Below are 144,179 nucleotides of genomic sequence, written 5' to 3' on the forward strand. Positions count from 1 at the left end.
AGTACCACTGCTGGGAGCTCTGGAAAATTTCTGAGACATGGCAGTCATATATGGGCAGGATCACCTGGAGCCACTAAAATTAAGGCGTCCAGAACCTCTAGCAGTTCTGGATCTGCTATCAGGACAGGGCTTAGGGTGACAGTCCACCACAGAATTCAGAAGGTCATCCAGGCCTTGCCAAACAATAACTGTCCCTGAAAGAAAAATGTAGCCAAAGGAGCCTTGGTAGTGGCATCACTGGCTCATTGTCTGATCCAGAACATCCTGTGAGCAGAAATAGAGTATGTCGGCACCTTAGCCAGTACTCACAGAAAAACATATCAACACCAACAGCCAAAAGAAGTTGAGGAGGAGGCTTCACAGCCTCAGACTCCAGAGTGTGAAGCCAAGACAGATGCTGCCAAAGCAGTCTTAATGCTCAAAGCAGCTGCATCAAAAAGCCTCCGGAGGACAACATCCACCCGGCAGAGGTGGATGAAGTCACCTGCAAAACCAAACAAGCCACCTTAAGCTGACCTAGAAGCTGCTGGCATTCCTGTGCCAGCGGATAAAAGTGCACTCTATCTTAAGAGCCCCTTCCAGAGAAACATACAGCTCTGAGATTAAAATGCTCATATCAGGATGCTAAGGAAAGATGGAAGACTGGGAGTGCACTCCACAAAGCCAGGAGGAAAAAGTGGACAGAGCTGGCTGAGTGACCAAAATCAACTCCTGCAAAAGACTCAGAAAAAATATCCAGCAAAGCTTCTCTTGAAGAGTCCAAAAAGCCAGAATACAGTCCCTAATCTCCCATGCCAGGAAGCACTGCACTGGAGAATAAAGAGCCAGCGAGTTGGTCATCATGCAAAGGGTCACCCAGATCAGGATCATGCAGCACTGAACAGTGACAAACTAAGAAGACATGCCCATAAAAGCAACACCGCTTAGAGACAGATCAAAGGCGGAGTGGGACTGCACAGGGGCAGAATTCCTGCTGTGAAACTCATTCCACAAATATGCCATAAATTTGAGAAGGCCTCTGGCTCCTGGGCTTTAGAGTCACTCAAAAATGACTGAAGCATGTGTTTCTTAGGCGCAGAGGGTCCACAGCCTAGCACCTGGAACCAGCAGCCATGCCAAGACCCGAAAACATAATAGGCTGCCTCACCTGGCTAGCCAAGTATTTAGTCATCTGCTTAATCAGGGGAGAGGTTAAGCCTTGCGCTGTTGCCCCTCCAGGCTGTGCCATGTAGCACAAGGAAGCTCCAAAAGTACTAACTTTGCGCAATCCTGTCATGAATTCACTTTAGAAGAGCCAAAGGACTCCATCCCAACATGTTTTGGAGCAAAAACTGCAGGTTAGAAGAAGGGAGCTCTAGAAAAAAAGATTGCAAAAAAAATCCAAAATGGCCACTGTGATTTCAGGCTTTTTGAGGAGGGAGCAACACAGGAGGACATGCAAGAACCTTCAAAACATCAATATTCAGATCCCCCCCCCCCTCCCCCCGATTCACCTCTGTGACCTCTGCTGGAAATGTGCTGCAGCCAGCCACAGCTCTCCTGCAGTAGCTGGAATTAGAGAACCACTGCTCATGCTGAGAATACCTCCTTGATACTGATCTTCGGGCTGTCAGTCAGGCTTCATGCCTGACTGCACCTCCACCCCTGTGGACTGACAGATGTGCTCAGGAATGGGCAGAAATGTGGAACGCAGGTGGCACCCTGCGAGACACCGAGTCTCCTAGGTATGTCCAACAGCCATAGGAGAAGCAGGGATAGCCTGAACTCCTTAGCAGCAGATGCAGGCTGGCTGACAGGTAGAGAATGACATGGTGGCTGTTACCCGTGGCTAGCCACGGGTAACCCGCCAAAACAGTGGAAAAAAAAGTGTTCACCGCAGCTAGAGGGACAAGGCCATTCACCACCCCATTCACCGATCGCGTTCCCTCCCTCCTTACTAATGATCATCACCGCTGCCATTAGGGCATCTCCCTTTCTCCCTCCCTTCCCCTTACCTTCATGGCGGGCGATTTCTAAATTTTCTTTCTACGAGCAGCCGAGCCTTGAAGTCCAGTGTGGCTGCCGTAAAGGTCTCTTCTGATGCAACCGGAAACCGGAAGTTACGTCAAAGGAGACCTTTACAGCAGCCACACATGACTTCAAGGCTCAGCTGCACATAGAAAAAAAATTTAGAAATCGCCTGCCACGAAGGTAAGGGGAAGTTTGGATATGGCAAGCTGATAAGACTAGAGCCACCTGTAGGACAATATGGATGAGCATAGGATAGAGAAGGGGCTGGGGAGTAGAGTGCTGGACCTGGTCTGGAGCTGCCGGAGATATTTGCTGGTCCTGCCCAGTTCCACCTGCAGTCGGGCCCTCTCATTGGCCGTGAGGTCGAGCAGAAAGACTAGGTGAAAACTGTGTCAGGGTGAAAGACTAGGTGGTAAACTGTTAGCCTATCATTGCTGAACCAAGATAGGATAATAGAGGTAAGATAGAAAAGAGCAAACGATGAGTAGGCTGGGATTAAAAACACTAGACACACACTTTTTTATAGGAGGGAGAAAGGGAGGAAAGGTGGGGTAGAGAGGAGAGGAACAGACGCTGAAGGGAACTGGGGAAAGGAGAGAGGGAGGGAAGGTGGAGTGGAGAGGAACAGACACTGAAGGGAAATGGGGACGAGAGAGATCCCAGACTATGGGGGGAGTGGAGGGAAGAAGATGGGTGCCAGATCAAATGGGGAGGGGAGGAAAGATGGAAGGGAGAGACACAGTAACAGAGCATATGGAAGAGGCAGAGAGAAGGCAGACGTTGATGGAAGGAAATGAATGAAAAGATGAAGAAAGCAGAAACCAGACAACAAAGGTTTAAAAAAATTTCTATTTCTTTTCTTTTTTTCTCTTTAGGATAAAGTAGTATATTAGCTGTGTTGATAAACATTTATAAACAAAGCCCTGCCAGCTGAACATCTCTTTCTCTAGTTCAGCAGCCAGAACTTTGATTTATAAAATGACAATTGTACAGAATATTGTTTCTTTTTATACTTTAATAAAATAAGTTCAGTATAAAACTATTTGAGGCTTATGTGCATGGGATCAGATAGTTTGCAGGGATGGGGACCAAGCTCGTGGGGACAGGACAGGACGGGGACCAAGCTCACAGGGACGGGATGGGGATGAGCTTTCGGGGATGAGGCGGAGATGGGGACAAAATTTTCCCCGTGTCATTCTCTACTGACAGGTACCCTCTGTCAGTTGAAGACTTAAGTCTGTGTGTTCTTTTTTTTTTAACAATTGTAATTTATCCCTGCCTCTCTTATGTATCTCCAATTCACTACGGATATGATTGTATGTTTATTGTTTTAAATGGTTCCCACAAATTATCATTGTTATACGCATTGAAAATACTTGATATTGCATTCAAATCAAAATTTCAACAAACTTGAAGAATCACTCTGAGCAAAATAAATCCCGAAAAAAAGGATAAAAACACCAAATAAAATAATAAAAAGGAAAGAGCAGAACAAACACACTCCTGCTGGTACATGTGCAGAAGGGAAAAAGTACAGATGGAGCCAGAGAGCACACTGAAGTAGAGCAGAGCCACAGAAGAAATCCGGAGTAGATTCTTTCTGCATATGACATATGGCCATTGGGACAAAACCCAGTTGTCTAGAATGTCTCACCTATTCCACTGTGAAGACCTACTGTAGAATCCAGGGGATAGAGTGTGTACTGTTCACAAAGAGTGTGCCATGTTTGCAAATGGTGCATACATGAGAGCATGGGTCATAAAAGGAAAAGGACATTGCATTTATGTATTTATACTTATACTTAAGCCCGTTACATTAACGGATGCTAGAATAGATGTGTGTGTCTGTCTTTCTTTCTTTCTCTCTCTCTCCTTGGCTGCTGTCTGTCTGTCTGTCTTTCTTTCTTTCTGAGGAACTGTATCAAAGGCTTTGCTGAAATCTAAGTAAATTACATCTAGCACATGTCCTCGATCCAGCTCTCCGGTCACCCAAACAAAAAATTCAATCAAGTTCGTTTGGCACGATTTACCTTTTGTAAAGCCATGTTGCCTCGGATCCTGTAATCCATTAGATTCAAGGAAGTACACTATCCTTTATTTCAGCTACACTTCCATTATTTTTCCAACAACCGAAGTGAGGCTCACCAGCCTATAGTTTCCCGCTTCATCCCTGTGACCACTTTTGTGAATAGAGACCACATCCGCTCTTCTCCAATCCCTGGGAACCACTCCCGTCTCCAGAGATTTGTTGAATAAGTCTTTAATAGGACCTGCCAGAACCTCTCTGAGTTCCCTCAGTATCCTGGGATGGATCCCATCTGGTCCCATCGCTTTGTCCACCTTCAGTTTTTCAAGTTGCTCATAAACACTCTCCTCCATGAACGGCGTAGAATCTACTCCATTTTCTCGTGTAACTTTGCCAGACAATCTCGGTCCTTCTCCAGGATTTTCTTCTGTGAATACAGAACAGAAGTATTTGTTTAGCACATTTGCTTTTTCCTCATCACTCTCCACATATCGGTTCCCAGCATCTTTTAGTTTAGCAATTCCATTTTTCATCTTCCTCCTTTCACTAATATATCAGAAAAAATTTTTGTCTCCCTTTTTTACATTTTTAGCCATTTGTTCTTCCGCCTGTGCTTTCGCTAGACGTATCTCTCTCTCTCATTTTCACCCTGTAGTCCTTTCTGCACTCCTCTTCTTGGATTTTTTTTATATTTCACGAATGCCAACTCTTTCACCTTTATTTTCTCCGCCACTAGTTTGGAGAACCAGATCGGTTTCCTTTTTCTCTTGTTTTTATTTATTTTCTTCACATAAAGGTCCGTAGCCATTTTTATCGCTACTTTCAGCTTAGACCACTGTCTTTCCACTTCTCTTTTGTCCTCCCATCCTAACAGCTCTTCCTTCAGGTACTCTCCCATTTCATTAAAGTCCATGTTTGAAATCTAGGACTTTAAGTATCGTGCGGCCACTCTCCACTTTAGCCGTGTATCAAACCAAACTATTTGATGATCGCTACTTCCCAGGTGAGCACCCACTCCCTTCCTTTTACCTTACTCCTGCCAGCAGCATCCCTTACCTGCTCCCCTTGTACAGTAGTACCCCTTCTCCTTTTCCTACTCCCCCTGTCCAGCATCCGCTAGCCCGGACAGCATTATCGAAGTGGGCCAGCCTAGCAAATGCCTCGCAGCTGCTGCGTTTGCTGGTCCGGGGATGAGAAGAGGCATCCCGGCAGCGGCAGTGCAGGAGTCAAACCGCCATTGCCACTCAAATCTCTCCATGCGCCGCAAGCCGTTGCGACCCGCCCCATAAATCAAATTCGACACGGAGTTAGACAGCACGGTGACAGGGATCACAAAACCTTAATGTGATTTGCAAGGAGGTATGCATCCAACTTGCCCTTGAATCTTATAATGGAGGTCTCCGTCACAGCTTCCTCCGGGAGAGCATTCCAAGCGTCCACCACTCGCTGTGTGAAACAGAACTTCCTGACATTTGTCTTGGGCCTGTCGCCCCTCAATTTCAGTGCATGACCTCTCGTCCGAGTCACATTTGACAACGTGAATAACGATGCATCTTGCTGGATTTTATCAAATCCTTTTAGTATTTTAAAAGTCTCTTATCATATCTCCACACATTCTTCTCTTCTCAAGGGTGAACAAGCTCAGTTTTCTAAGGCGTTCTTTGTAGCTCAAATTTCCCATACCTTTTACTAACTTTGTAACTCGCCTCTGCACCCTTTCCAGCAGAGTTATATCCTTTTTTAGGTAGGGAGACCAGTGTTGGATACAATACTCCAGGTGTGGCCTGACCTTTGCTCTGTAAAGCGGCATTATGACGTTAGCCGATCTACTTGGGATTCCCTTCTTAATCATGCCCAACATCCTGTTTGCTTTCTTTGCAGCCGCCGCACATTGTGCCGATGGTTTCAGTGTCCGGTCTATCAGTACCCCCAGGTCTTTTTCCTGTTCGCTCTTGCTCAATTTCACACCTAACATCGTATATTCATGTTCCTTGTTCTTCGTGCCTAGGTGCATCACTTTGCATTTTTCTATATTGAACCATCTGCCACTTTTTTGCCTATTTCTCTAGCTGGTTCAAATCTCTCTGGAGTTCTTCACTATCCATTTGTGATCCAACTGACCGACATAGTTTCGTGTCATCTGTGAACTTGATTATGTTACTCGTTGTTTCCTCTTCCAGGTCATTTATGAATATATTGAATAAGATTGGCCCAAGGACCGAGCCCTGGGGCACACCGCTTGTCACCTTTTCCCAGTCCGAGAACTTCCCATTTATGCTTACCCTCTGCAATCTGCTTTCCAGCCAGTTGGCTATCCATCTTAGTATATCCCCTTCAATTCCATGGCTTTGTAGTTTCTTCAGAAGCCTAGCGTGGAACCTTGTCGAACACCTTCTGGAAGTCCAAGTATATTATATCCACCGGGTGTCCGCTATCAATATGTTTGTTCACCTTCTCAAAAAATTGAAATAAATTTGTTAGACATGACTTCCCCTTCCTGAAGCCGTGTTGACCGTCTCTCATCAGGTCATGATTTTCCAGGTGCTGCACTATGCTGTCTTTGATTAGCGCTTCGACCATCTTCCCAGGAACCCAGGTCTATAGTTGCCTGGTTCTCCTCTCGATCCTTTTTTGTAGATTGGAATGACATTCGCTATCTTCCAATCCTCTGGTATTCGCCCGGTTCTGATTGACAAATTAGCTAAGGATTGTAAGAGCTCTCTGATTTCTACCTTAAGTTCCTTTAGCACTCTCGGGTGAATTCCATCTGGTCCAGGGGACTTGTCACTTTTTAGCCTATCGATCTGATAGTATATCATGTCCAGGTTCACACTCACTGTGGTGAGGCTATCCTTGATTTCTCCCTTGAATACTTTCCCTGGTTCGGGCATTGATGCAGTGTCTTCCCTGGTAAAGACAGACACGAAGAATGAATTTAGCCTATCGGCAATCTTTTTGTCTTCCTTGATGTACCGTTTTCTTCCCTGATCAGAGAGGGCCTACTGCCTCCTTTGCTGTTTTTTTCCCTTTTATATATCTGAAAAAGGGCTTGAAGTTTTTTGCTTCTTGCGCTATCTGTTCCTCATAGGCCTTTTTGGCGTCTCTTTCTGCCTTGTGACACTTCTTCTGGTCGGCCTTGTGACTGTTCCAGGCCTCTGTTGTTTGTTCGCTTTTCAATTTTTTAAATGAGTTCCTCTTTTCCCTTACCGCATCCTTCACCCCTTTAGTCAGCCAAGCTGGTTCTCCTTTGTTCATATTTTTCCTTCCTTTGGTTATCCTTGGAATGTAGAGATTCTGCGCTTTGGTGATAGTAGTTTTTAGTAGGGACCATGCTTGATCGACAGTTTTGATTTCGGCTGTCCTTTTCTTGAGCCTTTTTTTAACCAAGGTTCTCATGCTGTCGTAATTCCCTTTTCTGAAGTTAAAGGTTGTGGTTTGAGTCTTGGTTCGCTTCCCCTTTCCGATGTCGATTTTAAAATTGATCTTGTTGTGATCACTCGTCCCTAGTGGGATCGTGACTTCCACGTCTGATGTCCTTCCAGTTATGCCGTTTTGGACCAAGTCCAAGGTTGCGGTTCCTCTTGTCGGTTCTCCCACCATTTCTTCCAGGAAGCAGTCTCCTATTAGTTCCAGGAACTTTGTTTCCCTGCCGCAGTTTGAGGTTCCTAGGTTCCAGTTTATCCCCGGAAAGTTGAAGTCTCCCATGATTGGTATGTTACCTGTTCTACATTCGTGGTTGATTTCCTCTTTCATTGCTGCGTCTGTTTCTTCCGTCTGTGTTGGGGGTCGATAATAGAGGCCAATTTTTGTGTCTGCTCCGCTCTGGTTAGGGATCCTTATCCAGAGGGACTCCAGTTTATCCTTTCCGTCCGTCATTCCTTCTCTGCTAGACTCTACTCCCTCTTGAACATAAAGGGCAATACCTCCCCCTTTTTGCCCTATTCTATCTCTTCTGTATAGTTTGTATCCCTGCAGTGCTGTGTCCCATTCATTTTCTTTATTCCACCAAGTTTCAGTTATTCCAATGATATCTAGTTCTTCTCGTCTTGCTAGTGCTTCCAGTTCCCCATTTTGTTTCTCAAGCTTCTGGCATTCGTGTACATACAGTTGAGCTCCCTTGTTGATGCCTTCTTGGACTTTTTAGTCTTCCCAACCCTTTTTGTATCTTCTTGTACTCTTTCCTTGTCACTTTTGATTTCATCATGATCGTCTCGTTTATCTGAGCAGTTGTTTGTTGATCCATCTTTGGGATCATCTGATGCCCGGGCCATCGACTGGCTGTCGACTGTCAGCTCTCCCCTGTTCCTTAGTTTAAAGCCTTCTCAATGGTCTTCCTCATGTTATCTGCCAAGACTCTCGCTCCTTGTTTGGTGAGGTGAAGGCCGTCATTTCTATAGTATCTGCTTCTTCCCCAGAATGCCATCCAGTTGCACACGAAGTCAAATCCTTCCTCGTCGCACCATCTTCTCATCCAGGCATTGATTGCTTGCAGCTCATCCTGTCTCTTTCCATCTGCTCTCGGCACTGGGAGGATTTCCGAGAAGGCCACTTTCACCTCCCTGACCTTCAGTTTTCTTCCGAGTGAGCGGAGTTGGTCCTTCATTTCTTCCCTGTTGTACTTCCGTCCGCTCACATCATTGGTTCCCATGTGGATAATCACAGCAGTGTCCTCTCCTCCTGCGCTGTCTGTGATCCTGGTAATCCTGCTGGCCACATCCTTCACCCATGCACCAGGCAAGCAGGTGACCATTCTATCTTCCCTTCCTCCTGTGATGTGGCTGTCCAAGTTTCAAGTTTTATTGAATATTTGATAAATCGCCTATTACAAAATTTCTAGGCGATGTACATTTACAAAATAAAAGTATTCAAGAGGCAAAAATATAACAAATAATGACAAATTACACATTACACTTTATATAAAACCTACATGAGGGGTAAGGAATAGCATAAAGTTACACTGTTGGGTTCGGAAAAAAAGGGAAAAAACAAGAGGATGGGTTTAACTTTATCAGAACACAAGCTAAAGCTGTCTTTAAAGGAAGTGAACGCTTTGAAATTCAAAAGACTCTTTAAGTAAGTAATTTTAAAAAAGATAAAGCAATAAGATTCAAGCCAATATTAAAAAGCGTTTTTAGGTCAGTCAGAAGTAAAAGCGTCTTTAAATAAATAAGTTTTTAACAATTTTTTAAAAGTTGTAATGTCCTGTTCCATTCTGATATACTGGGGAATTGCATTCCACCATTGTGGCCCCATTACTGTAAACATGTCGGCTCTTCGTGTACCTATGATTTTCAGTGACGGTACTGTTAACAGATTTTGTTCCGATGATCTTAATGGGCGTTGGGTTGTGTAAGGGATTAATGATTTTGAAATAAATTGTGGTTCATTGTATAATAAAGTCTTAAAGATGAGAAGCATTGTTTTGAACAGTGTTCTGTGACTTATAGGTAACCAGTGAGCGTCTTTAAGTAGTGGAGAGACATGATCGTATTTTTTTGCATTATATATTATTTTTATAGCAGTATTTTGGATGGTCTGTAATCTCCTTTTTTCTTTTTGTGTAATATTAATAAATAAGGCATTACAATAATCAATTTTCGATATAACAAAAGAATGTATTAGAATCTTTAAAGATGGTAAATTTAGAAATTTGGAAATTGATCTGATCTGCCGTAGTTTAAAGAAACAATTTTTGACTATGTGGGAGATGTGTTCATGATAAGTCAGATTGTCATCTAAAAATACTCCAAGTATTTTCACAGTGGATACTAGGTTAAGAGTAATATTGTTAAGTACAAACGGTTTTGATAATAGAATGTCTTTTTTCCAGTTAAATAACATAGTTTTGGTCTTGTTAATATTTAATGATAATTTATTTGAGGTAAGCCAGTCTTGTATTTGTTCAAGTTTGTTATTGATAGAAGAAACTTCAGTGGTATTAGTTGGGTCAAGAGGATGAATTAATTGTATGTTGTCAGCGTACGAAAATGGGATAAAGCCTATGGATTGGCTAATTTCTAATAGCGGTGAAAGAAAAATATTAAAGAGTAAAGGGGACAAAATTGATCCTTGGGGTATACCAAATGTGGAAGTGTGGGGGGCGGAAACTTCGTTATTAAATCTAACAGAGGAGGAACGGTTTGAAAGATACGATTTGAACCATGCTAAACATTGCGTATGATTGAATCTCCAACGATGATCCCTGCTTTCTCCATTCGGATTAGTATTAGGATTAGTATATGTGTATTATGTATTTATACGTGTATTAGGCAAACTCTGACATGAAGTACACATCTGCACCTTTAAATATAAGTTTTCAAAAGTTTTTTTCCACACTTGAAACCCAGCAGATTTTAAAGAGATAATCACAAGAAATCCTCTCTTCATACCTCTCACTAGCTGCAAGCTGAGGTTATTTTTCCACTGGTAAGGTCAGGGTTTGTTTGTGTGCTCTTCTCTGAGCATTGGAAGGGCATAGCAGATGAGCTCATTAACATTGGTTTGACATTTCTCGTTGGCTGTGTCGTAAGGTGTGTCTCCTGGCCCGTCGTTGTATTATGCAGCAGTGGACCTCCTCGACTCCTCCGTCTTTTTGGCATTGGAGAGCTCTTCTTCATGAGTTGGTTCTTCAGGAGGCCCGGGAGGTGGGGGGTTCCCTTAAGCGTCGTCGGAGCTTCTTGTTGATCTGGGATCCATATGTCAGTTTTTTGTCTCCTAGGGGACGTGGCCTTCTTCTGAACACCTTGACTTGAAGCGGCTTTCTCCTGGCTAGTTCTGGATCTCGACATCTCTCTGCTCTGTGGTCTGGGTTGGGGGGGGGTTTGCGGAGGGGTTGGAGGGTTCTGTTTTGAGGGAGGGGGATGCTTAGCTTGTTTTGCTGTCCTAGGGTCATCAGAGTCCAGACCCTGGGGGGGAATTTGGTTTGTGCCTGTCTATGCCTGGCGTTCCACTTCCTTAGGAGGGCGGGGGGGGGGGGGGTGTGTGCTGGTGGGGGTGGGTTGGGGGAGGCGGGATTTTGAGGTGGTTGGGTATTTTTATGGGCAGGTATATTTGACATGCTTATGTATGGTTGTCTTTGTTTATGCAGCCACTGTATCTTTTTCTCTGTGCTGGCATTTGTTGTTGCTGTATTCACTTCTGCGTGACTTTTTTTTCATGTCAATAAAAATTGTTACAACCTAAATAAGTTTGTGGCAATCTCTGGCACTAATGTTGTCTTCTGAAGCCCTCTGAGCATTCTGTGCAAATTAACAATGGCACTACCGATAGTCTTGTTCTAATCAGCTCTAACACTGATATTAGTTTTGAACATCACCCCCTAGTGTACCTAAATGTAACTACAACTGACAAAGGGGTGAGCTACAGTTTGTTCTCATTTACGCAATTTCATGTATCCACGGCTGCATCCATTATGACCGATATTTCCCATTCACGCCATTGTGTTTGCATGCTTGCGCACCAGTTCTTAAAAACACAGCTTTCTTTGCGTTCATTTTCACTTCATGGTCTAGTGTTTGCTTCCAGATAAGGCCCCCAAGCATCCAGAAAATGAATTACAAGCATTATTAGGCACTCCATGTGCTGTTCTATGCAAGAACCTAACCTATTTTCCCAGTAGAATCCATTGTTCACTTTCCGTGGTTTTGAGGTGCAACATGTATTGCTGGAACCTAACTTCTATTTTCCTATAGACTCAGTGTTTCATTAATTACGATTTTGTAGTTCGCAAACATTTTCAGAACTGTACTACCACGAATAACAAGAATAGTCTGTAAATCCCCCAAAATTTCATTAACATTAAATTTTACAATAGCAAGTATTAATCAATAAAAACAAAAAACAAGTAATGGGGCTCATTTTCCAAAAACAGATAGCTGTCCAAAAAACTGGTAGTTGGACGTCTTACTAGTTAAAATATCCAAGTGGACATGTTTTGAAACTGAATTTTAGACATCTTTCTGGTCATTTTGTCTCCAGTGCATCTAAATCTTAAGGGGGATGCCGAAGAGATGGGGAAAAACGTCGGCGGAGCCTCCCGACATTTAGAAACCCTTCTTGCTACAATTGAAGAGTTCCTCAGAAGACTTTAGCAGGAGCCTGTACTGTCGGGGAATTGCCCGCTGGAGATGCCGCTGGGGAGTAATGCAGCAGCACTTATTCCTGGGCTTGATGTGACCTTGAGCACTGACGCCAGAGCACCTCCCACACAGCCGATGCCGCAGAGGGCTAGTTCACCACGAGAAGAGAGCACTCCCGATGTGGAAGTGCTCTCGACTCCAGAGGCCAGTATGTCGGTGAACTCGCAGTTGGAGATCTCCCGGAGTGAATTAACCCCCAGTGATGAACCTGTGGCCAGAACATCCCAAGCGGTGGGTGAGAAGGTTATCTGTGAGGTAAAATCAGCAGCTGCTTTTCCACTAACAATGTCTGCTTCATCCTTTAACCCAGCTAAACCCTCGGAGGTAATGAAAGGTCACGTTGGTCAGCCACAAAACTTAGAGACTTGAAGAAAGCGACAGGTATATTTTAGTCAGCATATGTGGACCCCTGAGCCTCCAAGCTGGTAGCTTCAGAAGTGCCAAAACCAGGAAGTTACAGAGATATTTATACACTTTTCTGGCTATACACCTGAATTCTAGAAATAACTTCTCACATGTTACTTTTCTTAACAATCATTGGTCCTAAGCTCACACTAGCAGGTCACTTATCTAAGTCCTGCAGTCTTTCTGTTACATGTCCAGGAGGGCGGAATACAATATTGTGTATGCTGAGATAACCATAAGAGGCTAAAACGCCCAAACTAAAACACCCAGTTCAAGCAGGTTAGAACATGAGATAAGTTAGGTCTGCAACTAAACATAATTCAGCATTTTTATTAAAGAGAAAACTTAATCTAAAACTCAGGAAAACCAGTCCCAGACTCCTTCAGTAACATTGGATGCCCTATGGGATCTAGTTGTGAATCTTGGGAATGTCTTTAGCCCACAGATAAAAAGCTTGGAAATTGAAATGAAGACACAGAAGGAAGAGATTAGTTTATTGAAAAATGAATTTACTTTATATAAAACAGATATTCACAAAACAGACAAAGAAGTTAAAACATTAAAGCAAAATCAAGATATGATAGTTAAAGATAATATAATTCTGCGGAGGAAACTTGAAGCTCTTGAAAATTATAGCAGAACTAATAATTTGAGATTGATAAACTTTCCTAAGATCTTCTCCATTCCTCCCAGAGACATGGTAAAATAGTACTTTCTAGAAATTCTCAATATTCCAGAGGCCTCTTTGCCTCCTCTTACAAGGGCATACTATTTGCCAACAATGGCTGAAGACCACATTGAAGTACAAGAAGACCAACAAGAAACTCCTTTAGATATTTCTGTAATGCTAGAAACTTCTGATCATGAGTTAGCTAAACCAGCTACTCTCTTAATAACAGTGGTATTATCCCCAGATAAAGACTGGATATGGAAGTTGTTCTTTAAAAATAGAATGAAGGACTTTCTTGGTCTGCATATTCAAATTTTTCCAGATGTTTCGAAGAAAACTAAAAAAAGACGCCGCCAGTTTCTTTTGCTAAAACCGGGGTGATACAGATTGGAGGAGTTTTTTTTCTCCGCTATCTATGCAAATGTATTGCTAGGCACCACTCATTAAAAGATGATTTTTTTCGATCTGAGTCAGCTGATTAAATTTTTATCTCAAAAGTGACTGGAAAATGGGAATAACAACTATGACTCGAGACTAGATATATTTGCTCCTCATCTAGCAAAGGACAGTTATTTTTCTTTATTAACATAATCCTAGTTTAAATATTACTCAATCTTTACTCAATTCTTGGATCTAGTTGCGAGGACTTGAGTGAGATTAATTTGTATATAATAGTTAAAGATTATTCTTTGTTTTTTATTTTTCCTTATAAGTTTAATTGCGACTAATATTATCATTTTTATGTGTTAATCACACTATCTGTACAAGATTTTTTATTCTTGGAAGAAATCTTAAGGGGGCATGTTAGAGGCGTGTTTTGAGCTGGATTAGAGCAGGCTTAACACTTGGATATTTTACAGCAATAAACATTTTACAAAATGTACAAGGTGCAATTTGGACGTTTTGAGCTAGACCCATTTTTAAAACAAATAAAAGCCAAAAATGTACCCAAACTGACCAGATGACCACTGGAGGGATGAAAATATGGCCTCCACACACTCTCTCAATGGTCACTGACCCCTCTCACCCTGCAAATAACTGCATGAAACAGTACATATCTGTCTCTGTGACAGCTGCAGATACTATACTAATAAAGCTGCAAGCAGGAGTAGCCTGGTGGGCAGTGCAATGGATTGTAGAGAAGGAGTCCCAGGCCCATATGCCACCCTAACTAATACACTTGTGATGGAAAGTGTGAGCCCACCAAAGCTCACTGTAGTGCCATATAGGCGACACCTGCAGTCATAAGGGCTATTGGGGTGGTAGACACATGGGTACAGTAGGTTTTGGGGGCCTCATCATATAATGGATGGGGGTTATGGCACCCTTAATGTGAAGTTCATGGCATTGCCACCTAAGGTGCCCCACTGCTATGTTGGCATGTCTGTGTGACCAGTCCATTAAAAATGCTGGCCCCTTATACATGCAAATGGCTTGTTTTGGACTTTTTTTTTTTATAATTGCCAAAAATTAGACATGCTGGCATTGTCATATTAATATAGGGACTTTGGATCATCTGTTATATTTTTGTCCATTGATACTTATTTTCTGGAAGTCAATTTGGGGACAAATTAATCTCATTCTTGAATCATCTATCCCCTTAGGCCCTGATTCTCCAAAAGTGCGTCCCGATTTTAGGCAGCTGTAGGCGTCCTACAGCTGTCTAATCAGCCAATCGGACCTTAGACTTAGGCCAATCAGACCTTAGACTTAGTGGGGATGGGCGGACCCGCTATGCCTAAGGCCTGATTGGTCCAGGCTTCTAGAGCCTGGGCCAATCAGGCCTTAGGCTTCGGCGGGATGGGCCTGGAAGGGGCGAGCCCGCCTCATTTCGACGAGGCGGGCCTACCAGCTGGATGGGCAAGAACCGTCTGGCCTGAAGAACAGGTTGGTTTGGGGGTTGTTAGCGATCCATATTGTCGGGGGAGGGGCATCTTCTGGCAGGAGGGTTTGGGCACCCTCCTGCCAGCGATCGGTAGTGTCGGGGTGGGAGGGAGATCGGTAATGTCGGGGGGGGGCGGTTGGTAGTGTCGGAGGGGGGGCATCCGATCGGACAGGCTGCGGCCCGCAATACTTATAGCGGCAGAGAGATCCCTTGCCGCGATAAGTATAGCGGCTGCGTCTACTTACAATGTAGACCAGCATTTTGCTTGCCTACATTTTAAGGTTTCTTCCTCTACTAGGGAGACGCGTAGGGCCACCTAAGTTCGCCTAAGGCCCTTAGGCGAGCTTAGGCGTCTTGCGGGTCTCCCTAGGCTCCCGGAGGCGCCTTCAGGCCTGCCTGGGGAGCATTTGTTTTTAAAAACGTGCATCCCGATTGGCTGCCTACAACTGCCTAAAATCGGGACGCACTTTTGGAGAATCAGGGCCTTATTGTATGAAGCGATAATTTGTGGTACATTGCTTCATGTTAAACCTACCTTACATAGAAATAAAAGTACCGTAGTCTTTTCCTGATCTTAACGGGACTATGGGTTCAACTAATTACCCAAAATTGGAAAAATTATGATAGGATTAACTTTACTTTCTGGTGGGTTTCTGTGTGTACTACGTATAAATATGAAAAAATGATGGCAGAACGTTTTGGGAATAATAAGTCTTTTACAGATATATGGAGTCCATTGACTAATTTTACTATATTATAATTAAGATCAATTTTCCTTCTCCTTTTATTACATTCTTTACACATCCAGGAAGGGTGGGTGGGGGGGGGAATATTTTTGAAAACTAACATTTCTTTATAATATTGAATTCACTTTACTTGTGTTATTGTTTAAATAATAAGGAAGGGAAGAAGTGATTGTCAATGACATAATTATATAGTTGATAGTGTATATTTGTACAGCTTTTATGATAAGATCATTTGTATTATACTTTCAAAGTTTGAAAATCAATAAAATAAAAAAAATTAAGACATGTAGGCTGAACAAAATATCTAGCTGAGAGAGAGACATCTTGTGGGTTTGAAAATAAAAAATACCCCTCAATATGCCCAAATATCCTCTGTTCTGACTAATATAGACTGATTTTCTATTCATCAGTAATAATAATAACTTTATTCTTTTATACCGCCATAACCAAAAGTTCTAGGCGGTTTACACTAAAAAAAGCTGGACAATCAGCGAAATACAATAATACAGTAAAAAATACAAATATTTGTAAAATAGAATTTCAATAATAGTGATGTCCAAGATAGGGTTGTCTCCCAATCAGTTTTGATTTGTACATTTCATAAATAAATCTTATTTATATATTTGTACATACTCATATTAAAGGAGATAAAATTGAAGGCATGCTCCCACCTCCTAAACACAGTTATTTTTGTTCATTAATGAAGATTCTGCTTTTATAAGTGTACTGTATATAGCACCACATACCTGTCAGATCAGCAGGTTCAACCTATGATGCAGATGGGAGATTACTGCATTTAATATTCTCATCCAGATGTTGTTTCTCACTCCAGCTGAGTTGCTGCCCACAATACAATTAACTAGTCACTACCAATCATAATCTTACAACTTTGGGGGAAAGATTTCCAAGGACATGATCTGCTCACACAATATATAAGATACCAACTTTAAGAAAGATATTTTGGATAAGTTTGTTTTATTTATTAAGATCTACTGACCACCATATATAAAAAATCAATAAAGGCTGTGTATAACATGTATAGCTGGATACAGGTATTTTATATTGTAGTAACAATATAATTACAGTATTAATATAAGTGACCAGATATCAACTTAGTACACAGAACAGTGAAGTAAATAAACTATTAGGAATAGGAAAATTATAGTGATAGCAATAATATGACATAGGGCTCATTTTACTAAACTGTGATAGCGGTTTTAGTGTGCGTTGAATTGCCCCGCACGCTAGACCTTAACACCAGCATTGAGCTGGCATTAGTTCTAGCCACGTAGTGCGGGTTTAGCACGCGCTAAAATCCTGCGTGCACTAAAAATGCTATCACAGCTGCGGTATACAAACCTAAGGTTTAGATTAGATTAGATTAAAAGGAGCCCATAGTGTCAATACCATACACAATAAAACAGTACTCTTGTAAATATCAAGTTTCTATTATTTCAATATTCTCTGTCAACACAATTCAAATGAAACATCCTAGGAGGTTCATTGCAGCTGGGATATATAGATAGATGAGTAAAACATAGGAATAAGGATAAATCAAACTGAACGACTACACTGAAGGAGAATTGTACATACAGCTGAATAACAAACAGGTCGGGAGAAGAACTAGGCTTTCAGCTGCTTCCTGAAGTGGAGTTATTTTTTAGTTAGGTGTAGCCCTTCCAGGCACGGTCAATCTTAGGCAGGGGTAACATGGGGCAGTTGCACAGTACCCTACTCTCCTAGGGGCCCTGCAGGCCTGACAATCTGGCCCCTTGTATCAGAAACCCCTCCTACCCCGCTCCATACTATAATGTGCACGCACGTACGTTTCAAAAAAGAGTGGCAGGCAGAAGCTGTGGTTTTCATATCCGGTTGGCTGCCTTTTGATGTCACTTCCTGCTTCCGCAAGGGCAGGGTTCGGCAACTAAAGGGATATACTGCCTGCTGCTTTCTACTGAAATGTGAATGTACATTATAAACAGAACTGGTGGCATTTGCTATGAGATTACAGACTATGAGGTTCATAATCAAAATGAAAATACTGTACATCCAAAAACCTGCCTTTATCGGCACTTGGATGATCAAAAAGACAGGTCGTCCAAGTGGCGATAAACAAAATGGGTTTTAGACTATCTTAAAGTAGCTTAGGTCTTTTCACTGCCGCTGTGCGCCCAGAGTGAAAAAGGGCATTTTTGAAGGAGTGGTTAAGGTGGGAGGTAGGCGGGATGTAGGTCTACCTAGACTTAGTCGTCCTGCAGTGATAATCAAAAAGTTTAATGAGACTGCCTAGATAGAACTTATAAGTTGTGACTTAGAGTTATTTGGAAACCCTGCTAGATACTGTGCCACTTTCACCAACTGATATTTAGAGATAGTTACACCACTGCACCATCAAGGAGGACTACATAGCTTCTAAAAGTGAAGCGACACGACTGAAATCCCATCTTCTGCGTGTTGCCGCGGCCGAGGAAGCGATTTTAGCAGCCCAGGGGAAAGGGAAGCTACGTTTTTAAACTCCCGCTAGCCTTGTATAAGATATCATTCCAGCACAAGTATCTGGTAGACTTTAATTGTTTTTCCTCCCACTTAAAGCTTTTACTAGAGGATGGAATGGGGGCTCGAGGCATCCTTTGTTCCCGCGCGATCCTTCCCTTGGGTGATAGCCCAAACTAGACGGTTTCCCTCCGGCCGGAGGCCTAGCTCCCCTTCCTCTCCTCGTTGCCGTGGTAACCGGCCAGCCCGTCTCTCTTCTCCTTCCTTCCTTCCTCCCCCGAAGCTGGACTGTGCGCGTGGGCTCTGCGTCCCTCCCTCTCCACTGCCCTCCGCCTGGACTGACAGGGCCGCGCCATAGACCCCCCCCAATCGCCTACTGCATCTTTGCTGGGCTTCCCCTCCCCCTCCCCCTCCCGCCTCTTCTCTAGGCCTCGGCAGAGCGCCGCCCAGCCCGGGGATCCCGGTGAGAGCTGGGGGCGGGGTAGCTCCCCTCTCCAAGCCGGGGAGGAGGCGGCGCTGCTGAACTGGAGGTACAACACCAGGATGGAGCCCTGACTCCCCGTCGCCTCTGCAGGCGTGGAGACTGCAGCAATTGAACGGGCGCATTTCGTGTACACAGACAAAGCGAGTTTTTTTTTTTTTAATGCAAGTTAATTTTTTTTCAACAGATATTTTAAAAGCCCCATTAGATTCCCCAAAGTGGCAGACTAAACAAGCAGAAATCCCAGCCCGGAGGATGTGGAAACTCGGCAAGAGCAAAGTTCTGATCGAGGATTGTCCGGAGGAAGAGGCTCAAGCACAGCCAGCTCCGCAGGTGAGAGGTGGTTGCCGAGCTCCCATCCTGTCCGGGTAGCTGCTCCTGCTTAACAAACGTTTCGTTGCAGTGGAGTAGGCAATGAAATCGTGCACTAGATTCTTCTCCATGGTTTTCCTTGCTTTGAGGGATAGGAGATCTAGGCTGGGTCCTGAATTTATATGTCTTCTTCCATTGACTCACTTACAGCAAAGCATTAAAAAGCTAAAACGAATAACCCTTTTAAAAGAAAAAGGGGACAAAGTAATTGCTCTGAAGTCTGCTTATATGATAAATTTGATCAGCTTACTTGGAAAGTTGGGTTAAAGTCCTAAAAATATCCTTTCCTCCTAATGCTGCTTTGATTGAGATGTTATGGCAAAATTACAGGTTTCTTCAATGTTTGTGTTGTTTAATTGGAGGCCTAGGAGGTAGTTTAGACTAGAGTTCCAGTTATTAATGTAGTAATTCTAGGAATTTTCCACATCTAAGTAATATAGAATTTTTGAATTTATCGTAACAGACAAGCCTTTGATGATTATAGGCAAATATTTAATTATAATGTACCTAATCCCTTTAAAGAGGATTTCCTTTCTGTAAGCCTTTGATTATGTGATGTAAATGTTGCTTGTAGAAATTGCAAATTTTGCAGGTATCTGTGTAGTTTAAAAGAAATGCTGTCATGTTATTGTCTCTATATAGCATTAGTAAGTTGCTGATCTGGCAGTTACTGTGACTTGCCCAAGGTCACACTGAATTATTAGTTAAGTCTGGATTAGAAACTAGGAAACTTCTGGTTTATGATCCCCTTTACTAATCTGAGTTGATGCTTTTTCCTCTAGGAGCTCATTATTAAGTTAACCATATCTAACTCTATGTGACTGTTTTCCATTGTAGTTTATTTTGTAATAATAGGAAGGGTGCTGCTTTAAACAAGTTTTAATTTATACTGGTACAGTGGATTTGTAAGACAAGGTAACCTTATGCATGCTTACTGAATAATGTTCAGAATATCCAATGTGTTCCAAATATGTAAAGAGGTCCTTCAGTAGCATATTAAATTTTTAAAGTTCCATGAGTGTGCTCTTTGGCTTCTAGGAAACAATGCTCAGACCATCAATTAAAAAAATATCAACTTTTTTTCATGTCAGTTACTGCTTTGGATTTTAGGATGACTTTTTTAGGAAATGGCTTCATTTTATACAATGGGCCCTGTGGCAAATAATGTGAATGCGTAATAATGAGCATGCATTGTTAGTAAATGGTTCCCTGTGGTAGTCACTTTTGTCACCAGTGGTCTGCTTTAAAAGTAACAGTGCTATTTCTGGCACCTGCTTTGAACTAGCAGCTGTGTTTATCCTTACTTTTGCTTGCTGAGGTAAGTATGTTAGGAAAAACTGAATATAAAAATTCTTGTTTGGTCCTGGTTTTAAAAGTGTGCTGAGCATTTAGTAACTTTTACTTCACTGGCATGACAGCATGAACTAATTCACATGTTAACTATACAGAACATTAGTGGTTAGGAAATGATCAAGGACACTGCAATTAGCGCATGCTGTCACATGTATAGTTTTCATGGGTGTACTTAACTGCAGCCTTAAGAGGAGGCATTAAGTATATTCATGCTAATTGTGAATTACTTAATATACCAATTGTAGCAGAACACTTCTTCCCCAGCAACATTGTTTACATACTTCTCTGCCCCCTGGGACTCCACCAATATATATTTTAAAAAGGTTTGCTTCTCTGGACCTCCAGGATTATTTGGTGTGTAGCAGGGAACAGGAGGAATCCTGAGTCACTCCTGCTCCATTGCCAACTCAGGATCAAAGTGGTGCCTCTGACACCTAGTGGTAGTCTTGAAGTACCACTACTGGACAGCAAGCCACCAAATACATTTTTTTTTCAAATTGGAATTATTGTACATTTTGGAAACCTTCTATAGAAACATTCAAAAGTTTGCCAGTATTGTTCAAATTGTATTGTGAAAATTCAAAAGTCTTCTAGAAGAGAACAGTAAATAATCTGGTTAAAGTTCAGAGACCTGCTTCTTTTGTTTCATTTGAGGCTGTTACTGAGAGACTAGCCATAGTGACTCTAGAAACACTTTGGGATGCTGTGCAGGGCTTTAACTCCTCTTTAAAGAAGGTGCTCTTCAACGTCTACATGTCCTCACTAGGCACGCAGCTAACCCAGTTAGGGATAAAACTATTTAGTTATGCAGATGATTTTATGATCATCATCCCATTTGTTAATTCTATCTCTGAAACTATTCCTAAAGCTTCAGAAGCCATAAACGTGATGGAGCACTGGATGACAACCTTTAGGCTCAGACTTAATTCAGAAAAGACAACTTTCTTGTTGCTTCGCCATATCAGCTTGACACCAAATCACCACTATGTATCAATAATCTTAATTACCCTATCCAACCTACCATAAAGATACTAGGTGTAACTTTGGATCAGTGCCTAACCATGAGAGATCAGGTGGACTCCTTGATCAGAAAGGGATTTTTCACTCTCTGGAAACTCAGATCCATTAAAGCTTATTTCGATACAGTGGCATTCAGAACCCTAGTCCAATCCCTCGTACTGAGTCTACTTGACTACTGTAACATCGCCTATTTAGCAATTTCCCAAAAGAACATGCAGCGTTTACAATTGATGCAAAATGCAGCGGTCAAACTGATCTTTGGGCTGAGGAAGTTTGACCACGTGACACCCTACTACCAGCAGCTGCATTGGCTGCCAATGGAGGCTCACGTAAAGTTTAAATTTGCCTGCTTCTGCTTCAAAGCACTACACGGACTTGCCCCTAAATATATAACTGACCTTTTCGTCTTCTCAGCCAACAGACACAAGAGAAGCTCACATTCCAACTTCGTTTCCCCCCCCAGTGAGAGGTTGTAAAGTGAAAAAACACCATGAACATCTTCTCTCGCACCAAGCAGCATCATGGGGTAAAGACCTAGAACAATTGCTTTCGCCCACTACTTATGAGGAATTTAGGAAACGTCTGAAAACATACCTGTTCCTAAAGTATCTAGACAACTGATCCTCTCTTCTCTCTCCCCTCTATAGCGATTAACTTGTTCTATTGATCTCTCTCTCCTCAAAAATGGATTTCCTGTCCTATTAACCCTCTTTCTTCCTCCCCTCTTAAAGTCAATCAATTTGTACCTTTGCTTAATATTTGTAAACCGCATAGAAGTTCACGGTATTGCGGTATATAAGCTGTTATTATTATTATTATTATTACTTAATGATCATACTAAAGATATAACAGCTCTTTCAGAAGGTCATTGCTCAAGATCAGATTATTATTGACCATTGCGTTATGGATTTAGAATTCCTAAAAACTAAAATTCTGACTTTGGAAAATTGTGAGACTGCCTCAGTTAAAGAGATCTATACCCAACATAGATTGGAGTATTTGGAAAATCAAGTTTGAAGGCGTAATCTAAGATTTTTGAACTTTCTGAAATCTCCTTTAATCTCTCCTGTTGATATGGTGAAACGATATTTTATGGAAATTCTGAAGATCCCAAGTGACTTGGTTCCACTGATAACAAGAGCTCAGTATATAGCAGTGGTCTATTTTGAGGCCTTCGATATGTTTATCATAATCACAAAAGTAAAATAAAACAGTTTCTTGATCATATGTCTCTCTAGCTATAAATGACAATATTATTATTAAGACTTAGCCAAAAAGAAAGATTTATAAACTATAAAGTTTTACCTCATGTAAAATTGTCATGTCTTTAAAAATTGTATTACACCCTCACAAAATGTTGTAAATAAATTACCCTAAACTGACAAATACTGTAGAAAAGGAATGGAATTAACTTTTTATACCAATAATTTTCTCATTGAGTTCTTCTATTTTCAAGAAATTTTTCAAATTGATTTATCATACAACTTCTCATACAAGCATTCAAGGTTAACTGGAAAGTCTCTTGATGGTAGGAGTTGGTATTGAAATTATCTAGGGCAGTGGTTCCCAACCCTGTCCTGGAGGACCACCAGGCCAATTGGGTTTTCAGGATAGCCCTAATGAATATGCATAGGGCAGTGGTTCCCAATCCTGTCCTGGAGGACCACCAGGCCAGTTGGGTTTTCAGGATATTCCTAATGAATATGCATGGAGCATATTTGCTTGCCTGTCACTTCCATTATATGCAAATCTCTCTCATGCATATTCATTAGGACTAGCCTGAAAACCAATTGGCCTGGTGGTCCTCCAGGACAGGGTTGGGAACTACTGACCTAGGGGATAAAAAAAACCTCAAGTGCTCGTGGCAGTTTGTCTTTTAGAACTAGTCTTAGTCAAGACTGCCATATGCAGGCCATCACTGGTTTTAACAATCGCCCTGTAAGCTACCGGTACTACTATTAAACTTCCTTTTATGTGAATTTTTAGAGTACTTAGCTTATATAGGCTTTGAGTATTCCTTATTCCAGTTGAAGTGAATACACCGCTATTGTCTCAAATGGGATGTTAGTCATCAGCTCAAATGAGATGCTAGTCACCAGCTCTACGGAGCATCTCCGTTTCACTCAAAACTGAGCTTCATCCGGAGATGACCACCCAGATAATGTATTGGGATAAAATATAGGTCTCACGTAATTGTGTTTCAGGCTGGTCTGCTACTTCTCAGAGACATACCACCATGATATACGGGATCCTAAATGAGTGGGTTGTCTTTCATCTGGAAAAGCAGAACCTTGAGAACTCATAAGAACATAACAACATAAGAATTGCCGCAGCTAGGTCAGACCAGTGGTCCATCATGCCAAGCAGTCCGCTCACGCGGTGGTCCTCAGGTCAAAGACCAGTGCCCTAACTGAAACTAGCTCTATCAGCATACGTCCTTGTTCAGCAGGAACTTGTCTAACTTTGTCTTGAATCCCTGGAGGGTGTCTTCCCCTATGACAGGCTCCGGAAGAGCGTTCCAGTTTTTTACCACTCTCTGGGTGAAGAAGAACTTCGTCCTCTCGTTCTCTCTACCTTGGAGAGGGTGAACAACCTGTCGTTATCTACTAAGTCTATTCCCTTCAGTATCTTAAATGTTTCTATCATGTCCCCTTTCAGTCTCCTCTTTTCAAGGGAGAAGAGGCCCAGTTTCTCTAATCTCTCAGTGTACGGCAACTCCTCCAGCCCCTTTACCATTTTAGTCACTCTTCTCTGGACCCTTTGAGGTACGGCGACCAGTGCTGGATGCAGTAATCCAGGTGAGGGCGCACCATGGCCTGGTACAGCGGCATGACAACCCTCTCCAACCTGTTTGTGATCCCCTTCTTAATCATTCCCTGCATTCTGTTTGCCCTTTTCGCCGCCGCACATTGCACAGACGGCTTCATTGTCTTGTCGACCGGTACTCCCAAGTCTCTTTCCTGGGGGGTCTCTCCAAGTACCGCCCGGACATCCTGTATTCGTGCATAAGAATTTTGTTACCAACATGCATCACCTTACACTTATCCACGCTGAACCTCTTCTGTCATGTCGTGGCCAAATTCTCGAGCGTGTTTATGTCACATTGCAGATGTTTGCATCTTCACTACTCTGAATAACTTCAAATCGTCGCAAATTTAATCACCTCACTTGTCATACCAATTTCTAGATTGTTTATAAATATGTTGAAGAGCACAGGTCCAAGCACCGAACCCTGCGGTACTCCACTGGTGACACTTTTCCAGTCCGAGTATTGTCCATTTATTCTCACTCTGTTTCCTATCCACCAGACAATTTTTAATCCACGTATTTCACCCTCGATTCCATGATTCACAATTTTTTGAAGTAGTCGTTCATGCGGAACCTTGTCGAAAGCTTTCTGAAAATCTAGATATACAATGTCGACTGGGTCACCCTTGTCTATCCATCTGTTTACTCCCTTGAAGAATTGCAGCAAGTTCGTCAAGCAAGATCTTCCTCTGCTGAAGCCATGCTGGCTGGTCCTCATCAGGTTGTGTCTGTCAAGGTGCTCAATGATGCGGTCCTTTATCAGCGCCTCTACCATCTTTCCCGGTACTGAGGTCAGACTCACCGGTCTGTAGTTTCCCGGATCACCCCTCAAACCTTTCTTGAATATTGGCGTAACATTCCAGTCTTCCGGAACTCTTCCCGATTTGATCGACAGATTGGCTATTACTTGAAGCAGTTAAGCTATAGTCCCTTTCAGTTCCTTGATTACCCTCGGATGGATGACATCCGGTCCTGGGGATTTATAATTTCTAAGCCTATCAATCTGCCAGCATACTTCTTCTAGACTGACCATCAACCCTGTCAATTTCCTGTCTTTGTTTCCTGTGTATAGCCTGTCGGCTTCCGGTATGTTGCGTATATCCTCTTCGGTAAACACAGACGAAAAAAATGTGTTCAGTTTGTCAGCGATGGCTTTGTCCTCCTTTAGCACTCCCTTCATTCCTCGGTCATCCAATGGTCCCACCGCTTCCTTTGCTGGTCGTTTCCTCTTAATATATTGAAAGAACGTCTTGAAGTTTTTCGCCTCCTTGGCTATTTTTTCCTCATAGTCTCTTTTGGCCCCTTTTACCGCCTTATGGCACCTGCGTTGATGCTGTTTATGCTTATTCCAGTTTATATCCGTTTTTGACCTTTTCCATTCCTTAAACAAAGTTTTCTTGTCCCTGATCACTTCCTTCACCGCTACAGTGAGCTACGCTGGTTACTTCTTTTTTCTCTTGGATCCCTTGTTGATACTTGGTATATATAGATTTTGCGCCTCAGTGACTGTGTCCTTAAAAAGAGACCATGCTTGCTCTAACGTCTTTACAGTGCTTATCCTCTTCTTGATCTTCTTCCCCACCATGAGTCTCATCCCTTCGTAATTCCCTTTTCAGAAGTTCAGCGCTGTGGGCATCATTCTGGATTGATGTTTCGTCCCCGTGTCCAGGTTGAAGCAGATCATTTTATGATCACTGGTTCCCAGCATCCCCTCTACTTCTACACCTTGTGCCGGTCCTCGTAGTCCATTTAGAATTAAGTCCAGAACTGCGTTTCCTCTTGTATAGGAATGTAATCGCCTATTGCATCCAGGAAGCAATCGACTATAGCATCCAGGAACTTAGTTTCCCTACCACAGCTGGAGGTGTCTAGGTTCCAGTCTATCCCTGGATAATTGAAGTCGCCCATGATCACTGTGTTGCCTCCTTTGCCTCGTCTGTCATTACTCCATCAATTTCTTCGGACTGCCCCGGGGGGTCGGTGGTAGATGCCGATCTTCGTTTCCGTTCCATTTGTTCCCGGAATTTTGGCCCATAGAGACTCTACCTTATTGTTTGATTCCGGCAATGTTCCCTCCGGTAGACTCAATTCCCTCTTTGATGTATAGGCAATGCCCCCACCTTTTTGAGCCACTCTGTCTCTGCAGTATAGCTTGTATCCCAGTAGCACAGTGTCTCAGACGTTTTCCTCATTCCACCATATTTCTGTGATGCCGATGATGTCAAGGTTATCTCAGATCGCCCTCCAGTTCCATGGAATAAATCCTGCTCGTTTGTTACTGAAATTATTGCTAACTCTTAGTAAAATTTCAGTAAAATTTCAAAAGCAACTTGTAATAGGTGACATCAACCTACATCTTGAGGATACTAATGATAAGGATACTCTTGACTTCATCTTCTTGCTTCACTCTCTGGATTTACCCTTGCCTCAAATGACACCCACTCATGAGAAAGGCCACTCTCTCAACATTATCACCTTTATGGATCTTACCTCTCAGAGCTCTGCTATCGACAATGTACGCTGGCTTGGTCTGACCAATACCTTGGTGAATTCACATTACCCTTCGTTATGTCTCATATACCAGAAAAAGTTCAACCCAAAAGAACTGTAACTTTTAGAAAGAAAATTAGTCCAGATTTATTCTGGACTCGAGCATTAAAGTTGTTACCCTGCTCTCCAAGAGAAGGCCCTGTAGATGGTAGCTGGGTTAACTGGAGAACAATTTCCGAGAGCACTTATTTAACTCTCACTCCTTTTGTTATCAAATCCATGTCTCATTTATGAATTCTCCTTGGTTTACACCATATCTTAGAGAACTCAAGCAAATGTGTAGTAGGAAACTTAAACGAAAATGGAAGCAATCTAATTTAGACTCAGATAAACTTAATTGGAGGCTCACTATAAGAAAATATAACTTTGAGTTAACAAATGCAAGAAAAAACTATTATGGCGGTAAAATTGCCAATTCTAACCATCAAAGTGTTACTTAATTTAGACTCTGGCATATGTTAACAAGCTATGACTGTAAATCATAGGTTTTACTACCTACTGCAGACTCTCTTGCTTCTTTTTTTTTTTAAGATAAAATTGTTACCATTAGGAATTCTTTCTCTCCAGTGAACCTTGGTCTTTTCCTAAAGGACTTCAAGAGCAGCTTAATGCTGACGCAAGTAGATCATTTCTGGTATTCATTTGACTCAGTATCTGAATCTCAAGTTTCAAAATTATGCGCAAAATTGATGAAATATAAATGCATCATTGACCCTTTTCCCTCTTATCTCTTTGCTAATATTCTGCCTCAAGCAATCAATTGGCTGACTACACTATTAAACTATGCTTTAGAAACAGGGTATTTCTTGCATGATATGGGTATAATTAGTCTTACTCCCCTTCTGAAAAAAACAGATTCTGACCCAACTGTCACTTCCCATTATAGACCAATTGTTAATATACCTCTATTAACTAAACTTAGGGAATCAATTGTTGCCAGCCAGCTCTCATGCTACCTGGAGAAGTTTTCTATTCTTTTACCTTTCTAGCATGAGTTCTGTCCAAATTTCAGTACAGAAACTCTTTTGGTTTCTCTCCTTTCAAAGATCCAGCAGTTACAGTCTTGTAAGAAACATGCTATCTTACTTCAGTTCAATCTTTCTGCAGCTTTGATGTAGTCAATCATAATATTTTGCATTACCTGCTCTCAGAAATTGGCCTTGATCTTGGCCTTGAAATTGGCCTTGTCTTGGACTGGTTTGACAAATTTCTATCCTTCCGGTCTTACTCAGTTAATATGGAAGGATCTAATTCAAAATCTTGGAGAGTCCTTTGTGGTGTTCCCCAGAGCTCTCCACTATCTCCAATCTTATTTAACATCAATATGAGTACATTGAAATACTATGATTTGAGTATTCGAGAAACTTTATTAACGTACGCTGATGATATTTTCATATTACTCAAGGTTGACCCAGATGTTGTTAATCTGATTCCCAATATTAACCATTGCATTGCCAAGCTTTGGTCCTGGGTGATGATGGTCCAGATGAGCCCTAAGTTTTAGTTTAGTTTAAATCTAAATCCCTCATCCCTGCACCATCATCTCAACCACACATTGAGACTTTGGAGCTCTGCCTGCCTCTTGGGTCCTGTGCGTGGAACTGGGAGCTTTTCTGAAAATGCTATCCTGGAGGATCTGGATTTCAGCTTTCTACCTAAAAACCTAAATTTGGCTTCCAGAATCTCCCTCCCACATTTTTCTATGTCATTGGTACCTACATGTACCAAGACAGCTGGCTCCTCCCCAGCACTATCTAAAATCCTATCTATGTGACGCGTGAGGTCTGCCACCTTCGCACCAGGCAGGCAAGTGACCAGGCGATCCTCACGCCCACCAGCTATCTACATGCCTAATGATCGAATCACCAACTACAACAGCTGTCCTAACTTTTCCCTCCTGTGCAGAAGCCCCTAGAGCAGGGGTGTCAAAGTCCCTCCTCGAGGGCCGGAATCCAGTCGGGTTTTCTGGATTTCCCCAATGAATATGCATTGAAAGCAGTGCATGCAAATAGATCTCATGCAGATTCATTGGGGAAATCCTGAAAACCCGACTGGATTCTGGCCCTCGAGGACCGACTTTGACACCTGTGCCCTAGAGACACATCCTCAGTGCGAGAGGATATTGCATCCCCTGATGGGCAGGTCCTAGCTACAGGATTATTTCCTACTTCACCAGGGCGATGCTCTCCTTCTAGGACAGTGGTTCCCAACCCTGTCCTGGTGGACCACCAGGCCAATCGGGTTTTCAGGATAGCCCTAATGAATATGCATGGAGCAGATTTGCATGCCTGTCACTTCCATTATATGCAAATCTCTCTCATGCATATTTATTAGGGCTAAATAAGCAGGACAGAATCCTAAAGAATAAGCAGGACAGAATCCTAAAGAATGTTTGAAAAATAAGCATTTCCAATAGACTTGAAAGTACTAAATCTAAAATGTCTAAATACTGGACAGATTTTCACTCTTTCATATGGAGATTTCTAAACTTTTTCCTATTTGCTGTTTAAAAACTGCACTTCTCCCTCCGTATCCATGGGGATTCTTTGCAGAGCTGGGCCGCAAAATGTAAAAACCACGAATAACTTCTTGGCCGGCTCTGACCCACCCCCGCCTCCCTCCCACCTTCCTCCCAGATTCCCTCCCACCTTCCTCCTGGATTTGGTTATTCACAATTTTTTTTAGGGGGGCTGAGTTTAATGTTTTTGGGCTATTTTTAAGCCTTACTTGGTGGTCTAGCAGGTTTTCGGAGCAGGAGCGATCTTCCTGCGCTCCTGCCCCGTGCAGATCACTCATAGGAAATGGCTGCGGGAAGTTCTCGTTGGGAGCTCATGGCAGCCATTTCCTATGAGTGATCTGCACGGGGCAGGAGCGTAGGAAGATCGCTCCTGCCATGAAAACCCACTACACCACCAGGTAAGGCTTAAAAATAGCCCAAAAAATTAAACTCGCCCCTCCATAAGTTGGAAAGGTTTTTTTGTATGGATCTTCAGAACGCAATCGGGCACAACATACTTCCGATTGCTTAGGTGTCTATTGATCCAATTTTTAATGAATTTTTTGTGCGTGTATTTCTCTTTCACTTTTCTTATTTCTTCTTATCATTATGCAAAACTAATATTAAAATTTATACACCACTTAAGGCTCCTTTTACTAAGCTGCGATAGCGTTTTTAGCGCATGCAGAATTTTAGCACGCGCTAAGCCCGTGCTACGCGGCTAGAACTAACACCAGCTCAATGCTGGCGTTAAGGTCTAGTGCACACTAAGCGCGCACTAAAACCGCTATCGCATCTTAGTAAAAGGAGCCCTTAGCTTGTGCTTATTGTTCAGTGCATTGTTAAATCTTCAATTTCACCACCTCTGCCATGCATGCATGTTTCATAGAAAACGTTCTTCAGGGTCGAGAGGATCTGTAATGTCTGAGGGAGCATTCAACTGCCGTTCACGGTTTTAAGGATACAATACTTTGTTAAAGAAACTTCAAAACACTGCAACACATTTGATTTAGAGTATCAAGATATGAGAGTATCCACATTGTTACACCTATTATAGTAGTCATCAAATCACACACATATTGTGTTTAAAATCTGTTAAATTCATCAGATATTGTATGGTACTGCTCCAGGATATATGCAACATCTTTTGAATCTTTCAGCATGTAACACTACAAAGGAGTCTAGGGAATATCTCATCATTCATTCCTTAAATGTTAATAACATTGCATATTAAATGGTTCATTCAGTAGGGTTTGAATATCAGGGAACCAGATGCTGGAATTCACTGCCTTTGGAAATTAGATGTCAAGAAAATTATTTAAGGTTTCATACTATGCTGAAAATGTTACTATTTAAAAATTTTAACCTTAATATATGCTAATTTAATTGGTTTTGTGTATGTAATATGTGATAGTGATTGTAAGCTACATTAAACCTTGATTGGAAAATGTGGGGTACAAGTGTCAATAAGTGCCCACAGGAGATGAAGGGTGCCCAGTGATATCTTCATGGTTACTTGGTCATGGGAGTGTGTGGCACAGTGGTTAGAGCCACAGCCTTGGCACCCTGAGGTTATGGGTTCAAATCCCACACTGCTCCCTGTGACCCTGGGCAACTCACTTAATCCACCATTGCCTCAAGTACGTTAGATAAGAGTGTGAGCTCACCAGGACAGGTAGGGGGAAGTGCTTGAGTACCTGAATGTAAACCACTTAGGCCAGAGGTAGGCAATTCCGGTCCTCGAGAGCCGGAGCCAGGTCAGGTTTTCAGGATATCCACAATGAATATGTATGAGATGGATTTGCATGCACTGCCTCCTTGAGATACAAATCTATCTCATGCATATTTATTGTGGATATCCTGAAAACCTGACCTGGTTCCGGTTCTCGAGGACTGGAATTGCCTACCCCTGACTTAGGCTATAAGTAGTATTTCCTTAGCAACAGCAGTAGATGAATCCAGAGACCAATGGGATAGCACACATCTACCAGCAGGCGGAGATAGAGAAACTGATTTATTCCCCAGAAACTGATATTCACCTTCATTATTTAATTAAATTTGGTTAAGCTTGAAGTGCCATGGGCAAGCTAAAAAAAAACTTGGGAGTTGGTCTTTGATGAGGATACAATCTATCAAAAGAAAGCAATTTTGAACCAGATGTTTGATATAGCAGAAGATATAGAAATTGTAATTTAGTACTCTATTTGCTAACATGGAATTTTGGTAAAGCAACGTCCAAATTTGTCCATAGTACACCCTCCTTGCCTTGGTGGCACAGACTTTTGATGGAGTAGATTTTTTTCAAAGTTGACTCCACCACTAATGACTGGTGCTGAAGCTGTGGTTTGTCAAAACCTGGTGAAGAATTGATCTTATACAGAGAATCTAATTTTCTAGGAGCCACTGTAATGGTGAGGGGTGTTTCCCAATTCTTGTGAAGAGTCTCTTTAAGAATACCATGTATAGGTAATCTGAGTTCTTTAGGAGGCTCATCATAATCTAAGGCCTCCAAGTATTCAACACTATAGGCAGAATCAGCTTCTAGTACAGGGGTGCCCAATAGGTTGATCGCGATCGACCGGTAGCTCGCCAAGGCAAAGTGAGTCAATCACCCAGGACTCACTTTGCCTTGGCGATCTATCGGGCCGATCAATCTTCCTCTCCCCGACGTCAATTCTGCCGTTGGAGAGGAAGTTCGGGCCAGCCAATCGCTGCCTGGCTGGGCAGAACTTCCTCTCCGATGGCAGAATTGACATTGGGGAGAGGAATGCTGGTCGGCCCGAAGCAGGGAGAGCTTGGGGTGGCGTCGGCTTTGGGGCCTGTTATCCATTGGTGGCGGTTTGGGTCCTGTTCCCCGATGGCAGTGGTAGTGGCTTGGGGAAGGGCAGGGAGAAAGAAAGAAAGGGGGCAGGCAGGGAGACAGAAGGAAAGAAGAGAAACAGAAAAAAAAGAAAGGGGGCATGAAGAGAGAAAGAAAGAAAGGTCAGGGAGAGAGGAAGAAAAAGTTGGGGGAGGGAATGAGGTATGGAGGAGAGGAAGCATACAGGCTGAAAGAAGGGAAGAAAGATTGGATGCACAGTCAGAAGAAGAAAGTGCAACCAGAGACTCATGAAATCACCAGACAAGGTAGGAAAAATGATTTTATTTTAAATTTAGTGATCAAAATGTGTCTGAATTTATATCTGCTGTCTATATTTTACAATATGGTCCCCTTTTACTAAACCGCAATAGTGGTTTTTAGCGCAGGGAGCCTATGAGCGTCGAGAGCAGCGCTGGGCATTCAGTGCAGCTCCCTGCGCTAAAAACTGCTATTGTGGTTTAGTAAAAAGGGAGGGGGGTGGGTATTTGTCTATTTTTGTATGGTTGTTACTGAGGTGACAGTGCATAGAGTCATCTGCTTTGACCTCTTTGAAAAACCCCCGGAATAGGAATGATAATTAACATTTTCTATGCGTACAGTGTGTGTTGTGTTTCTTTAAAAATTTTATTGTTGGTAGATCATTTTGACTTGGTCATTTTAAAAGTAGCTCGCGAGTCAAAAAAGTATGGGCACCCCTGTTCTAGCATGACTGGTAGCTCTTTTCCCAACTGCCTAATAAAGACACCAAAAGGACCGTCACCGAGTGGTTAGGAAAGCAAAAAGAGAATATGAGGAGAGACTGGCGGGGTAGCAAAAAACTTCAAACCATTCTTCAGATATGTGAAGGGGAAACAACCAGCCAGGGAGGAAGTGGGACCTTTGGACAGGAAGGGAGTGGTCAAGGAGGAAAAAGAGATAGCTGACAGGTTAAACAAGTTCTTCTCGTCAGTCTTCACGAGAGAGGACACATCCAATATCCCAGAACCCGAGGAGAACATAAACGGAGACCATGATGAAAATCTGGTCCAACTAGAAGTAAGCAAAGAGGATGTTCTCAGACAGATAGACAGACTGAAGAGCGACAAATCACCAGGTCCGGACGGCATCCACCCAAGGGTATTAAAGGAACTGAGAAACGAAATAGCGGAAACACTACGCCAAATTTGTAACCTATCCTTGAAAACTGGGGAGATCCCAGAGGACTGGAAAATAGCCAATGTCACGTCCATCTTTAAGAAGGGATCAAGGGGTGACCCGGGAAACTACAGGCCGGTGAGCTTTACCTCGGTTCCGGGAAAGATGATGGAAGCACTGGTCAAGGACACAATCTACGAACACATAGAAAACAATGGACAACTGAAGGCGAGCCAGCACGGCTTCTGCAAGGGAAGGTCATGCCTCACAAACTTACTGTATTTCTTTGAGGGAATAAACAGCCAGGTGGATAAAGGGGAATCCATAGACATCATTTACCTTGACTTCCAAAAGGCCTTCGACAAGGTACCTCACAAAAGACTGCTTAGGAAGCTGTGGAGCCACGGGGTGCAGGGGGATGTCCACCGATGGATCAAACACTGGCTGGCAGGCAGGAAACAGAGGGTTGGAGTAAAGGGCCATTACTCATATTGGCAATGGGTCATGAGCGGAGTTCCACAGGGGTCGGTGCTGGGACCGCTCCTGTTCAATATATTTATCAACGACCTGGAGACGGGGACGAAATGTGAGGTTATTAAATTTGCTGATGACACCAAACTCTGCAGCAGGGTTAGAAACGCGGAAGACTGCGAAGACCTGCAAAGAGACCTAACGAGACTGTAAGAGTGGGCAAAAAAGTGGCAGATGAGTTTTAACATAGAGAAATGCAAGGTCATGCATGTAGGGAAAAAGAACCCGATGTTCAGCTACAAAATGGGAGGATCACTGCTAGGGGTGAGCAACCTTGAAAGAGACCTGGGAGTGATGGTGGACACAACATTGAAAGCATTAGCACAATGTGCGACAGCCTCAAAGAAAGCGAACAGAATGTTGGGTATCATTAAAAAGGGTATCACGACCAGGACGAAGGAAGTCATCATGCCGCTATATCGTGCAATGGTGCGCCAACATCTGGAGTACTGTGTCCAGTACTGGTCGCCTTACCTCAAGAAAGACATGGCAGTACTTGAGGGGGTCCAGAGGAGAGCAACTAAACTGGTAAATGGTATGGAAAACTTTTCATATGCTGACAGGTTGAAAATGCTAGGGCTGTTCTCCCTGGAAAAGCGGAGACTTAGAGGAGACATGATAGAAACCTTCAAAATCCTGAGAGGCATAGAGAAGGTGGACAGGGACAGATTCTTCAGACTGTGGGGAACCACAAGTACAAAGGGTCACTCGGAGAAATTGAGAGGGGACAGGTTTAGAACAAATGCGAGGAAGTTCTTTTTTACCCAGAGGGTGGTGGACACATGGAACGCACTTCCGGAGGTTTTGATAGGCCAGAGCACACTACAGAGTTTCAAGGAAGGTTTAGATAGGTTCCTAAAGGATGATGGGATTGAGGGTTACAGATAGATGTAGAGGTAGGTTACAGAAATGGTCAGGAACCACTTCACAGGTCACAGACCTGATGGGCCGCCGCGGGAGCGGACCGCTGGGCGCGATGGACCTCTGGTCTGACCCAGTGGTGGCAACTTCTTATGTTCTTAAAAGAAAGTCTTTCAGTAGGAGATTTAGCCCTTGATGGAGACTTCTGTGGAGACTTTTTCAAGGGAGTGTCATAAGCCTCCGTTGTAGACTCAGACAAATTCTCAACTGAATCAGACTAAGTCAGAGTCATAAAAGGGCTTTGGTGAAGGAGTGCGTCGAAGATTGATGCTTACGTGGAGTCCGGTGCCGATCTGATGACAATGATGAATTAAGACGCAAAGCTCTTTTTCTCTTGAAAGAACCTGAGGGAGAGCGATGTTTTCTTATGGATGCATGTGAGGAAGAACGATGCTTACTAGTCTTTGAGTGTTCAAGTTTTATTTAAAATTTGATATACACGCTTATCAAATATTCCTAAGTGATTACAATTCTAAAACGGGGGGAGGGAGGAGGAAGAGGAATAACGATGTCTCGAACTGGATCGATGCCTCGATGGAGAACTGGACCTGCGATGTCTAGGCGTGGAGCATCAATGCCATTCCAGAGAACCAGTTGCGGTACCGCTAGATCTAACAGGCTTATGCTGAGCCTGGGCCGGTACTGAGGGAATCCATACTGGGATAAGCAATTTGAAAGCATCACCCAACTCTGCTTGGAAAAACATACCAAGTTTTTCACAACAGGAAAGCACTGGTACCTCTGGCTTATCTGCCGGTACCATCGGTGCTGAGGCTTGCCTCAGAGAGGGTGACCTCGATGAGGATGCATACCTCAATGTGTTGAGGGTGTAACGGTAGATGTCTCTGCTTGGTCGGCATCAAGGGATTCGATGTAAGATTGATCTGCAACGCTGGTTGGGAAGCTGGTGGCTTCTTATCTGGATTACCGGATGTAGCAAGGTCTCCTGACACCGATGTTGATATCGATATCTTGTTGGTGTCCATGCTTGTCCCAAACTTCTCCTGTTGGAATTTGCGGCTCTTGATGGAATGTTTCTGCAAGGTTGAGCACCGAGGTGCAGGATTCTACCCAGTGTTCAGGCCCAAGGCACTGCAAGCACCAACTATGTGAGTCGGTGATAGAAATTGGCCTTTAGCACTTGCAACACTTTTTGAAGCCTGCTAACAGCCTGGACATGGATGGAAAGACCGCGTCAGCTACATCAAACTCAATGGCTGAGAACAAAGCCCTCAATGGCAAAAGCCATGAGGAAAAGAAAGAAAAAAAAAAGGACTTTTCTCTTTTTTTTTTTTTTAAGAAGAAATATTTAAAAGAAAAACGTGAGCAGGAAGACAAATGTCAAAAACTGAACAATGTTCAGAGACATGACTTCTTAGCTCCGCAGAAAACTAAGAACTAAACAGCTGCGAGCCTACATAGGGCGGGAAGGCACTTGTGCTTGCGCAGTGTGGGCAGTTTGTAAACTTTCTCAAGTTCTTAAAGTGGCACTGCACTTTTAAACCTGTCCGTACTGAGGCTCCTTGATGACGTCACCCACATGTGAGAATATGCTGCCTGCTTATCCTGGGATAACCCTGTGAATCCTGTCCATGATCATGCTCTGTGTATCACACAAGCCAAGTTCGCAACACTTCAGGCTTGATGGGCGTTGGTAACAGCAGTCCTGAAATTCAGCAAGCGAAGATGGCGGGCATGAAAAGTAAATATGCTGCCATGCATTTGTCGATGCATCTGTTTTGCCTGCACACCCAAACATGATCTGCCTGACGCCTCCCTCTCCTGCCTGAAATCATTCTGGACATGGAGACAACTCCCCTTCCATAAGTAATGTTTCCTTTTGAACCCTCTTCCCTCTTAACTATTTCCCTCCCTTGTCTGACCTGATAGCATGCCATTCTCTTCTCATGGCTCTCTCTTGCCCAACCTTCCTCCCTTTAGTTGCCGAGGCCCTTGCCCACTTATGTCCGACTCCCCTCTAACTGGGGAGATCTTGCTCACTGTTTGCCCTTCTAATGTATGGATGATATGTATAAAACACTTTAACTTCCCTGTAATAGAAACATAGAAACATGATGGCAGATAAAGGCCAAGTGGCCCATTCAGTCTGCTCATCTCTTCATCTCTCTAAGAGATCCCATGTGCCTATCCCAGGCTTTCTTGAAATCAGAAACAGTCTCTGTCTCCACCACCTCTACCGGGACACTGTTCCATGTTATCTACCCCCCTTTGTGTAAAAAAGTACTTCCTTAGATTACTCCTGAGCCTATCACTTCTTAACTTCATCCTGTGCCCTCTCATTCCAGAGCTTCCTTTCAAATGAAAGACTCGACTCATGTGCATTTATGCCACGTAGCTATTTAAACATCTATCATATCTGCCTATTCTCTAAATTATACAGATTGGGATCTTTAAGTTTGTCCCCATACGCCTTATGATGAAGATCACGCACCATTTTAGTAGCCTTTCTCTGGACTGCCCCCTAGTTGCCTCACTGCTCTGCTGGGATGTCTGTGTAGCCAGTCCAGTAGGACTGCTGGCTCCTAGACAATCCCAATGGCTTGTTTTTGTGTGTATTTTCCTTCAACATTTTTTGTTTAAAAATGCTCCTTAAAGAAAGACACACTGAGCATAAAAATGTGTAAAATAGGGCAATTTTTGAATGCAAAGGAGAGACGCTTTTGTGATTCGAAAATGACCATGTTTAGCCCTGGATTTTTTTTTGTAAAGCATCCAAAATTGAATTTGGACATCTTTTTGGGAATGTCCCTCATATTGTCCTATAGATTGCAAACAGTATATAGTAGCAAATTAGATTTTCATTCATTTAACAATTTTATATGTGCAAAAATCAAAGTGAAATCACTTTTTCTCCCTATTTCATTTAAAGAATGTAATAATATGTGCAGTTCCAGAAAGGCAATATAAACTGTTTTACCTTGGTTTCATTTTGTTAATAAAGGCACAGAAGAAAGTCGGATCTCCCAGGACTGTACTGGAGATTTAATCTGGTATTTTCCTGCTTTATCTCTTCTGGCATTTGAATCATTTGGCCTTTTCAAGGGCAAAGAGGACTTGAATAAAAGAAGTGCATCCATAACCAGTTTTTTAACAATAGTGTTTGGTGTGAAGTAAATAATTTTGGACAAACCTTTCTTTGTTTAGTGCCAATACACTGCATTAGCAAAATCACTATTTTACTGAAGTTGGTATCAGAAGTCTAAATGATGGATGTGATATGAAAACATATTTCTGGAGGGAAACAGTATTTCTACATTTGTAGTGTTTTCGCATTTTATAAATCTTCAGTGTTTTTTCTCTGTATTTTTAGACCTGGCAATTTCCTTGTGCACCTTTGCCCTTGTGGCTTGATAATAAGCAGGGCTATGATTTGGTACCATGAGTCTTCATTTATTCACTGGCAACACTTACTATAGCAGGACATATTTATCCACTCCTAGCTGAGATAATTTTTAAGCACCATTCTGACCTTATGTGTAACTTTCTTTAAATTAGTCCCTGATCTATTCCCCCCTTTTATCAAGCTGTGCTGCCGAGCAGCGCAAGCTAAATGCTGAGCCGCCCATAGGAATAGAATGGGCGGCTCGGCATTTAGCTTCCTGCTTGGCAGCGCAGCTTGATAAAGAGGGAGGGGGATATATGTTCTATCTTGGCTTACACCCTATGGGGCTCAATCAAAACTTAAACACATCTAAAAACCCGCCCAAGATTACCTAAAAGACAGGTTGTCCAAGTGCCGATAATCAAACTGACTTTCTGGATGTGCCGCGAGACATTATATGCCTCTGAATGCCATTGTGTGCCTAGAGCTAAAATGGGCGTATCTGGAGAAGTGGTTAGGGCAGTATGTGGGCTGACCTAGACTTATTCGTCCTGCAGGGATAATCAAATGTTTTACTAGACATCCTGGACTCATCACACCCTAAAATTCCCCCTTTCTCCTGCACTCACTTCTGCATTCTTAACCTATACTTAAGTTGCTGTATAGTCTTTGTATTGTCCAAATGTATTCCACTGTGAATGTTCGCTTGTAACCCATTCTGAGCTACTTGGAGGACGGGATAGAAATCAAATTAAATAAATAAATAAAATAAAAACAAGTATAACTGCCAAAAAGGTATCCAAATTGACCAGGTAACCATTGCAGAGACAACATAAAGACCCACACAATCCCCCAGTGTTCACTGAACCCCTCATATCCCCATAAAGATCAGAATAAAAAAGTACATACCTGTCTCCAGAACTTCAGTACCTGATATAGGAAAGCCTAGTAGAACTGCACATAGGTGTCTTTAAATAGCCTGGGCTAATGAACCATGGAGAGGAAGACCCAGGCCCATAAGCCACTCTAACCACTACATTTATAGAGCAACATATGCGCCCACCAAAATCACCCCAAACCGTACTCTACTGCCATATAGGTGCCACCTGCAGCCATAAGGGCTATTGGGTTTGTAGACAGTTGGGTATAGTGTTTTTTGGGGGGTTCACCGTAACGTATAAGAGATGTTTATGTGGCACCCTTTTTTTGAAGTTCACAGCAGTGCCATGTAAGGTGACCCACTGCTCTAGGTGCCATCGACTCGGGTTTGTGTGCTAGTGACTTGATAAGTTAAAGATCCAAAAAGAAGTCATTCAAGTGCTAGTCCGATGAGGTCCTACAGTGTCATCCCCATAGTAGATGGCAACATATCCAGCCACCTAGTTACAGGTCACCCTCTTAAGAACATAAGAATTGCCATACTGGGACAGACTGAAGGTTCATCAAGTCCAGTATTCTCTTTCCAACCGTGGACAACCCAGGTACTAAGTACCTATCAAGATCCCAAGTAGTAAAACAGATTTTTGCTGCTTGTCCTAGGAATAAGCAGTGTATTTTTCCAAACCATCTCAATAATGGCCCATGGATTTCTTTTTTAGGAAATTATCCAAACCTTTTTTAAAGAAGAGAGTATGGTGTAGTGTTTAGAACTACAGCCTCAGCACCCTGAGGTTGAGGGTTCAAACCCTGAACTGTTCCTTGTGACCCTGGATAAGTCGCTTAATCCAGAATAACAAAAAAAATTGACCCTGATCCCTCCACAAAGAGGATACAACCAAAAAACTTTTGCTTTTAAGTCAGGTTTCAAGTTTCTTTATTTTTTATATACCGTCTATCAAAACAAGTGTCTAAACGGTGTACAATATAATGAGATGGAAACTAGAGAATGGCACAGTGGCTGTTAGAAGCTTGACTGAGTGGGGAGAAGATGCTGAAGGGAAATGGGGAACAGAGAGTGGGGAGAAGATGCTGGAAGGGAAGAAGACAGAGATGCCAGACTATTGGGGCAGTGGAGGGAAGAAGATGGATGCCAGACCAATTGGGGTGGGGGGTGTGAAGGGAGAGGCACAGTAATAGAGCAAATGGAAGACGCTGAGAGAAGACAGACAATGGATGGAAAGAATTAAATGAGAAGATGAGGAAAGCAGAAACCAGACTACAAAGGTAGAAAAAAAAATTCTATTTATTTATTTCCCTTTTTTTTTTTTTTTGCTTTAGGATAAAGTAGTATATTAGTTGTGTTGATAAAAATTTATAAACAAAGCCCTGTCAGCTGAACATCTCTTTCTCTAGTTCAGCAGCCAGAACTTTGATTTATAAGGAAGGAATAAACTAAATATTGCAGTACTGAGGCTTGTATGGATTCTGCGGGGATAATAGTAGCGGGGATGGGGCGGGGACAGTGGTCGCCGGGGCGGGGATGTGACAGGGACAAATTTTTTCCCTATGTCATTCTCTAATGGAAACCCCAAGGACTTCATTAACCACTGGTGCACCCTAAGCACATCCATCCTCGAAGACATGACATCACTGCAGAAAAAGACCAGAATCTGTAGACACTCAGATAAATGGTTTGACAACGAACTACTGCAACTCAAACGACAATGCAGACGTCTTGAAAGAGAATGGAGAAAAAACAACCTGGAGAACACTGAACAAACAATACAAACAAAAGCTAAAAGAAAAAAGAAAGGCATAGTACACCAATCAGATAAGCATAGAAATCCAAGACACCAAAAAACTTTTTAAACTACTAAAGGAACTCACAGACACCAAACTGTACCTGGCCACCAAAACTGCCCTGCCCCCTCCAGCCAATCAATTGGCTGAATTTTTCAGAAACAAAATATCAACAGCCAGAAACACCTTCACCGGGACTCCAAACCACCTCGAAGAAATCTTGATATCACCTAAAGAAAATGAGGCCTACGCAGCAGACAGAAACTGGTCAGATTTCCCAGACACAAAATGGCATGACCTAGACAGACTCTACAAAAAATACACTCAGGCAGCCTGCAACCTCAACCACTGTCCCCCATACCTGTTAAAAGCCACCAGCACTAGATTCCGCACCCATCTCATGCGGTGGATTAGTTACATGCTCACAGAGGGTCAATTTCCACAAGAAGTCGCCAAAATCATCATAACCCCTATTCTGAAAGACCCAAAGTGAGCAACAGATCAGCCATCCAATTACAGACCTATAGCCTCAATATCGCTATATGTCAAACTAATGGAAGGCCTCGTAGCAAAACTTCTCACCGAATACTTAGAAACCCACAACATTCTTCACCCCTCACAATCAGGCTTCAGAGGCAACTACGGTACAGAAACACTACTAGTCCCTCTCCTAGACACAGCCAAACACACATAAGCTCATTCAGTGCACTTCATAGAGGATTACAACAGCTTCACCTTAAAGTATGATGAGTATGACTAGGAGGTCATCAGAGACTTCAAAATGGTGGCATTCCTAATGGCTCTTCAAGGCGGTTTTACCAAGTTTCCTTGCTATCTCTGCCTTTGGGACAGCAGGGACACAGAGGTGCACTACTAAAAGCAGCACCGGCCACAGTGTACCAAGTTCTCTGTGGAGAGAAATAACGTCAAATCGAAACAACTGGTAGATCCCTGGAAGGTGCTGATGCCACCACTGCACATCAAATTGGGCCTAATGTAACAATCTGTCAGAGCTCTAGATAAGGAAATGGCAGCCTTAAAGTATCTTCAAGACATCTTCCCTCTTCTGTCTGAGGCAAAAGTCAAAGCTGATGTCTTCGTTGGACCACAGGTAAAGAAGATATTGGAGTGCAAGGAATTTCCCAAGAAGCTAACTAGGGAGGAGAAAGTGGCTTGGAAAAGGTTCGAGGCTTTCTGGGCAATCACAAGGCTGAAAACGATGTGAGTTGGTTTAGAATCTGATGAAGAACTACAGTAAAATACAATGTTCTTTATAAGCCAGTAATCTGCTAGCCTGATTGCTAAACTCAAAATACACTTGTTTAGTTCTCGTAAGTTGCTCAGAGATATCAGCCAACTCCAATTCGTGGAGTCGCAGCTTGGCCTCTTGGATCTTAGTTTGGATATCCCTTGTCCTCCCTGTTCCCCTACAAGCTGTCTCCAAGGATAATATTTGTGCTCTTAGCTAGGATTCCCCAGCACTCCTTGTCTTATTCAAATGGACTTGTAGACAAATAATATTACCCCGCATAACAACCTTCAGAGCTTCCCAGAGGACAAGAGAGGTCACTTCAGGCATGCAACTGCTAAGAAATTTTGTAGTTGTGATTCTAAATGAGAGACATTGGCCAGCTCTAGTAAAGATGCTTCATTAAGCTGCCAATAGTGCTGACCTGAGCACTGGGCATCAAGTGAGAGTGTTAAGGTGATAGGTGTGTGATCTGACCAAGTAGCAGTATGGATGTCGATGCACACTACCTGCTCTAACAGGGTAGGGCCTCCCAAACAAAGATCAATATGAGAAAAGGAGAAATATTTTGGGGAAAATAGGTATAATCCCTGACCCCGGATGGAAAAAACGCCAAATGTCTGTCAGTTCCCCATTGATTCAGGTAGCTAAGGAGTTGGGCCCTATCTTTCTGGGCATAGAGGACTGAAGAAGCTAAATTGTCTATACTAGGGTCTATGGTGAGTTTGAAGTCTCCACTCACCACCAAGGAGCCCTCAGTGTTATCTGCTAGAACCTGGTAGAGACTGGAGAAAAAGTCTCCCTGGGCGGAATTAGGGGCATAGACATTCAAAAATGAATAGGCGAGGTGATAAAGGTGTGCCTTAAGCAACCACCCTTCCTTATCTGCCACTGTAGTATGGATCTGCCAGGGATGTTTGCGAGAAAACAGAATACCTACTCCCTTCGATTTCTTACCTATTCGTATATGATAAAAAACAAAAATGTGAGGTGAAATAACTATTGCCAAAGATCATAAATAATTCATTAATCAATACTGAAAAGAGTGGTAAGGGTGAGCTTTCATTCAAAATATAAAACTCATTTGGGGTAAGACCTCAGAAATTCATTCCCCAACTCACTATAGGGCAGCCTAAGCTGATCCATTTGGGGGATTAATTTATCAATTACTGGTCAATCACTCACCAACCTTAATGCAAAATCTTATCGTGTTAAAACAATAAATATTATAAATATCATAAATATTCTGTAAACATTATAAGTGTGGAACTTAGTTTCAAACAGCAATGAGACTTAACAATCGTGATCTCAACGGGACCCGTTTCTCCCGTGGCTTCGTCAGGAGATCAAGAGAAATGACTTTAACTGAACATGTTCCAACCACATTTAACATCCAGTGACCAATTGGCAGAAAGCTTGATGTGACCCATGTTACTATGCAATCATCCTCACTAGGACTTGTGCTCCATAACTTCTGCCCTGTAATGGCGTCAGCCTGAAAATACGCCGTGGCAAAACTAAAATGCCACATATGCACTTGTTAGTGAGCCCTTATTGGGGACTGGCTGGAATCAGTGATAAGGACTTCTGCCCTATGCATAGGTGGCATTTTAGTTTTGCCACGACGTTTTTTCAGGTTGACGCCATTACAGGGCAGAAGTTATGGAGCATTCAAAAGTCAAATTAGGACAGAAATAGTGCCCCCCCACCCACCCTTTCCTGGATGTATACGAAAATAAACAAAAACTGACTCATAATCAAAGACCTACTATAGTGAAGTAATATATGATGTCAGCGGCCCCCAAACCAGCTTAAATAAATTACTTTGCCCCAAACTATCGGCATTCACTATATTGAAGGTGCCTTCGGGAGCCTAGGGAGGCCGTAAGACCACCTAAGCTCACCTAAGGCTAGGCGGTAGCCTTAGGCGAACCTAGGCAACCCTATGCATCTTCCTAGTAGAATGAGAGATGCTTACAATGTTGGCCAGCAAAATGCTTTCCTACATTGTAAGTAGACGAGGCCACTATACTTATTGTGGCAAGGGATCTCCCTGCTGCAATAAGTATAGCGGCTGCATGTCCACCCCCCCTCCTCCCGACAATCGCCGACAGGTGGGTGCCCCCTCCAGGCCCATCTCGCTCTAACACTCCCTCTGCGGACCCCCCCTAACCTCCCCCCATACTAACCTTTAATTGTTGGCTGGCTGACAGGCCTGCCTCTTCGAAATGAGGCGGGCCCGCCCCTTTTGGGCCCATCCCCTTTCTGGCCCATCCTCGATAAGCCTGGGCCAATCAGGCCTTAGTTTTAGTGGGGATGGGATAGAAAGGGGTGGCCCGCCTCATTTCAACGAGGTGAGCCTGCCGGCCGGCCGGCCGGTAACAAGACCATCCGGCCAATGATTAAAGGTTAATGAGGGGGGGGAGGTTAGGGGGGTCTGCAGCGGGGGCATCCTCCGTCAGGAGGGGTTGGGCACCCTCCTGCCAGGAATCATGCGGGTGAACAGCCTTCCGGCAGGAGGGATTGGGCACCCTCCTGCCAGCGATTGGGGGCGTCGGGGTGCATCCTTTGACAGGAGGGGTTGGGCACCCTGCTGCCGGCGATAGTCGAGGGGGGGGACAGGCGGCTGCAGCCGCTATACCTAGTATAGCGGCCTCGTCTACTCTAACCCGGTTCTGTAACTGGTGTCTGTAACATGGACGTCGGTTACAGAATCGGGGTTAATGTAGGCCCGTTTCTGTATAGGACGTCCTCCTGGGCATCCTATACAGATTCCGGACCTTAGTGCTGATCTTTTCCAATACCCATTTTTGAGCGAGATTTATAGAATTCCCCTTTAAACTGTAATCTGTAGGAGGGTGTGCAGATACTGACAGAGGTGAAACAATGTTTGAAAAGTGTATTTTGGGATAAAGCTGTAAAAGAAAGCTGTAGTAACATAGTAGATGATGGCAGATAAAGACCTGAATGGTCCATCCAGTCTGCCCAACCTGATTCAATTTAAATTTTTTTAATTTTTCTTCTTAGCTATTCTGGGCAAGAATCCAAAGCTCTACCCGGTACTGTGCTTGGGTTCCAACTGCCGAAATCTTCGTTAAAACCTACTCCATCCCATCTAAACCCTCCCAGCCATTGAAGTCCTCTCTAGCCCATCCTCCCCCAAATGGCCATATATAGACACAGACCGTGCAAGTCTGCCCAGTACTGGCCTTAGTTCAATATTTAATATTATTTTCTGATTCTAGATCCTCTGAGTTCATCCCACGCTTCTTTGAACTCAGTCACTGTTTCCTCTCCACCACCTTTCTCGGGAGCTTATTCCAGGCATCCACCACCCTCTCCATAAAGTAGAATTTCCTAACATTGCTCTTGAATCTACCACCCTTCAGCCTCAAATTATGTCCTCTGGTTTTACCATTTTCCTTTCTCTGGAAAAGATTTTGTTCTACATTAATACCCTTCAAGTATTTGAATGTCTGAATCATATCTCCTTGTCCCTCCTTTCCTCTAGGGTATACATATTCAGGGCTTCCAGTCTCTCCTCATACATCTTCTGGCGCAAGCATCATTTTCGTCACCCTCCTCTGGACTGCTTCAAGTCTTCTTACGTCCTTTGACAGATACGGTCTCCAAAACTTAACACAATACTCCAAGTGGGGCCTTACCAGTCAATGACTTGTACAGCGGCATCAACACCTTCTTCCTTCTACTGGCTAAGCCTCTCTTTATACAGCCCAGCAAGTTTCTGGCAGCAGCCACTGCCTTGTCACACTGCCTTTATGTTAAGTGAACAAATTTGCTGCTTAAAAAAACAATGTCATAAATGTTCATTAATAATATGTCAGTATCCTTCTTATTGATAGTCACGGTCTTAGTGTAAAGTAGTTGACCCTGATATCTAACCCAGAAGGGACCCCTTTTATGACAGCGTGTCTTTTGCATAATTCATTTGCTTAACTGCAACAAGTAAAGCAAAGCCATGGAGAAGATTCTTTCACTCTGATTTGAGAAACATTGCTTCTATTTCTCAGTAACTCTTTTCTGCTGCTTTTTTTTCAATTTAGACTAAGGACCAGTTGCCTCAAGATGAGGTTCCATCACCTGTGTCACAACTAACCACAAAGGTATGTGCTTAATTTCTTCCCAGTAGTTCAGTGAATATTAATTGTGAACTTATTTGTTTTTGCTTTACACTGTCTAAAGCAGTGGTCTCAACCTCATGGCCCGCCAGGTACTATTTTGAGGCCCTTGGTATGTTTATCATAATCACAAAAGTAAAATAAAACAGCTTCTTGATTATATGTCTCTTTAGTTATAAATTACAATATTATTATTAAGACTTAGCCAAAAGGAAAGATTTATAAACTATAAAGAGTTTTACCTCATTGTCATTTCTTTAATAAGACACTATTTTTTCTGAGGCCCTCCAAGTACCTACAAATCAAAAATGTGGCCCTACAAAGGGTTTGAGTTTGAGACCACTGGTCTAAAGGTTACTCATTTGTTTTTGAACACTAGTTCTGATTTGTATTGAAATCTCATTTTATTGATCTTTCTTAATACAAGGGAGTGAAATGAAGAGGCTTACTACATATTAGGATTTGTATTATATGAAACTGATTCATTAAGATTAACTCCCCCCATCCCCCTAAATATTTTTTTTCAAAGAGTTATCCTCACATTCTTACCAGGATAAATGGCAGAGAGATCTAGAGCCATTAGAGAAGGAAACTTTTTGGATCTCTATATGGGAATCTCTTTTTAAATGCTCAATCTCTACTGCTTTAACTACATAGGTACAACTTTTATTTAGAGATTATATCACCCTTAAATGTTTTAATTGTTGGGACTTAGTAGATTCTAATCTTTACTGAAAATGTCCTATTCAAAAAATTGGGGAGCAAATTCAGGGGAAGATCCTTTAATGTTTGTGGTAAAATCTGACAGGTCGCTGTCACGGCTGCTATTGTAACAATTTAAAAAAAGGTGAGTCATTCTTAAAAAGCCACGCATGCAAGTGAGGTTCGCTAAATTTGCATATGCCGATTGCTGGTAATGGTAATTGGCACATGCACAGAATACACCCACAAATAACACCCCCCCACACCATTTGAAGATAGGTAGGAGGGTTACCCACTTCCTCCTGCCACCGTCAAGCAACCCATCTGACACACATATCCCCTACCCCCCGGCAGCAGGAGGGTTGCCTGCTCCCTCCCACTGCTGTCATCAAGCAACCCCCCCAGCATCAGGAAGACTGCCCACTCCCTCCTGCCAAGCTACCCACCCAAGACACCTCCCTAGGCAATGGGAGGGATGCTCACTACCTTCCACCGCTGCCATAAAGCAGCTCCCCCGACAGCCCCCCGGCAGCGGGAGGGATGCCCACTGCCTCCCGCTGCCACCATCATAACCCCGACAACCCCTCCGATGCCTCCAACGCCCCCCTGCCCTCCCCCCTACCTTATTCACCATGGCCAGCCGGAAGGATGCCTAATCCCTCTGGCCAGCAGGCCTGCCTCTTCAAAATGGTGGGCCTTCCCCTTGGGGAGGGGCCTAAGGCTCTGATTGGCCCAAGTTGCTTAAGGGACCCTCCTATGGGGTGAGTGTCGGGGGAGGGGGTGCTTGACAGTAGCAGTGGGAGGGAGTGTGTATCCCTTCTGTCAGGGGGGACGGGGCAACATTTTCTGGCAGCTCTGAGCTATCAAGCTTTACTTTCCTGTCAATGCCTGAACCAACCAGAAAGTAAGGCTATGACAATTCAGATCTGCCGGAAAATTTTACTTGCAGATGTAGGACAGCAAGGTTAGGGAATCACTTTGCGATAACAGAGAATCACCCGGAGTGCTCATTTAAATATTTAATGACCTTGTTGTAATATATTTGCATGGCAGAGTCTGAGTCTGCCAGGAAGCTTGGAAAAGACTGGTGAGAGAACTGGCTGGTAGAATACTTCCACACTAAACCAGCTGGATCTGGTTTACCGACCATCATTAAAGGCATAGTGGGTTTTGAGAATATTCTCCTTAGTTCTTTTTGCAACAAATTATAGGAATCTCTACACCATTTAACTTGAACCTTATGTTGCTGGGCATTAATATTTAAACTACTTTCCCATCTATGTACAGACATATGATAAATGGTCTATTGTTAGTTGCTAGATCTGTTATAGCTATGGCATGTGCTTCCCTGCCATTTATCATAGAATGCTCAATAAGGTTTGGATAATTTACAAGATAGAAAAATTAACATCTGAACTGAAAACTTATGTTAACATTTGATGAGGCCTGGAATCCCTTGCTGCTTTGGTCAACAAATATGCAACTTATTTTAGATTTGATTTGTATTTTCTTTCTTAAAGATATGATCTCAGTTTTTTTTCTATTTACTGTTAATGCTATATAATGTTCTTGACTTGGAGAGTTATACTTCTCTAACTGAATAAAAAATATTTGGAATAAAAGGGATCGGTATTATTATTATGTCTTTGTTACTTTGCCACATGTTAGAATAGTGTAAAATTTGCCAGCTTTCTGATTTAAAGTAGTATTGGGCCTGATACTCAGTGGTATTATCTGGGTAGGAGTGGCTTTCACTTTTCGGGGTAATACCTGTATTTTTAGGGACACCTACTTAAAAGGTGCTGCTGAATAACAGGTTTGATGGCAGTCCAGTGGCAAATTCAGAGCTGCTGAGGCAGGAATTAGCAGCAATTTTCAGGCCCTGATGCTCTAAAGTCGACGTTAAAATCTTATGAGCCATTGTAGTGGTGGTCAATTTTCCAATTTCTAAATGACAAGCAATACTCTACAAACTTCACATGCAAATGAGGTTCACAGAAATTCACGGAAAATCCTTCAGATCAGTTGCTGGAGAAAGTGACTGAAACATGTGCAGAATAGTTCACGGAAAAGAGGCATAAATATGCACATATACCAGTTAAAACTACATCTTAAGCACACATGAATGTCAATCTTAGGCATGCCTTACTATAGCGCTTCATAAGCGCACATCACATGTGTTGATAGCTGTAAGCTGCTACGGCGTTTTCCCTTTTTGCTTGTGTACTACTGGTGTTTTAACTTTTCGGTGATTTTTTTTTTGTTGTGGGTTTTCACCTGTAATTTTTTTAAATAGTTTGTATTAGTGACGAGTATGTAGCTGGTAGGTCAGTGTGGAAGGGGTGGGGGTAGGGCAGTGTTGTGTGATTGTTTGCTCTCCCTTTTGCAACATTACCAAGCAGATGCATGCAGCAGAGATGGAGGGGGCATTGGAGGCTTTGGTTTATCCTGTTGGGATTGTTTGCTTTCCCTTTTGCAATATACAGGTAATTAAGCACATACATATATAGGGTTACCAGATGTCTGGGAAAATCCCGGTACTAGGGATCTGGATTGGCCACTGTGAGAATGGCCTACTGGACTTGATGGACCATTGATCTAACCCAGTAAAGCTATTCTCATGTTCTTTTGTCCTCTTTTTAGAGGACTGTCTGGTCGCCCGGAGTGATTTCCAAATCCCAGCAGTTCCGGGTTTTGGAAGTCCTCAACTCGAAGGCCACATCTGGAAGCTTTAGTGCATGTGCGTACATTACCGTGATGATGTCATACGCATGCATGTGTGTGATGTCATTGTGTCAACGGAGACACATGCGCAAAGGCTTCCAAATGCGGCCTGTGAGCTCGGGAAGGTTTATGTGGGGACAGAGCTGGGGGAAGGAATGGGGTGGAGCTGGAGGCGGAACAGGGCTGGACTGGGAGTGTAATGGTGTAGGGCCAGGCGTCCTCTTTTTTTTAACCCTATGCATAAAGCAAGGGAGTGGGTTCTTTGGCATATCTGGGATTGTTTCTTTGCTTGCTTTCCCTTTGTAATATGGGGAGCACATGGGGGGGAGAGGGGGGAAGAACTTGCATGCAGTGGGGGGGTTCTCTGCTATACTGATATTGGCCAAAAGATGGTATGTGGGATCAAAGGAAACAATCCAATGGTACACGAGGTCCCACAGTCAAATGTATAGGGTTTGAATAAAGGGAATCTCAGAAACCGGTTCCAAGTTTCAATCATTGATCCTCTAAACCTCCCCCACCTTATTCTAAAACTCTCTTGCTGTGTTTCGAGTTTCTTTATTAATTATTATTCTCGAATAATTACTTATCTTCAACCCAGCAAAGAAACTAAATCACTTATCTTAAAGAGATGTAGGTATCCATGGCCTGACAGGACCCGTTTCGCCAACTTTAATGGCTTTTTCAAGAGTTCACTTGTGGCGCTGCATATCTTTTTACATGCGTCACTTCTGAATAGGGCTAGGTGCTCACTTGGAACCAGTCAGTCTTGGCAGAAGGTTCTTTTACCGATTCCCAAGTGGGTTTCTGAGATCCTCAATCTCCCTTTATTCACACCCTATACACTTGATTGTGGGACCTCGTGTACCATTGGATTGTTCTCTGCTATACCTCTGTAACAAATGTTTTTATTTCCCTATAGTAGGCATGGAACAGCATATGCAGCAGCAGGCCTTATTGGTGGAGGAGGTTAATTGCAGTCCAGTGCTATGGTAAAAACCAAGCAGATAGCATCGAAGTTTAGCAAGGAAGAGCTAGAGCTTCTGGTATAGTGTGTCTGTGAGGATTTTGAATGACTTTTTTAAAGTTGTGCCTTTCTACAGGCCAGAGGATCCATCTGTGGGCCAAAATTGCTGCAGATATTGGTGCCCTGGGGGTGGGTGGTGGTGAAAAAGCACACTGTGCAGCAGTGCAAACACCAGTGGCAGGATATCCTTGGAGTGGTGAAGGAGAAGGCCCACAAGATAAGGAAACACAGGAGGAGTATAGGAAGGTGCCTCAGCGCAATGTGAGGCTCATCCTCGTGGAGCATCATATGTTGGACACCATCCATTACAAGCAGGTCATGGGCCTGCTCAGTGCTCTGTGGCCACCAATACAAGAAATGGTAAGTTGGGTGTGGTTGAGGGGGGTGCATTAGGTTTCTGGTATAGATTGAACAGTTTGATTCCAACTGGTTTGTGGTTTATCTTGTAGAGGATCTGCATGAGGGAACGTCTAGCATGGTGCCAGGGGTTCCGTGTGTGCCAGACACATCTGAATAGAATGGTGCATTATATGGGTGCACTATGCATGGTGAGGGGTGTGGAGGGTGTCATATTAAATACTGCAGTTTGTGGTCTGTAATCTGTATGTAATAATGTTTATCCACTTTCTATTTTGTTCCATTTTAGGAGTTGTGCCCTGAGGAAACTCAGGATGAGAGAGAGTCTCATAAACTCCATACCTTGGAACTGTGTCCAATGGAGGAAAAGGAGACACAGACTCAAGCTCCAGATCTTGTGAATCCCCCCTGAGATAGACAGGTTTCGGCTCATGCTATAGAGTCTAAATCTACATAGGGAGAGGCAGGTCTCTGCTCAGGCTCCAGAGCCTGATTGTGAATGGGTGTGGGAGAAGCAGGACCAATGGAATGCTGACACCTACAGCCTGCCGAGATAGATTGCTGAAGATTTATGTACATTGGTATGATATTCAGGCCTCCTTTACAGAGAGAAAAAATGGACAGAAATTTCATAGAAGACATTCAGCTGGAAAAGGGGAAGTACTACTAATAGGTGATTTCAGTTGCATAGCAAGGGTGAGAAGCACCCGGGGCGATGGCACCTCTCCCCCGCTCCCTCCTGCCACACGCATGCCCCCCTTCCCTTCACCTGTACCTCTAGTTGCCCATCACCACGAGCAGCAAGAATTTCAATGTATTCCTCGCGACCCTGTCGGTTCTCCTACTTATGTCGCATCCTATATGCGGCTCCCGGAAGTAACATCAGTGGGAGAGATAATGCGGTCACGAGGAGCATGTTAAAGTTGTTGCTTGCAGCAGCGAACAACTAGACGTATGGGGAAGGAAAGGGGGGCGCTCGTGTGTTAAGGGGAAGAGTGGGGAGAAGAGGAGGGGTGTCGGCGCCCCTGCCAACATGACGCCGGGGCGTACTTCCCCCTGTCCCCCCTTACTATGCTACTGGATGATTTTCATATGCAGGATGTTGATTGGGGTATTCCTATTGCGGGGTCTTCTAGACGTAGGGAGATCCTAGATTCTCTACAAGGAGTACTGTACCAGCAGCTGGTATTTGAATCCACATGGGATGGCCATATTGGTTTTAGCTTACAATGGGGAAAGTGTTTCTGTTATAGTGGGTGATCATCTGGCATCCAGTGATCATTATATTTTTATTTATTTTAGGTATTTAAATACCGCCTATCATCTAAGCCAGGGGTAGGGAACTCTGATCCTCGAGAGCCGTATTCCAGTCGGGTTTTCAGGATTTCCCCAATGAATATGCATGAGATCTATTTGCATGCACCGCTTTCAATGCATATTCATTGGGGAAATCCTGAAAATCCGACTGGAATACGGCTCTCGAGGACTGGAGTTCCCTAACCCTGATCTAAGCAATTAACAATCAGTCACTCAAGCAATACCACTATCTGTCCCGGTGGGCTTACAATCTATTTAAAGAACCAGGGTCATTTATTTATTTAAACATTCATATCTCTCATAACCAAAAACCTTTTCTGGAGGCTGTTATAGGGGAAAACACCCTCCATGTATTCAAGACAAAGTTAGACAAGTTCCTGCTGAACCGGAACGTATGCAGGTAGGGCTGGTCTCAGTTAGGGCACTGGTCTTTGAGGTCAAAGGGGCCGCCGCAGGAGCGGACTGCTGGGCACGATGGACCACTGGTTTGACCCAGCAGCGGCAAGTCTTTTGTTCTTATATAGGATACAAAATAAAACACATAAACATAGGTGAACAAACACACCCTGATCTTAAAATACTAACATGCATTCTTAAACTTCCTCAAAATAGATAATCATACAAGTTATTAAAAAAAATAATGATCAAATTTTTCAAAACATATAGATAATAAAACAATAATGTCAAATGTCACAGATTTTAAAAAGCCCTCTGAAAGAAGTAAGCCTTCAAACATTTACGGAAAAGTAAAAATGAAAAGATTTGACAAACATTTTCTGGAAGGGCGTTCCATAACTGAGAACCCGCCACCACAAAAACCCTGGAATGAATAGTTAACTTAACTATAGACAATATAGAAGGAACAACCAGCAGTTACTTAGATTGTGAATACAAAGATCGAGACGGCTCATATAAGGCAAGAGAAGTTGCCATTACTTTCAGCAAAGCTTGATGCAAGGCCTTATTAAACTGAACCCTCCAAACCACTCATGAGAATCTCGGAGAGGGTGAGAGCCAGAAGGCCTTGAGCATGCGCAGATGCTCAAGGCCCCACAGCAGCCCAGCAGAGAACCGGCAACAGGCACTTTAAGCACTGGCGCATGGGTAAGGACAGGGCCGGTCAGTGGGGGGAGGAGGCGATCTCAGTCGCGAAGGGAGGGAGCAGCACCGGTGGCTTCGGGGGAGCAGCAAAGCTGGTTCCTGGGGTGGGGTGTCAAAGTGGAGGACAGCAGTGGGAGAAGACAGAAGAAGCGATATGGGCCAGGTCGGGTGTTGGCTTGGCTCGGGAGTCGGGTCGGAAAAATGTACCTAAGTCAGTGGAACGAATCATCTGAGTTGCTATTATGGCCTATGGGGATCTTTGCTTCGATATACGATCACTTTGGATTACGAGCATGCTTCTGGAATGAATTATGCTCGCAAACCAAGGTACCACTGTAACCTGAATCACAGTTACTGGATGCTAGGATCCACCTTGGGGATTAGCGCCCAAGAAAAGGATCTGGGTATCATCGTAGACAATACGATGAAACCTTCTGCCCATTGTGTAGTGGCAACCAAAAAAGCAAATAGGATGCTCGAAATTATTAAAAAAGGGATGGTTAACAAGACTAAGAATGTTATAATACCCCTGTATCGCTCCATGGTGCGATCTCATGTGGAGTATTGCGTTCAATTCTGGTCTCCTTATCTCAAGAAAGATATAGTGGCACTAGAAAATGTTCAAAGAAGAGCAACCAAGATGATAAAGGAGATGGAACTCCTCTCATATGATGAAAGACTAAAACAGTTAGGGCTCTTCAGCTTGGAAAAGAGATGGCTGAAGGGAGCATGGAATATTGCTACTCCTTGGATTTTGGCCAGGTACTAGTGTCCTGGATTGGTCACCATGAAAACGGGCTACTGGGCTTGATGGACCAGACATTTGATCTCCGGCTGTACTGGAATCGTCACTCCATCATACATAAAATCTGGTAGAACATCTAAAATTCCAGATGATAACCACAAAGAGTTTTGTTTTAGAAGCATTTAAATGGAGGCAATTCATAGACATCCAAGTCATAATTGCTTCCATATAAGATGACAATAGATGAAAACCTTGGACATAATCAACTGGAAATTGAAAAAAGAACTGCAGATCATCAGCATATAATTGATACTATACTCCAAGATTTGAAAGCAATGTACCAATCGGGGCCATAAACAGTTTGAATAACATTGCTGAGAGAGAAGAGCCTTGAGGCACCCCAAAACTCCTGTTACTAAGGAATGAGTGGAATCATTTTAATACAGTTCCAGAAATTCCAAATGTACGTTAACCTATCCAAAAGTAATGAATCACAGTGTCAAATGCTATATGGTATGGTTAATATTAAGACAGGTGTAGAGAAGGCTCATTCGAAAGCGAAGGTTCTAGACCATGGTTGGGCAAACTTTTTGACTTGTGAGTCACAATGGGTTCTTAAATTTGACAGAGGGGCTAGACCAAGAGCATCTTTCTATCCCTCCATCCCTCCCATCCCCCTGTGCTGAAGAACCCTTGCCCAGCTTCTATCCTTCCCTCCCATCTCTTGTGCAGCAGAACCCTTGAGCACCCGCCCCTGCCGTGCAGCCAAACCCCCGCTGGCTCTCCATCCTTCTCTCCGATCTGAACCACGCCGACCGTGAGCCCTTCATACCTCCCTCCAGAGCAACGTCGGTCCACTAGCTCTCTAAACAAGCTGCTTCACGGCCTTCTCTCGTCAGGGCCTTCCGTGTGCCGTGTTACTGATGACCAAACTCGAAGGAGTGGAAAAGTCCAAACAAAGACTAGTGAGCTCAGAATATTTCACAAACACTCTTTCTTTATTTCTTCAATGTGACATACACAGACTTGACATGCACATGTTTCAGCCTAAGTGGCCTGCCTCAGGAGTCTCAAAGAGTTGAATAGCAACCAAAAATCACATACGATGACCATGTTACCCTTACACGAATCACATAGTAGAAAAAATGCCACCAGCTATGACCTGCAGGTCTTTGAGACTCCTGAGGCAGGTCACTTAGGCCGAAACATGCGCATGTTGAGTCTGTGTATGTCACATTGAAGAAATAAAGAAAGAGTGTTTGTGAAATATTCTGAGCTCACTGGTCTTTGTTTGGACTTTTCCATTCCTTTGAGTTTGGTGTTGAGTTTGTGGATTTGATTCTCTTGTGCTATCCTATGCATTTCTGATGACAACATCAATGATGCGGCAGAGGGATTTCCCTGACGAGAGAAGGCCATGAAGCAGCCTGTTTAGAGTGCTGCCGGCCCGACGCTACTCTGGAGGGAGGTATGTAGGGCTTGCGGTCTGCAGAGTTTGGATGGTCGACGGGCTGGATTAAAAAACTTAAATAGGCCGGATATGGTCTGCGGGCCGTAGTTTGCCCATGTCTGTTCTAGACTTTAAAAAACTAACTTTATTCAGATGGGGGATTACATCAAGGTGTTGTCTGGATGTGAACATCTGGAAGAAGTAGGAAAAGTGTGGGCAAAACTGAACCATTTTGTAAGGAAAGAAAGTAAAAGGAAGAGGAAAGGAAGACTGCTTTGGTTCTTAAAAGTAATAGCTGGGAGGTAAGAAAAGAGAGGTTATTTTTCATAAACTACAAAAGATCACAGAAAGAGGATGACAGGCAAAAATATCTGTAAAAGTTAAGAGAGGCTCATCAAGTAGTCAGGAAAGCAAAGATGCAAATGGAAGAAAAAATAGCCGACATGGTAAAATGGGAGGACAAGACATTTTTTAGATATATTAGTGATAAGAGAAAGTACAAAAGTGGCATTGTGAGATTTAAAGGTGAAGGGTAGATATATGTAGAAGCTGATAAAAATAAGGCTAAATTGCTTAACAAATATTTCTGTTCTGTGTTCATAACTGAAGCGCCAGGAGCAGTACTGCAGAAGACAATCACAAATAGGGTTGGAGATGTGGTAGACCCTGAACAATTTTCAAAGGATTGTGTTAGTGAGGAGCTAGCTAAACAAAGCAATGGGGTTGGATGGTGTACATCAGGGGTGTCAAAGTCCCTCCTCGAGGGCCGGAATCCAGTCGGGTTTTCAGGATTTCCCCAATGAATATGCCTGAGATCTATTTGCATGCACTGCTTTCAATACATATTCATTGGGGAAATCCTGAAAACCCGACTGGATTGTGGCCCTTGAGGACCGACTTTGACACCTGTGGTGTACATCCTAGGATATTGAAGGAACTTAGGGAAGTTCTGGTGGCTCTACTGGCTGACCTTTTCATTGCTTCTCTAGAGTCAGGAGTGGTACTGTAGGACTGGAGAAGGGCAGATGTGGCCCCACTCCAGAAAAGTGGAAGTAAGGAGGAGGTAGGGAACTACAGGCTGATTAAGTCTGACTTCTGTGTTAAGTAAATTAATGAAAATGCTTTAAAACAGAGAATAGTGAAGTTTCTGGAATCCAGTGGATTATAGAAACATAGAAACATGATGGCAGATAAAGGCCAAATGGCCCATCCAGTCTGCCTATCTCACTTCCTGTAGTTTTGCTGACATTGTTTCAGCTCTCTCTCCTAGCCCTGCTCAGCACAATATTTCTGTTATATGCCAAAATAAGATACAGTACTCCTCCAGGAGTACTGTATTCCCTTGTACATAATCTTTTTAATTTTAAAATAAGATCTTAACAAAAAATTTCTACATTATGGGATAGTGAAACTACCAGCATGCCAGTGATCATACTTGTGACATTCAGTCATTTCGTTTATTTCCCAATGAATCAATATGTAATATTTCCTTTTTCCATAGTGGTATGACAGCCTGGTCCCAGTTATATAGGAAAACATACAATAACAAGCTGGAACAAAATTTAGTTGTATTACTTTTCTGTAAAACCTTGTTTCCTCACAGATTTAAAGAACCATAAGTCGGGTTTCGACTTCACTTGTTAAACAGTTCAAACAGAAAAACATTTAGGAGACAGAAACCCCTTTTCTCCAACAAAAGTCTCAACTGGCTTCAGTTCAGCTGCCACACCCCAAACACAGGACAGTCACCTTTAAACATGCAGGTTCAGTTTACAGAGGTTTTGGATTAGAAGCTCACCTCTTTAGTGTTTTCTTGGATGGGTTCTCAGCTAGCTATCTCGCTCTGGTCCTCCCCAGGGCTTGAATGTGGCCACGGCTAGGGAAGGTCTCTCTCCTTCGGGATCCTCTCTCTCTCAGGGGACCTCCCTGAATTGATTCACTGCTCCCTGCTTGAGCCCCACCCCTTTGAGTCAGGCAGGCCCTATTCTAGCCAGTTAGCGCCACCTCCCAGAGGATAACTTAACTGCCAGCTCAATGAACCAGCGCCCTCAGCTGCCCATTGATACATTAGCATCATTATAGAGGGAGAATCCCTGACTCTCACAAGTGGTTAGACTTTTATTTGGATGAAAATATGCTTGCAATATAGGAGGAATTAGATTTTGCAAAATATGCAACACTTCCAGAATATATCTTCTAATTCATTCCTTTAGTGACAAATTTGGTACCACTAGAAAATTTAAAAAACTTAAATTCGCGTTTCAAATAGTGTTCTCAATTGACTCCATTTTAAATCAAATTGCAGACAAATCATTAACAGAAATATTCTGAGTGTCTTGAACTTGAGATACAGTTTGTTGTAAAGTCTCAACTTTTTCCACAAGTATATTGACATTGAAAAACTCAGTATCTTGCTGATTTATCCTATTTTCTAAAACAGTAATATGTGGAACTGACAAAATTGTCTTAGCAAGATCTAAAATAGATAACAAAATGGATTCTAATGACATCTCTGAAGCAGGGGAACTCACCACTCTTGGTTGCAAGGGTGAAGTATCAGCATCCAGGCTCAGGGTGACTTCTGGTCATAAGAAGTGTTCCGCGCCTCTCTCTTTGGCATATGGTCCCAGAAGACACTGTTCTGGACAAAAAAATTGATCCCCATTTGTTCAACAAAGGAGTCGATCAGACTGATAATTGACACTGAAGGAGTTCTAGACATTTTCTGCTTTTGACCCCATTTTCGTTTTCCCATCGCTACAAAAAAGAAAAATGACATAGAAAATGGCATGCTTTGCATCAGTACTCAGCAGCCATCTTGGATTCCAACACAGACTCTCTTGTTCAGGTGAATCTTAACTACCAAGTATTTGACTGGTTCTCAGGATTTTGTAGATTACTTCTTATAATTGCTTTTCTCTTGGAATTATTCCCTTTGTTACAAATCTTTGTGTAATGTAGAAAAAAGCAAAATTTCCTTCTAAACCTTTTGCAAGATCACTCACAATTTATGTTGAACAGAACTGGTCCCAGGTACTTCATTAATTCATTTGTCTTTCCTCAGAGTGAATTCCATTTACTAGTATCTTCAGTCATCTATAATTCATCCAGTTCATGACCTAGAAGTCTTTCTCCCTGGCTGCTTTATTTATTTACGAATCTCTTATGCAGGGCAGTATCTAAAGCTTTGCTGAAATCAAATTAATCACATCCAATTCTCTGATTAACCCTGTTAGGGAAAGAAATCAACTGATGGAGGGGAGTTCTGGAATATTAGCAACCACCTGGATTGATGAGGTTTACATATGCATGGGAGCAAAAACATATGTAAGCACATCAAACACAGGTACCCACAGACCCAGAGTACATAGCATAAATCTGAATTGTTTGTCATACAAACACAAAAATGCAGTGTAGCTTAACGGAAGAATTAGAATGACCATAAGAGAAAAGTGCCACAAATGATAGGATTGTCTCTTAAAGCCTTGAAAATGATAGCAAAACATAACTTTATGAAACTTTTCTTTGTTGACTTCAACTCTGGTGTCATAGACTATAGTAAAAGAAAGTAGTGTGAAAATCAGGGTTTTCTACTAGGGAAAAATACATGTGTGGTTATTTTTATTCTGATGAAGAACAATGTCAGGTTATTCAGGCAGAAGGAAGGCTGCCCAGATTCCCTTTGTCTTAAGCAGGAATAAATTTAATTGAGTAGAGCACTTATGGAAAAACTCACACAGATAGGTAGGTAAATTGCCATTTGCAGCAAGCAGTGGAGCTGAGCCCTATAATAGGTAGTATAGGTCATTTCCACCTCCTATGTGGGACTCAGTGTGTCTTCTGTCAGACAAAGAATAGTTTATCCTGTCTTATGATGATTTATATAGAGCAAAGCCTGCCATTTGTCTTCTGGAGCTCAAGACTGACAAAAGTGAATCAACCTCTATTAGAAGAACCAAGCAAACTGGATAAAGAGAAGTTTAAAATTACTTTACTCTCCTCCAATCCATCCCACAACAATAATTTTTCTCTCCTCTCTCCCCCCATGTGCAACAGCTTTCCATCCCTGTGCAGCAGCTTTCCATTCCTCCCTCCCATTCCTCCTGTGTAGCACCTCCCGGCAGATCACCTCACCATGAGACCTGACATACCTTCTGGCCTCCCAAGGCAGTGGCATGGTGTTAGCCGGCTGGCAGAGGCAGCACTGTGAACAGGCTGCACACGACGTGCCCTGCTGCCGCATCATCAGTGATGCGGCAGAGGGAAGGCCATGAGCAGCCTGTTCACAGAGCTGCCCCTACTGGCTGGCTGCTACCGCTGCTGCTGCTGCTGCTGCTTTAGGAAGCCCGGAGGTATGTCAGCTCTACCCGGGGGAGGGGGGGGTTGGTCACTGAATTGGCGAGCCCAATTTCTTTGTAAAATGAATCGATTCAAATTGATTCACTGAAATGAATCGGCTAATCGATTCAAATCAGCGGATCGGGCACACTAATAGGTAGAATGTCTCAATTTCTATGTCTAAAATAATAATAAAGCACATAGTACTTAACTTTTAGTATGTGCGTACTCAAAGTATGTGCAATAAAAACAGTATGTGCAATAAAAACAGCAGTTGAACTAACTTTGTTGGTGTCTTCCAGCTGTTTAAATCCACAGTGTCTTCATGCCACTACTCACAATTAGTCCCGACAAGGGCCCCTGTTTCACTCATGCTGCCTCAGGGGAATCGCTCTTACTGCAAGAAAAAAAGGGTGAATTCAACAAATATTCACAAAAGGTTAGAAAAGAAATCCTAAAGCAAAAAACTTACAAGTCACAATGTCACTCAATCATACTGCCATGCATCTCAATTCAAAATGCTCCCCCCCCCCGACTTATAACCAGAAAACAGGCTAAGCACATTAGCAATTATTTAATTATTCATTCATTCAATTTTCTATACCGTTCTCCCAGGAAAGCTTAGAATGGTTTACATGAATTTATTCAGGTACTCAAGCATTTTTCCCTCTCTGTCCTGGAGGGCTCACTATCTTTCTAATGTACCTGGGCAATGGGGGGATTAAGTGACTTGCCCATGGTCACAAGGAGCTGCGTGGATTTGAACCCACAACGTCAGGGTGCTGAGGCTGTTGCTTCAACCAAGTGGCACACTCTCCCTCAATTATATCAAGAGAGACTGCATAAGTTTCAAAGAGTGGAGAAAAAAAAAAGACCTCAGGTTTGCCCAACATATAGCTTATGACAGGGACATTGGACAGTATAGATAACCGCTTTGTCACACAGGTAATGTAACTTTGTATTTTAATTTCTTTATTGTCCCTAGGATCCATATAAAGTTCAAACATTTTTCCATGGGGACACATTTTGCAAACATGTAAGAGTTATTCTTTACTCTAGTTTCCCAGCAACAAACACATGGATTCTACTGTATAAACTGTTACGTGAAAAAATTTGCACATGACAAAAAGCATTTCTCAAACGCAAAGTATCAGTGGTTTAAGAATAGCTTGACTTTATTTATTGCACCTTGATGGACTTGATTAATCTTTGGTTAGAATATGTTTGGTCAATATTCAACTGGCAGCAGTCACCTGTTTTTTTCTTTTTTTCTATGTGCTAGCTATTGTTTGCTAAATTAGACCCAGATATTCAATACCAGGCTCTGTCTGCGCACTGATACTGAATATCTCAATCTGACTGGACTGCATCTGGTTTCTTAGACTTAATGCAGGAGTACCATGAGACTGCCACTAGAAATCATGGCAGCCATTTTGAGGCCAGAGCCGGCATGGGTAGGACCAACCAACAATTATTTCTGCCTAGACCAGGGAAAGTGAAGAAATGCCCACAGGGCCTATTGGGAGTAGTGGGTGGAAGACTGCTGAAAGGGTACTGTTCGTGGTGGTGGGGGAGAGCCTGGAGAGGACATTGTTCTTGCAGGGAGAAAGAGTGGGGCAAAGCACATAATTATGACTCCAACTTGGAAGCTATGTGGATGCCAGCTGATAGTCAGTGCCAGAATCCACACGGCTGTGACCAGTTAGGACAGCCTTTTGTGCACTCCTACTTGGTTGCTTAGCTATGTGGACAACAGTACTGAATATTGCTGCCACCCACATAACTTCTGGCTCCTCCCTGACTTTGCCCCCAGAATGTCCTTCTCTGCCAGGATTTGAGATGACCTGTTTGTGTCAGTATTCAGTGGTGCTACCCAGTTAAGTGTCCCTTAATATTGGTGGCCCGCCTGCTTAAATCACGTTGAATACTGTGCTCTGTTCTATTTGTCTAGCTTCTGCAGCATGACTTCTATCATCATTATAATTCATAGTGAGAGCTAATCTTTATTGCAGGTCTCTTTCTCTTAGTTTCCCATGTTTATATATGCATTTGTATTTGCATTTCTGATATTGCTTGTCATCAATGAATTTAGCCTATGGGAAAAATTATAGAGAAGGAAAAGCATGTTCTTTTCCCAGCCTGGCTCCACTGAAACTATATCCTTTGCTCTTCTGCACAGCAGTTTACCAATATTAGATCCAATGGGAGTACCTAATTTAGCCTATGATTTCTTGCATGATTAGGGCTCCATGGCATTGGACTCTGTTGCTTTGGAGGACATTAACATATCCAGTATGACATTTGAACTGTGCATTTAGATTTGAAGTTTACAAGCACTCAACAGTCATACCTAAAATGAATGCACACTTAAAAGCTATCAAACCAGAGCTAAAACTGTTTGAATAATTATGCCTTTAGGGCTTAGCATCTTGGCTAGAGATTATAGTATTCATTTTGGAGACGTAAACAGGAACTTAACTGTTCACCAGAAAGAATACAAAGTACATGTGAGCTGAAGCTCCAGGAAACGGAATGTTTACAGATACCTTTGCAACTTAGAAGCAGCACATTAATATCAGATTGAAAATATAGAAAACAATATCTGTCAACCTGATAAAACTATGCATAAATACTTGCTAAAATTAGAAATATTAATAAGAGCTAACACTAGAACAGGCATTTCATTTATAATATGATTTTGTTCAACCTTACTTGGAAAAGCAAATTTCCTCCGAGGTCATTTTCTTCTGAAATTCATGCTGTTCACAGAACTTATACAGCATATGTTCTCTTTCATTGGAGTTGCCAGTATGTAAAATTAGTGACAATTCAATTCAGGGTTCAGTATGCTGTATTTTACTATATATTCTCCAGAAAAATGGCTAGAAGCAAATACTCATTTGTTAGAAATACTATCTAAATATGCAGTATGTTATGACTTTGTTTTTCAATTAGGTAATTTGATTTTAAATCTAGATCTATCATCTATACATCTGATCTATTTAATTCTTTAGAAGAATTGGAGTTTAAGATCTTTGTTTAGTCACTCCACATGTGATAAAGGTCACCAATTAGATTTTATAGCTCACTAGTCTTTAAGCCCGTTACATTAACGGGTGCTAGAATATATGTATGTCTGTCTTTCTTTCTGTCTCACTCCCTGCCCTTGTGTCTTTCTTCTTTTCTTTCTGTCTCCCTCCCTCCTATTATTTGTCTTTCTTTCTATTTGTCTCTCTTTCTGCCCCCTATGCAGCATTTATCTCCCCTTGTCCACTTTCCTGTACAGTAGCCATATCAGCATTCCCTCCCCCTCCATTTCCTTGTGCATCAGCATTCCCCCCTCCCTACTTCCCTGTGCAGCATTTTCCTCCCTCGGGTGCTAGAATATATGTGTGTGTGTCTGTCTTTATTTTTTTATCTCTCTGTCTCCTTAGCCACTTTTTCCTGTCCATTCTCCCTTCTTTTTACCTCCCCTGTGTCCACCACCACCCCTTCACTGCTCCCCTTATCCAGCAGCAGCCCTTCTCCCTTTGTTTTACCTCCCCCTGTCCATCAGTACCTCTTCCTGCTCCCCCTGTCCAACAATAGGCATCCCTTCCTTTTTTCCCCCCTGTCCATCATCACCTCTTCCTGCTCCCTCTGTCCAGCAGTAGGCCTCCCTTCATTTTTCCCCCCTGTCCACCACCACCTCTTCATTGCTCCCCTTATCCAGCAGCAGCCCTTCTCCCTTTGTTTTACCTCCCCCCTGTCCATCAGCACCTCTTCCTGCTCCCCCTGTCCAGCAGTTGGCCGCCCTTCATTTCCCCCCCTGTCCATCAGCAGGTCTCCCTTAATTTCCCCCCTGTCCATCTGCACCTCTTCCTGCTCCCCCTGTCCAACAATAGGCCTCCCTTCCTTTCCCCCCCCTGTCCATCATCACCTCTTCCTGCTCCCCCTGTCCAGAGTTTTTTATTTACTCGGATAGAGTCCTTGCGGCGGCCCCCCCCCTTCCCTTCCCTTGTAACTCGGCGATTCAAGCAGCCTGTGCAGCAGTCTTCACATGCTGCTTCGGGTCCTTCTACTGCCCTTATTTGCTCTGCCGCGTCTCTGATGACATCATCAGAGACGTGGCAGAGCAAATCAGGGCAGTAGAAGGGTCTGAAGCAGCGTGTGAAGACTGCTGCACTGGCTTCTTGAATCGCCGGGTAGGTATTACGGTCAGCGGTAAGGGAAGGGGGTGAGCGGCAAAGAACTCCTCTGGTCTGTTGCGGAGGGTGGCCCGGCTCCATTTATTGATTCGTTGGGGGGGAAATGCGCTGTGTTGGGGGGAAGGGTAGGCAGACGCGGGGACCGGGTTGCGTGCTTGTGGTGCCTGAGCTGCAGGAGAGGGAGCTGGTTGTGCGTGGCGGGGGAGGCCCTGACTGCAGCTTCTTCGTCGTTGAAAGCCGCCGCCGCCGCAGCTCCTCTCTGTCGATCCTGGTCCAGTTCGAGAGAGGAGCCGGGGGTGAGGAAGGCCGCCGCAGCTATGTAAATTTTTTTTTTATTTGAAAGCCGCCGCCGGGGCCGCGCATGCGCAATTGTGTTTTCGCGACAGATCAGGGAACACGTTTTTTATAGTGCGCATGCGCGACCTATCATTTTATTATATTAGATACCATATCTTGGGAAATGATTGATAATTTTGAGTTGAATAATATCGAGAAGGCTCTTTGGTCAGATCATTTCTTTATAGATTTTACATTATTTTGGAAGAAATTAACTAAAAAAAAATCCAATCAGTGCCTTTAGCTACTCATAGTTTTAGAAATAAATTGTTTTTTAAAGTTTTCTGGAAAAAACGAAAGCTCTTTGTTGTTGTAATATGCATTAGACTTTGGTTTTCTGGAATACTGGATTCAAGTCTGGAAACTTTTGAATAATTAGCATCAATTAAATGCAAGAAGAAACTTCAAAGAGCTTCAGAAAAATGGTTTGATTCAGAGTAATTGGTATTAAAAAGATCTTCTTGTCGCCTTGAATGTTGTTGGAGACACCAACCTAGCACGGTAAATAAGAATATTTGGTGGAAAAAAATCCATGAATATAAATTATTGTTAGCAATAAAGAAGAGAGAGTATTTTTCTAAAATTGTGGATACTGGTACCTTAGATATTAACCAACATAAACAATTTAACAAATAATGATTCTGCTACTCCATCAGCTTCTGATTTAGTTAGTTATTTTAAAATGAAAATTCAGACAATAAGAGACCAGTTATCTCCAATTAATGTTGGCTTTAATTATTCTGACAACGTAAATGATGGAATACCAGTAGATCAAATGTGGTCACAATTTGACAAAGTTGAATTTTGTGATACTAAGCGTCTTTTCTTAAAATACACTAAAGCCTATTGTTGTTTAGACACCTGCCCATCCTATTTGCATAAGGCAGCTTCTCCAATTTTTATTGGATTATTGACTCAGGGGGAAATTCTATAACCAGCGCCTAAATTTAATCATCAGTAGGCGCCCTGCCAATGGTCAGAAAAGGCAGGGTTGAAGCGCCTACCGACGCCTAAATAAAAGGTGGCAGAATGGCTGCGGAAATTGTGGCTAGGAAGCTGCTTTAGACATGGCCAACCCCCGAAGTGGTGTTAAGCGATCTAAAGTAGCTACCCAGCCATGAATCACGCCAAGATAGGTGGCTGGGAAATCCTGGCCTACATTTCAGCCGCCTATCTTTGCCTAGATTGCAGCAGCCGATCGTGGCAGGAAAATTCCCACTTCCCCCATCAGCTGGGTGCCGGTTACAGAATCATGGCCTTGGGGGGATCCCTGCTACTCTGCTGATGGGGCAGGGGGGAATTCCCCTGCCGCGATCATCTGAGAGCAGTGGCGGCGGCAGGGAATCCTCGAACCCCACCGCAAATCAGCTGGCAGGAGAAATGCCCACTCCCTCCTGCTGTCATCAAATGAAATTTCTAATGTATCTTGCTTAGTCCTATCTTTCCCTTCATCTTGCTTTCTTTCAAATTCCAAAGTAAATGGTGTAGCCAATTGTACAAGTACACGTACCTTTCCATTCTGGGGGAAGTATTGGTCTTAGGATCTTCCCTCCACAGTACCACCACAAGTCAGCTCTAGGTATTATTAGTGCAGAGTAATTTTTATGTAGTACAAGTCTTCAGTTTCCCCAGATTGTGTGTGAACTCTGCTCCCTGCCATGAGAGGCAAGCAGTGTGTTTCCCACTTACCGTAGAGAACATTAATGGCACCTTTCTGTCTTTAAGTTGCATTGCAAGGAACATTCAAACAAGAAACTGACAATCCATATTTCCTCTTCCGGTAGAGTCCTGGTACAGCGCCATCATGCAGTGCATTCCTTGGTTCTTCTTTTCCCACCCCAAAGGGAAAGGTACTACCTGAGCATTGAACGCCCAGAGACACATGCATAACAATTACTATATTTCCCCGCATATAGGCCGCCCCTCTGCATAGGCCACCCCCATGTATAGGCCGCAGAAAAAGGCGACCTATGTTTAAAAACCTGAAGATAAGCCGCCCCATGCTATTAGCCAATGTTTATCTTCTGGTACATTACCTGCCTTTTTCAATCATCCCCCCTCCACCCTACCTTTTTCGGAGCCCCCTCACTGGATTGTCTTGCGCTCAGGTCTCCAGCAGTGCAGGGCAGCCGCGATCTCCTCGGCATCCTGCCTGGCCCCGCACCGCCTGCTGAATGGCCAATGTCAGCACTCATGGGACTCGCGAGAACTGACGTCAGCCACTCAGCAAGCAGTGCAGGAGCAGGCCGGATGCCGAAGAGATCGCAACTGCCCTGCACCACTGGAGTCCCAAGCCGGGCTCTGAAAAAGGTATGGGGGATGGGGATGATTGAAAAAGGTACCCGGTGGGGGGGGGATGATTTTAAATCGGCACATAGGCCACCTCATTTAACTAGGCCATGCCCCATACACAGGTTTGTAAAATCCATGTATAGGCCGCGGTCCATATATGGGGAAATACGGTATTCTTGTACAAACTTGTTACTGTAAATTTAACCCATTCTACCCAGGCATTTGTATCTCCATAAGCTGTTTCCATTCTATGGTCTGTCTTAAATCTTTGATTTTCATTACATTGGTGTCTTCTATCCTTCCAGTTCCAGGACCTTTACTATTTTGGGATCGTTGGGAGGTTTGTATCTTTGGTCAGAAGAGAATGTTGGTTTGCCTGACTTACTGTCTTACTCCTTTTAACTAGAATTTTAAAGCAGCAAGCTACTGGATCTATCCCTGAGACTGATATGCCCATCCTAAACAATGTGTTATTGATTCTGCCCATCACTTTGCTCTTTCCATGAAGTTTATTTAATGGTCATATAAATGGTAATGCATTTTTTATCTTCACAACTAGGATTAGGGTATCCCTTTACAATGGAAATGAACTCCTTAATCCTAGACTGAGTTTGGGCTGTCCACCCAGATGCCTCAGTGGTCCAATACACCTGTTCTCAAACAAGACAGGAAGTGTTCTGGCACATATATTTTTCTTCATCACTACATTTTCTTTGACTTTTCACATCCCCACAATCTATCAAAGCACATACATCAAATTGTATCATCTGTGGGTTACTGGTTTCTGTTATCTTAACCGTGAAGTGTTGTTTGTATTGTCTTTTGCTTGATTTTGCTTTCCACATTGGAGCAGCAATATTAGCTTGACTCTACTCAGCATGGAAAACAACCACATCAGTGCAATCATCTTCTTCTTCAAGTCTGACATGTTCCCTTGGTTTTCCGCAAAACATCTCTCTTTCAGAGAAACAGATTATTACTAAGCCTAACCCCACAAGAATAAGAATAAGTACATCAGTAATTTCCACTTTCTCTTCCCATATCCCCAAGTTTAAAGTATGTTCTGAAAGTTATGGAAAAGTAAAGGAACATAAATGAGTAACAATGTCCAGAAGAGAGAATAAACCTTATATCAAGTAAACCAAGACAGTACCCAAAATATCAGAGGAGTTTGTTGTCAAAGGATATTTCAAAGGAATGTTACATTTCTCCTGTCGATCCACGTGTCTTTTTAGTGTTATCCGACTAGGATCCTTTGAATGCTGTACATGCCACTTAGGAGCTTCGACTGGTCCCTTGACTCTGGTATGATGGGTTCATTCTCTCTTTTTCTCACAGCAGTCTCTGTAGTGAGCAATATCTGGAATGGTCCCTCCCACTCAGGCTGCAATTGTATTTCTTGCCATGACTTCACGAGGACCCACTTGCCGGGCTTGAATCCATGGACTGTGAACTCCAAAGGTGGTGTCTGTGCCAAAAGTCCTTTAGATCTGAGGGAACACAAAGATGAAGACATTAAACTAAACTAAACTAAATCTTAGGTTTGTATACCGCGCCATCTCCGCAAGCGCAGAGCTCGGCACGGTTTACAGAAGTTAAGAGGAAAGGAACTACAATGAAGGGATAAAGGAGAGGGACTAAGAAGATAGAGAGGGACCGGTTGCTAGAGAACGGGAAGTAATTAGATTTTTGAGAAGAGCCAAGTTTTCAAGTGTTTGCGGAAGGATTGGAAGGAGCTTGAATTTCTGAGCGGGGGTGTGAGATTGTTCCAGAGTTCTGTGGTTCTAAAGAGGAGGGATGTTCCAAGTTTTCCTGCGCGGGATATACCTTTTATAGAGGGGAAAGACAGTTTCAGTTTTTGTGAGGGTCTAGTGGGGTGTGGGTTTGAGGAGTTCCAAAGGAGTGGGATAACGGGAGGGAGGACGCCATGTAGGATCTTGAAGACTAAGCAGGCACATTTATAGAGGACTCTGGAGTATACTGGGAGCCAGTGAAGCTTGGAGAGGAGTGGGGAGACGTGATCGAACTTGCCTTTTGCGAAAATAAGCTTGGCCGCGGCGTTCTGAATTAGCTGAAGTCTATGGAGGTTTTTCTTAGTTAGGCTTATGTAGATGGAATTACAGTAATCCAGTCTAGAGAGGATGGTAGATTGAACGAGAACGGTGAAGTGAGAATGATGAAAGCAGGATCTCACTCTCCTCAGCATATGAAGGCTAAAGAAGCATTTTTTTACCAAGGAGTTGAGGTGATCATTGAAGGAGAGAGAGGAGTCTATGACGATGCCTAGGACTTTGCTTGAAAATTCAAGCTGAAGAGTGGGGCCGGATGGTAGTGGGATGGAGGTGGGTAAATGATCTAAAATTGGGCCGAGCCAAAGTAGTTTTGTTTTGGACTCATTCAGTTTCATTTGTACAGATTGGGCCCAGGATTGGAGATTCGTTATACATGTGGATATGTTATCAGCAAGGTTTGAGAGGTTTGAGTCGGTCTCGAGGAGGATGAGGATGTCATCAGCGTAGGAGTAGAGAGTTTCTAGGGGGGATAGATGGAGGAGTTTCAAAGAGGACATGTAGATGTTGAAAAGGATAGGGGAGAGGGGTGAGCCTTGCGGGACTCCACATTTTGGCTTCCAGGGGGGGGAAGAGGTACCGTTTGTGTTAACGGTGTAGGAGCGGAAGCGTAAGAATTTCGAGAACCAATCTAGGACTGTGGAGCTTATGCCTATTTCGGAGAGTTGGAAGATTAGGATGTCGTGGTGGACGACATCAAAGGCTGCGGAGAGGTCAAATTGTAGGAGAACAGCAAATTTGTTGCGAGAATGGAGATGTTGCACCTTAGAGATTAGTGAGGCCAAGAGGGATTCGGTGCTAAAGTTGGGTCTGAAGCCGAATTGGTGGGGTAGGAGAATAGAGAATCTTTCTAGGTAGAATGAGAGTTGGGTGGATATGATGGATTCTAATAACTTGGTTAGGAGAGGGATATTTGCTATGGGGCGGTAGTTTGATGGCATGGAGGGGTCAAGTTCGGCCTTTTTCAGTAGAGGAGTCAATGAAATGTGTCCCATGTTGGGGGAGAAAAGGCCCGATGTTAGGGCAGAGTTTATGAGTTCGGTGAGGGAAGCGATGGCCTGTGTAGGGATATTCTCGAATAGATAGGAGGGGAAAGGATCCAGAGTGCACTTGCAGGTTTTTAGTTTGAGGCAGAGTTTGGAGACTTGCGATTCGGAAACAGGCTCGAAGGCGGTCCAAGATCTGTCGGCGGGAATGGGGGTGGATATAGGTAAGGTAGGGTTGAGGTCAGTAGAGGTCAGGGAATTGTAGGAGACTGTGGGTTGGAAGGAGGATCTTAGGGTGGTAACCTTTTCATTAAAGAAATTTGCGAGGGCATCGGCTGATAGAGACGGTGGGAGCACAGATGGGTCCTTTTTTGTAGTTAGGGAGCGCCAGATGTTGAACAGCGCACTGATCTGGTTGTTGGATCTAGAGATCTTGTCTCCGAAGAAGTTTTTCCTGGCTTTTTTTAGTGTAGAATTGTAAAGTTTAATATTGATCCTCCAGGTCTGTCTATCAGAGGGGGATTTGGATTTTTTCCATTTGCGCTCTAGAGCGCGACATTTCTGTTTCAGTTCTCTGTGAAGAGGTAAGTACCAGGGGGCCTTTCGGGGGTAGGAGATGGTTTTAGTGGATATTGGAGCAAGGGAGTGGTAGGTGGACTCGGAGAGGGCAGTCCATTTGCGCCAATGGGATTCGGGGTCTGTAGGTCTAGGGTTGGAGGAGAGTTGGTTGAGGAATTTGGACCAGAATAGATTGCTCGAGGTTTTTTTGCGAAAGGTTATGGAATGAGAGGGGTGGGGTGGGGAGTCAAGATGGGACATGAAAATGGGGAGGCAGGTAGTCCCTAAGAAGTGATCGGACCAAGGGACTTGTTCCCAGCGAGTGTCGTCGGTTGAAGTTTTGTAGTCGGTGAGATCAAGGAAAGTGGTGAGGTCTAGAGTGTGCCCTTTTTCGTGGGTTGGAGAAGGGGTGGGTGAGGGGAAGCCTAGAGAGTTAAGGAAGTTGTTGAATTCAGTCGTGTCCTTGCTGTTGGTGTCATCAAGGTGGAGGTTAATATCACCAACGATCAGAAGTCTTTGAAATTTAAGGAAGGCATTTGTTATGGTCTCAAAGACGAGATTGGAGGATTTGGTCCAAGGGGTGGGTGGGCGGTATAGTAACAGGATGCCCAATGGGTGGGTGCGGAGTTCGTCATTGACAGAGGCAAGCAAATATTCTAGGGAAGCGTGAGTGCCCGTCTCAAGGAGCTGGACGTCAAAGAAAGATTTGTAGAGGAGTGCTAGACCACCTCCTTTTCGATTGGGTCTGGGGGAGAAGAGGCCTTGGTAACCGTGGGGGAGGAGTTCGTTTTGTGTGAATAGATCGTCTTTGGCGATCCATGATTCAGTGATGCATAGGAATCCAGGGTCGTGCTCGTCTAGAAGGTCTTTCAAGATTTGGGTCTTATTGCACACGGATCTGGCATTGCAATAAAGTGTCGGGACTGGGGTGAGAGAGTCTGAGGCAGTGTTGGGAAGATTGGCAGTGGGCAGGGGTTTTAGAGAATCTTGGTTGACTTTTCGAGGGTTTTTCTTGAGAGGGGGAATTCTGGTGCGAATCAGTGTGGGGATTTTGAGTCCAGGGCAGATGTTATTGGAGTGAGCGGGGTCGAGTAGGTTGGGAGAGGGAGGTTTCAGACAGAGGGAGGTATAGAGAGGTGAGCAGAGTAGGAGGAGAAGGATCCAGAAGGAAGGGTTCATGGCGGGGAATTAGGACTGGGAGGTTGATGTTTGAGAGTCTGCAGCAGGGGGGGGGGGGGAGAGAGGTAGAGGAGGGAGTAGCAGGAGAACTTGGATTAAACTGGCTGAGTGCAGGGCCAAGAGAAGGGATGAGAGTTTTTTAATTTTTTTTTTTTTTTTTTTTAGGGGTGGATCAAAGGGGGAGCGGTGAGAAGCGGTTAGCGGCTAAGCGCTTTCCGTATGGCAGAGATACAGTTTGGTGCTGAGCTAGGCAAAGACAAGGTGGAATTTGGCATCTAAATGAAAAGCATAGACAATAATAAAATATGGTACAGAGACAGGAATATGAACAATGGTAAACTTTGGCAACGAGCAGAGTCCGGGTTGGGCAAGGGGAGCTGAGAGTCTGGAGGTCCTCAGTGGGCCTTGATGAGCTAAGGAGGGGGGGGGGACGGTGAGGTGAGGCAGAAAGGAGCCCAGAAGTGCTAGTACTGTCTAGCAGGGACTTCGGCAGCTCTTGGGTGGGCTGTGGAGGCAGAGTTCAAGTGTGAGGCAGGGGCAGGGCCGTTCAGTCTTGCTCGAGTGGCGTCGGGCGGAGGAAGGAAGGAACAAGATGGAGGAAACTTCCTCCTTCCTCTGCCTTGGAGTCGCTGAGGCGGAACAGAAACTTTCGGCGGCCCGCAGTGGGCTGAAGAGAAGCCGGATCACGCTAGCCTGTAGCAGCCCTCGGATGGGCTGGAGGAGAGCAGGCTCGCAGTTAAGCAGGGCAGGGCAGATCCCTCCTGCTCGAGTGGCGTCGGGCGGAGGAAGGAGGAACAAGATGGAGGAAACTTCCTCCTTCCTCTGCCTTGGAGTCGCTGAGGCGGAACAGAAACTTTCGGCGGCCCGCAGTGGGCTGAAGAGAAGCCGGATCACCCTGTCTCCAACAATGGCAAATCCCCTGTAGTGCTCAGATAGGGTAGGCCAAACAGGATTTCATAAGGGGACACCCCCTATATTTTTCCGTGGAGCTGTTCTGATTCGAGGGCCAAGGGCAAGCACTTGGTCCAGGGCAATTTGCTTTCTAAAATTAATTTGTCCAGCTGTATCTTTATCATCTGATTCATATGCTCCACTTTCCCTGAAAAGGGATGGGGGGGAGGGCACCAGGGAGTATGGAATTCCCAGGAAATGCCCAACCCTTTCATAATATTCTGGAGCACTCAGGAAGTAAAATGAGTTCCCTGATCTGAGTCCACATTCTCCATAATCCCATATCAAGGAATGTTTTGTTCTAAGAGGCAGCGAGGGCAGAGCAGGAGACAGGAAAGAGGCGCTGGGAGTCTCAGCAGCGTGCTGAGACTCGGGGAACCAGCGAAGGCGAGCGGCAAACCTTAGATCGAGTCGGGGTAGGCGAGAGTAGCTCCGCCCACCCCCACCGCATCAGCAGTAGGCGCCCGGGCCCCCCTCCTTAAAAGGAGGCGAGCCGACGGTCCAGCCACTGCTAACAGGCAGCAAGGGCAGAGCAGGAGACAGGAAAGAGGCGCTGGGAGTCTCAGCAGCAGCGTGCTGAGACTCGGGGAACCAGCGAAGGCGAGCGGCAAACCTTAGATCGAGTCGGGGTAGGCGAGAGTAGCTCCGCCCACCCCCACCGCGTCAGCAGTAGGCGCCCGGGCCCCCCTCCTTAAAAGGAGGCGAGCCGACGGTCCAGCCACTGCTAACAGGCAGCGAGGGCAGAGCAGGAGACAGGAAAGAGGCGCTGGGAGTCTCAGCAGCAGCGTGCTGAGACTCGGGGAACCAGCGAAGGCGAGCGGCAAACCTTAGATCGAGTCGGGGTAGGCGAGAGTAGCTCCGCCCACCCCCACCGCGTCAGCAGTAGGCGCCCGGGCCCCCCTCCTTAAAAGGAGGCGAGCCAACGGCGCGCCTTTGCGAAGGGCCTTGAGAAGGGCCCCTAATAGGCCGAATCCATACTCTAAACTCTTTATAACTTTAAAAAAAAAAAAAAAAATTTTTTTTTTAATAACACATTTCCTTCACACTCTAAACTCTCCTTCACACATTTCCTTCACACTCTCTATTCTCTCTCCAACTCCCTATTCTCATTACTTTTCTATTTTACACCTAATCTCTCTACCTTTGGATATGGCAGGGAGGACGCGGAGTACCAAGACTACCATCCAGCTCATCACGCCAACGTCCGGCGGGATCCAGGGGATGGTGCAAAAGGAGGAGGGTGGCACTGGACGGTGGGCAGAGGTTGCTGTGCAGACCGAGACCGCCCCCCCAAACCACGCTACAGTTTCTACTCAGACAGAGGAGATGGAGCAGCTGAACAAGGACATCCTACAGGAACTATGGAGCCTCAGGGAGGAGGTGCAGCGCTTAAGGAGCATCAGGGAGGACGAGGCCTTCATCGACGGAGCCATTAAGGAGGTTTCCCATTTGGCAGAGCTGACCCACGATAGATCCATCCTCGAGACACCCAAGTCTCCAGTTATAAATTCCACGATCGGGGTGCAAGAAATGATAGGGGATGCCGGTCCCTGGCAGCTGGTAACCTCCTCCACGGGAAAACGGAGAAAACCCTCCCCCCTTTTCTCACTTCCCTTTTCTTCTTTTTGTCCCAAACAGGGTAGCTCACCACAACTCAGCCTGAAAAACAGATACCACGTCTTGCAGGACACTACTACCGAGGAGGGAGCGGAAGAGGCTCGGGAAGATACCCTGCGCACAACTTGGACTCCAAAGCACGCTGATCAGCCTCCCCGGAAGGAGCGCAGAGTGGTAGTCATTGGGGACTCCATGCTGCGAGGAACCGAGGGTCCAATTTGCAGACCAGATTTGCTGTCAAGGGAGGTCTGCTGTCTCCCTGGAGCCAGGATTCGTGACGTCACCACCTGTCTCGATAAACTACTAAAACCTAATGACCATTTCCCTATGCTTCTTATCCATGTAGGTACAAACGACACTGCAAGGAACACCTCAGAGAACATACCCGATGACTTCAGAGCCCTGGGTAGGAAGCTGAAGCAAACAGGTGCACAGGTGGTCTTCTCATCCATCCTCCCAGTTAGAGACAGAGGAAGAGCCAGGGAAGAACGCATCCAACGTACCAACGAGTGGCTTCGCAACTGGTGCATAGAGATGAACTTTGGATTCCTGGACCATGGAAAGACACTCCAGGGACTGCAGGGACCGGACGGACTTCACCTGACCAGAAGAGGTAAAAACGTACTTGGACACCGTCTAGCCCGCCTACTTCGCAGGGCTTTAAACTAGGTAAGTTGGGGGAGGGTATCCACTCACATTCCAGAGCAGTAAGGAATCATCCGGTGGAGGCGAGACACAACCACCCTTCTGAATCCAAGGTAAGCACCCATAATACGCATGACAGCCCTTGCAAACACAAGGGATGGAGGGCCATGTATGTCAATGCACACAGTTTAGGCAATAAAATTCTGCAATTGGAGACCGAGATAGTGAATGCCGACCTAGATGTGGTTGTGATATCCGAGACCTGGTTCACGGACTCTCATGGGTGGGATATGGCCATACCGGGTTACAATTTACTTCGTCGAGACAGAGATGGCAGGTTAGGCGGAGGGGTAGCGCTATACATTAAAGAAGGCATCAAAACTACCAGAATCACGGACGTTAAGTACACCGGGGAATCCCTCTGGGTGAACCTGGCCAGAGGGAGAGAAAAATGCCTGTATCTTGGTGTGGTATATAGACCTCCAAGACAACCAGAAGACAAAGACACGGAACTAATCGAAGACATAGAAAATATCGCTCTACGGGGGGACGTTGTACTAATGGGAGACTTCAATATGCCGGACGTAGACTGGAGCACACCTTCAGCAACAACCAGCGGCAGCAAGAGGCTATTAGCCTCCATAAGAGGAGCACGCCTCAATCAAATGGTAATGGAGCCCACTAGGGCCCAAACGATCCTTGACCTAGTACTCACCAATGGGGAAAGCGTCTCAGAAGTCTTCGTGGGAGATAAGCTAGCCTCCAGCGATCATAACATGGTATGGTTCCACCTGAGGAAAGGTTTCCATAGATCAAACACTAAAACAAAGGTACTCAACTTCCGAGGAACAGACTTTGCACGCATGGGAGTCTTCGTCCATCAGGCGCTCCAGGTCCAAACTGAGACAGGGAATGTGGAGGATATGTGGTCATCCCTGAAATCTGTCATACACGAGGCAACCGGCCGTTACATAAAATCATCACACAAACGGCGAAGAAAAGACAAACCCCAGTGGTTCACCGCAGAGATCTCACGTCTCGTTAAGGAGAAGAAAAACGCATTTGCTTCCTTCAAACGCACGGGGAAAAGCGAAGATCAACTGCTACACAGGATCAAGTCCACAGAGGTCAAAACGGCAGTCAGGGAGGCCAAACTTCGAGTGGAAGAAACTCTAGCAAACAACATTAAGAAAGGGGACAAATCCTTTTTCCGGTATATCAGTGACAGGAAAAAAAACACAGACGGGATAGTACGCCTGAAAAAAACGGACGGGAATTACGCAGAATCGGATCCCGAAAAGGCCGAACTACTAAACGAATACTTCTGCTCGGTCTTCACCTGCGAGGCGCCAGGGTCCAGCACTCAATTGAAGCCACAGTCAAACACAAAAGACCCGTTTCGGAATTTTAAATTCACACCCAGCGGGGTTTACTTTGAGCTAACAAAACTCAAGGTGGACAAAGCCATGGGACCGGACAATCTGCACCCCAGAGTGCTCAGGGAGTTAGGTGATGTCCTGGCAGAACCATTAGCCGTGCTCTTCAATCTCTCACTGAGTACAGGGACAGTCCCCTTGGACTGGAAAACAGCTAACGTCGTTCCTCTACACAAAAAGGGTTGCAGGACAGAGGCTGCAAATTACAGACCGGTGAGTCTGACATCGATAGTATGCAAACTCATGGAAACACTGATCAAACGCCAGTTGGACACGGTCTTGGACGAAGGGAATCTACGGGACCCCAATCAACATGGATTCACCAAGGGTAGGTCCTGCCAATCAAACCTCATCAGCTTCTTTGACTGGGTAACAAAAAGACTGGACGAAGGAGATTCACTAGACATAGTGTACCTGGACTTCAGTAAAGCTTTTGACAGCGTCCCACACCGCAGACTGTTAAACAAGATGAAATCGATGGGGTTAGGAGAGACTCTGACGGCATGGGTCAATGATTGGCTGAGTGGCAGACTTCAGAGGGTGATGGTTAACGGTACTTTCTCTGAGACATCGGAGGTGACCAGCGGGGTGCCGCAGGGCTCGGTCTTGGGTCCACTCCTCTTCAACATATTCATAGGAGATCTGACTCAAGGGCTTTAAGGTAAGGTAACATTATTCGCCGACGACGCCAAACTATGTAATATGGTAAGCGAGGACAATCTACAAGATATTATGGCGCAGGACCTGCATACATTGGAATGCTGGTCCTCAACCTGGCAGCTGGGCTTCAATGCTGGAAAGTGTAAGGTCATGCACCTGGGTAGCAGAAACCCATGCAGAACTTATACCTTGAACGGGGAGACCTTGACCAGGACTTCAGCAGAACGAGATTTAGGAGTAATCATTAGCGCAGACATGAAATCTGCCAATCAGGTGGAGAAGGCTTCCTCAAGGGCAAGACAGATGCTGGGTTGCATCCGTAGAAGTTTCGTCAGCAGAAAGCCTGCAGTCATAATGCCATTATACAGGACCATGGTGAGACCTCATCTGGAATACTGCGTGCAATTCTGGAGGCCACATTATCGCAAAGACATGCAGAGGGTCGAGTCGGTCCAAAGGATGGCCACCAGAATGGTCTCGGGGCTTAAAGGTCTCTCGTACGAGGCAAGACTAAACAATTTGCAGCAGCTCTACACTCTCGAGGAACGCAGGGAGAGGGGAGACATGATTGAGACGTTTAGATACGTCACCGGACGTATAGAAGTGGAAGATAACATTTTCCTTCTCAGAGGCCCCTCAACCACAAGGGGGCACCCGCTCAAACTCAAGGGCGGAAAATTTCATGGCGACACCAGGAAGTATTTCTTCACGGAGCGAGTGATTGATCAATGGAACAAGCTTCCAGTGCAGGTAATCGAGGCCAGCAGCGTGCCAGATTTTAAGAATAAATGGGACGCCCATGTGGGATCCCTAAGTGGGTCAGGGTAAAACATTGTATAATATTAAGGGGAGGGTCTATAGAGTGGGCAGACTTGATGGGCCTTGGCCCTTTTCTGCCGTCATCTTTCTATGTTTCTATGTTTCTAAGATGACTTTAGCCATCCCATCCGTGATGGCTGTGGTCATAGAACATAAGAACATAAGCAGTGCCTCTGCCGGTCAGACCATAGGTCCATCCTGCCCAGCAGTCCGCTCCCGCGGTGGCCCAAACAGGTCACGACCTGTCTGAATCACTAGAAGGGGCTCCCTTGCCACCTTGGTATCTCGTTTAAGTCCTGTCTTCCTATCGAAGTCCTAGCCCTCCAGTCTTGCACATGCACGACCTGGTTGGTTTATACTCATTACCTGGTTAACATTCTATACTTGTGTTACATCCCAGCTCCTCCCTCAGTATCCCACGATCCCTTTATCCGTCAAGAATCTGTCCAATCCCTGTTTGAATCCTTGGACCGTGGACATCCCAGCTCCTCCCTCAGTATCCCACGATCCCTTTATCCGTCAGGAATCTGTCCAATCCCTGTTTGAATAGGATAGACCTCCACCCATCCTGTCAAATGATCAACTAGCACCAACATGTGCTTGAGCTTACCCACTGGAGGCAACTCAGTAAAGTCTGCCTGGATGCTTTGAAAGGGCCATAATCCTGCCTTCCAGCCTCCCAAATGTTGCCTCTGCAACACCTTTTTGTTTACTTTTTTACAAATTACACAGTGGTCACAAATCTGACTCTGAAGTCTGGAGATCTCTTGAAGATTGAATTTTCCTCTAGAGTACTGGACATTTTATTGGATTCATTGCTCTTGTTTAAAAAAAAAAAGTTTCATTAGCCTTCGTATGTTAAAGAAAGTTCGTCATTTGTTTTATCAACATTTTGCTGTATTGGTACAAGCCATAATTCTGGTGCAGCTGGATTACTGTAATTCCAGCTACATAAGCTTGAATAAAGGCAATTTTAAAAGGTTACAGTTAATCCAGAATATGGCGGCCAAATTAATTTTGAGGAAGAGGAAATTTGATCATGTGTCACCTCTTTTGAAGGCCCTTCATTGGCTTCCCATCTGTTTTAGAGTTCAATTTAAATGTGCAAGTGTGATATTTAAAATTCTACATGGAATATTCATGCCTTTAGTTCCTCTGTCTTCCAACTCTTTATGTTCCTTAGATTCAAGAAATTCCCAGAAGTACAAACTTTCCTTTCCATCTCTCAAAGGAAAGAAATCAGTAGGCTACATTTCCTGATCTTTACAGAGATTTGGAATGAAATTCCCTCCAACATAAGAACACTTTTTTCTCTTCAGATTTTTCGTAAATCTCTGAAAACTTTACTATTTCAACGTTTTCTTGATAATTGTTCAAACGAGTGTTAATGATCTATTGTTAAGGATTGAGCGTTAATATGTTTTTTGGGAGAATCTGCGGGAACCATTCAGGAAGCCGCTTAGCGCCGACCAGCAGCGCTGAAGCACACTCCTGCTCAGTATGGCTCAGCGGTTGGAAGCCAGAACTTGAGGCAGGCAGCAACCAACCAGATTAGCAGCGAGCAGGAGCGCAGAAAGCTTGATCCTGCCTGCTACACCTCTGGACCACCAGGGATTCCAGCGGCAGAGGAGGTACGATGGGGGGAGGGGGGGGGGGCACAGGGTGCAGAGCCTGGTGGCCCGGTGGAGGCCTGCAAAAGTTTGGGAGGGGGGGCGCTGGATGCTGGCCCGAATATAAACTGGGACCCCCATTTTTGGGCCATTTTTTGGGCCCCAAAATTTGAGTATATATGGTAGTACTGGTTTATTCCATTAGTGTTACCACACATTATTAATGTATCAATGAGAACATAAGAATAGCCTTACTGGGTCAGACCAATGGTCCACCAAGCCCAGTAGCTCGTTCTCACGGTGGCCAATCCAGGTCACTAGTACCTGGCCAAAGCCCAAAGAGTAGCAACATTCCATGCTACCAATCCAGGGCAAGCAAAGGCTTCCCCCATGTCTTAATAATAGACTATGGACTTTTCCTCCAGGAATTTGTCCAAACCTTTCTTAAAACCAGCTATGCTATCCACTTTTACCACAAATTCTGGCAGCGCATTCTAGAGCTTAACTATTCTCTGAGTGAAAAATATTTCCTCCTATTGGTTTTAAGTGTTTGCCTAGAGTTTCATCGAGTGTTCCCTAGTCTTTGTAATTTTTGACGGAGTGAGTTTGTATGTGCTATGTTATCTATTCCCTAAATTATGTTAACCCCTTTGTGACATCCTGCAATAATTAACACTTTTTATTTGTTATCCAAAACATATTAGTACTTCATATAAAGTTATTTCTTATTTTATTTCCCACAGTACTATTCCCCATAATATTTGGATATCCTGCACTTATTAATTGTTGACATATTTTAAAGACCTTCTTATATAAACTGCCCTGAGCTAAAGGTTAAGGGAGTATACAAAAATCTTGTTCTTATTATATTGATACTTTGGGCGTTCATATATCACAACACCTTCAGGTCCTCTCAAATAAGGAATATATCCGTGGGTGTGGATATAAAAAGAGGGATCACTTGCTCTTTTTCTTAAGAGGACAAGCATGAAAAATAGATAACTGGATATTTAAAGTAAATGCTTTAACTGGAGAATGAGAGATGCAACTGGGAAACAGGCCCCATTCACCTCAGCATTGACTCCTCTCAAGGGTGAAGCAGTGATGTACTTGGGTAGCAGAATCCTCTTAATCCTCTGAGTCTATTCTTGTCTTTTCTCTTCTCAACAGTTGACCAAACAGTTACCTTTTTCATTTGTACCACCGATTTCAAACTTCCCTAGATCTTCGTTCTCCATTTGTTTTAACTGGTTGCTAGGTGAAGTCTAGCAGCCTAGTGGGTGAACAGTATCTGTTGAAGTAGCTGAATAGGTCACATCAGATGCAGAACCCCAGGTTGGCCAGTGCCAGGTTATCACAGCCTCTCCCATTCCCCAGGCTCCTTATCCAGAAGGAAGACATGGGCTCCTGCAGGAATTTGTTTACACTTAGGAGCAGAGACTCAAAGTTCTTCCTCCTAGATATGTGGAGGGGCATAATTAAAAAAAAAAAAAATCTAAGTCCGTTTTGGACTTAAGGGGCTATTCTCCAAAATTGGCAGCATCTAAAGTCCATTTTCGAAAAATACATCCAAAATATTTTTTTTGAGAATTGTCTGCTTCTACGTCCAGCTGTTTGATCATCCAGACCGCCAAGTTGTCTATCTTTATACCGCATTCTCGTCCAAAAAATCAGCCAAGTACAAAATGCCTAGGACAAGACCTTTTGAACGTGGGAGGGGTCAGCAAAGTGATGGATTGACCACCCAGACATAGCGACAGAGTAGTGGAGCACCTTACAGGGCACTGCTGTGAATTTCACAAAAAGGGTGCTACAAACATCTCACCACAACTTCCTTATAGGTCATGGTGAGCCCCCTAAAACCTATTATACCCACCTGTCTACCACCCCAATAGCCCTTATGACTGCAGATAGTAACATAGTAACATAGTAGATGACGGCAGATAAAGACCCGAATGGTCCATCCAGTCTGCCCAACCTGATTCAATTTAAATTATTATTTTATTTTATTTTTTCTTCTTAGCTATTTCTGGGCGAGAATCCAAAGCTTTACCCGGTACTGTGCTTGGGTTCCAACTGCCGAAATCTCTGTTAAGACTTACTCCAGCTCATCTACACCCTCCCAGCCATTGAAGTCCTCCCCTGCCCATCCTCCTCCAAACGGCCATGCACAGACACAGACCGTACAAGTCTGCCCAGTAACTGGCCTAGTTCAATCTTTAATATTATTTTCTGATTCTAAATCTTCTGTGTTCATCCCACGCTTCTTTGAACTCAGTCACAGTTTTACTCTCCACCACCTCTCTCGGGAGCGCATTCCAGGCATCCACCACCCTCTCCGTAAAGTAGAATTTCCTAACATTGCCCCTGAATCTACCACCCCTCAACCTCAAATTATGTCCTCTGGTTTTACCATTTTCCTTTCTCTGGAAAAGATTTTGTTCTACGTTAATACCCTTTAAGTATTTGAACGTCTGAATCATATCTCCCCTGTCTCTCCTTTCCTCTAGGGTATACATATTCAGGGCTTCCAGTCTCTCCTCATACATCTTCTGGCGCAAGCCTCCTATCATTTTCGTCGCCCTCCTCTGGACCGCCTCAAGTCTTCTTACGTCTTTCGCCAGATACGGTCTCCAAAACTGAACACAATACTCCAAGTGGGGCCTCACCAATGACCTGTACAGGGGCATCAACACCTTCTTCCTTCTACTGACTACGCCTCTCTTTATACAGCCCAGAATCCTTCTGGCAGCAGCCACTGCCTTGTCACACTGTTTTTTCGCCTTTAGATCTTCGGACACTATCACCCCAAGGTCCCTCTCCCCGTCCGTGCATATCAGCTTCTCTCCTCCCAGCATATACGGTTCCTTCCTATTATTAATCCCCAAATGCATTACTCTGCATTTCTTTGCATTGAATTTTAGTTGCCAGGCATTAGACCATTCCTCTAACTTTTGCAGATCCTTTTTCATATTTTCCACTCCCTCTTCGGCACCTATATGGCAGTATAGTAAGGTTGGGGGGAGGTTTTGGTGGGCTCACATTTTCCACCATGAGTGCAGTGGTTAGAGTGTCTTATAGGCCAGGGCCCTCCTCTCTATGGTTCACTAGCCCCCCCTCCCTCCCCCCGACTACTTAAGTCACCTCTGTGCAGCTCTACTAGGCTTTTCTATGCCAGGTGCTGATGTTCTGTAGGCAGGTATGTACATTTTTATTCAGATTTTTATGGGGGAGTGGGGGGTCAGTGATCACTGGAGGAGTGGGGGGGTCTGCACTTTGTCCCCTTTAGTGGTTATCTGGTCACTTTGGATACCTTCTGGGCACTTGGACCTGTTATTAGATCACCTAATTCGCAACGTATAAGTTCCATCTAGACAGTCTCGTTAAACTTTTGATTATCGCTACAGACAATAAGTCTACGTCCGCCCACCTCCCACCCTAACCACTCCTTGAAAAACACCCCTTTTCATTCTAGGCACACAGCAGCAGTGAAAAGGCCTAAGCTGCTTTTAGATACCCATTTTAGAAATCCGTTTCGATTATTGGAACTTGGACGACCTGTCTTTTTGATCATCCAAGTACTGATTTAGGTGGGTTTATAGATGTAGTTTCATTTCGATTATGAGCCCCATAGGGTACAGTTCTAAAGCTCCTGCTAAATGTATATTTCTAACAAACCATGAAAAGGGAATAACCCCCCCACACACACACATCCAAGTGACAATGTAGTGGATTATGTGCCAAATTGACTATTCCACAGGTTATCTTTGGCCTAATAGTGCAATCTGTTAGCTTGAGTTCACAGCTTGTAAAGATTTTGTAGTTTGGCATCCTGGGTGGAAAATTGTAATTTAACATATTCCTTAGTGATAAAGGGCAAGAACACAAGAAAGTATTAGTCAATGAACTCATTAACTTGCTTTCCTAATGCTAAAATGAGTCAGCAAACATTTCAAATGTTGCTTCCTGTGTCTCTGATTACATAAAAGCAATGTTCAGTCTGTAAACTCCAGCTTTAAATGCTTTTCTTGAGAGAATGCAAATCCTTATTAAACCAATTATTGCTAAAATTCCTTGCAAGCCTAAACAAATGACTTGAAAGAGTTATTTTTGCATATTATAAAAGCTTCACCCATTTCACAATTTGAAAATAACATTTTATATAAGTGGTATTACAATCTTGTAAGAAACATGCTATCTTACTTCAGTTCAATTTGTCTGCAGCTTTTGACATAGTCAATCATAATATTCTGCATTACCTGCTCTCATACATTGGCCTTGATCAGACTGTCTTGGACTGGTTTGATAAATTTCTATCCTCCCATTCTTACTTAGTTAATATGGAAGGATCTAATTCAAAATCTTGGCGAGCCCTTTGTTGTGTTCCCTAGGGCTCCCCATTGTCACCAATCTTATTTAACATCTGCATGAGTACTTTGAAATACTATGACTTGAATATTCGGGAAACTCTATTAACGTATGCTGATGACATCTTCATATTACTTTAGGTCTACCCAGATCTTGTTAATCTAACACACAATATTATCCATTGCATTGCTAAGCTTCGGTCCTGGGCGATGATGGTCCAGATGAAATTGAATGCTGATAAGCCCAAACTTTTATGAATCGGTCCAAAGTTAGATTCTCTTCCCTCAGCTGTGACCTTAGACTCAGGAGAATCTCTGAAAATTGAGTTTTCCTCACTAATATTGGGTATTGTTAATGATTCATCTCTTACATTTAAGGATCAGCTAAATTCTCTTGTTAAAAAGTGTTTCTATAGCTTCCGTATCCTGAGAAGAGTGAGAGTGCTATTTTATCAGCAACACTTCTCTGTATTGGTTCAGTCAATTATCTTGTCAAGGTTGGATTATTGTAACTCAATGTACCTGGGTCTTTCAAAGGTCAGTCTGCAGACTTCAATTGATACAGAGAACCGCTGCCAAGCTCATTTTTGGTAAGAGTAAATTTGATCATGTAACCCCATTGATCAAGGAGCTACATTGGCTTCCAGTGTATCTTAGAATTCAATTTAAGTGCGTTTTCTTTCAAACTTCTTTTTTTTTTTTTTTCCTCTCCTCTCTTTCTCTTCCTCTTCTAATTATGTAACTTTACCCTTCCCCTTCCCTTTATCATCACTTTCAAGTTTGTCCTCTCCATGTCCTTAATGTACACTCTTATTAACTTCTTTTTTTATAAGTATAATTTTTTATCTCTATTTTTAACATTTTACTGTAAACCAGCTATATACCAGTTGATGGTCGGTATATTAAAAATTAATAAACTTGAAATTCTTTGGCATTTTTATTACTTTGGTTCCTTGATCCATAAATTTCCGACATCTTCAATGTGCTGCTTACAACAACAAGGATATTTTTGGAAATTATCATTATCAGTGGGTCCCGTTCCAAACAGGACACAGTGACTGTGATCTAAGTTGTCTTGCTGAAGGGCAGAATTTTTACTATACATTTGGACATTTAGATTGGAATGTACACAGATCTCATCTTGCTAGGAGTTAAAATAAATTAAAATTTACATTTCATTCCGTTAGGGGCAAAAACAGAGCTTTCAAAAGATTCTTTTTCAAACTAACTGAGTTCTAGAATGAGTTACCGCTTTCACTTAGAAGTGTAGGCTACTTCATTTTATTTTGGAAGGCTCTAAAAACTTTCTTGTTTACTAAACACTTTGGAAACTAAGCCATTCTAGATTACATTCTTCTTCTATATTTATGTACTATACTTGCATTATTGTAAACTGAGTCGAGCGCCTTTTTGGCTGAAGACCTGGTCTATAAAATTAAGGTTTAAGAACATAATCAGTGCCTCTGCTGGGTCAGACCAGAGGAACATCATGCCCAGCAGTCCACTCACATTCTTCAAAAGCAGTAGAGAAGTACAGATAACCAAGTGCAGATATGATTCACAATGCTTCTCCTAAATACCAATCTATGCAGCCTTCAGCTGCATTGTCAGCAGCAGATAAATACTAGATGTAGCATTGATCTTTGCCTTACTTTATCCACATAGGTGTCATATTGACTTCTCAGCATAGATAGGCCAAAGATTCACACTTGCTCCAGTGCAAGAATCTCTTCACACCCAACACATATCATTCTGTTTTGGTGATGGGCAGACATTTATGTAATGGCTGAGCAATAAACATCCAGTGGTGTCCACTTCAGTCTTGGTTTTGGTAACTGATGAGTTGTTGCCATCTGCTTCACTGTCTCATCCAGGACAGTCTCTTCTTTTTTTTCTGCAAATAACATCTACTGAATTTGTCAAAAGCCACTGTTAAGATGATGTTTCATCAATCTAGTGTAATACCTTCCCCATCCACTAGGATTACATCTGTGCAGATGGTTACTCATTCATTACTGGCATTGTGAGTAGTGTGGTACCCCATGTACTATCTGCCTGTGCAGTGAATTCAGGGCAGATGCCTGAAATGCCCCCTTGCACAGACTTTCCATTTACTGTATGTTAAGGGGGTACAAATAGGGCAGCTGCCCTGGCCCCAAGACCCTAGGGGGCCCCCATGGGCTGGCATATCCTCCCCCTTCTAAGTGCGCCGGTTCTACGTCGCCTTCACTTCCACTCACATCCATTTTTACTGCAGTGGCATGCTAGCTGCGGACACGACTCTGAACTGCTTTCCTTATGCTGCAATGTGCCCAGGCTGAAAAAGGAAGTTGCATCATTGGGGGCGGACTGCGGCACATTGAAAGCAAGGAGGGAGGCTGCAGGCTGTGTTATAGAGTCACTGCCGCAGCCGGTATTCCCCTGTAACAAAAATGAATGCAAGAGGTAAAGGGGGAGGACATGCCAGGCCAGGAAGCCCCCTGGACTGTTGTTTTTTTTTTTTTTAAAAGTAGAATAGGGGATGGGTGTTAAAGACTAGCAAGATTGGGGGTGGTGAGTGAAAGGGAAGAATTTATAGGGCCAGAAACAGAGGGTACTAGAGAGAGATGGTGGGAAATGGTCTGGAGGGAAAGAAAAGGAGAGTAGTTAGACATGGGATGCTGTGAAGGAAAGAGAAATGAGATACTTGAAGGGAAGACAGTTGGAAAGAGAAAGGCAATGATGGTGGACCTAGGGGTGGTGTAGAGGGAGTAAGGGAGATATATAGAATAGGAGGATAGGATAGTTGGAAAGGAAGAGATAGTGCATGGGAGAGCAGTTGTGAAGAGAAAGGGAGAGAATTGGACCTGGGGATGGAAGGAGAGTAAGGAGGGAGGGAGGGAGAAATGTTAGGTCTGGGGGTGGAAGGAAAAGAGATGCAGCATCTTTTTTCCCTCCCACCTATTGTTCAGCAACAAGGAGGAAGAGAACAGAAAAGAGGAGAGATGTTGGACCATGAGGAGAAAGGATGAAAGATGGACCCATAGAAGGGAAGAGAGGCGGTATAAGTAGATACTAGGGGAAGGACAGAAAGGGACAGGGAGATATAACCTGATGAGAGAGGTAGGACGATTCTGGAAGTGGTGAGCCACATGGAAGAAGTCAAAAAGCGGATGATAAGTACAGTGGTAGAAATGTGGTAATGGGGAGTAGATAGAAGGAAATAGGAGGCTGGGAAAGGAGCGAGATGGGAAATGGAAGAGCTACAGAATGAGAGGTGGAAAATTGATAAGGAGCTGAAAGTTTTTTAAAAGAAGGGTGAGAAAGGTGAGATTTGAGTGTACAGAGGCAGAAAGAAAAAAGGGAAGAAAGCTAAAAGGACACAATCAATATGTTGGAGACAGGCATAGTGAGGGAATGGAGCAAGAGGGAAGAGGTGAAAAAAATTGACAGCAGACACTGGAAAGAGAATTAGTAGGATAGACAAAAGCAGAAGAGAAACTGGGACCAAGATGATGGAAAAACAGATGTCCAGACAAGGTAGAAAAGTGTTTTATTTTGAATTTATTAACTGGAATATGGCTTTGAGACATGTGCATCACAAACATACTTGTATTCTATTCAGTGGCTTAGCCACACAACTAAATTTTTTTTTGGGGGGATGAGCCCAAAGTGGGTGGATGGGCACCACATTTTCTCCCCACCTGAATGCAAAATATAAATAATTGTGCTGCTGGGGATCCCCAAGCCCTGCCAACTAAAGCTCTCTTCCTCCAGCCTAGCAACCAGAAATCTCCAAGCTTTGCAGCTAGTGGCCGTATCTTCAAGCTGCCACTGTTTTCATGCAATTTATGGACTGCACTATCAATTTATTATACAAGTTCTTGTGGGAGAGTAATTCAGCAATTGCCCAAAAGAGGTGATATCCTATAGATCACCTCCCATATTCTCACACTTATCATTACAGTATTGAATAGTTTCAGTAATAACAGACCCTCAGAGATCTCTCATTGTATCTGGCTTGACGTACCAAATCTTCACCAGGTCTTACTTAATATATCTTAACTCTCAAACTTTATCGTGAAGATATTAATAGTACTTAGCTTTTGTTTATTTTGTTTGTATTAGTGGTCTGACTTGCAGGGACACTCATGCTGACATGTTTCACCCGAAGGGTTTTCTCAAGGCTAATATCCATGAAGATCAAACAAAACCATTATAAATTAGTTAGAAGATGAATAAAATATAAAAATCCAGACAAAATTTGCAATATACAATGTCTTAAATGAAATTTCTCATACCTTAGCTTTCGCCGTGTTAACTGACCACTAAGTATTGTAAGCAAGATGGCCGCGGCGTTCTACTTACTCCTAATTATACCTCCCGGTACAGCTGATGGTGACGTCAAACCCAGCAGAACCACCACTGCACTGGGGAGGGGGAAACTCATGTATTATTCCAAAAAGGGAAACTTGTATTAAATCTTTAACCACCCCTCCTATACATTACGTAATGAAAGCTGAAAGCTTATTCTACAGGAGACCCCTCCGGAGTTGACCTCATACCAAAGTTAACCATTCCAACTCCAAATTTAAACCAAATGGCATTACAGAATTTAATCGGTATATCCACTTCTCCCAAAAATTCAGTCTTTCCTCGCTCCCACCCTCTCTCATTCCTGTCATATTGGCTATGATCCTCCACTTGATTTGATCAGTAGTGTGTTTAAATTGGGTCCAGTGCTGGACCAACAGGGCTTGGAGAGCCTCTGTAGTGATTTGAGATTTATGCTCAGTGAGGCGCACCTGGATCAGACGTTTAGTGCAACCCACATACACAAGAGGGCAAGGACAGACTATAATGTACACTACCCAATCAGACCTACAGTTGGTATTCTCACGAGCATAGATAGTCTGTTTTGTCTGAGGATCTTGCCAGTGTCGGCCCTCGATAGACTTGTCACACCATTGACAATGTTGGCACTTAGAATGAATGCCACACTTTTCACCAGAGTCATCTTGGGATTCCAAAAATTAGCCGTTGATTCTTCCTTTCGTTAAAGCAAACATCTCAAGGAGCTAAGGATAGACCAGTGTTGTCTGATGGAACTAATGACAATTTTCGCAGCATCAGAAAATGGAAGGATACAAATCAATTTCCTATCTTCCAGGTCTGTTTGTTTGGATCTCGATTTATCATTAAGTAATAATTCTCGTTGGGCATACCGTGCTCATAAGTAGGCTTTTTGGATGGATTTTGCAGGATATCCCCTACATCGGAAACGGTCCTTCATATCCTCGGATGCTCTCTTAAATTCTTTGAGGTCCGAACATACTCTTCGTGCTCTTAAAAATTGGCTGATCAGGAGACTGTACTTGAGTTTATAAGGGTGGAAGCTAGAGAAATGGAGGAGAGTGTTATGAGTTACAGGTTTCCTATATAGTGTAGTTGACAAATGACTGCCATCTTTTATAACTAGAATGTCCCAAAACTCTATTTAATTTGTATCGTAAGTAGCTGTAAACTGTAAGTTGCTGTTTCTGGTGTTAATCCATGAAATGAATTCTTGTAATTGTTGTAGAGACCTGTTCCACAGAAAAAAAGATGTCCAAGAACTGCTTCCACATTATGACATGAAGTCCGATAGGCTATGGAAGGATATATTTTGTGCTCTTCAAATCTCCCAACATAAAGGGTGGTGACTGAGGGTGCATGAAAGCCAAGGGGGTGGGGAGACAGCAGTAGCTCTGAAATACTGCTGCAAGCTGCAGACCTTGGAAAGTTCTGGTCTCTGGACCTGAGGAGCTGATGAGGCTTGGGGATTCCTACCAGCTACAGCAAAGGAGATGTTCATTTTGAAGGGGCCAAAAGCTCAAAGTGGGATGCCCAGCCCCCTCTCATGGTTATACCACCAATTGTGTTTAGCACAAAATGAAGTACTTGCTGAGTTTGTTTTAGGGTTTCCAGTTCAGTTTGGTATTTTCAACCTAACCCTGTAAACCGTGCCGAGCTCTATGCTTGTGGAGATTGCGCGGTATACAAACCTAAGATTTAGTTTAGTTTAGTTTTAGTATTCATGTTTCTTTTTTTAAATTTGTGATCCATTGTTCTGAATTTGGTGAAGGTCTTGTGTGTTGTGGGTGATGTCGTTTAAAATTGTCTTAAATGTATATGGTAGTAATGGTGGTAGTAATTTCTGCCCTGGGCTCCAGCATGTCTAAAACCAGCTCTGGCTGTTAAGGTGTGGTAAGTGCAAAATTTGCCACTTTAGCAAAATGTCCCTTTTGTTTGCTATATTGTACATGGAAACTCTTAATGTAAAACCCAGCATTTTATACATGTAAATGTCTACTGCAGCATGTTAAAAATGCATTATTTCAGGTCATGTAACTAAAGATTATAATGTCTTTGATGAATAGAGGATTGAGCAGTTTACCATGGCTAGTAATATGATTGTGGTACTGGCAGCAGTAGCATATCAGTGTTACTTGCTCTGATAAGCCTAGTGGAACTGGCCTTCAACATATTTCATCCAAAATGCAGAAGTTCTCTCATCTGAGGCCCTAGCCCCCCCTCCCCCCTCCAACATCCTCTGAGTGCAAAATCACCCTCCCAAAGGCCATAATTCCCCTCATCATCATCCTAAAGGTTATTACAGTGACCTGAGAACCACGGAAACTGGGTTTGATTCCCATTGCATCTCCTTGTAACCCTGAGGAAATCACTTAGGGCTAGATTCACTAAAGACTCCATAGCCGAGTCTTTCCCAGGTGACTGATCCACAAAGCCTCCTCATGCAAATGACTGTGAGCGGAGGCCTGCCCCACAGCAACTGCACGGATTGCAGCAGAGTAATCCTGATGCATGTGCAGACCATCTTCTTTGCCTGTAGATGGTCTGCACATGTGCTTGCTATCCGTCAACAAAACTTTTTTTTTTTTCTTTTTTGACTTTGGACTTTTATTTTTTTACTTTTTTACTCGCAAGCCTGTGGTTTTAACCCGTGGGTTTAAAGTGGGGCTGCACTGCGGCATGTTCTGGAACAGAACATGTCGTAGTGCAGCCCTACTTTAGACCCGTGGATTAAAACCACAGGCTCGCACTGCGGGGAAGGGCGGCAAAAGCAGGAGAGGCAGAGAGCAGGGTTTTTTCAGGGCTGCAGGGCTGGGATTTCAGGGCGACAGAGAGCAGGAAAGGACGTGAGCGACTGGTCCCCAGCAGTCGCTTCTTGTTTGATCAGCTAGCCCAGTCAGTGTTCCTGAACAAGTTTAGTGAATTGAGGCCCTTCCTACTTTGCATACCGTTCCCCCTTCATTTGCATGCGTGAATCAGATTGGGTGCAGGAGGGTTAGTGAATCAGGTTAGGGTCGCAAAGTGGTCAGGACACGATCGATGGGCTTAGTGAAGCCCTTAATCCTCCATTGCTCCAGGATTTTTTTAAAAAACCAGAACAAAAACACATTGTGAATCCTCTAGGGACAGAAAAAGTACATGTATATAATAAGCAAATAATGTAAACTGCCTTGATTTTAACCACAGAAAGGCAGTATATCAAATCCCATCCCTTAGTCTTTCTGCTTTCTACCTCAGATTCTAAACCTGGGGAGGGGGGCATTCTCTACCCTGTTCAGAACTTTTTTACAATGCCTTGGAAGATTACCCAGATCCTGACTTCATTTCTACAGAATTTTCTTTAGGAGTACTCCCCCAAGACAACTGGAAGACATGGACGCAGAATTAATTGAAGACATAGAGAATATCACTCTACGAGGAGAAGCTGTACTGCTAGGGGACTTCAATATGCCTGATGCAGACTGGAACTCATTTTCAAGACAACCAGCGGTAGCAGGAGGCTCTTAACCTCCATAAAGGGAGCACGTCTCAAACAAATGGTAACGGAGCCCACTAGGGCCCAGGCAATCCTCGACCTGGTACTCACCAACGGGGAAAGCGTCTCAGAGGTCTCAGTAGGAGATACGCTAGCCTCCAGCGACCACAACATAGTATGGTTCAACCTTAGGAAAGGCTTCCCTAGATCAAACACGAAAACAAAGGTACTCAATTTCCGGGGCACAGACTTCGCACGCATGGGAGATTTCGTCCATCAGACGCTGCAGGACAAAGCGGAGACCGATGATGTAGAAGCTAAGTGGTTAACACTGAAATCAACCATACATGAAGCAACTAGCCGCTTCATAAAATCAGTAAATAAACGACAAAGAAACAATAAACCCCAATGGTTCACCGCGGAGATCTCGCACCTCATTAAGGAGAAGAAAAAAGCATTTCTCTCCTACAAGCGCACGGAGAAAAGAGAGGCAAAAGTAGAATATAGGACCAGGTCTACAGCGGTCAAAATGGCAGTTAGGGAGGCAAAACTTCGAGTGGAAGAAATTCTGGCAAAAAAACATTAAAAAGGGGGACAAATCCTTCTTCAGGTATATTAGTGACAGAAAAAGGAACACAGGCGGGATAGTACGCCTTAGAAGACCGGACGGAAGTTACGTGGAAGCAGATTCCGATAAAGCCAAACTACTGAATGAATACTTCTGCTCAGTCTTCACCTGTGAGGCACCGGGACACGGTCCGCAGTTGAAGGCAACACAAAGCACAGAAGACCCGTTTCAGAATTTTGAGTTCACACCAGGTGAAGTTTACAGTGAACTGGCAAGACTCAAGGTGAACAAAGCCATGGGACCAGACAATTTGCACCCAAGAGTGCTCAGAGAATTGAGCGATGTCCTGGCGAAACCGTTGGCTGAGCTATTCAATCTCTCCCTAAGTAAGGGGAAAGTTCCCCTGGACTGGAAATTAGCTAATGTCATTCCTCTGCATAAAAAGGGTTGCAGGGCAGAGGCTGCGAATTATAGACCGGTGAGTCTCACATCAATAGTGTGCAAACTCATGAAAACACTAATTAAAAGCAAATTGGACATGATCTTGAATGAAGGGAATCTTCAGGATCCCAGTCAGCATGGATTCACCAAGGGTAGGTCCTGCCAATCCAATCTCAAGGGACCCTCGGCCACAAAAGGGCACCCGCTCAAACTCAGGGGCAGAAAATTTTATGGCGACACCGGAAAGTATTTCTTCACAGAGAGAGTGGTTGATCATTGGAACAAGCTTCCAGTGCAGGTGATCGAGGCAGACAGCGTGCCAGACTTTAAGAATAAATGGGATACCCATGTGGGATCCCTACGAGGGTCAAGATAAGGAAATTGGGTCATTAGGGCATAGACAGGGGGTGGGTAAGCAGAGTGGGCAGACTTGATGGGCTGTAGCCCTTTTCTGCCGTCATCTTCTATGTTTCTATGTTACTCTGTATCTCCTCTGGCCCATGAACATATATCTTACCTGGGATTTGTTCAGTGCCTGAAGAAAGCCACAGCATGATGGCTGAAACATCTGTCCTACTTGACCGGATACGGTGAGACCCAGAAAACTGCAATAAGCATGATGCCAGCCAAAGAAGTCTAAGAGAACTTATCTAAAGATGTTTCCCTTCTAAGAGAAAGCAGAACCCCATTTAGATTTGTTTAGTCTCTTAAAATTGATAGATCGCTGTGACCATACTGATCTATGGTCTTTTGTAGGAGCAAAAGCTTTATATCATATATACTCAAATATAAACTGAAATTTGGGGACCAAAGGGCACAAAAATGGGAGTTTCAGTTTATATTTGAGTTTACTACTGTAGTTTTAAAATATATCCAAATTTAAGCCCACCAAGTTATGGGGAATGGAATTGCTGGTCAGTGGCAGGCCTGACATGTGAGGCAGGCAGCTGATTCCTCCTGGCGGTGGCCGCAGCAGTCCTCCACTCTGTTTGCCGACCACCAGGAGGAGAGGGGGAGTGAGGAGTCAACGTGCATCCGGATTGTGAGCAACCCTGCCTTCGATCCTGTCCCGGTCCCCCTAAACCGGCTGGCAATAACAAAGCCAGACACTGCTGGGGCCTTCCCTCTTGCTAAATCACTATAGGCTCTGCCAATCTTGATCCCACCCCCCTCTGAAGTTACTTCCTGATTTTGAGGGGCGGGATCAAGACTGCAGAGCCTACAGGGCCGAATTAATGGATAGGCCCAGTAGGCACGTGCCTAGGGCCTGAGGTTGTCAAGGGGCCCGCTGAAGAAAGAGGCCTCAAGTGTTTGTTTTTTCCTTTGGCAACGCGGGCCCCCCGAGAAAGATTGACAGTGCTTGGCCTCCCCCCCGGGAGATCAACAATGCCACCCTCCTCCTTGCATCGACAGCAACAAACCGGAATGTGACGTCGGAGGGAGTGGACTGGCAGACGCAAGGAGTTGCTGCAAGGTCCCGCAATGACTTTGTCTGCCAGCTCTGCTCAGGGAAGAAGTAAGTGATGTCGGAGGGATTGGACTGGCAGATGCAGTCATCGCGGGACCTTACAGCAACTCCTTGCGTCTGCCAATCCACCCCCTCTGACGTCACATTCTGGTTTGTTGCTTTCGATGCAATGAGGAGGGGGGCGTTGTCGATCTCTAGGGAGGGGGCTAGCGCTGCTGATCTTTCCCGGGGGGGGGGGGGCCGCGTTGCCAAAGGAAAAAGAACAAACCCTTGAGGCCTCTTTCTTCAGTGGGCCCCTTCTGATGTAGAAGGGTGGTGGAGGGAGTGAAAGGGGTCAGGGTGGTGGTGGAGGGAGTGAAAGGGGTCAGGGTGGTGGTGGAGGGAGAGAAAGGGGGCAGGGTGGTATGGAAGAGTGGTGGAAGGAAAGAAAGGGGGCAAATGCTGATGGAATTGGTGTGCAGGGAAAGGGGAGAGAGACATAAGGGGGAAGGATACTGGATGGAATTGGGTTGGAGGGAAAGGGGACAGATGCTGATGGAAGTGGGAGGAAGGGAGAGGAGAGAGAGGAGAGAGTGAAATGCCTGACCATGGGGGTGTGGGAGAGGGAAGGAGAGGAGAGAGATGCCAGACCATTGGAGGAGGGAAGGGAAGATGATGGATGCCACACCAATTGGGGGGGAAGGGAGGGAGGAAGAGATGGAAGGGAGAGGCAGACAATTTCTGGAAGAGGCATAGAAAGAGAGCAGATGCCATATGGAAGAGGCAGAAAGACAGCAGAGAGTGGATGGAATGTAGAGAATGATGAGACGATGAAGAAAGCATAAACCAGACAACAAAGGTAGAAAAATATTTCTATTTGTTTTATTTATTTCTTTTTGATTTAGGATAAAGTATTATTGTAGCTTTTTTGATAATCGTTTATTAATAGAAAATGGAAATAAGGTGATCCTGTTTATTGGACTAATTTTAATACATTTTTTACTAATTCAGACACCATAATTCCTTTCCTCAGCTCAGAACAGGGATACTGTAACAGCAGTATGGTTTACTGACCTGAAGAAAGAGGTTTTAACCTCTGAAAGCAAAATGTATTAGTCCAATAAAATAACGGGCCCTAAATTTTCTTCCCATCATGCCCCCATGCCTCCTACCTATTTATATACAAAATATAAATTGGTGGGTTTCCCAAAGCCCTGCCAGCTGAAGATCTCTTCCTCTAGGAAGGAAGGGGAGATTTGTTCAAAGATGTTTGGAGGATGCATAGAAAAAAACTGTACACTTGCACTGGTATGGTAATCTTTTTTTTTTTTTTTTAAATTCAAAACAAAGTGGAAACAAAGAAGTAAGTAAATAAATGGGAGTGGGGCAGGGCAGGAGGCCCAGTGTACTTGTGTGCCTAGAGGCCCTCGACAAATTAATCCTGCCCTGAGAGCCTATAGCGATTTAGCAAGAGAGAAGGCCCCTGTGGCATCTGGCTTCATTATTGCCAGCCGGATTAGCAGGATCGGGACAGGTCCGAAGGCAAGGTTGCTCACAATCCGGATGCGCTGCTACCTCCTCACTCCCCCTTCCTACCAGCAGCTGGCAAACAGCATGGAGGACCGCTGTGGCCGCCGCCTGGATAAATCAGCTGCCTACCTTGCATGTCGGGCCTGCCCATACCCCGTGACTCTGTTGGAAGAAGTAAAAGGTGATGGGGAGAGATCTTGGATGTAGGTGGAGAAAGAGAGAGATGAGGTATTGGAGGAAAGAGGGGAAAGGATATGATGGATGGAGAGGGCAAGTAGACACTGGTTAGAAGAGTGAAAATAAAGGAAAGAAACTGGAGAAAAAGAAACAGATGGAGATGCAGAAATATAAATGGAGGAAAACTGAAAGGAAAAGGTTAGAGATGGATATAGGAGAAGATGTGAAGAGGCAGATAGACTCCAGACCCTGGAAAGAAAATTAAGAAAAGACAGAAGAAAGCAGAAACTGGAATAAACATGAATAAAATGGCCAGACAACAGAAGTAGAAAAAATTTTTATTTTTAATTTCATGAACAGAAAATGCAGGTTTACTGTAAATGGTTGCACTGCTTTCTTTTTATATTCCAAAGTGTAGAGTGCTGTTTCTCTTTTTCTGGTGTTGAACTGCATATGGCTTCTTGAGGTTTAAGTTTGATTTTTGTTTACATATTTAAGTTTGTGGTTGGTTGTTGTTGCGTTTTCCTATGTAGGGGTCTTGTTGTGAATATGTTAGTTTTGTGATATATGCATCACAAATATTTGTATTATGTTTAGTGACTTACGAGATAGCTGATGGGAAGGGAGGGTGAACAGTCTTTATAGATTGGCTCACCATGATAACCCAAATTTCTAACCTCAGTTTATATTCAAGTCAACCTTTTTTCCCCCAAATTTGGAGGGAAAATTGACACCTCAGTTTATATTTGGATCGGTTTATATTCAAGTATATACGGTATGTGACAATCTTCTAATTCAGTTTGTATACATAAAGATGAACATAAAATGAGATTAGGTTGGGTCAGTATTGATGGAGCTTTTTCTTTAATGTTGTGTTGGTTACTTTGATTTATTGTATCATGCTTCAGGCTTTTAGTGAAGTATAACTAACCATATTTTGGAAAATACATAAAGAAACATCAACCATTGGTAGTAGTCAAGTCAGTGATGAAAACTAAAGGAAAATGCAAAGAATTTTCTAATATGTCACGTGCTGAAGATTGTAAGGCACAAGAAAGTATTTCAGAGTGCAGTGTATTCCTTCTAAATTGCAGGCCAGCAATTCTACATGGTTTAAATTACTCCTGGGTGAATTCTGCACAATTGTGAAATGTAGAATTTGCAGAGTTTTGAAGTGAGGGGAAGAATAAAAAAGGCTGAGGGATGGAAAGGAACTGTGGAGGGTAGAAGCCTTCTGGCAGGTAAGAGGAGGGAAAACAATGAAGGGAAGAAAGTGGGGCAGGGGAAGAAAGACCTAGTGGATAGAGAAAGCAAGCTGGGGAGTGTCCACCCTGGAGTAGGAGCAGAGAAAGCTGGGAACTGAACCTACCAGGATAGGGGAAGGGGTTCAAGCTAAGTTGGAACGTGAGAGAGTTAGGGAGGGTCAACCCTGAAATGAGAAAAGGCTAGGAGATATTTCAGGCCTGGAGGAGGAGTCAGACTTTATAATGAGGTGTTTTTAGCACAAAAGAATTACCGATTTTTCCGAATTTTAAAATTTGTACAGAATTTTCAAAATCTTCATGCAGAATTCCTCCCAAGGCTAGTTTTTCCAGGGCTGTGTAGGAAATGTTCTGCTTTAGTGTTGTTGAATGACTTTACCCCACACTTTGTATGGCTGATTCTTTGGCTGTTCACAGAGAATGCCTATATTTTTCCACTAAAATAATAGGTTGTTGGGCTGCTATGGACATTGTCATGCTAACACTTCTGTTTTTCAGGAAATCATAAATTTTCCAGTGCTCAGATTATGTATTCATAACATTTTATCATTTAATCTCCATTATTGATTAAAGGCAGAATTATGCACGACTAATTATTTTCTTCAAAATGTACGTAGAGTGTTAATACCTATTGTATATTTACTTACCTAGGTTCAGGGAGCAGGTTTTCGTGGCTGGAAAGAAGTGACTTCAATATTTAATAGAGATGATGAACAGCAACTTCTGACGGGAAGTAAATCACCAAAATCCAAAGTGTAAGTTGAACCAAAATAGGGAATTCAAATAGTGTGAAAACTGATTCTGTTCTGTAAGAGCTGCAACAACCAGCTGAACTAGATGAAAGTTCAGAATTTAGTGAAAGTTGACCCAAGCTTTTCTTTTTGTTATTAAGTGTTAAAATGTCAACTTAAAGATTGCATAATTAAGAAAATTGGTAAGTAAGGGTCTACAAGCACTTGTATTACAAAGAAGGCAAGAGAGACTATGGTTTAATTTATAAACATTTTTCATATGATTGTTGCAATTATCCTGGTCTCTCTACTTCTAGGGGTTATTAGCCCATACTATAAAAAACTGCACTGGCTACCAGTAGAAGCGCGAATATAGTTCAAATTTGCATGCATTTGCTTCAAACAAATCTGGGGCCTAGCACCTTCCTACCTGCAAACACACTTCACTTTATACAACCCCACACGAACAACCAGAAACAAAAACATCTTTGCCTATCCAAAAATCACTGGCTGCAAATACAAATCCTTCCTTGACAGAACCTTCGTGTTCCAAGCTAACAAACAACAATCCTGGCTGGGAAACTACATAAATAAAACCAGACAGACCTACAACACATTCCGAAAATCAATCAAAACCACTCTGTTTGACAAATTCATCACCTAAACAGACCGACTTTCACTCACCACACTTTTCCCCCTACAAACCGAAGCAATCTCTCAGGCAACCCCTCTCATTTCCCTCCCCTTACAACCCCTCTTACTTTTCCTCCCCTTACTACCCATTTCTTCTGTAACATTTCCCCTCATGCATTTGTAATTCGCTAAATGCCCAGCCTTCTTTCGATGTGAACCGCCTAGAAGTCGTCTGACTATGGCGGTATAGAAAAATAAAGTTATTATTATTATTTGGACTATAGTCATCAGGATTTGAATCTATGCAGTAGACTCCAATGGATTTCTAATCCGTTGCCTTAACCACTTGACCACATGTACACCAATAACTAGATAATCCAGATAATTGAAACAATCATGATGCCAGTTGTGGAAGCCTCAGAGAACATTTTTCATATGCACGAAATTCAGAAAAAAAATTTAAAAATCATACTTTATCCCAGGACGAGCAGACAGCATATTCTCACATGTGGGTGACACCATCCACGGAGCCGTCTTGCTTGAAGAAGTTTAAAAAGTTCGTGCCTGATCGCACCATGCATGCGCAAGTGCCTTCCCGCCCGATGTAGGGCGCGTGTCTCCTCAGTTCTAGTTTTTCCATGGAGCCAAGAAGTCAATCTTCGAAGTTCTATGCATTTTTCTAGTGCCTTCTCTCCGCGGGATTTATTTCCTTCAGGTTCATTTTTTGATTGTTTGATCTCTTTCCTTCTTTCGTAAAATAATAATAAAAAAAGAATATTTTCTGTCTTTTTTTCTTTGTCGGCTGTTTGACAGCAGGGCCTTGTCCTCCGCCTCAGCCCTCGGGCTTTGATTTGGCTGAGGCGTTGTTTCCGTCCATATCCTGCCCGCTCACTGGCTTTAAAAAGTGTAACAGATGTCAGCGTACAATTGCCCTCACAGACCCCCACATCCAGTGCTTGGGGCCAGACCACCGTGTGGAGTCTTGTTCGTGCTGTGCCACGCAACAAAAAAGGTCCATTAAAAACCGACTTATTCAACAAAGAAACATCTTCGGGATCATGGATTCTGCTTCAGTACCTCCAACACTGGTAAAACCATCGACATCACCAGAGGGACCAGTGTCCAAGTCAGTGTCGCAGTCCCAGTCAGGTAAGCCAGTTAAGAATCCGCCAGCTTCCCAGATAGGGTCTCAGGCCATACAGGTATCAAACCCATTTATACCGGCCAAACAAAGACCCCGAAGACCTCTGATGCAGCTCACCTCCAAGACTCGGGATCTTCTTCTTCTCTGGAGCGAACCATGGCATCAGTGATACCGGCATCCACATCGCAGGTATCGGTGCAATCTTTCAAAGAGAAGTTCGATGCTGTCTTTCATTTGGAGTTTGGGCACATGTTCTTGATGCTTACTTCCATGTTGGCTCCTCCGGTACTGGTCCAGCCTGAGCATCGCTCCATGCCAACTGAATGTACCAAGGTTGCCTCATCGGTACTGCCTCGACGACGTTGATCTTCGTCATCGAGTCATGCATCTCGAAACTGATCTTCGAGGCATCGATCTGCTTCACCGAAGCATTGTTTCTCACAGTGTCACTCTCCATCAAAGCGTGTTTCTTCATCACTGAAGCATCGGTTTTCTTCTTCTTCAAAGCATCGACCATCAAAGCATCGGTCATCTCCAAAGCATCGATCATCGAAGCATCGATTAGTTTCTCTGAGGCATCGATCATCGCAGTATTGGTCTCCTTCTCCAAAGCATAAATCTGATAGATACTGGTCTGCTCCTTTGAAGCATCAACAAAAGCACTGTCATGCTTAAGGACACATGTCCAGTCTTTCCAGACACTTGTCTCCTCGACCTCCATCCTCAAAATCTGGGAAACATGTTGCCAAATTCAAGCATCTCTCTCCTGCACGTTCAACTAAGCATAAACAATCTGCTCCTTCATCTCGACACCTTTCCAGGCAGCGGTACTCTTCTTCCTCTGTGCCTGAAGATTCAGGTATTCATTTTAAATATATGCGTGGAGCGTCACCTTCCTCCATGGAGGCTTATGGTTCCCAACTACTGTAGAAGGATCTCCTCATTCCACTTCTCATAGGGAACCTTCACCATCAGAGCCTGTCTCTTTTACCCGGTTCATCCATCAGATGGGTAAAGATCTTAACATAAAAATGGAAGCAGACTCCAAATACTCCAAGGAGTACATGGTGGAGTTGGAACTCAAACATCCTCCTAAGGAATTACTCAAGCTTCCTATGAATGGCATTTTGAAGCACACCTTCCGTACAAATTTAGACATGCCATACTCAGTGCCAGCAGTTCACCTCATATTTGAAATTCTGGATCAAGACCATGCCAACCTATTTTAAATATTTACCTTCTCATCGACTACCAGAGTTCAAACACATGTACTGTTCTCTTACACAGCTCCGGGAACATCTGGTCCAGTCTTCCTATGATGCTTTTGAGCTGTCCTGTAGAGTCTCGGCGCTCTCAGTTGCCATGAGGCGACTGGCATGGTTGCGGGTTAATGACATGGACCCTAACCTCCAGGACTGGCTGGCGGATATCCTTTGCCTGGGGGATGAATTTTTGGGGATTCCATCGAAAATGCTACAAAAAAACCTTTCAGAGCTTGAAAAATCTTTTGCTGCTTTGCTCAGGCCTAAACTTAAATCTTCTGCCTCCAGAGGGTATAAGCCATCTTCTTCATATCAAGAGGCGTTATCCCCCCAAATCTGTGCCTTACTCTCGACTGCCACAGAAAAAGCACACCAGCAACGTCCTCAGAAGGCTCAGACACCTGTTGCATCCAAGCCAAATCAGCCCTTTTGACCAGCTTATGCAAAGCATAACCTCAATTCATGTGTCTCTGTCTTCCCCTCTTCCTATCGGAGGTCGCAGAATCCATTACTCTCACTGCTGGGCATTGATCACTTCCAACCTCTCGGTGCTCACAATCATACAAGAAGGTTATTCTCTTAATTTCTTTCAAGTTCCACTAGATCACCCGCCAAGAGCTTCCTTCCAAACCTAGCAGGCCTCCCTTCTTCTCCAGGAAGTCAAAACTCTGCTCATTCTCAATGCCATTGAGAAAATTATTTTGGCATTTCCTTGTCCTGAAGAAGATGGGAGGTCTCCGACTGATATTGGATCTCAGAGCTCTCGCCAAATTTCTCATCAAAGAAAAATTTCAGATGCTGTCTCTTGTGTCCTTATATCCCCTTCTGGAACATCAATTGGTTATGCTCTCTGGAATTCAAGGAGGCTTACACTCACATTTCTATTCATCCATCCATCCTCACACAAGTTCCTCAGCTTTTCGGTGGGAAATCAACATTACCAATACAAAGTGCTACCTTTCTGCCTAACAGCAGCTTTAAGAAGTCAAGGACTCCAGGTTTTTCCATATCTGGATGATTGGCTCATCAAAGACCCTACGTCTCAGGGGGTTACTGTAGCGACACAACAGATTATAAGATTTGGGGTTTGAAATCAACATTCCCAAATCTCAACTGCAGCCTTCTCAGACTCTATAATTTATTGGAGCTCTTCTAGACACTGTTCAACTCAGAACATTCCTTCCCCATCAGCGTCAGGATGCTCTTATACAACTTTGCAAAAGGTATCCACCCTCAATTCACTCTCAACGAGATACATGATGGTTCTCCTAGGCCACATGGCCTCTACAGTTCACGTGACTCCTTTTCACAGATTTCACTTAAGGATTCCTCAATGAACCCTGGCTTCTCAATGGTTGCAGGCTTTTGACCCGCTCTCTCAGCACATTACAGTGACATCTTCTCTACGGCAATCTCTTCAATGGTGGATGCTCTCGTCCCATCTTTTCAGAGGTTTGCTGTTTCAAACGCCCCCTTATCAGAAGGTTCTCATGACAGATTCATCAACCTACGCTTGGGGGCTCATATAGATGGTCCCAATACTCAGGGGCATTGGCCCACAACAAATCGTCAAAATCACATCAATCATTTGGAGCTCAGAGTGATCTTCAACACTCTCAGGGCTTTTCAGCATCTTCTTCAAGATCAGATGGTTCTCATTCGTACAGACAACCAAGTAGCCATGTACTATGTGAACAAGCAGGGGGGAACAGGATCGTTTCCTCTTTGCAAGGAAGCTCAGAAGATTTGGAATTGGGCAATCCTTCACAACATTTTTCAAAGAGCTGTTCTATATTCAGGGAGAGAAAAATTTACTGGCGGACAAATTGAGTCACATCCTGCAACCTCATGAATGGACACTCAATTTCCCATCTCTCTATCACATTTTTTTTCTGTGGGGAACTCAAATAGATCTTTTTGTGTCTCCACACAACAACAAACTGCCCCAGTTCTGCTCCCGACTCTACTCTCCTCATCGTCTGGAGGCAGATGCTTTTCTCCTGGAATAGACTAACAAATTCCTCTATGTGTTCCCTCCATTTCCTCTTATTCTCAAGACATTTGTCAAACTCAAAACAGGAACATGCCACTATGATTCTGTTAGCTCCTCGGTGGCCCAGACAACCTTGGTTTTCCTTCTACTTCAACTCAGCAGCAGGGTGCCACCATTTCTACCAATATTTCCGTCACTGCTTACACAGAGTCACGGTTCTCTTCTTCATCTCAACCTGCAGTCTCTACATCTGACAACTTGGTTCCTTTCGGCATAGCTTCAACTCTTCAGTTTTCTCAATCTGTCAGAGACATTTTAAATGCTTCCAGAAAACCTGCCACCAGACAATGCTATAACCAGAATTGGACTATGTTTTCTTCTTGGCGTGATCTTCATCAGCAGGAGCCTCAGTCTACCTCCTTGTCTTCAGTTCTGGATTATCTTTTTCATTTATCTCAATCTGGCCTCAAATCCATCTCAGTGCAATTGCTGCTTTTTATCAACCGCTAGAGGGAAAACCTCTATCTGCTCATCCTGTGGTTTCCAGATTTATGAAAGGACTTTTCAATGTCAAACCACCTCCAGTGGTCTGGGATCTCAATGCTATTCTTGCTAAATTAATGAAGCCTCCATTTGAACCAATGTCTACGTCTCATCTTAAATATCTCACTTGGAAAGTGGTCTTCCTCATCTCTTTCATGTCTGCTCGCAGTCGGTGAGCTACAAGCTTTGGTAGCGGATCTACCTTTTACAGTATTCCATCATGATAAGGTGGTACTTCACACTCATCCAAAATTCTTATCCAAAGTTGTTACAGAATTTCATCTCAATCAATCAATTGTGCTTCCAGTGTTTTTTTCCCCAAGCCTCATTCTCATTCTGGAGAAACAGCTCTTCATACTCTGGACTGCAAGCGTGCTTTGGCCTACTATTTGCAAAGGACTAAATCACATAGATCTTCGCCTCAACTTTTTGTCTCCTTTGATCCAAGAGGACGATTTCCAACTGGTTGCATCTTGTTTTGTTATGCTCAGGCTGGGCTGCAACTGGTCGAGTCACAGCCCACAAAGTTAGAGCTATGGCAGCTTCAGTAGCTTTCCTTAGATCTATTCCTGTGGCAGAAATATGCAAGGCTGCCACTTGATCCTCAGTTCATACATTCACCTCACATTACTGTCTGGATTCCTTTTTCAGAAGGCATGGCCATTTTGGCCAAACTGTATTACAAAATTTATTCTCCTAAATGCCAACACTCCCACCATCCCATTCTGGTTTGCTTGGAGGTCATCTACATGTGAGAATATGCTGCTTGCTTGTCCTGGGATAAATCACAGTTACTTACTGTAATAGGTGTTATCCAGGGACAGCAGGTAGATATTCTCACAATCCACCCACCTCCCAGGTTGGCTTTTTAGCTGGCTATCTGAACTGAGGAGATTTGCGCTCTATGTTGGGCGGGAATGCACTCGTGCATGCATGGAGCGGTCAGTCACAAACTTTCTAAAGTTCTTTAAGCAAGACTGCTTGTGCAGCTGTCTGCATCAGGGCTCCTTGGATGACTTCACCCACATATGAAAATATCTGCCTGCTGTCCCTGGATGACACCTGCTACGGTAAGTAACTGCTGTATGTAATCCTGCAAACCTGAAAAATTTATACTCAGTATGCTAAAGCCTCTCTTGAAAAGCATTATTGAATTGAGTACATTCTGTAAGTGGATAACATCATCCAACAGCTCTAAGACAGAACTAGCATGCACAGCCCTTCTACACATAATAGACCCTTCAGTCTCCTCTTCAATTATTTTAAAACTCTTAGCTGTCAGGGAGCTGGGTAGAATTATGTACCTGATTAATCCTGCTGTCTATGGAGAAGATCTGTTATAGGAAAACAAAATTGCTTTCTCCATTGACAGGAAAAACCAAACAAAAACTGCAGACTGTGTACAAGATGCAGGCAATATTTATTGTACCAAAGTTAAAATGCAGTAATATAAAACCTTTTTACCAGTCAAGGGACCCGACACGGTCTGTGTTTCGGACAACACTTGTCAGGGGTCCTAATGAATATAAATGCAATGCTGAGATGATGTAAACATATATTTGAAATTTCTATGTGAGATAACAAAGTAGTGTTGTCGTGCCATGCCAAAAAGGTAATAATGTGACATAATGACGAGATATGTAATGTGTATGATACAAAAATAAATAAATCAATAGTGATACACTAAAAGTAGAAAAGAAACGTGCAAATTTAGTGAATGAAAACATGCTCAACCAAAATTAAATCATATAGAAAAAGGTGAAAAATGAGGATAAAAATAAGAATCAAAAGTAAGTGACACAAAATCTCTGTCTAAAGAGGTGCAAATATATAGATAGACACCCATGGATATGGATTTGTAATGAAAACATACCTACCATGGTAAATAAGGTATAAAATGTACCGCAAAGAATAAAGGTAACAACTAGCATGAAAAATATAAAAACATAACGTCATATGAGTATATGAACATCTACAATTAAAATCAAAGCTCTTTAATATATATATATATATATATAGTAAAGTAAGTGCCTAAGGAAGTGTAATAAAAATAAGGGAGAAATCAAAAAAGGGGGGAATAATGAAATTTGATAAAAGAATATTTGCAATGATATAATTGAAATGCAGCTCACATATAGGGATTGCTGAATAATCTGCTAAAAAAGTCACACGCAAAATGAAATCAAAAGGGGACAAGGTAATCGTATGGAGAAAGCAAGAGCACACATAATGACAGTAAAAACTAATGAGAAATATATATACTGGGAAACAGGTGATCGAGGGAAACAAAAAAGTATTAAATAACCACAAATAATGTACGTCCCAAGGTTCAGGAAAGGGTGCAAAAAGAATCGAACAAAAAACCCAGTGTGGATAACAACTGCAGTGAAAAAGGAAATAAGTGACAAGAAAGCGTCGTTCAGAAAATGGTAAAAGGACCCAACAAAGGACAACCAGAAGGTACACAAAAGACACCAAAGAGAATGTCACCGAGTGGTTAGGAAAGCAAAAAGAGAATATGAGGAGAGACTGGCGGGGGAAGCAACAAACTTCAAATCGTTCTTAAGGTACGTCAAGGGGAAACAACCGGCCAGGGAAGAAGTGGGACCATTGGATGATGGAGACAAGGGAGTGGTAAAGGAGGAAAAAGAGATAGCTGACAGGTTAAATAAGTTCTTCTCATCGGTCTTCACGAGAGAGGACACATCCAATATCCCAGAACCCGAGGAGGGATCAGGATGAAAAGTTGGTCCAACTAGAGGTAAGACAAGAGGATGTCCTCCGATAGATAGACAGACTAAAGAGCGACAAATCACTGGGTCCGGACGTCATCCACCCAAGGGTACTCAAAGAGCTAAGAAACGAAATAGCGGAATCATTTCGCCAAATATGTAATCTATCCTTAAAAACTGGGGAGGTACCGGAGGACTGGAAAATAGCGAATGTCACACCCATCTTTAAAAAGGGTTCAAGGGGTGACCCAGGAAACTACAGGCCGGTGAACTTGACCTTGGCTCCGGGAAAGATGATGGAAGCACTGGTTAAGGACAGCATCTGGGAGCACATAGAAAACAATGGACAGCTGAAGGCGAGCCAGCACAGCTTGGAAGGTCGTTCCTCACAAACTTACTATACTTCTTTGAGGGAATAAACAGCCAGATGGATAAAGGGGAATCCATAGACATCATTTACCTTGACTTCCAAAAAGCCTTCGACAAGGTACCCCACGAACGGCTGCTTAAGAAGTTGTGGAACCACGGGGTGCACGGGGATGTCCACCGATGGATCAAAAACTGGCTGGCAGGCAGAAAACAGAGGGTTGGAGTAAAGGGCCACTACTCAGACTGGCTATGGATCACGAGCGGAGTTCCGTAGGGGTCGGTGCTGGGACCGCTCCTGTTCAATATATTTATTAATGATCTGGAGGTGGGAACTAAATGTGAGGTTATAAAATTTGCGGATGACACCAAACTTTGCAGCAGGGTTAGAACCGCGGAAGACTGCGATGACCTGCAAAGGGACCTAACAATACTGGAAGAGTGGGCAAATGAGCTTTAACATAGAGAAATGCAAGGTCATGCATGTAGGGAAAAAGAACCCGATGTTCAGCTACAAAATGGGGGGATCACTGCTAGGGGTAAGTAACATTGAAAGAGACCTAGGAGTGATGGTAGACACAACATTGAAAGCATCGGCCCAATGCGCGATGGCCTCAAGGAAAGCAAACCAAATGTTGGGTATCATTAAGAAAGGTATCACGGCCAGGACGAAGGAAGTCATCATGCCACTGTATTGTGCAATGGTGTGCCCGCATTTGGAGTACTGTGTCCAGTACTGGTCGCCATACCTCAAGAAGGACATGGCAGTACTTGAGGGAGTCCAGAGAAGAGCGACTAAACTGATAAAGGGTATGGAAAACTTCTCATATGCGGACAGGTTGGAAAAGCTGGGGCTATTCTCCCTGGAAAAGCGGAGACTTAGAGGAGACATGATAGAAACCTTCAAAATCCTGAAGGGCATAGAAAAGGTAGACAGGGACAGATTCTTCACACTGTGGGGAACCACAAGTACAAGGGGGCACTCGGAGAAATTAAAAGGGGGCAGGTTTAGAACAAACGCTAGGAAGTTCTTTTTTACCCAGAGGGTGGTGGACATGTGGAACGCACTTCCAGAGGCCGTGATAGGACAGAGCACGTTACAGGGCTTCAAAGAAGGTTTGGATAGGTTCCTAGACGATAAGGGGATTGAGGGGTACAGATAGGAGTTGAGGTAGGTTATAGGAATAGTCAGGGACCACAGCACAGGTGATAGACCTGGAGGGCTGCCGCGGGAGCGAACCGCTGGGTGGGATGGACCTCTGGTCTGACCTGGCGGAGGCAAATTCTTATGTTCTTAATATCGGGAGCCATAGAGGCTCCCATGGCTGTTCCCCTGATTTGTAAGTAAAACTTATCCAAAAAACAGAAATAGTTTTGCGTGAGAGCAATAGTTGCCACAGTTATGATAAATCTATTGGGTATACGTTCAGAGGTATTTCTATTGCTCAATGTCTTTTCAATGACACTTAGGCCCTGATTCTGTATAGGACGCCCGGGAGAAGTGTCCTATACAGAATCGGGCCTACACTAAACCCCGATTCTGTAACCGGCGTCCATGTTACAGACGCCTGTTAGAGAATCGAGTTAGATTAGACACAGGCCACTACACTTATCGCGGCAAGGGATATGTATAGCGGCCGCCTGTCCCATCACTGGCAGGAGGATGCCCAACTCCTCCTGCCGGAACCCCCCTCCAAAGGTCATAGGTTTGAATCCTAACCAGCTCCCGAGCACATGTTCCTATTTTAATTGTATCTCAAAAATGTGGGAGATATTATCAAAATAGCTGGATGGAATAATCAATAAATATATAAAATCTCAGCTTTATTCATTTTCTTTAAAATATTTTTCTTGAGGTCACGTGGTGTCATGAGCGCGTGAGGACGTCTCCTCGCTCGCTCCGGGGCTGCCCTGCCGAATTATCGCCGAAAACAGACAATTGAACCCCCCTCGTTGCGTGTACGCCACAGATTGGGCAAGCGCTGGTGCATGGACAAGTATTTGACACGATCCCGGGATCTAATGCAGGCAAAATCGGCACGCAAAGACCGAGATCGGGTGCGGCCTGGTGACACCAAAATGGCGGCGAGCCCCGCGGCGGCGGTATCGAGCCTTACAGAAGCCGCGTTGGGCGACATAAAGGAGGCCCTTGCCCAGGTCTTGGGACCGAAATTGGAGGTGTTGACGGCGCAGATAGCCAATATCGAGACGCTGCTGGAAACAGCGTCGGCTCGTACAACAGAGCTGGAGCAGCGGGTTTCCTCCCTGGAGGACGCAGGTAACACCCAGAGTACTGACCTCCTTGCATTGCAGGCGCAGGTTTGAGCCCAAGCTGACAAGCTGGACGACCTGGAGAACCGGTCCCGTCGCTCGAACCTGCGCCTGATGGGTGTCCCGGAAACGCTCTCGGATCGCTCACTGCCGGAATTGCTGGAGGGGTGGCTGCGAGAGGAGCTCCCGATTTCTTCTGCTGCGGGGCCTGTGCGCATTGAAAGAGCGCATCGTTTGGGCCCTCGCCCTGGCCTGGAAGCCAGACCACGTGTGGTCATATTAAAGCTCCTGAACTTCAGACACAAAGTGGAAATACTACAACAGTACCGAACCAAGAAAGACACTTTGAAATATGATGGCTCACCGATTCGCATTAGCCAAGATTACTCCACGGCCCTGCAGGAGAGGAGGAAACCTTTTTATCCACTGTGTGCACAGCTATCGGAGCTCAAGCAAAGATTTCAATTCAACTACCCAGCTATATTGAGGATCCAGCGAAATGGGATCTGGAAATCCTTTCATTCACCGGATGAGGCAGCTGCATTCATCAAGCTTCTTGGTAACCCAGATCCGGGAACAGACTGATCGAACTGACATTAACCTTGCAATGTGGTTTGTTTGTGACATTTCCTAGTTTTGGTTAATTAGAAGGGGGACCGTGTTTTTTGGGGCCCTCAGGGGCGCACATTCTGATGGGGCGGGGCGGGGCGGCCCTGGATGGGGCATCTCTGGTGACCTCCTAGCTCCCACATGTGGGGGAAGATTGGGGCTGTGGGGGGGATTTGGGGTGAGGGGGGGTCCTGGGTGGCAGCAACAATGTTATTAGTTTATTTTGTTTTTCTTGTTCAGGGTTGTCGTGGGTCATTTTTCTTTCAGATTGGTGAGAAAGTATGCATGGCGTGTGTGTGTGAGTCTTGGGGTGGGGCTGGGCGCCCTAGGACTCCGTTTACTGAATTCTTTGCTGGCTGTGGTGAGTCTGGTGTTGACCCCTGATGGGTGACCGGAAGTTGCGTATACTTTCCTGGAATGTATCGGGCATCACTTCCCCTGCCAAGCGCACAAAAATTCTGTCTCAACTGAAACATCACTCGGCAGACATAGCCTGTCTGCAAGAGACTAGACTTACAGATGTAGAACACCAGAAATTGCGTCGGGGTTGGGTTGGAGACCTGCACTACGCCTCTTCCCCTGGAAAAAGGGCGGGGGTGGCGATTCTATTTAGGAAGGGCCTGCAGTGTACAGTCCAGGTTCTGAGGCGTGATTCGCAGGGTCGTTACCTTTTGGTGAGGGTGGTTGGACCTGGGGGGCCCTTTCGGCTTTTGGTGGGATATGGCCCTAACAAATATCAACATTCCTTTTTTCAAAACCTGGTTAATATTTGTGTGAAAGACTCGGATTGTCCCCTGATAGTAGTGGGTGATTTAAATCAGGTGATGGACCCGGGCGTGGATCGCTCTGGAGGTTCAGGGACACCGTCTGGGAGGCAGACCAGGGGAATCCCTTATCTCTGTCGGGCTCTGGGACTGGTGGATCCTTGGCGGTTGCTTCACCCCACGGAGAGAGATTACACTCACCAGTCCAGAGCCCACGGTTCTTTCTCCAGGATTGATTATACGCTTTTATCTGAGACGCTGTTTGCTCGAGTCTCGGAGGCTACCATTGGCCCCCTTGAGGTGTCAGATCACCATATGATCTGGCTTGATATTGCAGTGGGGGGCCCTGTGAGCTCGGGGATGGGTTGGAGATTTCCTGCGTACTTGCATGAAGACCTTCATTTTCGGGAATTTCTAATGCATAAATGGGAGGATTATTGCTCTTTCAACGCGCAACACATAGAACAACCTATTCTATTTTGGGATGCTGCTAAAGCGGTGTTGCGTGGTGATATTATAGCTTACGTTGTCTCTAGGACCAGACGAATTGCACATCGCATAGTACAACTTGAGCGTCATTCGCAGCAGTTGAAACGTGACTTGTTGAATTCCCCGTCGGTGGCCGCTAATGACATGTATAAAACGGTCTTGGCTGAGTTGAATACCCTTATCCATGAACGCACAAAAAAACTGTTGTTTTATAGAAAGTTTCGATTCTATAAGCACGGCAACAAGACGTGGAAATTGCTTGCATCTGTAACTAAGAGCTGGTCGGGTTCTAGATATATCCCTATGATCCGAGATACCTCGGGGAACATATTGACCTCGGCAGAGGCAATTGCAGATTGCTTTAAAAATTATTTTGAGGCCTTTTATGCTTCCCCGGGTCCCTATATGGGCCCCGATGTGTGTGATTACTTAGAGGATGCGGGGATGCCTAAATTATCGCCAGCTCAGAAATCTCGATTAGATAGGCCCTTACACACACAAGAAGTATTGCGAGCAATACAAACGTTGAAGACTTGCACGGCTCCGGGACCGGATGGCTATTCTCCGGAGTTCTATAAGATCTTATCATCGGTCCTGGGGGAGCCCCTGCTGAATTATTATTCGGCAGTTCGTGACTGCGGTGCCTTTCCCTGCTATGCGAATGACGCTCTCATCACCTTGATTCCAAAGCCATCTAAACCGCCCACCGAGATCGAATCATACCGGCCGATTTCGCTCCTGAACGTTGACATAAAAATTTTAGCTCGAGTGCTGGCAGATAGGTTGGCACCTTTGTTGCCTTCCATCATAGTGCCTGAGCAGGTGGGTTTTGTCCGGGAGCGGCACTCGGTTTTGAATGTTCGGAGAGTGTTGATGGCGTTCTCGCGGGCACAACATACCCAATGTCCGGGTTTGCTAGTTGGATTGGACGCGGCAAAGGCCTTTGACAAGGTTCAGTGGCAGTATCTATTTCAGGTGTTACAGCATATCGGACTTCCGGACAGTTACTTGGCATTGCTCCGACCGCTCTACACAGATCCCACGGCCTCGATAATAGTTAATGGGGTGCGCTCCAATGGTTTCCTCGTGGGTAGGGGGACACGACAGGGATGTCCGCTCTCTCCGCTGCTTTTCTTGTTGTATTTGGACCCCTTGTTGCGCACTCTCCAGAGAGATGATGTGATTGTAGGGTTGTCTGAGGGTTCTGCCCAGCTGCGGGTGTTGGCATTTGCGGATGACCTTTTACTCACTCTGGGGGACCCTCACCGATCCTTATCTCGTGCGTTGGACATCCTTGACGAATTTCACCTTTACTCTGGCTTGACCCTTAACAAGCAGAAATCCCTGGCATTACCAACCACAGAGGCGGTACGTCAGGATTGGCTAGGGGAATTTCCATTACAATGGGCTTCTTCTTCCTTGCGTTACTTGGGGGTGGTTATACCTCGGGACCTGGATAGGCTGTACACTGCGAACATCTTGCCTCTGCTCCGTCGCACGGAGTCTACTCTATCTAACTGGAGGCGATTTCCCTTGTCCCTTTCGGGCCGTATTGCCCTCTACAACATGATGATCCTGCCCCAATGGCTTTATGTATTACAGATGCTCCCCGTCATGCTTTCCCCCGCTCACGTATCTCAACACAACTCCCACCTTACTGCATATCTCTGGCAGGGGAAGCGGGCTAGGATTTCTCTATTTAAGTTGATGTTACCTCGTAGGAAAGGGGGGTTGGGTCTCCTAAGTGTTTCCAGATTTAACCTTGCTTGCCAGCTCAGACATATCCATGATTGGTTTTGTGATACTAAATATTTTTCTCTACCGGAGATAGAATGTTATTGCTTTCAACCCTACCATTTCAGTTATTTATTACATGCTCTCCACTTGCCGGATTTGCCACAGCTTCGCTCTCATCCACTTCTGCCGGCCATGCGCAGGGCTTGGAAATCCCTATGCAGACTGTTGAAGATCAATTCCAGGGTGACGTCTTACTTGCCCATTGCTGGCAATGGTGATTTTACACCTGGCTTGGATTCTGGACCGTTTCGCCGATGGACTTCAGTGGGACTACAGTACATCTCACAGGCCATACAACACACGGGACTTCCTCTCTCCTTCACAGACCTAACCACACAGTTCCACTTCACCGCAGCTGATTGGTTTGCATACAGACAATTACAGCATTATTTGCGGAACCTGACACCGGCGGTGCTGTGTGAGGAGAACTACACTAAACTACACGAAGTTCTTGGACTGACAGCACAGGACCTGATACCCCTGAAATTGTATCATGGGTTGCTTCTGGACTGCTTGGGAGATCTTGATTTTCCGACCTTGGCCAGGAAATGGACGATGGATTTGCAGGTGCCTATCACAGCCGACATGATTCGAAGGGGACTTTGCTTGGGGAATGCCCTCCGCCTATCTTCCAAGGAGTGGGAACGCCATTATAAATTTCTCTTGCGAGCTTTCTATCCCCCCAAGAGAGCTCATGTGATGGGGATTAGTGCGGAGCACGGCTGTGGTAAATGCGAACAACCCATGGCATCTTTTGGACATATGTTTTGGACCTGCCCAATGGTGTCTGCCTTTTGGTTGCAATTGGTATCTGCTGTGGCCCAGCTATGGGGGTGCTCCTGGAGACTCCACCCGAGTTTCCTCATTACTCTACAGATTCGTTTCCACCCGCCCAAGCCGGGCTGTTCGGCCTTTATCAAGAGGACCATCCTGCTGGGGAGGAAGTGTGTTCTGTTGCAGTGGCTTTCTTCTCAACCCTCGACTATTCAACAGTGGAGAGCATTAATGCTGCAGCAAATGTTGCTGGAGCGCAGAGACATTGTGGACATGTCAGCCAAGACAGGTAGACTTTTCCGTCAATGTTGGTATTCTTTTAGTTTGACCTTTACTTCCTATGTTCGTAGACAACTCTGGGATGCTTGAGATGTTTATTGTTTATTTCTTATATTGGTTCTAGTTGCTGCTGCCTGGGTGGGGTGGGAGGGGGGGATGGGGGGGATTGGGAACTGTGATGGTATGGAGGGAAAAGTTTTGATTCACTGTATGCTGCTTTTCCATTCTTGTTAAATAAATATATTTACACATAAAATATTTTTCTTTTTCTTTCATACATTCATAAAGTGCTTCATCCATGTGATCATTTGTGCGTGAGTAACAAACTACAGTGGTTATTCAAAGAACTTCATCCTCTTCTTAATCATTCTATCAATCTTCTATCACTAGACTAAAACGTTCATTTATAGTCTCTCATTGAATTGAATTTTGTTTATAACCACTGAGTAAAAGTGAACTAGTGCAAAAAGTGCTGTAGTGCTGTGCTTTAAACTCCTTCGGGTTACATTTACCCCCCAACTCGAGTTTCGAGAATATCTTCGACAGGAGGGGTACTAGGAGCTTAAAAGCAATACAAAAAGTAAATTACTAAATGCTTTTAAAACTCACGTACTCTAATCTAATACATCATAAACTCAAACATTTATTTTATATAATTAAATATTTCATATATTCTTTCATACCTGTTAATCAGCTCTTTCTCATGAGGAGGACAAGCAATACCAACGCCTCTCTCTGCTCGTCCCCACTTTTATATATCGTATCCAATTACCTATTACCCTGACCGGAATGTCTCCCTCTGAACCGGAAGTAAAACATTTACAGAGCAGTCCATTCTACTTCCATGTTTAAACCTGTGGCTGTAGATGTTTTCCAGTTAAATATGAAGCGTTGTTCCTTGTAATGTAGTAATTTACTAATATTACCCTGATATTCTGTTATGTGTATTAAAACTGTATAACGTAACGAATCTACTTCGTGACATTCCTGTAACCAATGGGCTACAAGGGGGGCGGTTACTCGGGCACATCGGATATTACTGAGATGCTCCGTTATACGGGTCTTTATCATCCGGCTCGTCTGGCCGATATACAGTTTATTACACGGGCACCTGATACAGTATATCACCCCTGATGACTCACAGTCAGTACCAGATCAGGGGTGATATACTGTATCAGGTGTCCGTGTAATAAACTGTATATCGAAGAACCGCTCGCGCTCGAACACGCACCCACCCCCCCACCCCGAAGGACCGCTCGCACCCCAACAGCCCCCCCCATCATGTAGAAGCTGCCTACCGTCGTCCTGCTGCTTCCTCTGCCGGCGGTCCTGCCCCTTCTCTTAGCCCTGCGTCTACGCTGCTTCCTCTTCCGGCGGTCCCGCCCTTTCTCTGCTCTAAAGCTAGAGGAGGATTGGGAATCCCTAACTTCAAGGATGATCATACTGCTTTCCGACTGTCACAGACCTTATACTGGTTTACTCTGGATACTACTGATAAACCCAGATGGCTTAACCTAGAAACCTCTTTCGTCTTCCCATATCCTTTAAAACTTCTTCCATTCATGGACAATTTCACCTACCACGAACCATATAGAAAATCCTGAAGTCTACATCTATTCTCATTCATTTCTTCTATAAAATGTTAAATTTCGAACTCCTATGACATTCTTATATGGTGGAACAACAATTTCAAATTGGTTAATCTCTCCTCTTTTGTCAAAGCTTGGCAATCCAACAACTTATGGTCTTTCTCCCAGTTATTAATCGACAATAAATTAATGGCCCATGATAGGTTCGATGATACGCTGGATAGCTCATCACACAGGAACAATAGTTCGTTTAGCACCAGATTGGTCATGGTTTCTGGGAGTTCCCAGTACCCTTCCTTCTCCTGTTTTCCTTTATAGGTCTGTCACCAGCGTTGGTATGAACTGAAGAGGGAGCAGAGACTGGGGAGAAGGAGGAGGAGCTGGAAACCTATAATTAACCTTTTGCATTGCTGATAGGAATATCAGTTTATAAGCAACATTAAACTTATTGCAGGTAATCAGTGTTAAATTTGTTATTTTTGCTGAGCACTCTAACTAATTAAATTTAATCAATACTTGACTAGTCTGATGTTTGCTCACAATCTTTTGTTTCACAGGATATATAGGATGAAATTTTTTCCTTTAGCCAGAGATCTTAGATTTAGACTCTCCCCTTCATCACTGAAGAACCTAGGCAATCAGAAACTTCTTATCAGAAAACCTAGGAAACTGTAAGGACTCCCTCACACCTCTCTTGCTCTCCCACCAAAGGATACCAATGTTATAAAATATCAGTGTAGGAGCAATGAGGAATTGGATCCCTGTTTTTTCCCTCTTTTTTTTCATGAGGACCCTTTCTACTGACTGGGAACTTGCCTGAGAAGTTCCATCACAGAAGGGGTGCTTGGTTCCATAGCTCATTTTATTTTTATTCATTTCAATTATTTATATGTTCATCAACATCATTTCAAATAAGCAATGTCTTAAATCTCTACAAAGAAAAAAAAGGGGAAAAAATTTTTCCAGTTAGTCCACAATATATGAGGGAGATAGCTTTAAAAAGTCAGAAAATCATGAATTATTATCAAATCTTCATAAGGAAACTAAATAGCGTATCTGATTGCTAACCTAGTACTAAATTTTTGAGCCTTCCTCCTGGGATTTAGCGGGGGTACTTGCAGAAATCAAATCTTTACCCATTATAAACCTTGAAAGCTGTGATGACTCTAAGAAAATATATTAACTCCTTGAAACTTAACAAAGCATTTACATGGATACCTCAGTATAAAAGTACCCCCAAGTTTTAAGATCTGAGATCTCAAAAGGAGAAAATGTTTTCTCTTTTTTTGGGTAACTCGGGAAACATCTGGATACATTATAACTTTCTGATCTAGGAATAATTTATCTTTATACTTAAAGAAAATTTTCAAAAGCCAGTCTCTGTCCGAGTCCAGAGCTAACTGGACAAAAAGTGTAGCAACTCTCATCTGCTCAGAATCTGAAGTCTCCAAAATATTTGTTAAATTCAACGTGTCCATTTCTGGAGCTTATTGGTCTTCAGCTATTTTCTTCTTCCCTTCCGGTAGATAGTAAATTTTTGAAACTGGGGGATACGCTCATTTTCTTTTCTCCTGAGCCTCCTGGGAAGTTGAAAAAGAATAACATTCCTCCATCATTGCCTTTGTTGAGTTTCAGGTTCAGCCAATAATAGGGAGTGTTGTCCATCTAAAGAACTAGTCTTCACATTTGCATTGAACATTCCTGCTGGGTAATGACAACCCATCTGTCATACTGAAACTTGGTAGTGATTAGAGGTAGGATACCTCTAGCTCTTACACAAAAAAATTTGGGGGGGGGGGGAGGGGAAGATGATGGCCACTAGAGGACTATGGAAGAATATACCCAAATGAATTTCCAGGGCCATCAAGATTATAGGGTTCTAAAAGTACCACAAATAGTAATAGAAGGAACACCCTGATGAACATTGAATCTGATGGGTAGGACACCTAATATAGTGAGATGTATTGGCATGGAGAACTGACTGCTACAGCAGAGCCAGCAATTGTGTGCTCATTCATGTATGAGTATCCTAACCATTGTGGAGGAAGAAGATAATATAGGTATCCAGATCTCTCAAAGCAAAAAGAAACCAATAATCTTGCAAAGCACGAGAGTAATATCTTCCACCAGTTAATTATAGTGATGTTAGGGAAGAAATGTGATCACCAAGAAGAAGGAGACTGGAGGGACAAACACACATGAAAATCTCATAAGGATAGTTTCCCTAAAAAAAATTAGATTAAAAATACAGTTTAGATCTGGAATTCCCTTTTTATACAAATTTGTTAACACATAAGTCTAGAATTTAATATATATATATATATATATTTCTTTTTTTAGGACTAACCTCAAATCAAAAGAAGATATGAAAACAGACAAGAAGTCTTTTTTGAAAGAAGGCTTTTGGGACAGCTTAGCAATAAAACAGAGCATTCAGTCCAAGAAACCAGATGAAATTGAAGGTTGGGAGCCACCACAGATTACCATTGAAGCACCTACCTGTAATACAGAATGGTCATGCTGGGAAGATGAAACAAAAGGTTCTACAAAGTACACAAACCTAGCCAGCTCAGGAAACAGTTCGAGATGGAGTATCAAATCAGCTGGCAAATTAGTTAGTATTCGAAGGCGGAGTAAAAGTAACCTTACTGAGAACTGGGAGGAACTAGAATAATAATGGCTAATGTGAATGATCTTAAAACAAGAGTGTCAGACTTCATGATTTACATTTTGGCCCTGATTCTCTAAAGTGCATCCCGATTTTAGGCGTCCTACAGCTGTCTAATCAGCCAATCGGGATGCACGTTTTAAAAAAAAAAATGCTCCCTAGGCAAGCCTGAAGGCACCTCCGGGAGCCTAGGGAGACCCGCAAGATGCCTAAGCTCGTCTAAGGGCCTTAGGCAGGCCTTAGGCTGAACCTAGGCGGCCCTACGCATCTCCCTAGTAGAGGAGAAGCTTAAAATGTAGGCCAGCAAAATGCTGGCCTACATTGTAAGTAGACGTGGCCGCTATACTTATCACGGCAAGGAATCTCTCTGCCGCTATAAGTATAGCGGGCCGCGGTCCCCTGACCAGGAGGGGGCCCAAACTCTCTGCCCGAAGACACCCCCCCCCGACACTAACGACCGCCCCCCCCGACACTACTGACCGCCCCCCCCCCCGACATTACCGATCCCCCCCCGACAATATCGATAGCTGGCAGGAGGGTGCCCAATCCCTCCTGCCCGAAGATGCACCCCCCCCCGGCGCTAACCCCCCCAAACCTCCACTCCACCAAACCTGTTCTTAGATGGGTCTTGCACGTCTTGAGCCGGCAGGCACGCCTCGTCGAAATGAAGCGGGCCCGCCCCTTCCCGGCCCATCCCGCCGAAGCCTAAGGCCTGATTGGCCCAGGCTCTAGAAGCCTGTACCAATCAGGCCTTAGGCATAGCGGGTCCGCCCATCCCCACTTAATCTAAGGTCTGTTTGGCTTCAGCGGGATGGGCAGGGAAGGGGTGGGCCCGCTTCATTTCGACGAGGCGTGCCTGCCGGCTCAAGACGTGCAAGACCCATCTAAGAACAGGTTTGGTGGAGTGGAGGTTTGGGGGGGGTTAGCGCCGGGGGGGTGCGTCTTCGGGCAGGAGGGATTGGGCACCCTCCTGCCAGCTATCGATATTGTCGGGGGCGGGGGGGATCGGTAATGTCGGGGGGGGGGGCGGTCAGTAGTGTCGGGGGGTGGTCGTTAGTGTTGGGGGGGGTGCGTCTTCGGGCAGAGGGTTTGGGCACCCTCCTGGTCAGGGGGCCGCGGCCCGCTATGCTTATAGCGGCAGAGAGATCCCTTGCCGCGATAAGTGTAGCGGGCCGTGTCTAATCTAACCCGTTTCTCTAACCCGCGTCTGTAACATGGACGCCGGTTACAGAATTGGGGTTTAGTTTAGGCCGATTCTGAATAGGACGCCTCTCCCGGGCGTCCTATTCAGAATCAGGGCCTAGGTGTCTTGCGGGCCTCGCCTTCAATATAGGCGGCCTGCCTGGGGAGTATTTTTTTTAAAAAACGTGCATCCCAATTGGCTGATTAGACAGCTGTAGGACGCCTACAGCTGCCTAAAATCGGGACGCACTTTTAGAGAATCAGGCCCTTTGTGTTTAAACCAAATTGGATCTGCTCAGTATTGTACATGTATGTTCTTTTATCCAAATTCTTAAAAAACATTTGCACTTTTATTCTGGTTTTACTAGTTTAGAATAGTTGATTTTTCCACAATTTCTATAAGAGTATAGTAGTGCCTATATTTCACATTCAAAAACTTTTAAATATGTTGCATTGCTGGTTTTACCAAATCTGTAATTCCTTAGTGAATGTATACACTGGTTGTAAATTAGACTGCCTTATACTGTGATTAGTAAAGGTTATACCTTGCACATTCTACTGTCAAGTGCCTGTATTACACATTTATAATGTATTTGTGATGCACTGCTTAACTTATTGATAAATTAATTTACATGTTTATTATGTATTTCTGAAATGACTCAGTAAAAAAAAAAAAAGTTTAAACTTAGAAATTTATTATAAAATAAAAAAGCAAAAATGAGATAGGAAATTGAGATATGTTCATGTGTGCATCAGGTTTTTATGATTACCTATTACTGTATTTTTAAATATGTTAATTCACCAATAAGAGGTCTCCTGGGCACTTAGGGCTCCTTTTACTAAGGTGTGCTAGCATTTTTAGCGCACGCAGATTAGCGCGTGCTAACCCCGTGCTACGCGGCTAGAACTAATGCCAGCTCAATGCTGGCATTATCGTCTAGCGCATGTGGCATTGTAGTGTGCGCTATTCCGTGCGTTAATGCCCTAACGCAGCTTAGTAAAAGGAGCCCTTAGTGAAATTGTAACCAGAGACAACAGAATGTATTTTCTTTGTTTAGTACTGGCTATTTTGTTTAGATTCTTTGTTTTATTTCATATCAATATATGCTCATGTTTCACCAAAGAAATATTTTTTTAAAATTCTACTGTTTTACATGAGTAAACATGCATCATCATTTTGCCATGTTGAGTATTTGTTCTGGGATTCTCTGAAGTGAAATGCTTCAGCTGGCTGTAATTAAGTCACTCAATATTAAATAACAATTTTCTTTAAAAAGGTTTTAATTTGAGGAGCATTATTCTGGCAGAAACCAAACTAATATTTTATTTTCTCGTCTTTTTAATAAATAATTCATTTAAATTGAATTCATTTGACAAGTTTGTTATTGTTGCTTACTTATACCTGGTTGCAATCTCATTTCCTAAAATATGGTGTCAATGTTGATATTTTGGATGAGTTGTAGTTAGTTCTGAAAGCTAAACTATAATTTTTAAAAGTAGTAAATGAGAATGTGGCCAAGTGCTAAAGTGATACACATAAAGAAATAGAAAATTATGAAGCCTGTTACTAAAGAATGTTAACGCATATGAAACAGTGTATTAGGGGTCTTTTTATCAAACTGTAGTTAAAAAAAAAAAAAAAAGTGGCATTAGTGCATCCTTACTTAGGTACCGTATTTTCACGCAAATAACACGCACCCGTATAAAACGCGCACACGTGTATAGCGCGCAGAAATCACGATGATAAGCACAAAAACTTTGGTATAACGCGCTCACGATTATACCGCGCATGCTGCCCGACTCTCCGTTCACCCCCCTGACTTCCGTGCACTGCCCCGCCTCTCCGTGCGCTGTCCCGACTCTCCGTTCACCCCCCCTGACTTTCGTGCACTGCCCCGACTTTCCGTGCGCTGTCCCGACTCTCCGTTCACCCCCCCTGACTTCCGTGCACTGTCCCCCCTTGAAGGTCTGTCCCCATCCTGAAAGCCTGATCCCTCCCCCCGAAGGACCGCCGATTCCCCAACAATATCGGGCCAGGAGGGAGCCCAAATCCTCCTGGCCACGGCGACCCCCTAACCCCACCCCGCACTACATTACGGGCAGGAGGGATCCCAGGCCCTCCTGCCCTCGACGCAAACCCCCCTCCCCCCAACGACCGCCCCCCCAGCCGACCCGCGACCACCCTGGCGACCCCCACGACCCCCCCACCCCCCTTCCCCGTACCTTTGGTAGTTGGGCCAGAAGGGAGCCCAAACCCTCCTGGCCACGGCGACCCCCTAACCCCACCCCGCACTACATTACGGGCAGGAGGGATCCCAGGCCCTCCTGCCCTCGACGCAAACCCCCCCCCCCCCCAACGACCGCCCCCCCCAAGACCCTCCGACCGCCCCCCCAGCCGACCCGCGACCCCCCTGGCGACCCCCACGCCCCCCCCCACCCCCCTTCCCCGTACCTTTGGTAGTTGGCCGGACAGACGGGAGCCAAACCCGCCTGTCCGGCAGGCAGCCAACGAAGGAATGAGGCCGGATTGGCCCATCCATCCTAAAGCTCCGCCTACTGGTGGGGCCTAAGGCGCGTGGGCCAATCAGAATAGGCCCTGGAGCCTTAGGTCCCACCTGGGGGCGCGGCCTGAGGCACATGGTCGGGTTGGGCCCATGTGCCTCAGGCCGCGCCCCCAGGTGGGACCTAAGGCTCCAGGGCCTATTCTGATTGGCCCACGCGCCTTAGGCCCCACCAGTAGGCGGAGCTTTAGGATGGATGGGCCAATCCGGCCTCATTCCTTCGTTGGCTGCCTGCCGGACAGGCGGGTTTGGCTCCCGTCTGTCCGGCCAACTACCAAAGGTACGGGGAAGGGGGGTGGGGGGGTCGTGGGGGTCGCCAGGGGGATCGCGGGTCGGCTGGGGGGCGGTCGGAGGTTCTTGGGGGGGGGACGGTCGTTGGGGGGGAGGGGGGTTTGCGTCGAGGGCAGGAGGGCCTGGGATCCCTCCTGCCCGTAATGTAGTGCGGGGTGGGGTTAGGGGGTCGCCGTGGCCAGGAGGGTTTGGGCTCCCTTCTGGCCCGATATTGTCGGGAAGTCGGCGGTCCTTCGGGGTGGGGGTGCGAGTGGTCCTGCCGGGGGGGGGGATGTATCGGACGTCGGGGAGTCGGCCGGGCAAGAGGGCTTGGGCTCCCTCTTGCTCCGATCGTGGGTGCGGGTGGGAGCGCGTGCGAGCGGTCGTTCGGGGTGGGGGTGCGAGTGGTCCTGCCGGGGGGGGGGATGTATCGGACGTCGGGGAGTCGGCCGGGCAAGAGGGCTTGGGCTCCCTCTTGCTCCGATCGTGGATGCGGGTGCGGGTGGGAGCGCGTGCGAGTGGTCGTTCGGGGTGGGGGTGCGAGTGGTCCTGCTGGGAGGGTGAGTCGGGCGGGGTGGGAACTATGTTTTAAAACTTTTGTATACCGCGCTCACGCATATAACGCGCGAGGGGTATGCGCGGTAGGTAAAAACGCGTATAACGCGCGCGTTATATGCGTGAAAATACGGTAATTTGTGTATGCAAAGGCTGTTTCTACTGCTGGGATAAAAAGCTGATTTTTATATTTTCACTATTAATGGCCACACACTAATCTTGTGAAATAAAAAAATATTTTTTTAATTGGGGGTAGTAGGTCAAATCAAACCACCAAATAAAAAACGCTCATATAGAGCTTACCTACTATCAAATACTTAAATTCAGGTCATATCACATGCTGCCTATTCAAGCAAACCAGAAGGTAGGAAAACATTACATAACATAAAACTTTATTTATAGCCCACTGAGCCTTAAAGTTCACAGTGGCTTACAAAAGAGTCTAAAACAGCGAAAAAATTAATCTGACATCAAGTGCAGGACTACATGTTTCAAGTTTATTAAGTATTTGATATCCCACCTATCATTACGTCTAGGTGGATTCCATAAGAATAAAAATTGTTACAAGAAGGGGGATAGAAGAAAAAAAAAATTGTATTAGGACATATAATCACTAGACCAAAACAAAAAGACACAGAAGGGGTGAAGTAGAATAAATACAATATTAAAAAAAAGACAAAACAGGCTTACACAATATGAAAGGGAACGGTGATGTACTGCACTACCTAGAAATAGAGAGTTCTTAAGGAGTTTTGTTCTATATATGGGTAAGAAGGATTCATTCCTGATGTGGCTTGGAAGTGTATTCCATAAAGTGGGGGCGACTACAGAGAAAATTGTTTTACGTGTGGTGTCGTAGAATACATGGTGAAGTGAAAGAATCAAAAGGAGATCTTGCTTGGAAGATCGTTAAGGTCGCGGTGTCGAGTAAGGAATCAATCTGATAAAGAAAGCCGGAGTATTTACCTGTTTTTTTTTAAGACAAGGAGTAAAATTTTGAAGGAGATGTGATGCAGTATGGGCAACCAGTGTGAGTTTTTCAGGAGAGGGGTAACATAATCGTATTTTTTTGACTTGTAGATGAGTTTGACCCCAGTATTTTGTATTATCTGTAGACATCCAATTTCTTTTTGGTTATACCATGGTAAAGGGAATTGCAGTAGTCTAGTGTTGAATCAATCTGATAAAGAAAGCCGGAGTATTTACCTGTTTTTTTTTAAGACAAGGAGTAAAATTTTGAAGGAGATGTGATGCAGTATGGGCAACCAGTGTGAGTTTTTCAGGAGAGGGGTAACATAATCGTATTTTTTTGACTTGTAGATGAGTTTGACCCCAGTATTTTGTATTATCTGTAGACATCCAATTTCTTTTTGGTTATACCATGGTAAAGGGAATTGCAGTAGTCTAGTGTTATAACTAGGGAATGAATGAGAATGTTGATGGATTTTTGATCTAATGAGCAAAGTTACCTTTTAACCCCACCCAAGGATGCTCTGAAATGATTGTACAAATATTTCCAATCAAATATATTTATTAAAAATAACAGTAATCTTGTTTCAAAAGGCATTTGTACAAGGAGACATGTCTAAGTCAGTGTAAATGTATCTTTCTGAGGAATGGTCTCATTCGCCGTCCTGCCTTCTTTACCTATATACCTAATATGACATTTTCTCTACCTTCATATAATTGGTCAAACATATTTTCTACCATATAAGGAGGCACTTCTTTTATATGCATACATATTGGGGGAGTCACTTTCCCCTCACAGAGGAATTCCTGAATTTACATTCTAATATTTAAATCAATAATAAAAAAGAAAAACAAAAGAAACAGTTCTAATATTACAATATACTTACAAAGAAAAAAAAATATTCATGCGCACAGCCTTAAATTATCCCTCTTCTGTGGTCCTAAAATCCAACCTGTCTGTCACATGTCACTAAACTAGAGCATGAAGCTAACTGACATCCTGTAGTTCTTTGTTCCAACAGTGAGAAGGGGAGTGGCAAAAAACTTTAAAAGTCTAACTTTTCCTATGTAAGTCACCTAATACAGTTTGAGATAGATGTTTTAATCTAAAGAAAGTCTGAAGAAGTCAGAAGGAAGTTCCTACATATTTAAGTACTAACATATTTTAATAGCAATATAGTACATTGATATATATTCATATATATATATATATACATACACACACACACACATATGGATCTAATTAGGGTCTCTGTAATTTTAGTCTTCAAAAGAAGGCCCTTGGCATGTGAGTCTCTATAGCAACAAGGTCAGAGGACAACCTATGTCTGCTAGCAGGTCCCTTGATTATATCTCCTGGACCAAGCTGGACAATGGGCCCTAAGAAAACTAAGGACATCTGGTCTGGATTTTCCTAATTTACACTGCAGAACAGAGCTAATGCCCCAAAATGGATTCCTAATCTTTGCCTGTTTCCCCTCAGAGGGAGAAGCACATATTCTTTCATATCAATTTAAATTCCCCTTGTTTATCTGGTTCTGTATTCTTTTTATCCAATTTTAGTTTTTATAGCCACTTATAAATCTCTCTCACCTGTTCTGGGATGTGGCCTTATTTTATCAATCTTCACTAGCTAGTGAATCCTTTGAACAATAGTAAGAAAGTCTAATGAATGTTTATTATTTCATGTTTGCACATATCACCAAATAACTGTCCATCTTAGTAGGCCTGCCACACCCCGGCTCACTTGAAACAAAGGGCCATGCATCTTTATCTAATAGAGCCAAGATTGAAAGGATCATTTTTAACTTATAAAAGCATTTTGGACTACTGAGCTAATGTGTTGATGATAGGATAGTTTGTCATCTAGGATCACACTTGAGTTTGACTGTGATGTCCTTATAGATTTTATGCAGATAGGGGCATTGATATTTTATCATTAAAGGGAAAGATCATGACCTTGGATTTTGGAATATTCAGATAGCATATCATTGAGCCAGTCGCCGATCATGTCTAGTTTTTGATTTAGTAAATAAAGCCTCAGCAATGTATGGGAGTCATATAAAAAAATCATAAGTTTCGTTGAAACTCCTTTTTATTCTCATTGGCATAAAAACCTCCTTCTAGTAGTTTTATCTTTACGCTGATATTTTTATATTCTTTGATATCTAGATTGCTCAGAATACTTGTTAGTTTTACTCAAAGCAACTAATTTCAAAGGCACATAATACTGAGAAATCCAATCACAGCATACATCTTGCACATCAACAAGGTTTACAAAATCCTTCAGTGTCACAAAAATACAGCAGATTTCTGCATTTAGAGCAGTTCAAGAGATTATAAAGAACATTACATCTACTCCACTACTCTGATGTCAGTGTTTCACGGCCCCAACCGCCGCTGCATCAGGGAGATTTCTGTTCTTCTCAAAATAGATCCCTTGAAGTGAAGGAGTCTGGGACTGGTTTTCCTAAGTGTTGAACTAAGTTTTCTACTTAATAAAATGCTTAATTATGTTTAATTGCAGACCTAACTTATCTCATGTTCTAGCCTGCCTGCACTGGGTGTTGTAACTGGGCGTTTTAACTCCTTATGGTTATCTCAGCTTACACAATATTGTATTCCGCCCTCCTGGACATGTAACAGAAAGACTGCAGGGCTTAGATAAGTGACCTGCTAGTGTGAGCTTAGGACCAATGATTAAGAAAAGTAACACGTAAGAAGTTATTCTAGAATTCAGTTGTATAGCCAGAAAATTGTATAAATATCACTGTAACTTCCTGGTTTCGGGACTTCTGCAGCTGCCAGCTTGGGGGCTCAGGAGTCACATATGTTGAATAAAACATCTGTGCTTTCTTCAAGTCTCTAAGTTTTGTGGCTGACCAAAGTGACCTTTCAGAAGAAGTTAACATCAGCTATGATTCTACAATCAAAATTTATATATATAAAAATTACAAAAGCACTAACCTCTTAGTTGTTGAATCTTCTCAATTTATTCTTACTGCTAACAGAGCAGCTCAGTTCACATAAATGGTACCATATAGCTGCCAATTCTCTCACTCTATGTGGCAGATTATGATTGGTTTATGCTCTCAAACACATATTGCATAAAGGCTCACAGGCTAAGTATATGCTAATTAGTTAATGCCTTGTATGTAGCTATGCTAACCAATTAGTGCAGAACACACCACTCTCCATCCTGACTCTTCCACAATGAGCAGTACGCACACATCCAAAAACTACCATTTGTTGCAGTTAAAACTAAAAGTAAGAAAAACCTGCTATAGCCATGGCAAATTATTATAAGAGGAGTCACCTAGTGGTTAGAGCACCAGGCTACAATCCAGTGACACTCCTTTTGACTTTGGGCAAATGGGTTAACCCTCAATTGCCTGCAAAATATATTTGCATTATAAATCTTCTCGATTGTAACTTCTTGAGTTCTAATTGGGATAGGTGAGAACTAAATCTAAACTCCAACATCTAGGCTGAAAAATCTTCTGTAAGGCTGAAAACATTTTATCTTGACTTCTAGATGTCTCTGGTTGCATATTGCATAAACAAAGCTGCTATAAGTTTACCAGATAGTTACCATTTTATAAGTATATATATCCATTTTGTAAGTTTATATCCATGATAATCTTACATTACATTACATTACATAACTGGCTTATATTCCGCCTGTACCTTTCAGTTCTAAGCGGATTACATCAGAACGATAACTGGACATTTCCAGGAAGAGAAATACAAATTACAATTAAGGCGTAAGGTCTAAAGCAATTTTGATGAGTAGATTCTAAGAGGGGGAGAGAGGGGAAAAGGAAGGGATTAGGACGTTTGGGTGAATTTCTTGAATAGTAGGGTCTTGATTTCTTTGCGGAAAGCCTTGAGGTCAGTTGATGCTGTCAGTAGGTTGGTGATGGAGGGGTCCAATTTAGCTGCATGTGTTGCAAGTAAGTTGTCATACATCTTTTTGCGTTTAGTTCCTTTAAAAGGGGGGAAGGAGAAAGGGGATTGGGTTCTCCTCTGTCTGGTTGAGAGGTTCCTGTTTAGACAGTTGTTTAGGTGGGTGGGTGCCGTTCCGTTTAAGGTTTTGAATAAAATACAGTATAGTTTGAATTGGATGCGGGCTTGTATTGGAAGCCAGTGTGAGTCTAGGAAGGCGTTGGTGATGTGGTCAAATTTTCCAAGGGAATAGATCATTCTGAGGGCAGTGTTCTGCACGGTCTGTAGTTGTTTTATTAGGTAGGTAGGACAAGAAAGGTAGAGGATATTGCAGTAATCCAATAGACTTAGGACTAGGTATTGAACTATGAGTCTGAATTGTTCTTTTTCAAAGAATTTTCTGATTTTGCAAAGGTTGCGCATGGTGAAGAAAGCTTTTTGTGTGATTTTGTTGATTTGCACCTGAAGAGTGCAACCTCTGTCTACTGTTACTCCAAGGAGTTTGAGAGTGGGTTGTAGGGGATATTTGGTGGTTTTTATAATCTTAACCATATTACATAAATTATCTTATTTGTACTGTTATCTTGAATACATTGTAAGTGTTCTAAGGAGCACAGACTTATTTTATATATATATATATATATATATATATATATATATAAAAAATATATATATATAAAATAAGTCTGTGCTCCTTATAACTTACAATGTATTCAAGATAACAGTACAAATAAGATAATTTATGTAATATGGTTAAGATTATCATGGATATAAACAGCAGAATAAAAGCAATCTCTCAGTCTGCATTTTGAATAAAGTCAGGAGCATGAAATTCTGACTAGGAAGTTTGTTCAGGCATATGGCACAGCAAGGTGGCAAAATGAAATCTGGAGTCTATGGTGGAGGAAAAAGAGCATACAAAACCATCAGGAGAAAATATAGCAACCATTGACAGGAAATTTATGAAGATGTCTCTGTTCTTCAATAAGTTGTTCATATATAAAATTAGGGAGGGACACACAAAGGCTCACTATCTTAGGTCAATAGTGAAAAGGATTAGGTCCCAATTCCTGCCCCATACTTTCTCTGTCATTTGAAAGTCAGATGCATCTGGGGACATATTGTAGAGCAGTGTTTTTCAACCTTTTTTGGGCAAAGGCACACTTGTTTCATGAAAAAAATCACAAGGCACACCACCATTAGAAAATGTTAAAAAATTTAACTCTGTGCCTATATTGACTATATATAAAGTAATTCTCTTGAATAGGAATCAAATAAACACAAAGAAAGTATTTTATAATTACTTTATTATGAAATATTAAGTAAACAGAATAGTGAAAAATTATAAAATACTTTATTCAGTGCGAAACCTGGGCCTGTTTGGCTGAACACAAAGCTGATATTCTGGCTGGAATCGAAGAAAGACACACACGTAGCTCTTCGTCAACAGCTCTCAGTCTCTCTCTGTATTTGGTTTTTATAGCATACAAAAATAGACAAATATACCCTCCATCCTTTTTATTAAACCACAATAGCAGTTTTTAGCGCAGGGAGCTGCGCTGAATGCCCAGCGCTGCTCTTGACGCTCATAGGCTCCCTGCACTAAAAACCACTATTGCGGTTTAGTAAAAGGTGACCATATTGTAAAATATAGACAGCAGATATAAATTCAGAACTATGCATAGTAAGTGAAGGGAAGTTTTCATCTCTGGGAATTTACCCAGTTAACTATTAAGTTATTTGGGCAAATTCCTTTGAAAACTGTGGTAATACTGCCTCCACTTTGCTAAATTTAAAATAAAATCATTTTTCCTACCTTGTCTGGTGATTTCTGGTTGCACTTTCTTCTTCTGACTGTGCATCCAATCTTTCTTCCCTTCTATCAGCCTGTATGCTTTCTCTCCTCCACACCTCATTCCCTCCCCCAACTTTTTCTTCCTCCCTGACCTTTCTTTCTTTTTTTCTGTTTCTCTTCTTTCCTTCTGTTTCCCTGCCTGCCCCCTTTCTTTCTTTCTCCCTGCTGTTCCCCAAGCCACTGCTACTGCCATCGGGGAACAGGACCCACCAATGGATAACAGGCCCCAAAGCCGACGCCGACGCATGCTCTCCCTGTCAATTCTGCAATCGGAGAGGAAGTTCCGCCCAGCCAGGCAGCGATTGGCTGGCCCAAACTTCCTCTCTGACTGCAGCATTGACGTCGGGGAAAAGAAGACTTATCGGCTCGATAGATTAGATCGCCAAGACAAAGTGAGTCCTGGGTGGTCTACTCACTTTGCCTTGACGAGCTACTGGTGCCCCTGCCAGCTCCGGGCCCCTGAATGCAGGACTGGTAGTACTGCCCTGATGGCGGCCCTGCGGCACACCAGGCAACATCTCGCGGCACACTAGTGTGCTGCGGAACAGTGGTTGAAAAACACTGTTGTAGAGGCAAGAAATGATCTCCACACATGTCCATATTTTATTATGAGCTTCACATCCTTTTTATATCATTCATGAATCAGTGTTGTCAGCATGTGTCAGCATGTGATGAAAACACAAACCATATATGGACACAGGTCACATGAAACTTTAAAAGAAATAACAAATTACATGGATAAGGGTCGTCAGCATTTTTTCTATCTCAAGACTGAAGTCCACAGAGGGTGCTGTGGTCAGCAGAGCTTTTTTCTTATCTAAAGCTGTTTGTAAATACGGCTTATAAAAACAATTGAATTCACTTCACAACAAGTTAAGAACATATCTTTTCAAACATAAATGTTCTTGTACTCTCTTCAAAGAAGGAAAGACAAACAGGGTCTGGATTTACAGCTTTAAACAACATATGCCTAAGGAAAATTACCAAGGTTCATGATACGTGTCCCTTCAATCCCCTCTTACGTCATGAAAATGAGCTGGAAGGGAGTGATACTCTAGAGATGTCTCTCGAGGAGGGTTTTTTTAGGAGCTGTAATACGAATAACACAGTACATGAGCAGTCAAAAACAAGAGTGCAGATAATAATAGAGATTATAACAATAAAAAGGTCTTTTACCCAACCCTGCATTCAACTAAAGTGCTGATCCCAAGAATTAGATAAATCAGAATTACATTTGAGCTCAGCAAAGAGGTCTGTTAATTTCTGAATGGCCATAGTAGGACCTATATTGTCAGGAATAAAAAATACAACAGCATAAAATACTGGGAAGAATTTTACAGAATTCTTAGCTAGAATCATATCTAGGGCCACACGATTTTGAAAACCATCTGAGAAGTGGAGCCTAATTGATCAGCAATACTCCTTGCAAGGCGTCCCTAGAATAGTTCACAAAGCATTGCTGATTATAATAAATTTAATTAATCCGATCAACATTCTTATTAATAGTAATAAAGGGAATAAGGAACTCAAACCCAGCCTTAACCTGAACTCGGGCCTTAAATTCATCTGGGACCCCTCTTGGGACCCCTATAGCATCTATATATACGTGCGATCAGATTTATATGCAGAAGCATGATAACCTTAGCTAAAGTGCACTGGCCTATCCACTGGCTGGGTAGCTTAACAGGGAGCCAAAAGTCTCCATAAAGCCAGTAAATATCAAATCTGATGCAGCAACAATGGGGCATACCTATGAGCCAAGACAGAACAATAACCTGGGGGTAAATTACCTACAAAACTACCCTGTGTCAGATTAGAAACATGACATGTGTAATTACCCTTATAGATGGTAACGGCAATATCAAGCTTTTGCTGTCCTGGCAACAAAGGGTATTTAGAACACCACAGTGCACAAAGGGGATAGGTAAAATTAGAGGAGGTAGATAGATCCCATAAGAAAACTGATGGGTCGGATAGCTAGACCCACCCTTAAACCACATGCCCATAATGTACATACCTTCATCAGTAGGTCTAGGGTTGTCAATAGTAAGAGAAAGCTTAATAATTAGTGCAGGAACACTTTTCCTATAACAATTTCCAACCTTATGAAAGGTCATACAAGTAAGCAGTGATTTACCATTTTGGTCCACTGTTTTTCAGAGTATTTTCTGGTTTATAAGCCTAGTCAGTATCAATATTCCACCCTACCACTCCCCAGAATGCACACTTATCCTCCCAACGTGAGTCAGTAACATATATATATATATATATATATATATATATATATATACACACATATATATATATATATATATATATATATATATATATATATATATATATATATATATATATATATACATATACATATGTCTTTAGTTTTAGGAATCTCTGAGGACCAATGACACAGCCTTGGGATATCAATTGATGAACAGTCCACAATGTCACAATACTCAAAGGAGAAGGTGGCAACTTGCACACTGCTGGAATTATACCAAAAGGTAGTATACTGTCTGTCTTTCTGGATTCCAATTGAAGGGCAGCCTTTGCGAGGGAGTAGTCCAGCTTGATGTCATGTTCGCAAAGAGGTGCCGGGAATGCTGTTTACAGCAGGAGTGTTATTTACAGATGGGTATGGGCAGAAAGTGTTGTGGACCCAGAACACATCATCTCTGTAGACCCAGTTAGAAATGATCCATACAGGGAGAAAAACTAGCAGCAGCGTTGCCAGTAAGAGAATGATAAAGTTGGTAGAATGCTGCAATGAGATCATAATGTTGTTCCACTAGAGGAGGTGAAATCTGCGCAGGGAAGACTTGCTTCTGGGGTTTTAGGTTAACCCTCTTCAAGCGACTTGCGTGGATCCAAACAGGAAACTCCTCAGTGAGTGCAGCGGGCCCGGTCACAGCGATCACAGTAGTGGGAAGGCCAAAGGAGAAATCCGTTTGCTTCCGATCCTTGGAAAGCTTCTGGACAATCACCAGGCTGGAAAAAAATGGGTAGGAATCTGTGGAGAGAAAGGAGAAGTGCAAGACACGTTTCTTTGAACAAGCCCTAATATTTCAATTAACTTTTGGACGTATTCTTCCTGTATCAAAGGAAAATCACTCCTCTCAACTATTGAGGGTTTGTCTACCCATGGGGCGGGGAAAGGTCATCCCGTGAGAATCTCAAAAGGAGAGCAGCCAGACGTCTGTGCATACAGAAAGAGATACTTGAAAAGAGATGCTTGAAAAGCATTCCAAATATCATTCAGCAGCAGTACTCCAATGTGATCCAAATAAGAGATAGAAAGCAAGAGAAACCATGTTGCCTGTACTGAATGTGGCAACATGTAACAATACCAGTTCATTTACTTGATATAGCTATGGTAAAAGAGAGACAATACTCAGTTACTTAAGGTTCTTAATTGAACAATCCAAAAAGATATGTTTTTACGTGCTGCATATAACTATTATGCACTTCACCTTGGGGTGATAGTGTCCGAAGATCTAAAGGCGAAAAAACAGTGTGACAAGGCAGTGGCTGCTGCCAGAAGGATTCTGGGCTGTATAAAGAGAGGCGTAGTCAGTAGAAGGAAAAAGGTGTTGATGCCCCTGTACAGGTCATTGGTGAGGCCCCACTTGGAGTATTGTGTTCAGTTTTGGAGACCGTATCTGGCGAAAGACGTAAGAAGACTTGAGGCGGTCCAGAGGAGGGCGACGAAAATGATAGGAGGCTTGTGCCAGAAGACGTATGAGGAGAGACTGGAAGCCCTGAATATGTATACCCTAGAGGAAAGGAGAGACAGGGGAGATATGATTCAGACGTTCAAATACTTGAAGGGTATTAACGTAGAACAAAATCTTTTTCAGAGAAAGGAAAATGGTAAAACCAGAGGACATAATTTGAGGTTGAGGGGTGGTAGATTCAGGGGCAATGTTAGGAAATTCTACTTTACGGAGAGGGTGGTGGATGCCTGGAATGCGCTCCCGAGAGAGGTGGTGGAGAGTAAAACTGTGACTGAGTTCAAAGAAGCGTGGGATGAACACAGAAGATTTAGAATCAGAAAATAATATTAAAGATTGAACTAGGCCAGTTACTGGGCAGACTTGTACGGTCTGTGTCTGTGTATGGCCGTTTGGAGGAGGATGGACAGGGGAGGGCTTCAATGGCTGGGAGGGTGTAGATGGGCTGGAGTAAGTCTTAACAGAGATTTCGGCAGTTGGAACCCAAGCACAGTACCGGGTAAAGCTTTGGATTCTCGCCCAGAAATAGCTAAGAAGAAAAAAAAAAAATGTAAATTGAATCAGGTTGGGCAGACTGGATGGACCATTTGGGTCTTTATCTGCCGTCATCTACTATGTTACTATGTTACTTCAGAGAGACCATACTGATGTACTGAATGTATTCAAAAATGTATACTGAATGGATCATATGTAGGGAACACCACGAAATAAACGCTGTATAAAGTAAAGCTTTTTCTTAAACATATAACCCTTAACTAAACTATATTCAGAATATAAAAGCTAAAAGTAAAAGAACATTGCGCAGTTAGGCTAGTAAGAAGTGGAAAAAGAGCTCTAGAAATGGCCAATGTTATGTATCCTGGGGTACCAACTAAACTAAAACAAGTAGATATGACACAGACAAAACATAAAGGTTTAAGGGTGGAGCTATTACTCCATCTGTCAAGTGTGCAGGGCTGAATTTAACTCTACAAATAAACACATTGATATAAAAAAACCAAAACAAAGAAACAATAATATTAAACCATCTCATATTTGGAAAAAGGCATAAAGCTAATGTCTCTTTGGAGCGTCTCTATCTCTGCAGTGATAAAGAGGACCCTTGGAAAGCATTAGAAATATCTGTGCCAAAACTGATCTGGGATGGCTATGTATACATCCGGACAAAACATTTTAAATTAGCAACATCCTAATTTTAGCTAAAACAATAGAAAGGAATTGTATTTTCCAATTTGTTTTCAATTCACAAACGTGCCAGCTGTAATTATCGAGCTATATATATCTGTATCAAGGAGCAAAAGGTCAAGAATGAAAATATCACTAGCAAGAAGTTAAAATGTCAAATGTCGAGCGAGCACTACGATAACCAATACCAAGATATTGGGCAATGAATAAGGGAGAGCTAGCAGCTGGTATCCAGGGTTTCCCCTCTTTGCACCAAAGTCCGTCCAAAAGGGCGGCTTTGGGCACCTGCCAAACGCCAGGCATCAAATTCAGAGGGGGGGGGGGTAACAAAGGACTGAAGCTGTGAAAAAGAGAGGAAGAGAATATTCACCCGTGAGACCCAGGAGCCCATTTAAAAGAAGGGCTTGGACATCGTGAAAAGTGTGAAGGGTAATGGGGTGACCAAGGGTCAGAGGAGTAACCATCTCTACCACCATAGCACAAGCAGCCAGGGCGTTCTTGAACAGGAGTGACTATAGAAAAAAAGGCAACAGAGCATAACTTACCGCCATGTTCTCCCTTCATGGTGTTACAATAGTCCCAAACAAAGAGATAAAACATGTGGGCATAAGCAGGAGAACCCAAACCTGAGCTAGAAACCAAAGCACATCTCAAATATCCAACATTTCATGAGTCCATCTGATAAGAGCAGTCATTTCAGAAACCAGGGTCTGTCTCAAAATCTGGTCATAGAAGGACCAAGCAGAGATCCATTGGCGGCAGTGACCAATCATATCAAGAAAAGTAAGCATGTCTTTCTTGGTAGCTGGGTGGGGCAGACCCAGAACAGCAGCAATGCGGAAAGTGCAGATTTTCCTCTGACCATGAGACAGGACAAAACCCAGGTATTTCACTTCAGATTTACACCAGTGCAGTTTATGTCGTGACACCTTGTGACCACACACAGACAACCATAGTAAAAGGTGCAAACTATTAGCCTGACAGGTCTCCTGAATTATGGAACACAAAAAGAGATACAGAATAAGGACAGGACCATGAGGGGCAGTGCATGACTGTAGAATAGCCCGAAGGACAATGAAGTCAACATAGCCCTGGGGCATTCCACACCAGGTATACTGTTGCTTAAAGGTGAAGGCAAAAAAGAGCTGAAAAGCCTCACCAACAGGGACTAAAATAAAACATTCTTTAGGACAATGACAGAAAAAAAAAAAAACATTGGCTGCCGGTGGAATGGAGGAGAGAAAGAAACATAAGAAAACAGCCCTAAAATCTAGGACGAAACGGGGAATGCCATCAGCTTTGACAACAAGAGTGATGGGCGTATTGTAAGAAGAGATGGTGGTTTTGATAATGCCGGAGAAAAGATAAGTGACAAGCAGTGGAATCACACCGTACTGCTTGATAAAAACAAGAATGAGTAACTTCAAAGAAACACTATAGGGGGTCAGTGGAAGCCCAAACAGAGAAGTCTAGGGGAAGGGGCAAAAGCATTCATGCACGGACCCTGATAATGAAAGCAAAGAACAGAACGTGCAAATCTGTCTTTGGCAGACAGCCAGATGGTCAGTGAAAAAAAACATTAGCTTTGCTCCGCACAAGAAAGCAAGCCTCTAAAACGGAATTTTTTTTTTTTTTTTCCCCAATTCTTTATTCATTTTCATATCTCATAACAAGTATACAATAATCATTCAATATTCATACAATTCACTTGTATACTTCATATAATATTAAATCTTATATTATCCCCCCTCCCCCCTTCCCTTCCACACATATCAACATTTTATTTGAATCTCACACATTATACCCTCCCAAAAAAAAAAAATAAGGTGTATTTTTTTTTTTTTTAATGATCCAGCACAGAACACAAAGGAAGCAGCCGTAGAAGAAACGCACAAAATTAGTCAGGATCAAACTATTGTATGTTCAAAAGGAAGACAAGAAATAGTGCTTGTGTACAAACTACAAGGGAAAGATCTTAGACTGATTCAAACAGCGCTTGCAATGCATTCCACATAACAGCATGTCCTACCTCAGTGTTCATATAAACGGGAAAGGATTGGTGACACAGAAAGATGTGAGCTGAAGGAAGAATGTCATACACACACAGCCGTACAAGTCTCATCTATCTAGGAGGGAGAGAATCCTAAGTGCCTTTATGACTCATTACAAAAACAATATAACAATGCAAAAATATTCGCTTATCTTACCTTATAAGCGATGTACAGTAATAAGCGACAATAAAATCTTATACTCTATAAAAGTTTTAACCTTACAAATGACAGAGTGGGCAGGGGGGTTCTATAAATAATTTCATTCTTCCCGAAAGAATGGCAGCTGCTTATATTCACGAGGGGCGCTTACCGAAAGTACCCCGAGATTTTTCCCAAAAAACTCCATAATAGAACCCAAAGCTTGAACTTAAATAAAGGGTGGGTACAGGTCACCACTACCTAGTGAGTATTAAAGAACAGAAAAAATTCAGAAATACTCACAAAATATTGGTGATATCATCTGCCCATCGCGGACGTGCCCCCAACTGAAAAGGATTAGGTCCCAATTCCTCCCCATACTTTCTCTGTCTCTGTCATTTGAAAGTCAGATGCATCTGGGGACATATTGTAGAGGCAAGAAATGATCTCCAAACATGTCCAAATTTTATTATGAGCTTCACATCCCTTTTATATCATTCATGAATCAGTGTTGTCAGCATGTGTCAGCATGTGACGTAAACACAAACCATATATGGACACAGGTCACATGAAACTTTAAAAGAAATAACAAATTACATGGATAAGGGTCGTCAGCATTTTTTCTATCTCAAGACTGAAGTCCACAGAGGGTGCTGTGGTCAGCAGAGCTTTTTTCTTATCTAAAGCTGTTTGTAAATACGGCTTACAAAAACAATTGAATTCACTTCACAACAAGTTAAGAACATATCTTTTCAAACATAAATGTCCTTGTACTCTCTTCAAAGAAGGAAAGACAAACAGGGCCTGGATTTACAGCTTTAAACAACATATGCCTAAGGAAATTTACCAAGGTTCATGATACGTGTCCCTTCAAATAGCAGGAGAATGTGTGGGAAAATTAGAGAAATTGCTGGGTCCAGCTGATATCAAGGCATTCTTAAGTTTAGTGGGCTTTATGGTGCAACCAAGTTTGAAGATTTGCAAGAGATACAGTTAAAAATTTAGCACAGAGCATATACTGCATTTTTCCATATCCACAAAACCCTGTGCAGACATGGCCAAATGTACTCATAGAAACATAGAAACATAGAAATAGACGGCAGATAAGGGCCCACGGCCCATCTAGTCTGCCCACCTTAATGTCCCTCCCCTACCTTTGCCCTGTGAATAGATCCCATGTGCCGATCCCATTTGGCCTTAAAATCAGGCACGCTGCTGGCCTCAATCACCTGTAGTGGAAGACTATTCCAGCGATCAACCACTCTTTCAGTGAAAAAGAATTTCCTGGTGTCACCTCGTGTTTCCTGCCCCTGATTTTCAACGGATGCCCTCTTGTTGTCGTGGGACCCTTGAAAAAGATGCGGCCTGTATGATACTTGAACGTCTCGATCATGTCCCCCCTCTCTCTGCGCTCCTCGAGCGAGTATAGCTGTAATTTGTCAAGCTGTTTTTCGTATGGTAGATCCTTGAGTCTCGAGACCATCCGGGTGGCCATTCTTTGCACCGACTCCAGTCTCAGCACATCCTTGCGATAATGCGGCCTCCAGAATTGCACACAGTATTCCAGGTGGGGCCTCACCATGGATCTATACAATGGCATAATGACTTCCGCCTTACAACTGACGAAACGCCTTCGTATGCAGCCCATGATTTGTCTTGCCTTGGACGAAGCCTGCTCCACTTGATTGGCAGACTTCATGTCCTCACTGACGATTACCCCCAAGTCTCGTTCTGCTACCGTTTTTGCTAGGATCTCGTCATTAAGGGTATAAGACTTGCATGGATTCTGGCTGCCCAGGTGCATAACTTTGCATTTTTTGGCATTGAAGTTGAGTTGCCATGTCCTAGACCATCGCTCCAGTAGGAGTAGGTCGTGCATCATGTTGTCGGGCACTGAATCTTCGTCTGTTGTGCATTTGCCCACTACATTACTCAGTTTGGCGTCATCGGCGAATAATGTTATTTTACCTCGAAGCCCTTCTGCCAAGTCTCTTATAAAGATGTTGAATAGGATTGGGCCCAAGACTGAGCCCTGTGGTACTCCACTAATCACCTCCGTCATTTCGGAGGGGGTGCCGTTCACCACCACCCTTTGGAGCCTACCTCCAAGCCAGCTCCCAACCCATTTCGTCAATGTGTTACCTAATCCTATAGAACTCATCTTGCTCAGTAACCTGCGGTGTGGTACGCTATCGAATCCTTTGCTAAAGTCCAGGTACACGATGTCCAGGGACTCCCCAATATCCAGCTTCCCCGTTACCCAGTCAAAGAAGCTGATCAGGTTGGATTGGCAGGATCTCCCCTTAGTAAATCCAAGTTGTCGGGGATCCCGTAGATTCTCCTCATCCAGGATCTTATCTAATTGGTGTTTGATTAGAGTTTCCATTAGTTTGCTCACTATCGATGTTAGACTCACTGGTCTGTAGTTTGCTGTCTCCATCTTTAAGCCTTTCTTGTGGAGTGGAATGACGTTAGCCGTCCTCCAGTCCAACGGGACGCTGCCTGTACTAAGGGAGAGGTTGAAGAGCGCGGACAGTGGCTCCGCCAAGACATCACTCAGCTCCCTAAGCACCCTGGGGTGCAGGTTGTCCGGCCCCATTGCTTTGTTAACCTTGAGCTTTGACAGCTCACCGTAGACACTGCTGGGCGTAAACTCAAAGTTACTAAACGGGTCAACTGAGCCAACCCTTGTCTGTAGCTGAGGGCCGAGCCCTGGCGCTTCTCGGGTGAAGACTGAGCAGAAGTATTCATTTAATAGTTGGGCTTTTTCCGAATCCTTTTCCACATAGTCTCCGTCTGGTTTCCTAAGACGTACAATCCCGCCTGAGTTTTTTCTTCTATCACTGATATACCTGAAGAAGGATTTCTCTCTCTTCTGGATGTTCTTTGCTAGAGACTCCTCCATGAGGAATTTAGCCTCCCTGACTGCTGTTTTGACGGCTTTTGATTTGGCCAGGTAGTCTGCTCTAGAGTCCTGCTTCCCTGATTGTTTGTAAGAGATGAATGCTTTTTTCTTCTCCTTGATCAGGTCTGAGATCTCCGCAGTAAACCACTGTGGCTTATTGTTCCTTCGCCGTTTACTTACTGAATTTACATAGCGGTTTGTTGCTTCTTGTATGGTTGCTTTCAAAGTCGACCACATGTCTTCCACGTTATCGATTTCTTCTTGGCTTTGTAGCGCCTGGTGAACGAAGTCTCCCATTTCTTTGAAATTTGTGTCCTTGAATTTGAGGACTTTGGTTAGTGTAGTAGATTTAGTGAAACCTTTCCTGATATTGAACCATACCATGTTGTGGTCACTGGAGGCCAATGTGTCGCCCACCGAGACCTCTGTGACACTTTCTCCATTGGTAAGTATCAGGTCCAGTATTGCCTGATCCCTTGTCGGTTCCAACACCAGTTGCCTGAGGCTTGCTCCTTTCATAGAGTTTAATAGCCTCCTGCTGCTGCCGGAAGCAGAGGTAAGTGTAACCCAATCCACATCAGGCATGTTGAAGTCACCTAGCAATACTGTGTCCCCACGCAAGGTGATATTTTCTATATCTTCGATTATTTCCATATCCAGGTCATCCTGTTGTCTTGGGGGTCTGTAAATTACGCCAAGATACAAGCATTTGTCCTTTCCTCTGGCCAAATTAACCCAAAGGGATTCCCCAGTATACTGGACATCTGAGATTCTCGTGACCTTAATGTCATCTTTAGTATATAATGCTACACCCCCCTCCCTTCCTACCCTCTCTGTCCCGGCGAAGCAAGTTGTAACCCGGTATGACCATGTCCCACCCGTGGGAGTCTGTGAGCCAGGTTTCGGATATCGCCACCACATCCAGGTCGGCATTCCTTATTTCTGTTTCCAATTCCAGGATCTTGTTTCCTAAACTGTGTGCGTTGACGTACATAGCCCTCCATGTTATATTTTTGTTATGTCTCAGTGGGGATATTCCTGTTTGAGCTATTTGAACACCTTTAGCATTGTTTGTGTTATTTGTGCTTTCCTGAGGCTCAGAACCACAATGTGTACTCCCCATATACCCAGAACTACAGTGTGTACTCCCCCTAGACCCGGAATTACAATGTGACCCATAAATATGATGTGACCCTACTCCCGACTCAAAAATGTGTGCACTCACCCCTGACCCAGAATTTCGGTGTCTACTTTCCTCAGCCTCATAAATGTATTGGCATTTTAGTTCGCCTGGTATGTTGTTTGTGCGTGTACCCTCCCCCGACTTACCTAGTTTAAAGCCCTGTGGAGTAGGCGGGCTAGGCGGTGTCCAAGGACTCACGTTAAATATTTGAGGCAGTGACCCCATTGTGTGCTCAAGAAGCTGTGTCTTCTATGTCTCAGTACTTTTATTTTCTTCATAATTTTTTTTTTGTTTGTTTCTTTCATTTTTCTTGTATTTGGTCAAATTTGAACAATTTGACTTTTATTGGTTTTTGGGCCACTTCAATTCTTTTTTTGTGCTTGGAAGCATCAACAATTTCTGAGATACCTTTTACTTGAGCTCCCTGGGCCATCAATCCCATTGACTTCATATCAGCAGTTTTTCCCTGCAAAGAGGGAGCTGAGTGTCATTAAAGATAGTTTTCACAGCAACCTGTGAACTGCATATATAATCTGCATATAATTTATTGAAGATTTCAAGTTTGCTGGTGCTGCACCACGCATGTGCGTGCCTTCCTGCTCCACTAGAGGGTGCATCCCCTCCTCATGGTTTTCAGTTCAGATAGCTAGCAAAGAAGCCAACCCCGGGGAGGTGGGAGGGTTGTGAGAATATCTGCCTGCTGTCCCTGGATAACACCTGTTACGGTAAGTAACTGTGCTTTATCCCAGGACAGGCTGGCAGCATATTCTCTACATGTGGGTGACCTCCAAGCTAACCAAACAAGGGACGGCGGGAAGTTGGCAAATTAGGAAAACAGATTACGCAAAACCAACTGGCCAAACCGGCCGTCGCTCCTGGACAAAGTATCCAGACAGTAGTGAGAGGTGAAGGTATGAACCGAAGACCAAGTGGCAGCCTTGCAGATCTCCTCAATTGGCGTGGACCTGAGAAAAGCGACAGAAGCCGCCATCACTCGGACTTTATGTCCTGTGACCCGACCATGCAGCGAGAGACCAGCCTGAGCGTAGCAGAAGGAAATACAAGCAGCCAACCAGTTGGACAAGGTGCCCTTGGAAACAGGACACCCTAACCGATTAGGATCAAAAGACAAGAACTGAGAAACCTTCCGATGAGACTGGGTGCATTGGAGATAGAATGCCAACGCCCTCTTACAGTCGAGAGTATGAAGCACCTCCTCACCCGGGTGAGAATGGGGTTTAGGAAAAAACACCGGAAGAACAATAGACTGATTAAGGTGAAAATCTGACACCACCTTAGGCAAGAACTTGGGATGAGTGCGGAGGACCACCTTGTCATGATGAAAAACAGTAAAAGGTGGGTCCGCAACCAAAGCCTGCAGCTCACTAACCCTGCGAGCAGAGGTGAGGCAAGCAGGAAAAGCACCTTCCAAGTAAGGAACTTTAGATGAGCTTTATCCATGGGCTCAAAAGGAGATTTCATCAATTGAGCAAGAACCACATTAAGATCTCAAACCACAGGGAGAGGCTTGAGAGGAGGATGGACATTCAAGAGACCCCTCATAAAACGAGAAACCAAGGGGTGGACAGAAAACGACTTCCCATCAAGCTGCCGATGTAAAGCAGCAATAGCACTAAGATGGACCCGAACAGAATTGGTCTTGAGGCCTGACCTAGACAAATGCAGCAAATAATCCAAAACTGAAGACAGAGAAGCAGATAAAAGTTCCACCTTGTTCGAAGCACACCACATGGCGAATCTAGTCCACTTCTGGGCATAACACTGCCTAGTAGAAGCTTCCAGAACATCCCATACCGACTGGGACAACTCAATGGAGGAAGTCAGGTGGAAAGGAATCAAGCCTTCAGATGTAGAGACTGTAGATTGGGATGCAACAGCGAACCCCGACTCAGACAGCAGAGAAAGAAACACAGGCAGAAGTAGAGGATCCCTGACACTGAGTTGAAGAAGCAGGGAAAACCACGGCTGCCAAGGCCACCGAGGAGCGATCAGAATTATGGCGGCATGGGCGGACTTGAGATGGACAAGCATCCTCAGAATCAACGGGAAGGGAGGAAACGCATATAGAAACCTCCCCGTCCAATCCAAAAGGAACGCATCGGCCTCAAAACGATCCGGGGAGAACACCCTGGAGCAGAAAAGAGGCAACTTGAGATTGTGGTGCGAGGCGAAAAGATATATTTGCGGAGTCCCCCACCGCAGGAACACCTGAAACAGATTCCAGGAATGGAGAGACCATTCATGCGGCTGCAAGAGGCGGCTCAACTTGTCGCCAGGCAGTTGTGCTCGCCCTGGATATAAACCGCACGAAGAAAGATGTTGTGGCGCAACGCCCAATTCCAAAGTCGCAAAGCCTCTTTGCAGAGTGACAGGGAACCTGTACCCCCCTGCTTGTTGACGTAATACATCGCCACCTGGTTGTCCGTGCGCACCAGTACCACCTGATCCTGAAGCAAATGGCGGAAGGCCACCACCGCATTGTAAATGGCCCGAAGCTCCAACACGTTGATGTGGCAACGACGGTCCACACTTGACCACAGGCCCTGCGTACGCAGACCGTTAAGATGCGCCCCCCAAGCATATGCCGAGGAGTCTGTCGTCAGGACCCTGTGATGCTGCGGGGCGAGAAAGAGCAAGCCTCTGGAAAGATTGGAAGAGTTGGACCACAAACGGAGCGAGCGTTTCAAGGAGGGAGTCACCGCAATGAGGTGAGAAGCAGGATCTCGATCCTGTCGCCACCGAGAGGCCAGAGTCCACTGAGGAACCCTCAGATGAAGCCACGCGAACGAGGTGACATGCACGGTGGAGGCCATGTGTCCCAAGAGAACCATCATCTGCTTGGCCGAGGCCGAAGCATGCAGGGAAACCTGCTGGCTCAGCCGCACGAGCGTGGCCTGCCGAGGTAGGAAGGACTGGAGGCGAACCGTGTCCAGCACAGCCCCGATAAACTGTAGGGATTGAGAGGGGCACAGCTGAGACTTTGAGAAGTTGACCTCAAACCCCAGACTCTGAAGGAAGATAATAGTCTGACGGGTCGCTGAAATAACCCCCTCCTTCGTTGAGGCCTTGATCAACCAATCATCGAGGTATGGGAAGACCTGAAGGCCCCTCGACCTCAAAGCCGCCACCATCACCACGAGGCACTTTGTGAAGACTCGCGGGGAGGAAGGCAGCCCGAATGGGAGGACCCTGTATTGCAGATGCTGGTCCCCGACCTGGAAGCAAAGGAATCGGCGACAAGCCGGATGAATCGGCACGTGAGTGTAGGCCTCCTTCAGATCGAGGGAACACAACCAGTCCCACTCGTTCAATAAAGGGGACAGAATAGGGAGTGAAAGCACCCTGAACTTTTCCCAAACCAGGAACTTGTTCAGCTTTCAGAGGTCCAGGATAGGATGTAGGTCCCCGGTCTTCTTGGGGACCAGGAAGTACCTGGAGTAAAACCCCTGTCCCCGCTGACAAGTGGGAACCTCCTCCACTGCCCGAAGGTGAAGAAGAGCCTGAGCCTCTAGAAGGAGCAAGGGAAGCTGCGCCCGAGTCGAAAGAGAAACGACGAGAGGGCTGTCTGAAGGCAGCTCCCGGAAGTTCAGCGAGTACCCCTCTTGGATAACAGTGAGGACCCAAGCATCCGAGGTAATTCGGGCCCAGTTGGGGTAGAAATCCCGAGATGGCCCCCGATCGGAAAGGGGCGGGCGTCATTGCGGCGGGGGCCATCCCCCTGCCGCCCAGCCAGTCAAAAGGACGGCGCGGGCTTAGACACAGCCGGGATCTGAGGTTTCGGAGGGGCCCGCTGCTGCTGCTGCTGACGCCGAGGTGGTTGGGAGAAGGCAGGAGTAGACTTCTGCGGGTACCGCTGGAGTGGCAGCCGATAAGCCTTAGGGGGAGTGGGCTTCGGCTTGGCCCGCATCAAAGAGGCAAAGGAATGCTCGTGCTCCGAGAGGCGCTTAGTGGCCGCCTCGATCGAGTCATCGA

At 43.9% G+C, this 144,179-nt stretch overlaps 1 protein-coding gene across 4 annotated transcripts; it reads left to right on the forward strand.

The window, feature by feature from the left end:
- The first annotated feature begins 17,779 nt into the window (after positions 1 to 17,779).
- Positions 17,780 to 117,840, forward strand: TDRP (testis development related protein). 4 transcript variants are annotated; one of them, XM_033938955.1, is made up of 5 exons: positions 17,780 to 17,899; positions 19,042 to 19,187; positions 46,236 to 46,295; positions 97,667 to 97,770; positions 117,332 to 117,840. In XM_033938955.1, the coding sequence occupies exons 2-5, from the start codon at positions 19,110 to 19,112 to the stop codon at positions 117,663 to 117,665; spliced, it is 576 nt and encodes a 191-aa protein (XP_033794846.1). In that variant the 5' UTR covers positions 17,780 to 17,899; positions 19,042 to 19,109; the 3' UTR covers positions 117,666 to 117,840. The 4 variants fall into 4 exon arrangements, with proteins under 4 accessions (XP_033794846.1, XP_033794844.1, XP_033794847.1 ...); XM_033938953.1 differs by lacking the exon at positions 17,780 to 17,899 and adding an exon at positions 18,129 to 18,439; XM_033938956.1 differs by lacking the exon at positions 17,780 to 17,899 and adding an exon at positions 18,129 to 18,376.
- Positions 117,841 to 144,179: the final 26,339 nt, after the last annotated feature.

Source organism: Geotrypetes seraphini, chromosome 3 (assembly GCF_902459505.1).
Source record: "Geotrypetes seraphini chromosome 3, aGeoSer1.1, whole genome shotgun sequence".
Taxonomy (NCBI): domain Eukaryota; kingdom Metazoa; phylum Chordata; class Amphibia; order Gymnophiona; family Dermophiidae; genus Geotrypetes; species Geotrypetes seraphini.

Bases quoted from the DNA above. Each gene is read 5' to 3' on its own strand.
- TDRP (XM_033938955.1), top strand. From the start codon at position 19,110: ATGTGGAAACTCGGCAAGAGCAAAGTTCTGATCGAGGATTGTCCGGAG. The intron at 19,188-46,235 runs GTGAGAGGTGGT...TTTTCAATTTAG, and splicing joins AAGCACAGCCAGCTCCGCAG to ACTAAGGACCAGTTGCCTCA. The intron at 97,771-117,331 runs GTAAGTTGAACC...TTCTTTTTTTAG, and splicing joins AAATCACCAAAATCCAAAGT to GACTAACCTCAAATCAAAAG.